This window comes from Mustela putorius, unplaced genomic scaffold, assembly GCF_011764305.1.
Source record: "Mustela putorius furo isolate JIRA1106 unplaced genomic scaffold, ASM1176430v1.1 tig00003983_pilon_pilon_pilon, whole genome shotgun sequence".
NCBI classification, from domain to species: Eukaryota; Metazoa; Chordata; class Mammalia; order Carnivora; family Mustelidae; genus Mustela; species Mustela putorius.
The window spans coordinates 13,451,760-13,558,606 of NW_025422123.1; the positions used below are offsets into that span (position 1 = coordinate 13,451,760).

At 40.8% G+C, this 106,847-nt stretch overlaps 2 long non-coding RNA genes across 4 annotated transcripts; one reads left to right on the forward strand and one right to left on the reverse strand.

Moving 5' to 3' along the window:
- Positions 1-37,029: 37,029 nt before the first annotated feature.
- Positions 37,030-80,072, reverse strand: LOC123389524. 2 transcript variants are annotated; one of them, XR_006604132.1, is made up of 4 exons: positions 79,771-80,072; positions 54,571-54,608; positions 39,885-40,035; positions 37,030-39,442 (listed from the first exon to the last, which is right to left on the reverse strand). It is a non-coding gene; the product is annotated as an uncharacterized LOC123389524 (long non-coding RNA). The 2 variants fall into 2 exon arrangements; XR_006604131.1 differs by lacking the exon at positions 79,771-80,072 and adding an exon at positions 56,179-56,224.
- Positions 39,622-42,250, forward strand: LOC106006866. 2 transcript variants are annotated; one of them, XR_006604130.1, is made up of 3 exons: positions 39,622-39,927; positions 41,014-41,212; positions 41,895-42,250. It is a non-coding gene; the product is annotated as an uncharacterized LOC106006866 (long non-coding RNA). The 2 variants fall into 2 exon arrangements; XR_001181179.2 differs by lacking the exon at positions 41,895-42,250 and having other exon boundaries at positions 41,014-41,526.
- Positions 80,073-106,847: the final 26,775 nt, after the last annotated feature.

Consider the following 106,847-nt stretch of genomic DNA (forward strand, 5'->3'; position numbering starts at 1 on the left):
AAACTCACTTTTGCTGCTCTGGTTATTTATGGTTGTTGCTGCTCCTTCTTTATGCCCTTGGGATGTGATGTGCATTTGCAGACAGCTTCTATTTTTCTGTACACAGATGAAATGTAAGCATGGTCAAAGCATGCTTAATTACCAGTCTCTCTTTGTTACCCCCCTGTTTTGCTCCTCTCCCTTCCATCTCTTCCTCATGTTGGCAGTCCCTCTGCCTCTCAAGGCATGGTGGGGGAGGGTACTACAGATGATGAAGAAGAAATCTAAAATGTTTCTTTTGAGATATGTGTTTGGTGCCCAGGCAAGCATTGGTACTGATTAGTGACAACCTCTCTTAAAAGACTTCTTTTAACTTGACTTAATTCTAATTTTCAGACCTCAAAGCAACTCTTATGTGGCGGATTCTCAAATTTAATGCTTCTTTCACGTACTCTCTAAACCTTTATTCATAAACTTGATCAAACACATTCTCACACTCACACTTTGCAGGCTGGAGACCTAATTTGTAATTTGTCGTATACAAAACTTTTTAACAGAAACTTTTAAAGAAAAATCCATATAAATCCTCAAATAGAGGATTTTAAGGGGTAGTATAAATTTATCTTTATAAACCTATATTCTTTTTCCTAGTTCCCTCTTGTAATAGCAGCTCACAGTTAGGCAGCAGGCCAGAGTTTGGGATGCAGTTACTTAAAGTGGGAAAGCAAATTTAAATGGCTCATCAAATGCCTGAACAGAATAAATAAAAACAAAATCGTGTTTAATTTACCTAGTGTATTATTAGTCAGGGCTCTCCACAGAAATAGGACCAAGAGGCTATCAGTGTATATCTACATAGATCAAAAGAGATTTACTATAAGGGATTGGCTCACATGATTACGGAGGCTGAGAAGTCCAAGTTCTGCCATGGGCAGGCTGGAGACTCAAGCAAGCTGATGCGCAGTTTCAGTCCAAAACCAAAGCCTTAAGAACCAGGAGAGCCAATTGCGTGGGTTCAAGTGTGAAAGCTAACATATTCAAGATCCAAGATCCAGGAAGAATCTAAGTCTGTGGGCTGGGAAAAACCAATATCCCGACTAAATCAATCAAGTGGCAATGTTCTCTCTCTTCACAGGGAAGCCAGTACTTTTGTTCAAGTCAGGCCTTCAACTGATTGGATAAGGGCTACTCTCATGATGGAAGGTGATTTGCTCTATTCAGTCTATCAGTTCAAATGTTAATCTCATCCAAAAACACCTTCATCCTCACTACAAGCTAACTACCCATAGACATAGGTGGTCCAATCCATGTTGTTCTGGATTTTTCATGCTACTCTTATTGGCCTCTACATGATTTCCACCACATTCTTTGAAAGTTATAATATTGTAACTTTTTGTTGAGACTCATCTACTTAACCAACCACAAATAGATAAAAATCAATGAGATACTGGGCATTACACAAAAGCCATCAGTACATCAAGAGCTGCCATCCTTTGTCAAGGATATGGAAATTTTCTGGCACTTCATCAAGATCACCTTAGCCACCCTGATCCCACAGATAACTCCTTTGACCTTGATAGATGTCAGGTAATTGGATACACTATACATGAAGAGCCTTATATTAAATCCAAATGTCCCCAACAACTGACTAGCTAGAACAACATCTGGAGCCTTCAGGTTCATTCAACAAGCATCAAACCTATGTTTACCATGACCCAATACTTCAGGAGGTCTCCAAGGGCAACATCTTTTCAGAGTGAATACTTGGGAAGGTGGAATTCACTGAGAATTATTAATGTCAGTCCTTCCCTACATTAAAGCACTTTAAAGTATTGGCTTGCCTACTAGATACAAGAAGGAAAATTGAAGGGGAAGAAAAGAAGCTTTTTTCTGAGAGTAGACTATTTCAGGTCTTTCATAAAGTGGTGTAATGATTCACAGAACAGGTTTCTATATTAAGAAACAAGGAAAACTGCTAATCAGAGAAAATGTGAGGCTCCACCTTAATGGTGTGGGACGGGGAGCAGTGAATTTCATTCAGGCACAGCAATACCTATGCAATTCCCTGCACTGACTCATGCAACCTGTTGAAACAGCTTCTCCCTATGGTTGTCCCACAGCAAACAGACCACAGTGCTTCCTCCAACCACCCACCCACTGTGCCACCTACTTCTTCCTAGGACACACAAATAGCCTTTGAATGGAAAAAACCCAAAGCAATCCTGCTTATTTTACCTCCTATTTTCACGTTTATGGGACACACTTGTTCCAGGAAATACTTTGCATGTATTTTCTCAATTAAATTTCACAACAACCACCTGTGATGTGTTCCACTTTTTTCTTCCATTTTATAATGATGAAACTAAGACTTTGAAAGGTTAGTCAGCTCATTCAAAGTCACAGAATCGGTGGAAAAGCTGACCCTGGAAAGTTGGTCTGTCCACCTTGGGTTTCTGAGATTTTCCTTATTTATCTTTAAATCATGCCTTAATGCTTCTCTGGCCAAATTTAGAAATCATGAGACTTTAAGTATATGGTTTAAAGCAAACTTTACCAGTCTTGGGATATTTCAAAGGATGAAGTTTTACCATCTTTGCAATGCATAAATGTTTCTGGACCTACTGGTTGAAAGAAATGCCACTTCAGAGATTTTCTCTGGGTCCCAGAATATGAATTCAAATTACTGCTTTAAACTCTTAAAAGGAGTTTAACCATTTGAGGGGACAATAGGAGCCTTGATCCTAGATGTTTTGTAACTTTACTCAAACTCTTTTGGCTGATGAGGCCAGCATTACCTTCATGCCAAAACTAGACAAAGACCCCACCAAAAAGGAGAATTGCAGACTAATATCCTTGATGAACACAGATGCAAAAATTCTCACCAAAATAATAGCCAATAGGATCCAAGAGTACATTAAAAGGATTATTCACCACGACAAAGTGGGGTTTATTCCTGGGCTGCAAGGTTTGTTCAACATCCACAAATCAATCAATGTGATAAAATACAATAATAAAAGAAAGAATAAGAACCGTATGATATTCTCAATAGATGCTGAAAAAGCATCCTTTCTTGGTCAAAACTCTTCAAAGTATAGGGATAGAGGGTACATACCTCAATATCATCAAAGCCATCTATGAAAAGCCCACATTGAATATCATTCTTGAGGGGGGAAAAACTGAGAGCTTTTCCACTATGATCAGGAACACTGCAGGGATGTCCATTCACCACTGCTATTCAACATACTACTAGAAGTCCTAGCCTCAGCAATCAGACAACAAACAGAAATAAAAGGCATCCAAATCAGCAAAGAAGAATTAAAATTCTCCCTCTTTGCAGAAGATATGATACTTAATGTGGAAAACCCAAAAGACTCTACTCCAAAACTGCTAGAACTCACATAGGAATTCAGTAAAGTGTCAGGATATAAAATCAATGCACAGAAATCAGTTGCATTTCTTTACACTAACAACAAGACAGAAGAAAGAGAAATTAAGGAGTCAGTCCCATTTACAATTGCACCCAAAACCATAAGATACCTAAGAATAAACCTAACCAAAGGGGCAAAGAATCTATACTCAAAAAACTATAAAGTACTCATGAAAGAAATTGAGGAAGGCACAAAGAAATGGAAAAATGTTCCAAGCTCATGGATTGGAAGAACAAATATTGTGAAAATGTCTATGCTATCTAAAGCAAACTACACATTTAATGCAATCCCTATCAAAATCCCATCCATTTTTTTTTCAAAGAAATGAAACAAATAATCCTAAAATTTATATGGAACCAGAAAATACCCCAAGTGGCCAGAGGAATGTTGAAAAAGAAAGCCAAAGTTGGTGGCATCACAATTCCAGATTTCAAGCTCTATTACAAAGCTGTCATCATCAAGACAGCATGGTACTGGCACAAAAACAGACACATAGATCGATGGAACAGAATAGAGAGCCCAGGAATAGACCCCCAACTCTATGGTCAACTAATCTTCAACAAAGCAGGAAAGAATGTCCAGTGGGGGAGCGGGGGAACAGTCTCTTCAACACACAGTGTTGGGAAAATTGGACAGCCACATGCAGAAGAATGCAACTGCACCATTTCCTTATACCACACACAAAAATAGACTTAATGTATGGATGAAACTTCAGTGTAAGACAGGAATCCATCAGAATCCTTGAGGAGAACACAGGGAGCAACCTCTTCAACCTCAGCTGCAGCAACTTCTTCCTAGAAACATCACACAGGCAAAGGAAGCAAGGGCAAAAATGAACTCTTGGGACTTCATCAAGATCAAAAGCTTTTGCACAGCAAAGGAAACAATCAACGAAACCAAAAGACAACTGACAGAATGGGAGAAGATATTCACAAATGACATATCAGGTAAAGGGCTAGTATCCAAAATCTATCAAGAACTTATCAAACTCAATACCCAAAGAACAAATAATCCAATCAAGAAATGGGCAGAGGACATGAACAGACGTTTCTACAAAGAAGACATCCAAATGGCTAACAGACATGAAAAAGTGCTCAACATCACTCAGTGTCAGGGAAATACAAATCAAAACACAATGAGATACCACCACACACCAATCAGAATGCCTAAAATTAACAAGTCAGGAAACAACAGATGTTAGAGAGGATGCAGAGAAAGGGGAACCCTCTTACACTGCTGGTGGGAATACAAGATGGGTGCAGCCACTCTGGAAAACAGCATGGAGTTTCCTCAGAAAGTTGAAGATAGAGCTACAACCCAGCAGTTGCACTACTGGGTGTTTACCCTAAAGATACAAATGTAGTGATCTGAAGGGGCACGTGCACCCAAATGTCCACAATAGCCAAACTATGGAAAGAACCTAGATGTCCATGAACTTATGAGTGGATAAAGAAGGTGATTATATATATATATATATATATACTAAGCAGCCATCAAAAGAAATGAAATCTTGCCACTGCAACAATGATGGAACATATGTTGAGCAAAATAAGTCAATCAGAGAAAGACAATTGTCATATGATCTCCCTGATAGGAGGAATTTGAGAGGAAGAGCAGGGGGTTTGGGAAGTAGGGAAGGAAAAAATGAAACAAGATGGGACTGGGAGGGAGACAAACCATAAGAGACTCATAATCTCACAAAACAAACAGGATTGCTGAGGAAAGGGGTGGTGTGGTTGGGTTATGGACATTGAGGAGGGTATGTGATATGGTGAGTGCTGTGAAGTGTGTAAGTCTGATGATTCACAGACCTGTACCCCGGGGGCCAATAATACATTATATGTTAATAAAAATAATTTAGAAAAAAACGCTTTTGGATGAAGTTTTTTCTTTTTCCTCTTCTCCAGCTTTATTGACAAATATTGTGTCAGATTAAAGTGTACAGTGTGATGACTTGATATATATTATATTGTGAAACGATCATCACAAAATAATTTGATTTAACTAACTCAACTTGAGAACTTTTTGAGAGGACTGAGGGAACTGGAGAGAGTTTACTCAGTTTAATTACTGAGGAACTTTATGGAGCTACATACTGGCAATTCCTACCCCCAGGAGACATACAAATTAATAAAGGACACGGACAAATAAACAATAATAGTGTAACCACCACACCCATCATAATAGGAATTTGAGTGTAATAGGGCTGATGGGTGATGAGCAGACTCATCCGGGTCATTTCATAAACCTCACAATGAGCTCACCCTAGATAATACAAAACTGAATTTGGGGGATCTCATTTATGTTGTTACAGCTGGGTTTTCTAGAAAATTAGTATAATTTTAGATCAGCGGGTGCCCAGAGAAGTACTGAGCACCTAACCCATGTCTGAGCACAGAAAATATATGTAGATTTCACCCATCTGCCAATCAAATCCTCTCCCCATTTCTTCCCAGAACTCTCATCTCTCCTATTCTGCCATGAGAAGCAGATAGTGTAGGGGTTAAGAATAGGGGTTCAGGGGGACAACTGCTGGTTTTGAAGCCAATTCCACTTCATTGGCTAACAATGCTAAATAAGGTTTACGCCCTAAACTCATCCATAAAGCTACCTCAATTCATGCCTCTCTGAGGGTTGCTGTGCAGATTAAATGGGACAATGTATGTATAGTATGTACATACATTGTATGCACTGTATGCATTTATACTGGAATAGATGGAATAAATGCTTTAATAAATGGAATAAATGCTTTTAAAAAATGAGGCTTCCTCAAATGAATGTCCATTTCCTTCTTCTCCATCTCATCAAGTCCTACAGAGAATTAAATCTCTTTTCCATGGCTACTTTCTCCCTGGCTATTCTGGCTCTTAATAGGAATGACTTCCCTTAAATAATCAACACCACACACTTGAGCCTTGGATAATAGGCTTACTAGATTCTGGCAATTCCCACAAAGGAGTTGGGATACATAAGGGGCAAACAGACAAGCATTATTTCCAGAGTGCTGCTCATGCTGGTTCAGGTTGGACAGGTTGCCAGAGCGTTACCAAGAGGGGACCAGTGGGGACAAAAGACTGCATTTCTACCTTACCCTCCTTTCCCTTCAATCTATTTGTTAGCCATATATCCCAAGGTAAGGCCAGGTTTGGTTGCTTACCTATAAAATGGACAGGATCCCATTTTCCCTAGCTGATATCAGAAAACTGAACCATATCCTAATTGTAAGGCCTCTTTCATCTCTGATCTGAGATTGTCCTGGCACATGTGCACTGGATCTGGGAGGGTACATCAACCCAAAGCCAGGTGACCTGTACCTCTGGCCTCTCTAGAGGCCTCCATACCCTCTGGGTGAACAGGACATGTTGTTCTTACTTCCCTCCACTCCCTCCAAAATCTGGAATCTCTCTTCAGTCAGGCCATGAGCCAACAGCTACTAGAACCCAGGCTGCCAGCAGGGCAGTGCCTAGGGCTCACTGATGTAAACACTGATGAGAAATGATTGAAGTTTGGCTCTGCTTGTCCCTTTCTGTGCTATCTTCAGCCAAAGGCCTGCAGGCTTTCATCTGCTTAGCTGGGCAGTATTAAACAACAACATTATTCTTCCTTCCTGCCTCAACGGCCACCCCTCCTTCTGGCTGCTGTCTCAAAGGAAATAACCAGCAAGGACCGGACTGTCCCTGCCATTTAACCTCTTGTAAATGTGGAGGATTCTGGAGAGACAGCCAGATTCTCTAATTCTCTACTTTCTTTAATACTGATCTGGTGACTAATCTCAAGGAAGAATGACAAACATAAGAGGGGACTGGGGACTTCTTTTGGCTGGAGAGGAGGTGATTTATGATCGAAGAGTTCTGATCCAGTCTGTAACCAGGCAAGACCTGTCTGCCTTTAGATCTTCCTTAGACATTGCAGGAGAAGGTTCCTGGTGAGAGTGGCCAGGAGCCTAATGCTAATGCTGTACCTCACACACACACAGTGGGCAGGCAGCTGTCTGTGAAGGCCATTATCAGAGCACTGCATACAGCTATGTAGATTGTGTCTTCCCAAGGGCACCTGGCACAGTCAGGGCTGAAACTCAGCCTGGTCTTCACTTGCCAAATCATGTGCTGCATCTGCCCAGACAGGCTGCCTTTTCTGATTGTCACACAGACTCTGTAAAGGCTAGCATTGGTCTTATGTCCACTCAGTGTGTCTGTGCCTCTTATCAGCCAGGCTGGGTAGATGTGTGGATAGAAGATCCATAGCATCTTATCAGCTGGCTGTTCTCTCGTCTCCCTACCTCCTTATACTACGACTTTCTTCCCCCTCTCCTTCTCCTCCTCCCTGGCCCACTCTCTCCTCCTCCTCCTCCTTCTTCTTCTTCCTCCTCCTCCTCCCATCCCTCCTCCTCCTCTTCCCCTTCCTCTTCCTCCTCCTCTTCTTCCCTTCTTTTTCTCCTTTTCCTCCTCCTCCCTTCTCTTCCTCCTCCTCCTCCTCCTTTTTCTTCTTCTTCTCCTCCTCCTCTTCCTCCTTCTCTTCTCCTTTTCCTCTTTCTTCTCCTTCTTCTTCCTCTATCCCTCCCTCTTCTCTAGTCATTTTCTTTTTAGTCTTCCCCATCCCCTCCTTTTTACTCTCTCCAGTTCTCCTTCTCCTTGTTACCAATCTATTGTCACATGCTGAATGGCCAGATCCTTTCTAAACACTCTGGAAGGTGGGGACAGATATGACTGAAACAGAGCCACAGGAATTAAAGTCTTTGTATTCAGAACACAAACTTGTTTCTTTTTAATTTATGGCCTTGGGCTTAATCACAGATCATCTGGGAGATGGCAAAAAATATCAGGAGGGTAGATTTAAGAAAGTTGACCAGAAGGGACTTAGGGAGGTTATTTAGCTCTGCCCTACAGAAATTGACAGACACAAATGGTGAGAGCTAGTATACCTGAGTTCTATTTTCCTTTCTAGTTGTGCTATGGTAAGCAGAATAATGTCCCCCTTTCACTCTGGACATATCCATGCCCTAATCCCCAGAACCTGTGAATATACTACCTTAAGTGACCAAAGAAACTCTGCAAACATAACTTTGCAGTTGACCTTAAAATAGGGAAAGCATCCTGGATTATGAAGGTGGGTCCAATCAAATCACATAAACCCTTAAAAGCAGAGAATTTTCTCCAGCTAGAAGCAGAAGAGATATGTAACAGAAGAGAAAGCAAGACAGATGCAGCAGAAGGGCGAGAGGGAGAGATTTGAAGGGCAAGAAGAGCAGAAACAACACAACTAAATCTGAGATGTGGGGACTCAAATGCAAGGACTATAGGGGGCCTCATGGTGGAAAGCATGAGAAGGGATTAGGCAGCCATTAGGAACAAAGACCATCCCCTGGCTGACAGCCAGCAAGGAAATGTAAACCTCAGTCCTACAACCACTCAATTCTGGAACTCAATTCTGGCAACAATCTAAATGAGTTTGGAAGTAAATTCTTACCCAAAGCCTCCATTAAGGAATATGGCCCTGTCAACACCTTGTATTTAACCCAGTAAGACCCATATCAGACCTTAACCTATAGAATTGTGAGATAATAAATGAGTGTTAAATTATTAGATCTGTGGTAATTTGTTTTAGCAATAATAGAAAAAACTGCCAAAGTCCTTTGAGAAAGTCAAATAATCTCCATTACTTCAATTTTTCCTTCTAGAAAATAGTATTCTGGTTATTATTGCTGCTCATTCAATTACCCCAAAACTTCGAGGCATTAAAAAAAAAAGCAATTATTTTACTCATGCATTTGTGAGCAAGTATTTCAGAAATAATGCAGCTGAGTAATTCTGAGTAATTTTTCAGTCACTTGCAATTAGATATTATTATCTATGGCTGAAAGTTCTATCAGAAGGCTTGTCTGGACTGGATAGCCAAAAATGCTGACTTTTTGGCTCACATTTAATACTGTCTATTGGCTGGGAACCTGGCTATGATGGTTGACTGGAGTGTCTACTTGTGGCTTCCCAAGAGTGGACTCAGAGTAGATGGAGCAAGCATCCTAAGATAGACAGGCAGAAGATTCACAACCTTTTCAGACTTTGCCTCAAAAGTCATGTGTCTTGGTCAGCTTGGGCATCTATTAAAAAAGTACCATAGACTTGATGGCTTAAACACAGAAGTTTATTTCTTAGAGGTCTCTAATCTGGGAAGTCCACGATCAAGGTGTTGCCCAATCTGGTTCTTGGTGAGAACACACTTCCTGGTTTGCAGATGGACACTTTTTTTCCCCACTGTATCCTCACCTGGTAGAAAGAGAGAGGAAGCAAGCATCTCCAGTGTCTCTTCGAGTGGAACTCATGAGAGCTTCACCTTCATGACCTAATTACCTCTAAAGGCTCCATCTCACTGGGGCTTAGAGTTTTAACATATGGATGGGGAGGGATACAACATTCAATCTATAGCATTACACAGCTAAAAATTCTGGATGATATACATAACACATACATAAGTAGGCCCTGAGAGGTGAAGAAAAGAAGGCAGACACACTAGGGACCTCTGGACTCAAAACGTGACATGTTGGTGAGTTCTCTTCTGCTTTCTTTTTGTTTCATATATCCCAAACGTGGAGTTAAAGAAGCTGACAATCCAGGAATGCTAACAGATGCAATCACAAAAAGCCCCAAGGAAAGAAAGCCCCAGGAAAAGGGCAAACTAGCAAGACAGAAAACCTTTAAACAATAATCATTCTGTTGCAGGCAAATACAACAGAAAATCTGGTCTTACCTCAAATCCACGTCAGCAAAGGCAGAATGGGGAGCCTAGTCTTCCACTGTCACCAGGCTGTAATGAGGCACCGAAGACCTGCTGTCAAGGAAGTGTCAGAGAAAGCTGACAGTAGGGAACTGGGACATTCCTGCTAGGTAGTGTAAGTCCTGTTCCCTCTCCCACTAGTGTCAGTAGCGACACATAGGTAGTGTGGCAGTAATGAGGCATTGCTTACCTTCTCTTGTAGGGGGATGTCAGAGGAAGTATAATGTAGAGTCAGGACTTTCACCAGTGCCCCACTGTAATGAGACCACCCCCCTCCATGGTGTTGGTAGAGTCCACATTGGAAGCAGGAACAAGGCAATCCTACTCTTGTCAGAAATGGAGGTTTCAGTGGTAGCTTAATGTGGAGCCAGAATAACAGGAACCCCCTACTTGAGTGTCAGCAAGAACCAAGTGGGGAACCTGGACTTCTACTCCAGGGCAATAATGACAAACTCTTCTTTTCTGCTAGAACAGTGTCAGAAAAGGGCAGTTAAAACAGAAGGTTAAAACAAGTTCTGTTGTCTCTTAATATAATGCTCAAAATGTCCAGGTTTCAGTAGTAAATTATTTGTCATACCAGGAACTGGGGAGATCACAAAGTAAATTTAAGAAACCAGTCAAAAGATGCCAACATTGAGATGACAGATGTTAGAATTATCTGACAAATATTTTAGAGCAGCTATAATAATGTTTCCATGAGCAATAAACATGCTTAAAATAAATGAAAAAGTTAAAAGTCTGAGCAAAATACTGGAAGATATAAAGAAGAAGCAAATGGAAATCTTAGAATGGAAAAGTCAAATAACCAAAATAAAAACCCAATGTATAAGATAAATAATTACTAGGCAGGGACTACATGAGGACTACAGCTAACACTACTGTATGAAATACAGAAAAGTTGTTAAGAGAATAAACCCTAAGAGTTCTCATCATGAATAATTTTTTCCCTTTTTTCTTTTTTCTTTTTATTGCACCTATATAAAAAAATGGATGCTAGGTGAATTTTTTGAGGTAATTATTTCACAATACATGTAAATCAAACTATCATGCTGTATGCCTTAAACTTATACAGTGATATATGTCCATTATTTTTAATAAGACTGGGGGGAAAAACTCCAAGTATGAGTTCGACAGTAAAATAGAAGGCACAGAGGAAAGAATCAAAGAATTTGAAAATAGAACAAAAGAAATTATCTGATCTGAACAGCAGAGAGAAAATTGACTGGAAAGACAATGAACAGAGCCTCAGGGACCTGTAGTATTATAACAAAAGATTTAACATTCACTGAAGTTGTCGAAGTCCCAGAAGGAGAGGAGAAAGCAGGCAGGACTGAAAAAGTACTTAAAATAATTAATGACAGAAAACTTTCCAAATTTGACAAATCATATAAATTTATAATTTAAAGAAGTTGAGAGGCACCTGGGTGACTCAGTCGGTTAAATATCTGCCTTCAGCTCAGTCATGATCCCAGGGTCCAGGGATCGAGCCCCTCATTGGGCTCCCTGCTAGGTGGGAAGCCTGCTTCTTCCTCACCCACTCCCCCTGTTTGTGTTCCCTCTGTCACTGTGTCTCTCTCTCTGTCAAATAAATAAAATATTTTTTTAAAAAAAGAAGTTGAGCAAATCTTAAACAGCATAAGTCCAGAGAAGCCCACACCAAGGCACATCAATTTCAAATATCTGAAAACTAAAGACATAGGAAAAATCTTAAAAGCAGTTAGAGAAAAATATTTTACCTGTAGTGAAAAACAATTAAATGACAATTGACTTCTCATCAGAGACTGAGACTAGAAGGAAACATTTTAAGTATTGAAAGAAAAGAATTCTATATCCAAGAAAATTATCCTTCAAGAATGAAGTAAATCGAGACATTCTCAGATGAAAAAAACTAATAAAATTTATCAATAGCAGTCTACCCTAAAAGAATGGCTAGAAGAAATTCTCTAAATAGAAAGAAAACAATTGAAGAAAGAACTTTGAAGCATTAAAGGGGAAGAAAGAGTATGGTAAGCAAAAATATGCATAAATACAATAGACTTTTCTTCTTTTGAGTTTTCTAAACTGTATTTTAATGTTGAAACAAAAATTATACTTTTATTTAATGCATTTCTAAATGTATATAGAGAAAATATTTGAGACAATTATAAATGGCAGTGGGTAAAGAGACATAAAAAGCAGTAGATCCACACTTTAACTGGTGAAATAATTACACAGTAGATATGTTGTTTATATATACACCTAACAAAATCACTAAAAAAAGCTCTACAAAGAAACACCATAAATAATTAAAAATAGAATTATAAAAATATTCAAGTAACACTAAGGAAGGCAGAAAAAAAGAAAACAAAGAAATGATAAGGCAGAGAATAAACAGAAAACCAAAAATAAAATGGTAGGTTTAAACCCTAACATATCAATATATTAACTTAAACAAAAATGGTCTGAAAACAGAAATAAAAAACAGAGATTGGTAGAATGTAGTAACAATCAGGACCCAACTATGTGCTATCTATAGGAAACCGACTTCAAAATATAATCGTATAGGCAGGTTGAAAGTAAAAGAATGTATATTACAGAAATATTAAGCAAAAAAAAAAAAAAAGCAGGAGTATCTACATTAATATTAGATAAAGTAAAATTCAGAGAAAATAAATTATCAGGGGCAGAGAAGAGCATTACAAGATGATAAAAGTTTAATCCACGCATAAAACAGCAATCTCAAATGCACAGGAACCAAATAACAGAACTGTAAAGTAGGTGAAGCAAGAACTGAAGGGAGAAATGGACGAATCCACAATTAGTTGGAGATTTCAACATCCTTTACTTAGCAACTGATAAGACAACTGGATAAAAACAACAAGGATACAGAACTCAACACTATCAACAAACAGGATGTAATCAAAATTTATAGAGCGCTCCATTCCACAACAGTAAATTAAAAAAATATATTTTAGATGCCCATAGAGCATACACAAAAGTAACTGGAACACAGAATAATGGAAATAATGGAAATCATACAGAAAATGGTCTCTAACCACAGTGTAATCAAACTAGAAACCAATAACAGAAAAATTATAAGAAAATCTCCAAACTCCTGGTAACCTAACAATATATCTTGAAACAGTCCATGGTTCAAAGAGGGAGTTATTAAGGGAATAAAAGAATACATTAAGCTGAATGAAAAGAATACATTAAACTGAATAACATGTCAAAACTTGTGGGACAGAGTGAAAGCAGTGCGGAGAATTTTAGAGCAGTAAATGCATACCTCAGAAAAGTGGAAAAATCACAAATGGATATTCTAAGCTCCCATCTCAACAATCTAGGAAAAGAAAAGCAAAACAAACCAAAGCAATTGTAAGGAGGGAAATAATAAAGATAAGAGTATAAGTCAATGGAACTAGAAACAGAAAAATAATAATGTCAATGAAATAAAAATCTGGTTCTCTGATAAGATTTAGAAAACAAACACACCTGCAGGAAGACTGATTTAAAAAATAAAAGAGGACACAAATTACCAGGAAATCACCACAAATTACTAGGAATGAAGCAGGGGATATCATTGCAGATATTAAAAAGAATAATAAAAGTAATAAAGGAATAATGATATAACACTACAAACAACACTATACACATAAAGTTAACAACTTAGAAGAAATGGACCATTTCTCAAAAATCATCATTACTCACTCAGTTCGAAACAGACAATTTAAATAACTATTAAGGAAATTGGAAAAAACTATAAACTATCCCCATAACCACCGAAAAATGTCTCCAGATCTAGATGATTTCACTGGAGAATTCTGCTAAATATTTAAAGAAGAATTAAGATAAATTCTACACAGTTCCTCCAAGAAATGGAAGAGGAGTGAACACTTCTCAATTTGTTTCATAGAGATAGCATTACACAAATACTACAACCAGACAAACACAGAATTTTTAAAAAAAGTAAAGACCAGTATCCCTGATGAATACAAACAAAAATCCTTAACAACAACAACAACAACAACAAAATCCTTAACAAAATATTATCAAATAAAATTTAACAGTATATAAAATGAGTTATATACCATGATCAAGTGAAGTTTATACCAACAATGCAAGACTAGTCCAATATTTAAAAATCAATGTAACCTACTATATTAACAAGTGAACAAAGAAAAATCAAATGGTCATATCAATGGATTCAGAAAATCATTAAAATTCAATAAATAAAAATTCAATAAATTAAAAAAAATCTTAGAAAATTAGAAATAAAGAGGAATTTCCTCAATTTGGTAAAGAACATCTACAAAATGCCTACAGCTAACATTAGGCTTAATAGGGAAAAACTGTGCTTTCATCCTAAAATCAGAAACAGGACAAGGATATCCACTCTCATCACTCTTGCTAGCATTGATGCTGGAAGTTCTAGCCAATGTAAAAAGACAATAAAGGAAATAAAAGGTATACAGACCAGAAATTAAGAAATAAAGCTGTCCCTATTTGTAGATAATATGATTGCCTACATAGAAAAGCCCAAGGAAACTAAAATGCACACAAGCACACACATACACACAAAAACACACAAATTTGCAAATTTGCAGAATCCCTAAGTAAAATCAACTGTATTTCTATATACTAGCAATCCCATTCTTGGGCATTTGTGTAAACTTGTGTTCACACAAAAAGCTGTACATCAATGTTCACAGCAGCTTTATTCATAAGAGCCCCAGACTGGAAACATCTCAGATGTCCTTCAACAGCTGAATAGTTAAACCAACTGTATTGCATGTTACCATGAACTACTTCTCAGCAAAGAAATGAACCAGACTGCAATATCCTCTGAGTGAATTTCCAGAGAATTATGTTGAGGAAAAAAAAAAAAAAAAAGCCAATCCTAAAAGATTATATACCATATAATTCTATTTATATAACATCCTTGAAACGTCACAATTATAGAAATGGAGAACAGATGAGTGGTTTTCAGGGCTTAAGAAGGCTGTGTGGATGGGAAGGAAATAGATGTGACTATAAAAGGCAACATTAGCATCTTTGTGGTGATAGAAATATCCTGTACCTTGACTGTATCAATGTCAATATCTGTATTGAACTGTGATACTGAACTGCAGTTTTGCAATTTGTTTGCAGTTTTCATTAGGAGTAACAGTATACTGGAAATCTCTACTGTTTCCTGTAATACGTGATTCTACAATTATATCAAAATAAAAAGGTCAATTTAAAAAAATCAAATGTACACATCATGCAGCAGTGCAAAGTAAATAGAGAACCCGCTAAGTTGTGAAGAAAGCAAACAACAAATCAAAGTCATGCAAACTGACTTCTCCCGAGTTCTGTGGGTTCCAAATGAGTCATAACACCATTCTACATTCAGGCGCAGGGGAATTAGACTCCACCCACTGAAGAGGGCATAACAAGATCACATTATAGAAAGGTAGGTGGAATGGGAGGCCATCTTTGGAAAACACAATCCAAGAGTGCTCTTTACCACCATTTCTCTGGAAAAGGGCTGGAGAATAAATGAGTGAATCCTTTTGCGCTATTTTTGTTATATCCCTTCTCTTTCAAAACTGTTCTCTAGCTCCCTTTACTTACATCTCTGCCTTCTTGGACTGTTTTTCAAAAACTTCCTGATGCTGAGATGGTTGGCTGGAGTATTCTGAATGTTACTTCTGGGATTTAAGAACATATACAAATAGGTACAAATGGTAGGTCTAAGTTTGCTCAAAAAGTGTTTTTCTGAAAAGGTAAACTGTGTTTTGAAAATCAAGTTATCTCTTAAAGTCCTTTAGGAGACTATTATTGAAAAGATTTTATAATCAACTTTAAAAAATGCTTTCATACATCTTCCCTGGATTTATGTGTTAAATTGCCCTGAATTAACCAATTTTACAAAAACAAAAAACAAAGTATATCTTTTGTGTGTTTGGCAAAAATTTGCCCCTACTTCATTTAGGATAAGGGACCATTTTTGATTCCTGTTTCCAACTCTAAGGGTCCCTCCATCTTTGTGTTCTCCATAATAATATGAATTTTTTTCCCAATGGCAATGAAGAATTTGGGCAAATCCATCCCAAGTTCTTCCCTGAGTTTTTTTCTGCTGGGTTTACCATAATCGGCGGCGGGGGAGGGGGGTTGCTGGTGGTGGTGACCCTTTCATATTCTACCAGCTGTTGAATAAATAAATAAGATCCTAAATAAAGTGAAGGAAGAAAGTATCTTCTGCTTAAGTCATGCAATTTGTTCAATATACAAGATAAACCAAAGACCTAAATATGATCTATTGCTTAAAATAAGGTATAGCTGAATCTCTACCAATGATTTCATGAACGAGAAAGTTTCCTGCCTCTCCAATGCCTAAAATAAAATTAAAGATTAGATTTTTTTTAATTAAAATTTTTTTAAAATAAACATATAATGTATTTTTATCCCCAGGGGTACAGGTTTGTGAATCTCCAGGTTTACACATTTCACAGCACTCATCATAACACATACCCTCCCCAATGTCCATATCCCCACCACCCTCTCTCATCCCCCCTCCCCCCAGCAACACTTAGTCTGTTTTTTGAGATTGAGTCTTTTATGGTTTGTCTCCCTCCCAATCCTACCTTCTTTCATTTTTTCTTTTCCTACCCCCTAAACCCCCCACATTGCATCTCCACTTCTTCATATCAGGGAGATCATATGATAGTTGTCTTTCTCCCATTGATTTATTTCGCTAAGCATAATACCCTCTAGCTCCATCCGTGTCGTTGCAAATGGCAAGATTTCATTTCTTTTGATGGCTGCATAGTATTCCATTGTGTATATGTATCACATCTTCTTCATCCATTCATCTATTGATGGACATCTAGGTTCTTTCCATAGTTTGGCTATTGTGGACATTGCTGCTATAAACATTCGGGTGCACGTGCCCCTTTGGAGCATCACATTTGTATCTTTAGGATATATACCCAGTAGTGCAATCGCTGGGTCATAGGGTAGCTCTATTTTCAGTTTTTTGAGGAACCTCCACACAGTTTTGCAGAGTGGTTGCACCAGCATGCATTCCCACCAACAGTGTAGGAGGATCCCCTCTCTCTGCATCCTCGCCAGCATCTGTCATTTCTTGACTTGTTAATTTTAGCCATTCTGACTGGTGTGAGGTGGTATCTCATTGTGGTTTTGATTTGTATGTCCCTGATGCTGAGTGATGTGGAGCATTTTTTCATGTGTCTGTTGGCCATCTGGATGCTTTCTTTGCAGAAATGTCTGTTCACGTCCTCTGCCCATTTCTTGATTGGATTATTTGTTCTTTGGGGTGTTGAGATTGCTAAGCTCTTTATAGATTTTGGATACTAGCCCTTAATCTGATATGTCATTTGTGAATATCTTCTCCCATTGTGTCAGTTGTCTTTTGGTTTTATTAACTGTTTCCTTTGCTGTGCAAAAGCTTTTGATCTTGATGAAATCCCAATAGTTCATTTTTGCCCTTGCTTCTGTTGTCTTTGGTGATGTTCCCAGGAAGAAGTTGCTGTGGTTGAGGTCAAAGAGGTTGCTGCCTGTGTTCTCCTCAAGGATTTTGATGGATTCCTTTTGGACATTGAGGTCCTTCATCCATTTTGAGTCTATTTTTGTGTGTGGTGAAAGGAAATAGTCCAATTTCATTTTTCTGCATGTGGCTGTCCAATTTTCCCAGCACCATTTGTTGAAGAGGCTGTCTTTTTTCCATTGGACATTCCTTCTTTGTCGAAGATTAGTTGACCATAGTGTTGAGAGTCTATTTCTGGGCTTTCTATTCTGTTCCATTGATCTATGTGTCTGTTTTTGTGCCGGTACCATACTGTCTTGATGATGACAGCTTTGTAATAGAGCTTGAAGTCCAGAATTGTGATGCCACCAACTTTGGCTTTCTTTTTCAATATTCCTTTGGCTATTCGAGGTCTTTTCTGGTTCCATATAAATTTTAGGATTATTTGTTCCATTTCTTTGAAAAAAATTGATGATAGTTTGATAGGGATTGCATTAAATGTGTAGATTGCTTTAGGTAGAATAGACATTTTCACAATATTTCTTCTCCCAACCCATGAGCATGGAACTTTTTTCCATTCCTTTGTGTCTTCCTCAATTTCTTTCATGAGTACTTTATAGTTTTCTGAGTATAGATTCTTTGCCTCTTTGGTTAGGTTTATTCCTAGGTATTTTAGGGTTTGGGGTGCAATTGTAAATGGAATCAACTCCTTAATTTCTCTTTCTTCTGTCTTGTAGTTAGTGTAAAGAAATGCAACTGATTTCTGTGCATTGACTTTATATACTGACACTTTACTGAATTCCTGTACAAGTTCTAGCAGTTTTGGAGTGGAGCCTTTTGGGTTTTCCACATATAGTATCATATCATCTGCAAAAACAAATAGTTTGACTTCTTCTTTGCCAATTTGGATGCCTTTAATTTCTTTTCGCTGTCTGATTGCTGAGGCTAGGACTTCTAGTACTATATTGAACAGCAGTGGTGATAATGGACATCCTGGCCGCGTTCCTGACCTTAGTGGAAAAGCTTTCAGTTTTTCTCAATCGAGAATGATATTTGCAGTGGGTTTTTCATAGATGGCTTTGATAATATTGAGGTATGTGCCCTCTATCCCTACACTTTGAAGAGTTTTAATTAGGAAGGGATGCTGCATTTTGTCAAATGCTTTTTCAGCATCTATTGAGAGTATCATATGGTTCTTATTCTTTCTTTTATTAATGTATTGTATCACATTGATTGATTTGCGGATATTGAACCAACCTTGCAGCCCTGGAATAAATCCCACTTGGTCATGGTGAATAATCCTTTTAATGTACTGCTGGATCTTACTGGCCAGTATTTTGGTGATAATTTTCACATCTGTGTCATCAAGGATATTGGTCTGTAATTCTCTTTTTTGATGGGATCCTTGTCTGGTTTTGGGATCAAGGTGATGCTGGCCTCATAAAATGAGTTTGGAAGTTTTCCTTCCATTTCTATTTTTTGGAATAGTTTCAGGAGAATAGGAATTAATTCTTCTTTAAATGTTTGGTAGAATTCCCCTGGGAAGCCATTTGGCCCTGGACTTTTGTTTGTTTGGAGATTTTTGATGACTGTTTCAATCTCCTTACTGGTTATGGGTCTGTTCAGGTTTTCTATTTCTTCCTGGTTCAGTTGTCATAGTTTATATGTCTCTAGAAATGTATCCATTTCTTCCAGATTGTCAAATTTGTTGGCGTAGTGTTGCTCATAGTATGTTCTTATAATGGTTTGTATTTCTTTGGTGTTGGTTGTGATCTCTCCTCTTTCATTCATGATTTTATTTATTTGGGTCCTTTCTCTTTTCCTTTTGATAAGTCTGGCCAGAGGTTCGTCAATCTTATTAATTCTTTCAAAGAACCAGCTCCTAGTTTTGTTGGTTTGTTCTATTGTTTTTTTAGTTTTTATTTCATTGATTTCTGCTCTGATCTTTATGATTTCTTTTCTCCTGCTAGGTTTAGGCTTTCTTTGTTGTTCTTTCTCCAGCTCCTTTAAGTGTAGGGTTAGGTTGTGTATTTGAGACCTTTCTTGTTTCCTGATAAAGGCTTGTACCGCTATATACTTCCCTCTCAGGTCTGCCGTTGCTGTGTCCCACAGATTTTGAACCATTGTGTTTTCATTATCATTTGTTTCCATGAATTTTTTCAATTCTTCTTTAATTTCCTGGCTGACCCATTCATTTTTTAGAAGGATGCTGTTTAGTCTTATGTATTTGGGTTCTTTCCAAATTTCCTCTTGTGATTGATTTCTAGCTTCAGAGCATTGTGGTCTGAAAATATGCAGGGAATGATCCCAATCTTTTGATACCAGTTGAGACCTGATTTGTGTCCCAGGATGTGATCTATTCTGGAGAATGTTCCATGTGCACTAGAGAAGAATGTGTATTCTGTTGCTTTGGGATGGAATGTTCTGAATATATCTGTGATGTCCATCTGGTCCAGTGTGTCATTTAAGGCCCTTTATTTCCTTGTTGATCTTTTGCTTAGATGATCTGTGCATTTCAGTGAGGGGAGTGTTAAAGTCCCCTACTATTATTGTATTATTGTCGATGTATTTCTTTGATTTTGTTATTAATTGGTTTATATAGTTAGCTGCTCCCATGTTAGGGGCATAGATATTTAAAATTGTTAAATCTTCTTGTTGGACAGACCCTTTGAGTATGATATAGTGTCGTTCCTCATCTTTTATTATAGTCTTTGGCTTAAAATCTAATTGATCTGATATAAGGATTGCCACCCCAGCTTTCTTCTGATGTCCATTAGCATGGTACATTGTTTTCCACCCCCTCACTTTAAATCTGGAGGTGTCTTCGGGTCTAGAATGAGTTCCTTATAGGCAGCATATTGATGGGTTTTGTTTTTTTAACCATTCTGATACCCTGTGTCTTTTGATTGGGGCATTTAGCCCATTAACATTCAGGGTAACTATTGAGAGATATGAATTTAGTGCCATTGTACTGCCTGTAAGGTGACTGTTACTGTATATTGTCTCTGTTTCTTTCTAATCTACTACTCTTAGGGTCTCTATTTGCTTAGAGGACCCCTTTCAATATTTTCTGCAGAGCTGGTTTGGTGTTTGCAAATTCTTTCACTTTTTGTTTGTCCTGGAAGCTTTTTATCTCTCTTTCTATTTTCAATGATAGCCTAGCTGGATATAGTATTCTTGGCTGCATGTTTTTCTCGTTTAGTGCTCTGAATATATCATGCCAGTTCTTTCTGGCCTGCCAGGTCTCTGTGGATAGGTCCGCTGCCATTCTAATGTTTTTGTATGTTACAGATTCCTTTTCCTGGGCTGCTTTCAGGATTTCCTCTTTGTCACTAAGACTTGTAAATTTTACTATCAGGTGACGAGGTGTAGACTTATTTTTATTGATTTTGAGGGGCATTCTTAGCATCTCCTGGATTTTGATGTTTGTTCCTTTTGTCATATTAGGGAGATTCTCCACAATAATTCTCTCCAATATACCTTCTGCTCCCCTCTCTCTTTCTTCTTCTTCTGGAATCCCAATTATTCTAATGTTGTGTTGTCTTATGGTGTCACTTATCTCTCTAATTCTCTCCTCGTGGTCCAGTATTTGTTTGTCTCTCTTTTGCTCAGCTTCTTCTTCTTCTCTGTCATTTGGTCTTCTATGTCACTAATTCTTTCTTCTTCCTCATTTTTCCTAGCAGTAAGAGCCTCCATTTTTTATTACACCTCATTAATAGCTTTTTTTATTTCAACTTGGTTAGATTTTAGTTCTTTTATTTCTCCAGAAAGGGCTTTTATCTCTCCGGAGCGGGTTTCTCTAATATCTTCTATGCCTTTTTCAAGACCGTCTAGAACCCTAAGAATCATCATTCTGGACTCTAGATCTGTCATATTAGCAACGTCTGTATTGATTAGGTCCCCAGCCTTCAGTACTGCCTCTTGTTCTTTTTTGTTGTTGTTGTGAGTTTTTCCGCCTTGTCATTTTGTCCAGATAAGATTTGCTTTCTCCTCCTCTGGAATTCCACTGTTCTCCTTGGTGAGTGAAGTTGGTTTTAGCTGGGTTTCTTGTTGATCTTCTGGGGGAGAGGCCTGTTGTAGTGATTCTCAAGTGTCTTTGCCCCAGGCAAAATTGCACCACCCTTACTAGTAATCCTCTCAGGTTTGCTTTTGGGAGCTTTTGTTACCTGAGCTCTTCTGTAGAGTTCCGGAGGACAGGAATGAAGATGGTGGCCTCCTAATTTCCGGCCTGGAGTTGCTGAGAGCTCAGGGTCCCGCTCCTCAGTGTGCCCTCAGATAAAAGCGCCCAACCAATGCCATCTCCCTGGCCTCTGGTCTTGCTTATAGGAAAGCCCTCAATTGGTTGCACTTGGAGAAAAGCGCCCAGTCACTTCCATCTCCGTGGCCTCGGGCACGCTCTGAGTTCACTCAGCCTGCGACCAGTTCAAGGTAACCCTGAGCTGAGAGCTCACTCCTCGGCTTTGTTGCTGTAGCCGGCTTCCCCGTTCTAACACCTGCAAGCTCTGTGACACTCAGACACCCCTGGTCCTTCTGTGACCCTGCAGGATGTGGGGATATGCTGATGTCCCTCCACGGAGCAGACTTTTAAAAGTCCTGATTTTGTGTTCTGTTGCTCCGCCGCTTGCCGGCAGCCGGCCCCTCCCCCCAAGGTCTATCTTCCCATCACTTTGGATTCACTTCTCCGCAGGTCCTACCCTTCAGAAAGTGATCGATTTTTTGTTTCTAGAATTGTTGTTCTTCTTTTCAATTTTCCATTGGATTTGTAGGTGTTCACAATGGTTAGATAAGCTATCTAGCTGATCTCCTGCTACCTGATGTTGTCTCAGCCTGCTACTTCTCCACAATCTTGACTCCTCTCCCAAAGATTAAGTTTTAATTGCAATTATCCTTAAGAGATAAATTCACTAGCTTGAATTCACACTAATGAATGACTACTCACGGCTCATGATTATTTTCTGAGACATTTTGGAATTGGGCTCTAATATGTAGATGGCATAGGGAGAGATTAAATGGTAGACTAGGTGAAGGGCTATTGCGATCCAGAAGAGAAAAGTACATCACGCAGAGGGTTAAGAGCTATTGCAAGGGGCAACTACGACTTAGACAGAAACATCACAATTTTCCCTTTAATTGGTTCTAGGTGTCATAACCTGGGGACAGGAGCACATGACTCATCAATTTACTGGGCCTATTTCTTTCTTTGAAATTTTTCACTTCTATTATATACAGACTCTTTAGGTTGGCAGCTAAATATTTAGAGACACAGAATAGTTGAGCTGAAAAGCACTTACGAGATAAGCATGTCCTATGCCATCTGACTCTGGAAATCCTCCATTTCACACAGACAACAGTTGAAAACATTAGGAAAGCTTCCCAAAAGAACAAACTCAGGGGTCACATTGGTTTTCCTAAAGGTAGTTGAAAGGTTCTCCTGTGAATGGGGTATTAGGTTTGTTCTCTCTAAACTTACGAGATCAGAGTGCAAAAGATTACCAGAGGTCAGAGCATCCCAATGGTAGGAAGCAGGTCTGTTACTATATGTGCTCACTTACAGGCAGAGCAGCACTTAGCCTCGATGCTCTCCATGGATTTCAGCTCTCAAAGAGTTCAAGGATTTGATAACTTGGGGTTTTCTTTGTATCCAGGGATTCTAGAGCTGTGTTATCCAATAGGACAGCCTTCAGCTACAGAGCACTTGAAATGTGGCTAGTCCAGAAAGTAAAATACACACCAGATTTCAAAGCCTTGGTACTAAATAATTGTAAAATATCTCATGCTTTTTATATTGATTATGTGTTGAATTGAAATGACAGTATTTTAAATCAATTGGGCTAAATTACGTTATTAAAATTAAGTTTACCTCTTTCTTTTTATTCTTTGACTCCTAGAAAGTTTTAAATTACATATGTAACTATGGGATAACATTATATTTCTACTGGAAGCACTGTTCTAGCTAATTTGAGGCTTTTTCCCAACTCAAAGCCTCCTACTTTCCTAAAATTGCATATCTTCAAGCCAGCTGTGACATGACCCTTTCCCGCCTTGAAATTTACCTAAGACCCATCTTTGGTGTAAAAACACTGGCACAGTATGACATGGTTTCAAGAACACACTTACTTTGAATTTTCAATATGAATGGGAAAGACAGATTCTCTAGCCCTCCTCCAATTACTTATTAACACAGATTAGTTTATAAGATTGAAAAGTTGGTATCTGATCTTGAAAACAACATCTGGCTCCAGTAAGATTTCAGAGGTGATGCATTTGAGAGAATGAAACAAACTGACACCTATGTAGTCAGGGAGAATGAAAACTAGTAATTTAAGAATCATGGCAGAATGATACAACTGGGTCTTTATGCTGGATGGTTGGAGAAGGATGAAAGTTTCAGGGTAGAGGAAGACTCAGGATGTCTGGCTGGTACTAGAGGCCAGTGGTTAGCAAGGATTCTCAGACAAGCATAGGGGCTTATCTGTTAACAAAGATGTCTAACCACTGTTAGCAAAGATGTCTGTACAAAGACATCACCAAAATCCTTTGATAAAGATCCACTGCTGGGCAGGAATCCTTCCACTAAATGGTATATGTAGAGTCTCAGTTTCCTCTTATAAATGAACCCAGAAGTGGTTGTAAAGATTAAATGAAATGATAGGTAGAAGGTGATGACACAGAGTAAATGCTCAGCAACTCATAGTAGGTATGATGTGTCTTTCCTCTGCCACCTGTAAGCAAATATTCTACATAGTAGACCCAAGGATGTTCCTCACAGTGATCAGTGAGTGAACTTGTGCTTGCGGAAAGTAAAATAGCACTGTCCACATTCAAATTAGTTATGTTGCTAGTACAGAAAAGTCAAATACAAACCCATCTGCAAAACTTTGAAATTCAAATTGCTAAAGTGTTCTCTAACCAAAAACATTTTATTTTTAAAATATTTAAGGACAGTAAAGGCACTTACCCTGACAGAGCTGTTTTAATTTTGACTGGTAACAGGTTATGTTTTGCTACCTAACACTTAGTAAACACTTCAGAATGCTAACCAAGAGAAAATCCATATTCTCGATTGTTAAAGATATTGGGTAAACCAAAGGGCTTTATTTCCTTTCTCATTTTAGATCTTTCCTCCAGGGAGAAACTCCTCAGTTGTTAATACTTGAGATTTGTAGGTTGCACTTATCCAACTAGAAATAGTAAGAGGTCGTTTATTCATTCATTCATTCATTCAAAGAAACTTTATTCAGTTCTGGCACTGTAGTAAGTGCCAGAGCAAAGTTGGTAATAAAGGGCTAGAGATTCCATAGATGAAAAATGTACAGAGCGCCATGAGACTCAGAGGAAGAACTATTGTACCTGGAGTAGGAGATGGGTATGCAGTCAAGAAAAGCCTCCTAGTTTTCAGAGGTGGAATAACCCTGGAATGGGTCTTAAAACAGCTGTGTAGATAATGTGGCACTGAAGTGGCTGAGGGGAGACGGGATGGGCAGATAAGGAAATAAGTAAGGAAAGTTTGAGAAGAAAGAGCATTGGACAGGTGAAAAGAGAGTGTAGGTATAGCACGTGTCTGTGTGGGGAGTGGAATACAAGAGGTATAGGTGAGAGGCAAACCAGCAGAAACCTAGCGTGATGTGGCATCTGGCTTTATTGGGCCCACTAAAGATTATAGACCTCATCCTCCAAGCAATAGGGATCTATTGAAGGAAGTTCCCTTCAGATGCTTTGTGGGAGATAAACTCCAGAGCAAATAACTGAAATCAAGAGCATTTTGATAATCCAGGGAAGTCGGGAGCTGGAACAAGGGAGAGCAAGGGATATATGTCACAAATGCTGAGGAGATCCAGCCTACAAGACAGGCAACTGGTTGGTTAGCCTATAAGAATGAAAGAAAGAGAGGAAGCTAGGATGACCTCTCCCACACACAGTATTCTAACTTGAGTAAATAGGTGGATGGTACTATCATTTCCTGGGTGGGGGGTAGAGAAGGTAGAACCGGCTTTATAGGAAACATAAGTGCAATTTTGGCTATGGTGAGTTTGAGTTGTCATCTAGGGGAGTGACATCTAGGGGAAGAGATCTTGAAGGAAGCAGTTGGAACACAGGGGAAAGGTCTGGTATAAATATATCAGGGAATATAAGTATGAGGGTATTCAGTACACAGGGAGAAGGTGGAACCATGGACATGGAAGAAATTACCAGAAAAGATTAAGAAGGGGCAAAACCCAGGGAGCATAAGGGACATCAGCTTTTGAGGGTGGAGGTGGAGGAGAATTGTCAGAGTGAAGAGAGAAGAATTAGAAGGTGCTGGTGTCATGGATAACGAGAGCAGAATCTTAGGAAAAGAGTGATTGATTAATGGAGACAAGTTGTTATATAAAAGTCAAACAAGGTGAGGTTAAAGGAGTCCTTAGCCTCCAGCAATTAGACAATGTCGAGTGCTCTATACTAGACCATTTTATTGGAATTGTGGGCTGGGCCAAGGAAAGTTGTCATAGGGGAGGTTGGGGATTTAAAGTAGAAACCACAGTCATGAAAAGTATAGTAGCTAAATGTAGTTAGAAGTACAAATGTCAAATATATAGAATCCTTTGTAGAATTTTATCTAGGGAAGGGAAGAGAAAGGGAAGGATTGGAGTAAGAAGGGGAGAAAGACACAGGTTCAGATAAGAGAGACCTGAGCATTTTCATGGGTCACAGGAATGGACCAGTTCATAGAGAAAAGGATAGGACAGTACAGAGCAGAAATAACTTGGAACAAGCTCCTGGAGGAGACCGTTTGGATGACGAGCACAAGAAGAGGGATCAGCAATACACTGGGGAAAGGCTGCCTTTGTCTGAAACTGGAAGAAGCAAGAGAGGTGTGCAATGGAGGACAGCCTCAACCTTTCCTCACAGGTCAGGGACCAGTAAGTCTGCTGGCAGAGAAAGGTTTCAGGGGGATGAGGAAGGTTTAGGAGGGCAGATGTGGAAGTGACAAATGACCACTGTCATGATGATTGGAATTAAGCCCTCTAAATAAACAAGAGCATTCTGTGAGACATGAAAAAGGAATTTGTTTAGGCCCACCTGGGGTTGGTTTTCCTCTGAAGAGATAACCAACTTATTTTGAATTTCTTTGCCCTTTATTTTTCACACATCTATGTTCATTTTAATTAAATCGGCTTTTATTCTTGCGGATAAGCAAGTAATACTCTGGGATGAAACGTGTCACAGCATGCAAAAAAATTACACTCATTTCTCCCTGTGGATCAAGTAAGCAGCCACCAAGGGCTCATCATCACTCTGTCTGTTCAAGGGACACAACCATTCTTACGGTGGAGCATTAGAGTTAAGGCTGGTTTGGCAATCCCCAGAGGTTCTCAAGGATCCTTATGAAAGGAACAAGCCTCCTGGTACCGAGGGAAACAGGTCTGCTCTGTGTAACAGTATTGTGGTGGAAAAGCTCTGACAAAAAAGGGCACAACATCTCCTTTGGAGACCAGATCAAGGAGCCAAGCAAGATGCTATCTGAGCTTGTCGGTCTCAGAAAAAAAAGATTGTCTTGGAACAATTTGGGCAAGAAGACAATAGAATTCTTTATTTCTTGGCACAGGAATGAATGAATCTTTATCCCAAATGCAAAGCAGGCTTTAATCCAAGGACAATAAATGGTGAGACCAGCATTCCAGGAACAGTCATGGGCTTTCTCTGTGTGCTCACAGTGAAAACAGTCCCACAGGGCTTCAAAGAGACATGTGGACTACTTTTTCTCCTCTTAAGTAAACAAAATTAACAGAGAACAAGTACTTCCTACAGCTGTGGATACCCAGAATTTCTCCCTACCCTATCCCAACTCTGACCCCAACCCAAAAAGCTTCATCTTTTCTGGCTTAAAGCAATGTATACACGTAATGACCTTGAGGTTGAACATGAAGCTGTCTGGGCACCTCATTTGAAGAGCAAGGTTGAAATATTCTCCAAAGCATAAGGAACTTTCCTAACCCCCCTGTACCTCACTGCCTTTTTCCTATTCTTTCAAAATAAATAAATATATATATATATCTTTGAATAAATCCAAATATTGATCACGTATGGTTATAAAATAGATAAACTTGGGGAGGGTCAGATAGTTTTCAATGAAAAAGTGTGCATTGAGATACTTTGAATTGTAAGTTCTTTGATGCATTTTAAAAATTAGTTTTTACTTATAGAAATAAGTGAATTTGGTCTTCTGGTACAAAGGGACATTCCAGCATTCCTTTAGCTCAGCTTCCAACTCTTGAAGGAGAGTTTTGTTTAGTTTTATGCTAAAATCTAGCCTGGAGAAAGCTGGTGCTGGTCAGGATGGGACCTGAAGTCAGCGCCCGTTTGTTTTTTATTTCCTGTCAGGCTGGCAGAGTGCCATCCCCATAAAAAGTCTCGTGTTTGTAGAAGCCGGCAAGACTCTCTGTCGAGTCACCTCTTGCCACTTCTCAAAAATCACTCCTGAGTCAGGGAATTGCAAATAAAGATTGTTCCACATCACATGATCCTCTCCTCCCACAAAATTCCCTCTCTGAATCTCATGGTTTACATTTTCCCACAAGGTCAAGTCAAGGACATCTGGTCACATGCAGAGTTATGGAAATAAGAGGACACGTAGCGCTGGCCATGCAACAAATTCAGAGATTAAATATTTCTCTGATTCCATGTAGGATGTTACATGGGACTGATTCCCTTTGACAGAGAGCTGCCTTTTCCCAGAGCAAGACCAAAGTGGGACCCATTCTTTAGGGAAGACAATTCCAATTCAGTTTTATGAAATTTCTGCCCTGGACTTACCATTTGCTAAACAAAAAGGTCAAAAAATAAACTGAAAAACAGGTCTAGGCCTGAGGAGTCTTACAACCCTGACAAAAAGACAAGAAACACACACATCCATGAAATAGTTTGTTGATTTATTTACTCAATGAACAGACTTCTATTAAGAATCTACTTTGTGCCAAGCACTGTACAAGATACTAGAAAAAGAACAAATAAATAAGTCTTGATCCTGTCCTTAAAAAGCTTACAGTCTAGGGATGCCTGGGTGCCTCAGTTGGTTAAGCATCAGACTCTTGATTTTGGTTCAGGTCGTGATCTCAGGGTCATGAGAACAAGCCCCATGTTGGGGTCCATGCTCAGTCTGTTTGAGCTTCTCTCACTTATCTCTCTTTCTAATAAATAAATAAATCTTCAAACAAACAAACAAAAATCTTGTAGCCTAGCGAATGGAAACAGGTCCGTTAGTAAACATAACCTCTATTAAAAAGGAACGTGCCAAGGCCTGTGGTGGCTGGAAATTGTTAGGGACCAAAATGACTCTTGGGCATCCAGCAAAACTGCAGGAGGTCATTAAAGCAGAGATGAGCAAGTACAACAGAAACCAGGGCAAACTACAAAAAAGATAAAGCTCAATGTACTATTTAAGGTTGGTGGTTATTCCAGGAAGAAAGACCATGAGGAAGCCAGCTCCCAGGACAGGGTGGAGATAGTGACAGCTGGAGTGAATTACTACGCACACTTGCAGCTCTTTAACACAAAGAAACATCCAGCCCCACACTGAAACAATTGGCCACAAAGAGGTTATCAGTGAAATGATGATTAAAGTATAATGCAAACATATGTAACTCATCAAGCTCTGCCATTTTTTTACTGTACAACCTTGGATCAGTTATTTGAACTCTTTGAGGCTCAGCGGCCTCATTTGAAATGATAGTAATCACTAAATAGGATTGCTGTGAGGACTAATTGAGTTATGCATGAACTATGTTAGAATGGTACCTGATATATGGTATGTGCTTAATAAATAGATATGATTATTAAATACAGAACAAGCACTGGAGGAATATGATAATAATGGCTAGCTTTTATTTAGTTCTTAACTATTTGCCAGGGAAGGTATTACAATACTCTGCAAGTTATTAGATAATTTCATGTACACCAAAATGTTAACAAAGGTATCTCTATGCAGTGGAGGCACCAAGAGATGACTTAGAAAGATTTCTCCTGGAGCACCTGGATGGCTCAGTGGGTTAAATCCTCTGCCTTTGGCTCGGGTCATGATCCCAGGGTCCTGGGATTGAGCCCCACATCAGGCTCTCTGCTCCTTGGGGAGTCTGCTTCCCTTCCTCTCTCTCTGCCTGCCTCTCTGCCTACTTGTGATCTCTGTCATATAAATAAATAAAATCTTTTAAAAAAATAAAGGAAAGATTTTTCCCCTACACATCTTAAAACTTTCATTAGTGCCTGCTTCAAGTCAGGAACTTTGATGCAGAGCTTGAGACAAGGATTATAGCCATGCAATACATTGAAGGAGCTCTCAGGGGTAAGAGAGAGAAGAGGACAGGGCAGGGAAAGGAGTTAGACAAGGATGTGGCTTCACTGGGGATCGAACTTTAGTCTCACCCCATAGGATGCACTGGAGTGTGAATTGTACCATAGAGTCAAATCCTGCCTTATGGCAAGGGGACCACCTTTTTTACTTATTAGTCATTGGCTACAGGCTGGCCCTGGGATGAAGGTGCTGGACATCCATTGTCCCAGCCAGGACAGGACAGTTCTCTGGAAAAACTGTTAGCAGTCCACACTCACAGCAGCTGCAGGATAGATACACTGGCTAGGTAAAAGGGATCCAAGACCTGTGTAACAAACCACCCCAAACTTAGTTACTGAAAACAACAGCAATCATTTATTTCTTTTAAATCTATAATTTGATCAAGGTTTTTCTGAGAAAGTTTGTGCTCCATGCTATCAGCTGAGGTAGCTTGAAAACTGGGGGTGACTTGCCTGAGGATGGAATCAGCTGAAGAGACTCATGCTGACTCAATTTAAAGAAAATGTTTCACAAATAAAACTTAAACACACCTCCCTAGTTGTCAAGTTCCCACCAATCCATCATTTTTAAGCTCCTCCAACACAAAAATTCTGACGCCACTACTATTCTGAGTGATGGAGTTATGATGCACTATTATTATTATTTTTAAAAGATTTTATTTATTCATTTGACAGACAGAGATCACAAGTTGGCAGAGAGGCAGCAGAGAGAGGAGGAAGCAGGCTCCCTGTTGAGAGAGAGCCGATGCGGGGCTCAATCCCAGGATCCTGGGATCATGACTTGAGTAGAAGGCAGAGGCTTTAACTCACTGAGCCACCCAGGCATCCCTGCACTATTAGTTTTTAATAATAATAATAAATATGCATTCTTAGAGATAGATGTTCTGTTATATAAAGTGCATAGGTTTAGAAAAAGTTAAAAAAAATAATGCACTGACGGGATGTGGCATTGGTAAAGTATTGGTAAACCTTCCAGCTATATCAGAATTGTGGCAAATTAAAAGATTGCTGTACCCACTGTCTGTCAGAAATAAAATTCCCGTCATTGGGAGACAGTTATCTTTAACTTTTTACTGTTTTTTTTTGTTTGATTAGAAATTAATTCATACTATGTCAGTTAATATTGATTGCCTATACAAAAGTCTCCATCTTCTCCTTTTAGCCTACTTTTTTATTGAAAGTATTTTTAAGTTGAGACTACATTCAAAAAATTAAAAATCAAGAGTATAAAAGTATGTGCAATGAAAAGTCTTCTTTCCACCCCTGTCATCGGCTCAGTTCCCACCACTTTTCTTAGCATATCTTTCCAGATTTTGTTGCATATCAACCAAATAATATAAAAATAGATTTTCCTTTTTGTCTCCTTTTTACCCAAACAGTAGGTTATTTTTCACACTCTAACATACACAGCTTACTTGGTTCCTTATATCTTGGAGATCTTTTCATATGAGTTCACAGGCCTGGGTATATCTGTGATATGTATAAACATACAAGATTGTCCTCTATAGAATCTTGCCAACAGAAAATATTTTCAAACTTGTATTTTTACAGAACTGATTGGTGAAAAATTGTATCATTGTGCAATTTGAAATTATATTTAACTTACCCAGAGTGATGATAAGCATTATTTTACATGTTTAAGAGTCCTTTGCATTTCCTATTTTCTGAACTACTCCTTCTTCTCCTTTAATCATAATTCTATTGGATTGTTGTTCTTCTTTTTGTTAGTTTCTAGGAGCCCTTTATATATTAATGAATTAACACTTTGTCAAGGATACAATTCCTATCCTACTTCTAACCACCAACATCCTTTACTAGAGAAAGCATCATTTACTATAGAAAACTGGGAACAGGGAAAAAGAGAAAAATAATCAGCATAATCCCACACAAGAGATCTCAGAATTGAATTAAACACGAAACTTTTCTTTACCTATTTCTTTAAGGGGATGACAGTTGCAGGAGGAAAAAAAGGAAGGGAATATTTAGTGAACACATGCTAACAAATGCGACTAATAGCACTTTATTCGTGTGATCCCATTTATAGTGCTCACAACAGCCGTATTTGCACTTTATTTCCATTGTATAGCTAAGGAATTTGAAGCTCAGACACATTAAAAAAACAAAAAACAAAAAACAAAAACCAGACCAAGATCACACAGCTAGTAAGAGGTAGAACTGGGTTTCCAACTTGGATCTGTCAGACCCTGGGGCTCCTTCCCTTTTTATAGTCTCTGTTGCTATTTTGCCACCTGTGTTTTAAGAGCAGGCTGTTACATCCTTGAAGATCCATAACAATGGAATAACAGCCAACATAATGAAGAGGATAAAAATCTTAAGAAAGATGACAAAGGCCTTGTTGTTGTTTTGAATACCACTAGAATTCATTCACTTTCAGTTCTGGAACATTCAGAGGTCTGGAACTGTCACATTCATCAGGAAGTAAAGCCCAGCTGGCTGTTGCTGGCTCTTGGCCGTGTGTAGACAACCCCTGGTCATTTGTCAATGTTCCCAGGGGTACCTGCTTCAAATTAAAATCCTGGCAGTGTGCCTTCCTCCACTGTATAATTGTACTGGCCATAGCGAATTTGACTAAATCCTCTTGATGCTTCTGCTAATTCTATGGGCCCTGCAGGCTAGAGGAGCCCAGAAACAGAACAGGGCACACCCAAAAGTGCAATCCAAATGCTGGAGGCTCCTCTGGTTCCTTAACATGTGTAAACATTTCACTGTCAAATTGTCAACATGCAGATACAGGCAGAGCTTTCTTCGGGGTTAGAATAGAATGTTAGAACTAGAATTGACATCAATGTTTTCCTAATACAGTGTTTCACGATGCCTGGGAGGCCCTGAGATGGTGGAAGAGGTTTCCATAAAGCCCCTGTAAGAGATCAGGAAAAGCTGAACAGGTGAGAGTCTTGGTTTCACACCCCAAGTTCAACCAGATCAGTTCTACTGCCTGTAACTGCCCTGTAAGATTTATTTGGAGAAAGGGCTCCCAGCTGAAACAAGCGTGAGAACCACTTTATTTTACTGGTGTAGAAGCTGAGGCTCAGGAAGGGTTTGGTGCAGCCAATTACCTGAGAAGTCAGTGGCCGAACTAGGCTTAGGGGTTGACTCCTTAGCCAGAGCTCTTTCCACTATCTGGGCTCCATTATCACACAGAGCCCTCCTGTTTGTTTGTGCTGGGTCCTCATTCTTAAGAATTTTCAGCCAGCTATTCCCCAGACCCTAAGCTGTTAATCAGCTCACCCTGAATTCTCCAAAGCCTCTCTGTGAAGCAAGTTTTTAGTAAAAATGTTCTAGGCTATTCCCTACTCCATGGCATTCACATGACATTCTGCCCCCGGTTGGTACCAGAAACAAAGGAAAGATGTGCACACCTATGTACACTTACCAAAATATCCTCCCAGACTTTGAGTCCAGAGGAAACATTGGTGAAAGCTCTCCAGTTAAAAAAGATGATCTGTACATAAAGTTGTGTGAAGCCCATATACCCACCGGGGTGATGCAATAGCACAAAGACCCAGGACCCCAGGCCTGATCTGAAACAGCATCCCTTAGCACAATGACTCAGGGTTGTCAAACAAGCAAATAGCAACTCTTGTTTTCCTGTAAAATTCTGAGATTTTGTTGATCATGGATTTTTTTCTCTCTTTTTTCTAATTATGGTCAGTTAGCCAACATATAGTACATCATTAGTTTTTGGTGTAGTGTTCAACAAATCATTAGTTGCGTATAATACCCAGTGCTCATCACAACACATGCCCTCCTTAATGTCTATCACCCAGCTACCCCATCCCCCTATTCCCCTATTCCCCTTCCTTCTGTAACCTTCAGTTTGCTCCCTGAGTCCAGAGTCTCTCATGGTTTGTCTCCTCCTCTGACTTCCCTCCCGTCCCCTATGTTCTTCACGCTATTCTTTATGTTCCACATATGAATGAAACACGTGATAATTGTTTTTCTCTGCTTGACTTATTTCATTTTAGCTATAATCCCCTCCAGTTCCATCCATGCTGATGCAAAACCTGGGTATTCATCCTTTCTGATGGCTGAGTAATATTCCATTATTCCATTGTATATATGGACCATATCTTCTTTGTCCATTCATCTGTTGAAGGGCATCTCGCTCCTTCCACTATTGTGGACATTGCTGCTATGAACACTGAGATGCAGGTGCCCTTTCTTTTCACTAATCTTTTTTTTTTTTTCATGAAATTTGATTGCATATTGTGTTACAATTTGTATTTTTGACTAAAATACTTCTTGGTTATTTGATTCTTGATTCTTGAGTTTTTTTGGCACTCCCTCAAACTGTATGCCTCACTCACCTGACCCTATCCCAGGCCTCCTGCTCACTTGCACAGTCTCAACAGCATCTCCCACCCAGTACTTCCAGACTCTTGTCATTTAAAGAACCCAATTATATAAAAGCTTACATAGCCAGACCATATTTTATCTCTTGTGTCCTCCTGTAAAATCTGAAGGCCTACATTGTTATCTTTTTTGGTAGAAACTTCCAGAATAGTGTGTTGTGTGTGTGTGTATGTATGTGTGTGTGTGTGTGTGTGTGTGTTTAAACACTGAAGTATAGTTGACATAATATTATATTAGTTTCAGGTGTACAATATAGGGGTTCAACAGTTATAGACATTACCAAATGCTTGTCATTATCAATGTAGTCACTGTACATTGTAAAGATATTATGGACTATATTCCCTTGTGCTCTACCTTCCATCTCTGTGATTTATTTACTTTATAACTGGAAGTACCTCTTAATTCCCTTCACCTGTTCCACTCATCCCTTCATTGCCCATCCAGTCTGGAAAACACCAGCTTATTCTCTACTCACATTCTTATTTTACTATTTATCTCAGCCTCTTCACCCACTCCCACCAGCTCCAATAAGGAGTTCTCTCTCAAATCATAATTCTTTTTTAAAAAGATTTGTTTATTTTGGATAAAGAGAGAGTGTGTGCACAGAAGAAGAGGGAGAAAATCCAAGGAGACTCCCCACTGAGCATAGAGTCCACTGAGGAACTTGATCTCAAGACCCTGAGATCCTGACTTGAGCTAAAACCAACAGTCATTCAACTACCTGAGCCACCCAGACACCCCTCAAATCATAATTCTTTTTGTAAAGAGTTATATTCTCACACTATCTCCTCTTATGGGTGCTGAATCAGAACCAAGGCAAGACTTGTTTACCTTTAGACTGAGTCAGATGTATACACCCTAGAGAATTATATGAAGGAGTTCACACATGATTTGAGGTTCCCAGTTTAATTTGTATCCCCAAACATCTTCAGGCATTAAGATAACTTATTTAGACAAAAATAATGTGGAATTTGGGGCTGGCTTAGTATGGATTTCCCAGGCACCTTCATTCCCTCACAGCTATTGATTTTGAAAGGACCAATGTTGACTTGGAAATTGTATGCTAATTGAATATGTGGTCTGGATAAGCTGAAGGATTGGAAGCAAGTAGTTTGTGCAACTTACCCTGCTTTGCAACAACCAACACAGGTGCAAAAACACCAGGTTGAAGAGAGTCAAGAATGTTGTTTTGCTCTTTTCTTTCTTCCAGCAACATCTTAGAAATGTAGTCAGCAATATGCTTAGCCATTTGTTTACTCATATTAGTCCAAAGTGCTGGTTGTGGCTGGCTGTGACTGGTCCTCACCTCCCAAAACCTTACCAGCCTTCTCTCAGTCCCAGGGCAATCAGTTGCAGAAATCAGGCTTAACACATTTAAGACCCACTCTTGTCATTTAGAGAACTGAGCTTCTATGCATTTCCCAACTTCCACTCCTGTGAATCTGCCCATTTTTGTTTACGTGTCCCCAGTTTTGTTCACATCCTTAAATCTGGGATGTCCCTTCTGAATTCTGTTTCTTTCCTTCTTGTTCTCATTAAGGCTAGGAGGAGTCAGGTCTTTAGGGAGCTGTTTGGATGCTCACAGCTGGATGTTGCTACCCTTTTGTTCTGTGGTTATAATCTGAGACTGCTGTTGGATGGGTCTGAACATCTGCAGTAGAATTCATATCTGAACCAAATGAAGGTAATTTCTAATTCCATTTTAATTTATTTATTGCCTTTTTAGTCCATACCTAGTGCATAGTGTTTGCTGTAGAGATTACAAAATACATTTTTAATCTGTCAAAGCCAACTTCAAGATAATATCATACTACTTCATATGAAGTATAGAAATCCATATCAGTTATGTTGCAGTTCTAACATGTATTACATCTACATACATTAAAAGTTCTATATTACAGTGTTATAATTTGGGGTTTTTTATACATAGATGATGTTCTTCTATTTTTTCATAATCCAATTATTTGTGGATTATATCCCAAACATTACAAAAAATATATTATGGGGAATGTGGAGTCTGTTATGTTCCTCTGAAGAGTACTGATATTTTTGTCAAGTTGATTCCTGTGCATGCATGATCCAGAGATCAGTCAGAGACTTAGGCAGTTTAGAAACTAGAATTTGGGGGCTTTCCTACATTTCATAGGCTCTTCTAGTTTCTGGGGCTTTCCCTTTCTGATCCTTTCCTTTTCAGGATTTTCTCTTCTTCAAGCCAGTAAGATATCATCTACCACTTGCTATATTCACCCCATAAGCCACAGACTTGGGTTTGTCCTCAGGCTGACAGCTATTAGAAAAAAAGGGCAGGAGGGTAATGTACCCAGGGCCCTTCACTTTGTCCATAAATCGACTTGTCTCCACTATCTGTGCACTTTTCTTCACTCTCTAGTGCCTCCAAGTAATTGGATTTTTCCAATCTTTTGTCCAGAGTTCACTGCTTTTATCCTTATGAGAGTTGGCTCAATAGAAACTTCTTAACCAAACTAAAAACAGAACTCTCTCAAATGATATTAGGTTAATAATTCTAATGTGAAATTGGCATAGAGCAGATGGAGAGATAATTTGAAGTTTTATTAACAACCTGCTGATATTTTCAGGTTCATAAATATTTTTGAAGCAGCTTCAATGTTTTAGGCACTGTGGTCATTACTGAAAATATATAAATAAAGCCCACCAGCCCAGCCTTTGAAGCAGGTTACACTTTTATTCCAGTTAAGAAAGAAATACAATCTTTCTTTCCTCCTAGCCTATAAAATGTGAGATATTTAATTGCATTCACTGGGAAAAGATGGGGTTAAATTCATAAACCACAGCTGACAGAGATGGTAGAAACACAATTCTGTATCAGGTGTATCTTTATCTGTGCTATTTCACTTTCTCCCAAACCAACCCCAAAGATGCCCCTGACGTTTTGTTCTCTACCCTTCTATTACAGATGAAAAAAAAAATATATGGTGCTCTGAAAGGTTCAACATAACTTGTCTACAGTCACGTCACTAGTAAACAGAGGGATTGCCTCTGCACTCTTGTTTCCACTCCCATTAACCAAACTGGGAGATGTCTGGTCTCTACCTCACCCTCCCTAACTGACTCTGAGCATATCAGAGGACTTCAGTCTCCTCTTTTATAGATAGAACTTGCCCGTACCCTTGGTACCCACCCTCACCCTTCCAAGATAAATTGGATGAATTAAGAACCTTTCAAATACATTGGGTCTACACTTCAAATGCCATGACGATGAATCATCTCCAAGGTCCTTGGTTTTAGTCTAAGAACCTCTGAGTGTCAGTCTGTGAACATTATCGTGGTGGGTCTTTCTCTGAACTCTGTGGTGCTTCTTGTCTTCCAGGGGGCACCATCTTTCAGTCTTCTCTCTGCAAGGACTGCAGCACCATAGATGCAGCAGTGGTGTTTAATAATAATAGAGAAGAACAACAACGCCTTGTGTCTAAAGCATGCATTTTATTTTCTAAGCTCCTCTTGTAAATATTCTTTTATTTGATCTGCACCCCGCTTTGGGGTAGCCTCCCTTATACTTTGTCCTTCTCCTAATGAAATACTAATTGCATTAAAAAAAAAATTTTTTTTAACAAGAACATTATTTCTATTTTAGGAAGGCAAGTTTTGCATGCCAAAGAATGCAAGATCCCTACGAGAGTCTCAATCCCTCAAAGTCAAGTTTTATTTCCTGTTTTCTCTGTATCCCAGTCACCTCACCCTGTATTTATAACATAATCAGTGAGAGCTTGACATATGCTTGTAATAATAAACCTAGTGTTCATTAAGTTCTAATACAATATCTCATTTTATAAATCCTGTGTAAACAAATGTCAAAAAAAATCCAGGCTCCGATTCCAACCCTGCCACTCACTAGGGTCATGATTTTACCTAAATCAGTCAACTTCTCTGGAATTCTGATTCCTTACACATAAACGCTGAGTGACAGTCAAGGGCTGTGAGATGTGAGGTTACATTTCAGTAAACCTAGTAGAGAATCTGGGCCAGTGTGCTCTCCAAAATACCAACTCCCCGGTTTTTAGTGAGGAGAATGGCATTTCCCCCTACTTCTAAAAATGTAGGCCCCATCAAATTGAGTTGTCTGAGGAACACGACAGTTGGCAGTGACAAATATTTCCACTGGCTTTCTCTCCACTTTCCATCAGACTGTAGCTGCTCTAATCCTGACCCACATAATAGGTACTTAACAAATAAACAATAATGATAATGATAAATAAATAATATTCACTGCCACATATGAAGACTTTGGTATCTGCCAGGCACTGTCAGTTTCTATATTCACACTATTCAAACAGTTAACAATGACTCTGCAAGATAGTTGTTACTGTGCCCGATTTACAGATGAAAACAAAAAAGGAGATTTTGAAAAGTTAGCCACTTCGCTCAAGGGTGGAGAGTCAGTGAATGGCAGATCTGGGATTTGAACCCACATTCAAAGATTCATGAGCTCTTTCCATTGATTCTTCTCCTTTTATACTATCTTACCAAAGGGGGAAAAACGTGGAAATGTGACAAATTATTGGGAAAATTTTAACTGTGCTGTCACTTGATGCCATGTGATCCAGGGACCCCCCCCCCAAAAAAAAAAAATCCTTCATTTATTTTCTGCCTGATTGGTACAATTCTTGGTCAGACAATGCTGTTTTTGTCAACTCCTAAGGCATGGAGCAGAGGGAGAAGTTCACCCCAGCAGTGATGGGCAAGGTGAGTCCAGTGTAACAAATCCACCAAATGAGTACCAAAAGCTCATGGGCTTCAGCCCTTATCCAGGAGGAACCTGTAGGACTGCATCATTTGGGTATAAACATGGGTTTGTTCTCGAAAGAAACAGATGCCCCCAGCAAGCTGTTTCAGAGATGGAAGCTGGACCGATCTGTCTGCTTGTGAGGGTCGACTCCCAGCTGATGTATTTGGTCGTTCTTGGTTCTATGAACAAACAGCCATCAGGGAGTGATTGCTGTGGCTTCCAAAACTTGGCAACCAAAGCTCCTGGGGGTTCACTGGGTGTTTTCCATCCTCACAGCGACTTTCAGCCCTTAGGAGAGAGAAGGGCAGAGAGGCAAAGAAGACAACCAGGTGTGGGCAAAGAAGAAAACATTTGGTCAAGCCAAAGTGGATGACAAATCGTCAAATGACCCTGAAAAGACACACCCAAGACAAACGAGATCTAGTCTCAACTTTCATAAGACTTGATCCCCGCACGGATTCAGATGTTTCACTCAGAGCTGTAGACAGAAGCTCCTCCCATGTAGAGACCTAGAGAGAGACATTTGAGTAGTCATGTGTACCTGCTTTCAAGCTTGTTCCCTGCGTGCCATGTCTGTGACGGAGGCGGAATACGGCGGGCACTGGTGTGGAGCATAATAATGCTGAGTTCTGCCCGAAGAGCACTGAGGGACCCATGAACCAACCGAGGGGCAAATCAGCCACAGCGGGAAAAGCAAGAGGACACTTCCGAACCTATTACATTTACTTACTGGGGCAAAAATCCTTAGCTTGTCCGTGGCAGCAGAATCCAGGGTGAGTAACCAAATCCCGGAAGACCTGGGTTCTAGTGGGAGCTCCTCCATTATCCTCCAGCTTTGTGACGCTGGGGCCTCGGTCTCCTAAAATCTAGCCTTCGGGCTCCTGTCACAGAAAACAGAGGCAGGCAACACAACATGATAAAAAGAGCACCACCTTTGGACACAAATGGCCTGGCTGAAAGTCCTTTACCCTCGCATAGCTGACTCGAGGCAAAAGATATTTTTCAGCAATTATTTATGCAGCATTTACTAGGCTCTGGGAATATGGCAAAGAACAAAACAGACCAAATGCCTGTTCTCGTGGATCTTATATCTTTAGAGATGCACCTTTAGAGATCATCAGAAAAGAAACAAGTATGTGGACATGGGATGCAATGCCAGACAGTAATAAGCTCTATGAAAAAAATAAAGCAGGAGAGAGAAAGGGAGGGCTTGCCATGTTAACTAGAGCTGCCAGAGGCAAATGATAACAGCCTCAGAAACTTATTGTGGAGGGGCACCTGGGTAGCTTAGTGGGTTAAGCCTCTGCCTTTGACTCAGGTCATGATCTCAGGGTCCTGAAATCAAGCCGCACATCAGGCTCTCTGCTCAGTGGGAGCCTGCTTCCCCCCACCACCTCTGCTTGCCTCTCTGCTGACTTGTGATCTCTGTCAAATAAGTAAATAAAATCTTCAAAAAAAAAAAAAAAAAAACCTATTGTGGAGAAGGAACAGAGACTGTATTTTAACAGATGACAACATAGCACTGACCGTTTGAATGGCTCACAGGACCACCAAAAGGTCCGAGTGGGGTTTTCGGGCCATGTCCATGACTGAGAGATCAGGCTCAGCGTGCCTACTGCTGTCATTTCTCCTTCCCTGAGTCCTTTCAATGCTGCCTCCTTAGGTGGACATGGCAAGGAAAAAAAAAGCACCTGTGTCTGCTTGCCTGCTGGGGGTTTGGGCTCCGTTAGGCTTTTCCTCCATTCCAGCAGGGGGAACTTGATCTCTGGGAGCAGGAAGTTAATGGATGTAAAAAGGTCTTGGAGCAATGGTATTTGCTACCACTAATGATGTGTCTATGGTTCGTCTCTGTTCTCCAGCATTCGGCCTCTCAGCACAGGGTTCCAGGTTTGGAGGCGTGGGGCCTGTTTGTTTTGGAGAGATCTGTCCACCAGGTGGTAGAAGCTTCCCATTCAGGAAATGAGCCCTGAAGCAGTCAGGCCGGTGGACTCCATCTGGCTCGAGCACAACAAAGGGCTCCACTGTGCAGCCACATCCTGGCCCAGAACATGCCTGCAGGTAACAGCACCCAGACCCTGCCCTAGCCTGACTCCTGGGCTCAAGGTTCTGACTTACATCTCTGTGCATTTATGGATTGTAGGGTTTTAAAAGGAAGGCAGTCATCTGAGGGCTGACTCTTCCTCATCAAAAACAAAACTCTCTGCTTTGCTCAAGTGCGACTCAATTTATCCATTTCTCAGGGGTGTTCACCTCCATGTTAAGGCAAAGCTTGACTGGGGGCTCTAGAATGTTCGACAAACAGGTTACAGATCATTCTCTGTTGTCAGAGATAGCATTATGGGGAATGATAAAATAAAAACATTTTAAATGTCTCTTGCTGTCCAGTCAACAGGAACTTCCCAATGTAATTTGAATCTTGTCCCCTATGTTTCTCACCTAAAACACTGGGTTGAATGAACTTCACCCTAGAAGTTCATGTTGACCAGCCTCCAAAGTGGCCCCTAGCCAGCCTGTCTGTGCCCTTCTGTAGTCTCCCTCTTCATTGAATCCATGGGCAACAGAATCAAGCAGAAAGGACAGAATGTGATTTCCGGGGCGAGGTCAGAACGGACACTGCCGCTCCCACCTCGGCCTCTTAGATTACTCACTCCGGGGCACGGAAGCCGCCAGGCCATAAGAACACTCAAGTAGGTCTCCAGAGAGGTTGACAGGAACAACAGCCAGAGCATCTCACCTACAGGGAGGCATGGAAGTGAGCAGCCTTGGAAGTGGATCCTTTGGGGTGCCTGCATGTCTCAGTGGGTTAAGCGTCTGCTTCCAGCTCAGGTCATGATCCCAAGGTCCTGGGATCGAGCCCCGCATCAGACTCCCTGCTCAGCGGGAACCTGCTTCTCCCTCTCCCTCTTCCTCTCATGAATAAAAAATAAATAAAAATATTAAGGAAGTGGATCCTCAACCCCAGTCAAGCCTTTCAGTGACTGCAGCCCTGGCCAATGCCTGAGAAAAACCTAATGAGAGACCCTGATCACCACCCAGAGGAGCCACTCCTGAGTTCCCAACCCACACTAACTATGAAAGACAATAAATGATTTTCGTTCTAAGCCACTAGGTTTGGGGTAATTTGTTACACGACAAGAGATAACGAATACAAAACCTATTCTGAGTTACCAGGATTGCAGGGAAAAAACTAGTCTGTTAAACCCACTGAAACTAGATTCCAATGACTGCTAGGCCATTTTGCAGAACACCACAGCAGCGATTTTCAGAGAACTGTTATCTGAAATTGACATTGGATTTGCAGTATTAGTAAAGGCCCAGTCTTTGCCTTGAGAACACTTGTGGGCATTCTCAGGGAGCGAACCTTCTAAGCATCGTCGCTGAGCATGACCTTAGAGATATGCTGGGTTTCACGTTGTGTTTACATTCTGTTGAGGTATTGGATATCCTACAGCTATGGGTTGAGGACTACCAGGGAGGGAGACATCAAGCATCCGGCACTTCTGGCTTACTCTGCACACAGCCAGAATGGGTTCCTTCTTCTAGAGGAAGCCAGCAGGCAAGCGGGCACAGGTGCTGGTGATTGCAAGTTGAACCAGTGAACTCAGAAATGGCACGGGTTGGGGGGACATGAGTGAGGACACCGATTGTCTGCTTTAGTTGCCACATCAAAGTCTCAACCATAGGCAAAAGGCACAGATCTGAAACTGAGGAGCACAATCAGATCCCAGCTATCCAAATGGGTCTTCGAGTCAGGACCAGATTAGTAGCAAAGTAATCCTAGACCCGATGGTAAGTCTGACCTTCCTGAATCACTCTTGCTGGGAAGAAAAAGCAGGCGGCTTAGAGACTGGGGATCCCTCTCAAGCCCCTCCGCCCAAACCACAGGCACAAGATTTGCCAGCCTCACCCCACGGGGATGGTGCTATCATTCATTTCCTTGCTCTATGCTTTCACCTCTTCCTCCTAAGGGCCATCCTATTTGTTGGTCATTTGATTGGTCATTTAGATAAATGGGCTCAACCAAATGACCAATCAAATTGGTCATTTAGAAATAAATTCAACCAAGGGTTTTAAAAGAACCAAGGGATAGCACTCCTTTGCTTAAGGAAATCAGTGAGTTAAAGTAGGGCCTGGCACTCAGTAGGTGGTCACACATGGTAAGCTGGTTTCTCTCCAGCCCCTGCCACCACTGCCTTGGGACTGCCAGGCAGGAACGGAGTCCTAGAACTAATCTCTATCTGCTCTGCAGACCTTCCTTCCTTCTTTCTTTCCTTCCTTTCTCCCTTCTTTCCCTTCCCTCTCTCCCTCCATCCTTCCTTCCTTCCTTTCTCTCTCTCTTTCTTTCTTAAGATTTTTATTTATTTATTTGATAGAGAGATTGAGTAAGCACAAGCAGAGGGAGCTGGAGAAGGAGAAGCAGGTTCCTTGCTGAGCAAGGAACCCCCACGCAGGGCTCCATCCCAGGACCCTGAAATCATGACCTGAGCGGAAGGCAGATACTTAACCGACTGAGCCACCCAGGCGCCCCCCACCTTCTTGTCTCTTAACAAAGAAAACACCCGACACTGGCACTGAGTCTTCCATGTGTAGTGTTACTGCTTTTTTCATTGGGTATCTGCCATGGGGGAGGGTTACTCCTAAGGCCCCATTAGCTGGAGGCAGGCAAATAGGATAGAGCGGATGGGAAGATCCAGCATGGGAAACAAAACAGCACCTGGGGCTCAGAGTTGAGGAACTAGCCCAGTGGTTCCACAGTATTTCACACTCAGGTCACACTAGAATAAAACGTTCCTACGAAGTCCCCCAACCTTAGTTTTAAGGTACTTCAAGGCAGGGATTTACAGAAGGAGCAGAGGCAGGAAACTCTTGGTCCCTTTTCTCTCTTGCATTTGCTTCTCTGACTTCAACCTCCAGAGGGCACTGACCTTCAAAAGACTAAACTCAAAACTCAAAACACCAAGGCTGGGAACATGGAATGCCAACTGTTGGCCATACTGGGGGGTGGGGGGGTGGGGGGGGATCCTCAGCAGCTGTTAATTCTCTGTGGATAATTAATACTGGTGAAATTGAACCTCAGCTTCATTATCACTTATAAGTGGGCTCTCTTCCTCCTGATAATATGAGGAAGTCCCAAAGCCATGGTTTTTGCCACTCTTCAGGTCTTCCTTTTAGAGAGGTTCCTTCACCTCCCCACTATTAGTTCTGTGCCTCTAGTAGGCTTTCTCTGGAAATAGTCAACATTCCTTGGTCATACGTCCTATCTGGGTGACATCAGAAATTGGGAGAAGCCTGGTGGTTTCTTCCAGAAAATCTAGAGATTTTTTCAGGGCCATCAAGAGACAGCTGTGATGCTTCACGACCATGTGTTAGGAAACAAAGATGGAGGTTTTGGAGTTTAACAGACATGGCTTCAGATCCTACCTCTGCCTCCTACTAGCTATCTGACTTTGGATAAGTTATATAAACCACATCTCAGCCTTTCTTGTAAGTAGAAATGAGAATTAATCTCATAATAGTTTGGTATGGAATAAATGTACTTGGACATATAAAACACCAGCACTGTACCTAGCACAAAATAAGGGCTTTGTAAGTCTTGGTTCCTTCTTCGCCATCCTTCTATCTACTTTTAGTGAGACCGCACAGGATGGACGGATTCCTGCAAGTTTTCCTACAGAAGCTTCGGTCACTTCCTTGAACCCAATCATTGCCCCCTTAAGAAGAAACTTCTTCTCATTAGTCTAGTATTCCCCTAAACAACAAGGAAGGGTGAAGGCCATGTGAAAGTCAGAAAGCCAGCTAATCTAGAGCCCTGGGGCTGTTTTCATTTTTGTACCCTGACTCTTGTGGAGTTGGGGAAGTTGGCAGAGTCCCTAGGACACATAAACCTTTGGGGAATAAGATCGGAAATTTACTTAGCAGAAAATTCTCCTATAACGTAAAGCACACTGCTCCCCCCTCCCCACCTCAAGCGCCTTATATATTTCAAAGATGATACCAAAGTCAAGTTCCATGTTGAGTAGAGAAAGTACAGGACTGAATCTTGAGTAAATGTACCTCCCTCATGTCCTGGATATTAACCAACAAGCCACTGGGCTTCTGCCCTGGGACAAGAGACAGTTGGGTCTTTGTCTCAATGATCTTCATCTACCAAGGGAGACAAGCAATAAACACACAATGACAGCATCATGTAATAAGCTCTGCATTTGGAGCCAAGTACCACATGTCTAGGACTGACATCACAGGAGATGGGGATCTGGGCTGTATTAAGGATGAACTGTACCCTTCATCACTTGCCATCCCAACTTTGGCCACCAAGATAACTTGTCTGGGTTGGACCTTCTTTGAGTTCTCTGTCCCTATCCTATCATGTGACATCTGTCTTAAATAAGGACCAGAAACGAGACTTAGAATACTGTAGGGATGGACCTAACCAGGGCCTAAATAGAGGGAAAATGTGAAGAAAATTAGACTTTAAACTTTTTAAAATGTTTTTAGATTTTATTATGAGGCTCTCAATGACAAAACTGAAGCCATCTTAAAAACAAGCAAACAAACAGAACATTGGCCTTTACCAACCATCCTGGTTTTTCTGGGACTGTCCCAGTTTTCACACTGAAAATTCCATGTCCTAGGAAACCCCTCAGTCAGGACACATGGAAACAGTTGGTCAGCCTAATTGTGTTCCAAACACAGAAGTACCCGCAGAGCAGAGAGAAAATGTATCAACCTGGTGCTTAAGCCTTGAGCCACAAATGCATAAAATAATAAACGGTTAATCCACAGGCCCAAATTGCTTCTTGAGCATGAATGTGGAGATATGTAATATTTAACAAACACAAAAATTGGTACGTACTGAATGAATATGAGACCATATTAAAAAATGCAAGAAATTGTGGTTTCTTATTCTTTTTTTTTTTTTTAAGATTTTATTTATTTTGACAGACAGAAATCACAGGGAGGCAGAGAGGCAGAGAGAGAGGAAAGGAAGCAGGCTCCCTGCTGAGCAGAGAGCGCAGGATGTGGGGCTCGATCCCCAGGATCATGACCTGAGCTGAAGGCAAAGGCTTTAACCCACTGAGCCACCCAGGTGCCCCGTGGTTTCTTATTCTTGAAAAAGGCCTAGAACATAGCCTTCCAAGTCACTGAGAGAGACTGGGTTTACATTTTCCTGGAGAGGCTTAATAAATTAACATACAAGTTAACAGCATTGTCATGTATAGAAGACAAATTTGACCTTGAATCATGGCTTTATGCTAATACACTGGGTGACCCAAGGTAAATTTTTAAACTTCTCTATGCACTAATTTCCTTTTCTGTAAAATAATCCTATTTCAATGTCCCATTTTATAAATTAAAATAAAAAGATCGTAATACATGAAAAATAATGATTACTCAATAAATATTAACAACTCTCAAAAAAAAAAAAAACACCAAGAGGAAGAACAAAGACCTACCATTTTATTGTCTCTAGGGTACCTCGTAAAGTTAGTAATGGCTTAAAATTAGATCGTTCATGAAAACAATTTTGTCATGAAGTATGGGGAATATATGGCTATAGATTAATTCGGGTATTCTATTTTCATATATTCCTGTAGCTGAAAAAACCTTGAGCTGAATACCTTCATTTGCCCATCCAGGTCCACTGTCCACCTTTTTTTCCATCCTTCTTTGCGCTCTGGAGGCTGGCCTCTGTGGTCGACCTCAGTGGACTTCTGGCTCTTGGACTTGGCTCAAACCAGCTGAATGCTTTTAGCAACTGAAGGTCACAGCTCCTGTCCAGAGACCCTCTCCACCCAACCCTCACTGCCTCCAAGTTTTTGCCTCCCTGTTCTTCCCACTTCTTCCCGGTTGGAGATGTTAATGATTGCCCCCTTGACCAGCCTCAGGGCTCCACGCCATCATTTGGGGTTTCCCAATAGCCTGACCACACATTTGTACATTATTTATCCAGCTGGATGTGTTTTTTGTTTCCTGCTAGAATGCTGACAGATACAAACACTAGGAGAATAATCAGCTTAGTGATTTCCAAACACAAATTTGGGCACCTGTTCTGGACGGGCGATATCAGAGTCACTTAGGGAGCTTTTGAGAACATGGATTCCTGGACCTTGCACCTGGAGTATTAATTCAGAGGAGGCTGGGATAAAAACTCACACTGTATTTCTAGCAGCTCCCCTCCCAATCCTGCTGCATATCCAGATCTGGGAAGAGTTCGCCCCTACAGTCCTCGGTGCAGCTGGACCCTTTCTCTTCATCAGTATTTTTTGTTTTTGCTTCACATTTCACTCTCTTTGATTTCATTTTGGTTCAAAACACAAAAACAAAAACCTACAACACCTACAGAAATTATGGGTATCCTCCAAAAAGGTGATCTCCATTAGGGTGAAAATTTTGGCCAATTTCTTTCAGGTCTAGAACCTGCCTGACACATAGTTGGCACTCAATAAATATTTGTTACATGACTGTTAAATAAATAATTAATTGAGAATATTTGCAGAACTCTGCAGGGCTTAGATTAGTTCAAGCTGATGACCTCAAGGCGGGACATGACCTAAGCTCCAAAAATTTGATGAAGAGCCCAACAAAAAGCAATCTTGATAAAGAAAGATGAACTTGTCATCAAAACTGAGTGCATGGCTACATATAGACATAGTTTCAAACTAGCGGCTTTTCTGGAATCTTCCCCCCTCTGTCCTTGGAAGCCTGATGCACATTCCACTAGACTAGGTGGCTTATGTTAAAAGCCAAAAAGCTACTGTCTATGTGGGGAGGGACTATTGAGGTGAAGCCAATTTTACTTTCTCCTACTCTACACTATTTGACACATTCAGAGGATTTGTGGTGCCTTTTTTAAGAGGTTGCTGTCATTTTCAAATTGAGTGTTCAAAATAAATGAGCAGAATAAAAACCCAGAACCAGGTTCATCCTTCCTGTCCCTTACCTCGTTCGACCCAGTCCTCTACCTATTTCTAATTACCCGAGGAGGCTTGTCCCGCCTCTTTTTTTTCCTGCCACTTTCCCTATCTTTTTTTGCATCGCTAACAGAAAAATCTCTTGGCTGACATTTTTCTGACAAGACGTATCAGCAAAATTGCTAGCTACTTGACCTCTTTTCATGCCAAGACTAAATTTGCTTGAATAAACTTGGTTGGAAAGCATTCTGGAGTAAGAAACACACTTCTCCAAGTCTTGAAATGGATTATACTGCTTATACCCTCTGTGAGCAGCATCTTTTCGAAAGGACGCACAGTCATTAGGATGAAAATCAATTACTGATTCCAAGATATTTAAAACCCATTGACAACCTAGGAGCCGAGAAGATGTACAGGGCGACTTGATCTTTTTATAACTGGCCCCAGCCTGATGCATTTGGCTGGTCTCTTGTTTGCTCTCGACAGCTCTTCTCTCACCTTCGTTGCTGGAGATGGCTTGCTGTCGTCAGGACTGCTGCTCCTAAGTTGAAGCTGCCAAAAAAGAACTCTCTGGGAGGATGAGGGGTCACTCGGGGCTTTTAGACAAATGTGTATTTCTGCTCTCAGTTATGCGGGAGCTGATCGAGGAGGAATCTTCACAATTTGAGAGACGTTGTGAAATGAGAAAGTTCTAGGAATTAGCAATAAACCGACAATTCATCAGACGTCTAAAAATATTTTTGAAGATTTGAAGCAAAGATTAAGAAATTGGTGCTATTTAACTTAGAAAATAAGTCTGATGAATGATTAGATCTTGCTTCTCAAACAGTTGTTACTTTTTGGAGCATATGCAACTCTAATTAGAGAAAAGGAGGCAGAATGGAGAAAGAAAGAAAATGAGTAGGAAAGATGCTTGAAATGTCCTTCTAAGGGGAGTTTCAGAATCAGCCTGGCTTGCAGTCCCTGCACCGAGCATAGCTTCCTAAATCTACATGGACCCAGTCTGAGGAACAAAGTGTGTGGGGCAGGAGGAGATGGGGACGGGCACTATGGCTTCTCCAATTTCTTTCTAACCTCAAATTTAGAAATATCATTTCCCCATGGTCCTCCTAAGACTTTATACCCATTTAAGGTATATCGCCCATGGGTTCAAAACTGTGCCTAATCTCTTTGATAGCTTGGTTTTTGTTGCAGTATTACAGAAAATAAAATAAAATAAAATTCCTCCATTCAGCTAAAAAAAAAATAAAAGAAAGAAAAAAAAAAACAAACAGGAGAAGCAGAATTTAGGATTTTTAAAATATACTATTATTTCTGGTCTTTGGAAGTACATGTGTCCCAAAACATCCTAACTCAGCCCAGCACCAGTCTCTAGCAACATTTGAGACAGTCCTCTCATTATAAAATGGGGAAATCTGAAGTATTTGGTAGGAGACCATGTGGAAAACCAGAGGTTAGTGCTTACCCAGTATCTTCCTTAAGACACCAAATGCGTATGTTTACATATGAAGAAGCAACAGTGTTTGCCTTCCCCGTATGAAACATGGGTCTCTTATTCTCTGATTTCATGTTCCTATCTCAAGAACCAGAATTTAAGCAGTTGATCATGGAAAGACTGTCCCTTGGTCACCTGGAACTGGTCAAGTAAGGTATTAGCTATTCAAGAAAAAAAGTCCTGTAACCACCAGGAGGCCTGGCTTGCACTGTAAGGCCCTCCCTGAATTTAGTCACCACTCCACCCAGTTCTAGAGGAAGAGTCACCAAACAAATGATTCAAAACATTTTCATTCAAAAATAATAATAAAACTGACAATGCCTTCCTTTCATGCCACGGCAGGAAAACTTCCACAACCAAGGAAAGAGCCTGCTTGTTACCTTTGGCAAATGGGGCCCACTGCCATGGGAGAGGTTTGTCTCTGTGCCCCTTGTGGCTGAAAAGGGGGCAAATATATTCTTAGAGTAACTGTTTGGTTTAATTGACCAGCAGTCAACCTGGCCAAAACTTGCTTGCATTTAGCAATTTTTGTTGATTATAGTTCTCTGGGTAAACATCAGGGGACAGAGGACAATAGGGAAGGAAACCACCGGTGAGGCCAAAGAAGGCAAAACAGCATGAAGGGAATCCATGCACCTGTCCATTCTCACAAATCCACCCGTTTCAGACTGACCTGTCCATTTCAGGTAGATCCTGGGTCTGAGCTCCAGGGAGGACATACAAAGTATGGAACTTTGGAGCTTCAAGGAGCCTTGAGATCTTCTAGTCTACCTCTCTCATTCTGGAGATGAAGAAACAGACCCTGAGTCTGCAAAGTGGTTTGCTGAGTGTCTTAGAACCTGAGCACCCATGGAGGGCCTGGGCAGCACAGCCAGTTAAGCATCTGACTCTTGGTTTCAGCTCAAGTCATGATCACAGGGTCACGATCGCAGGGTTGTGATCAACTGATCTCAGGATCAGCCCCACATCAGGCTCTGTGCTCAGCCCGGAGTCTGCTCAAGACATTCTCTCTCTCTCTGCCCCTCCTTCCCCCTCTCAAGTGAAGAAAAAAAAAAAAAATCTTAAAAAAAAAGAAAGAAAGAAACTGAGCACTCAGGTCTCCTAACCGTTAACCCAGTACAGTTTCCACGTATCTTCCAAGGAATTTTCCTGGCCTAGTGGCCCAAACTGCAGAGCACAGGCTTTAGGCTGGATCTGCTTGTGGAAAGGAGGGGAGCGTTGGAAAGCCAACTTTTAGAGGGACCCTCTAGGGAAGGAAGGCTCAGAGTCATTCTGTACCCATGGAAATCTCCAGTACCTCTGGAGGCCATATTTTTCTCCTCTGAGAGGCCCAGCAGAATGCTGAAATATCTGTCAGGGGAAACTACATGGCTATGCATTTGATGGTTGTTCAAATTTCCAGTCCTCCCAGGACAACCCACCTGCCAGCCCTGAGATGCTGGTTTCCAACACTTTCTACAGGCCATGGCTGCCTTTGAGAGAGCCAGTGCCTTAATGGTCACAGCCATCCTAGAGAAGAAGCCAAGACATCATTTAACTTTGTCCTCCAGACTTAGCTCCTGTGCTCTGGCGGGGCTGTGGGGGGGGGGGTGGACAGGAGAGGATTAGCATACAAGGAGGGAGATGGAGGGGCTCCCTGGGGCCTTTTTTGGTTAATGTTGCTATTGCCTTTGGGCCAGGAACAGCTCAGAGTTTCAACTCCGCTCCATGGCACGCCTCCTCTCCAGATCGCCGGCCCCAGCTTGTCTCCAGCTGCAGTTCTGGGTCTCGGCGGGTCCGCTGAGGGTCTCTGTTGGAGGCCCTCTACCCCTCACTCCCACCAAACCTGACCCTGAGCTCTCTCTCACCCATGAAAGATGGTCATCTCTGTTTCTGCTAAACACACTACCAGCCTCCCAGTTATACCCCTGAGTTTCTTTGGATCCATTAGCCCTTTCCCATTCCCAGCTGGCATATCAATTGGCCCCCAAGTCTTAGCAAGGCTCCCTGTGTCTTTGGAAAGGCTTTCTTGTATTGCCCTAACTTAGGCTTGCAGCACTAGAAGGACAAGTCACCACCTCCTTGTGCTCTGTGCTGCGTGCTCATTGCACATGAGAAATGAATCTCTGTTTGTTGAAGCCACCCAATCCGTGGTGTTTTGTTACAGCAACCCTAGTGAATTCATACCCTGCCTGTCCCTCCTGACACAGCTAGCTCTAGGGTGTACAGTGGCAATGGGGCCTTCCTGGCCTTGGCACTGGCTGAGGTTTTGGCACCCAACCCTCTTTGTCTGATTTGGTCAATTCCTAGTCCTCCCGGATTTAGCTTAATTCTTCCTTCTTCTGTGACAGTTGCATGAGGCTTCTCATCCCAAGCCCAAACTGATGTCTTCCACCTTGGTCCTGACCAAGCAGGACTCACACGTTCCTCTCCCAGCCCACAGCACACGGAGCCTCAACCACCTGCTAGCTCTCCATTTGCTTTTAGACTGCTGTTCTCAATTTTTGCTTCATACTACAGTCACTTAGAATGATTCTTAAAAATACTGGTCAGTCAGAGGTCCCTTGGTGGCTTAGTTGTTAAGCGTCTGCCTTCAGCTCAGGTCATGATCTCAGGGTCCTGGGATCAAGCCCCACATCGGGCTCCCTGATCAGCGGGGAGTCTCCTTCTCCCTCTCCCCCTCCCCTTGCTTGTGTGCTCCTCTCGCTCTTTCTCTGTCAAATAAACTCCTTAAAAAAAAAAATACTGGTCAGTCAGAAAGATAAAACCCTATGATTTCACCTACATGTGGAATTTAAGAAACAAAATAAGCAAAGAGAAATGAGAGAGAGAGAGAGAGACCAAGAAACGGACTTTTTTTTTTTTTCTTAAAGATTTCATCTATTCATTTGATAGAGAGAAATCACAAGTAGTCGGAGAGGCAGGCAGAGAGAGAGAGATGGAAGCAGGCTCCCTGCTGAGCAGAGAGCCCGACGCGGGACTCGATCCCAGAACCCTGAGATCATGACCCGAGCCGAAGGCAGCGGCTTAACCCACTGAGCCACCCAGGCGCCCCAAGAAACGGACTTTTAACTATAGAGAATAAACTGATGGTTACCAGAGGAAGGTAGATGGGGGGGTGGAAGAAACGGGGGAAACCGATGATGGGGATTAAGAAGTGCACTTGCGATGAGCACTGGGTGTTGTATGGAAGTGTAGAATCACTATATTGTCCACTGAAACGAATATCACACTGTTAACTATATTCAAATTCAAATTAAAAACTTACTAAAAGAATACAGACACTCTAACTCTACCCCCAGAAATTCTGATCAAGGGACCTGGGGTACGGCTCTGATATCAGTGTTTTTCAAAAGGCCCCAGGTGATACTAACGTGTTGCTGGGGTGCTACCCGCTGTAGCGGGCTGTGCTCCTGGCAGGTAGGCTGTCCGCCTTCTTTGATTTGCAGTCACCCTGAACAGCGGCTTGACTCGAGTGAGCACTTCTAAATGTTCCTTGAACTGGATGAAGGACCCCAGACCCTCTTTCTGTCCTCTCCTTTACTCCTCATTTCTCTGCATTTAACATCTTCACCCTTCCTCAAAAGTAACCCCTGCAAACCAAAAACACAATCCCGTACATGAAACAAGCCCTCTATAAAAGGTCAGTTTGAGATTTAGAGAATCAGACCCTCTGAAATCAGCACAGGCGGTGGGGTGAGGGGTACACACACATATGATGACAGTATTTTAAAATAAGGTAAAGCAAAAGTGCAGAGACAGCTCGTATTCAATATCCATTTCCCCACCTTCTAATATTTAAAGCAAACTCTTTTCTCCTTCTGAACACAGAACGTGGGAAACCGCCTCATCACCCCACCACTTGCACTCCCACTCCCTGTCCTTTCCCTGGAGGGATTTCGGGAAGGAAATGCAATGCTATATTTATGCTTTTCTAATGCCCTTAACCAATCATCCCTCAGTGACAGTGGACTATGGGAAGATTTCAGAGCCCCTGTTTCCCAGCTAACACCCCCCAGTTAGCTCTCAAATGCTCCCTGTCCTCATGAGTCTATCTCCCCTCCTTCTCCCTCTAAAATTCTAAGAGGAAAATGACTGATAAAGAGCTATTTGATTTCACTTCTTCTGGAGATGAATCTTTTACGTATTCCTTATACAAAGTTTAGAAATATGAAAAGAAAAACCCAATAAAAAATAAAAATGATTGGCAATCCTACTAAGAAGAGCTAAAAACTGTTCAGACTTTGGTATGTTTTTTTGTTTGTTTGTTTGTTTTTTAAGATTTTATTTATTTATTTGACAGAGAGAATCACAAGTAGACGGAGAGGCAGGCAGAGAGAGAGGAAGGGAAGCAGGCTCCCTGCTGAGCAGAGAGCCCGATGCGGGGCTCGATCCCAGGACCCTGGGATCATGACCTGAGCCGAAGGCAGCGGCTTAACCCACTGAGCCACCCAGGCACCCAACTTTGGTATGTTTTGTCATATATTATATATCTATGTAAGGGGACTGTTTCCATAAATAGAGATACAATGTATTGTGAGTAGGTGAGAGAAAGAGGAGGGAGGTGGAGAGAGGGAGGAGGGGGAAAGAAGGAAGAAGGCTGGGAGGGAGAGAGAAAGGAGGGAGGAAGGGAGGGAGGAGGGAAAGAAAGGGGGAGGAGGAGGAAGGGAGAGAATAGCTATTGACTGTCTTATGGTGAGGAGATCAGTGTTCACACTGTATTAACTTGTTTCTTTATATATTCAGAATACTGAGACTCAGTCCTACAATGCATGAGGCTGAGGATGTTCCTGAAGATTCCAAAGAAGAGAAGGAAGAGAGTCCTTCCTCATCTTGCTCGCCCACAGGGGATAAAAGTGTCTCCACTCTTCAGCCTCCCTCTCAACACTCTGCCCAACTTCACATCCCTTGGCACCAGGCCCTCCACACCCAGATCTTGATCCTAGAGTCTCCATGTTTCCTTCCTGAGGCAGAGCAGTTTAGCAATATTGCTTAACTTTCATTCATTCAGAGGGGCTAGGCAGGCTTACCTCAGAATCTGAGACTGAGGTCCTTGTCTGGACAGAGTCTGTAGGAGGAGGAAACAGGTTCTGTTCAGTCAGAGCAGGAATCAACTTCCCCCAACAGCATCTCACCCTACAAACCCATAACCATAGAAACAACCCTTATAGGCTTTCTGTGACCATCAAAAGGGGTTGAATGATCCTAGCACGAACTGAAAAACCTTTCAAAAGAGACAGCAAAAGGAAGTTTTGCAAATCACAAAGCTTTCCATGAGGGATTTGTTCTTGGAAAATAATGTAGTATGGTCACGACAGGCTTTGTCTCTGGAACCCAGATAGGCATGGGATTGAGTTCTAGCTGAGTGACCAGGGACAAGTTACCTTTTGAAACCTCAGCTTATCATCTGAAAAATAAGAATAATAGTAGCCTCCTCAGAACATTATGACGAGAAGTAGATTAGATAATGTGTGAAAAATATTCAGCACAACATCCAATGCATGAGCAGCCCTCAAGAAATGCTAGCTGTTATGAGGTCGGTCCTCTGGCTGATTCATGCACTGGGCATGTTGTTATTATAATTTCCTAAGAAGTGTTTTTAAGCATCATTATTATCGGCCCTGGAAATTTTTAGGCATTTAATAAATGGTAGCAACAAAGATCTAGTTTGGGGATTACTTTGGCTCATGGAGCACTTTTGAAACTTGTTTGGTTAAATCTATGTGAAGAAATACATTTTATAGAGAAACCCATGACATACACTTGTGCATGTATTTGTATGTTTATAACTGGTCGTGGGGGGAGAAGTCCATGAAGTAATACTCAACCTTCTGAGCTGACACTTTGATATTTTCTGCTGCATTTAAAAAATGGTAGACATAATCAACTTAATTAAATTTTGCAACCTACTAAAAAGTTGAGACCTACAGTTTGAAATCCATGCACCATGGGACCATGAAATGGAATATCCTGAGGAATAGATGTCTCTTATCTCCAGCACAATCATTCTTTACAATTTTGAGACCTATAACATTTTCCCTTATTATTTGTTCTATGTTTCTATTTTTTGCATCCTTAATATACCTTCAGAATATTCAAATAAAATTGAATGCTTTCTTAGAATTATGCACAACTTTCTATCATAGTGATTGAAACAAAAGATTGTTTTTTAGGTGTAACTGAATTTCTATTTGCAGAAAACTTAAGAAACTGACTATTCTATCTTTCACGGGAAATTTCTTAACACAAATCGTAGAAGATAATCGGATGCCAAAATTGTCTGTCTAAAAAGATCTACACCAGGATGTAAAAGAAGAGACATTGAGGAAAATATGTAAGAAAAAAGCGGCCGGTCCTCCTAGTTCCTATCCCTCCACTGCCCCATACCATAATGTTAATGACAATTGCTAAAGGGCTAGATACTAAAGACTTATCATCAAGTAGGTTAAGATGTTCTGTCCTCTTCTCCTTCTAACTGTACTCTTTCAAACTTTCTAAATTATGATTCTATCTGTCACTGACGGAAGCATGATCGGTATCCACTGGTTTTGCCTAGGTGACTTGATCAGAACTGTCAGACCGAGAAGATCCTAGGCAGAGACTCCAAGACTGATGTGCCCTCCAGCTCTGGACTCTACCTGCATTCCAGAACAACGCTTGTGTTTTCAGCACCTTCAACTGCCCACAGTCCCGAGCCAGATGAGACCAGCTTGCAGAATTCCAAATTCCAAGACCTCATTTTCTTTCTATTTCACACACATGTTCTAACCTTAGTCCTATAACCTATTGACCTTCACCCCCACTGGAATTTCTAAACAAGCTATACAGCTCAGCCAGGTTAGAGAAACTACTTGAGTTTCAAGTAAAGTTTCAAGTTTTGACATCCAAAAAAGTCTCAAAATATTAGTAGTATGGTGTTGACTCCCTCCCTCTCTTTTCTTTTCTTTACTTTTCTTTCTTTCTTTCCTTCCTTCCTTTCTTTTCTTTCTTTCTTCCTTGTAATTTGGTAAATTTCTTCCCTTTCCTTCAACAGATTATGAGGTGAAGGATATAAAAGATTACTAAAGAAAAAATTATACTCTTCTCCCTCTTAAAATGTTCAGGAGCTTGTGTAGGAGAATTCGTCATAGTTAGAGTGTTCATAGCTCAGTATCAAAGGCAAGTTCAGGAGAACAGGACAATTTTATGTAGAGTAATTATTAAAGGGAAGATGATCTGAACCCAGGTCATCTTCCCTTTGTTATTTTGTGGCTGTGTGACTCTAGAAAGATCTCTTGCCCTGCCTAAGTCTCAGTTTTTGTTATCAGGAAAATGAGACGAATAATAGATGTAACACTCACTGGACGTAGGCAAGTACACAATAAGTAGTAGTGTTGTTGTTGCTATAAAAGTTCTCCTCCACCAGAGCCCTTACAGAAAAAAAATTTGAAGGTGATAGAAATGCTTTTTATCTTGGTTGTGGTGATGGTTTCATAGATGTGTGTTTATGTTGAAATCCATAAAACTGGATACATCAAATATACACAGTTGGTAAAATATCAATTATATTTCAATAAAGCTGCTAAAAAAAGTTGGACTGGCATCCATAGAAATATGAAGGAGGCACCAATAGTATCTGTCTCCATTAGAAATTAAATAACACTATTAATAAATGTTTAAAAAGAATTTCTAATTAAACAGTTTCTATGGCAAAAAACAAAAACAAAAACAAAACCCAAAAAGCTAAACAAAGAAGCAAAAAAATCTCATAAAAGCCAGAACCTATAATCTTGGATAGAAAGAAGACTCCAGCAGCATAACAGAGGCAAAACTTCATTTCTAGTCCCACCAAGAATTTCCCACCAGTGAGCAATTAGTCCTGTGTCCAGAAGCTATCGGAAAGACCTCCAAGACGATGTGACCAACGAATATTCCCTAAAGGATCTTCTAAACCTTCAGATGTGACTAGCCTCTGCTCCAGAAAGACTCCACAGAGCCAAGGGGTCCTTGGAGTTCACCGGCTCTTCCGGACAATCCCTGAAAAGCACACTGTCCACACTGGAGTGAGGTTGAGTGAAAGAGCTCTCCCGAAGTTTCCCCACATTGGTTTGGGAGATATTCCCACAATACGGTTATTAGAAGCAGATAATCTGAGGCAGGATGAGGAGGACAGGCTACAGCTTGTGTTTCATAACATTACCCAGATTTCCCCAGACTCCACAACTTTGACCTTACGTCCTAGAAACACAAGCTGAGAGAACAGGGGGTCACATGTGTCCCCAGCTCCCAGGGTTTCCTGCCAGGCTTCCTACGGGCTGGGAACTCTTTGCAGGCCTGTAGGGAGGTCTGAAGGCTGGCTCCAAGTTCACCGGGTCTCTTGAGAAGACTCTTGGCTGGGATGCTCAAGATAGACCATCTATAATGGGGAGGGGAGAGACCTTTGGATGTCCCTGAGGCCAGATCCCTACTATTTTAAATGCACTGTAGCTCAGCCTTTAAAGAGAGGAATGAAGTAAATGTTGACCTCTGGATACTCTCTCAACCCACAGGATTAGTCTAGGAAAATTTTTCACAATATAGATGTTAGAAACTGATTGTTTAAGCCTTGATCTGAAGAAATGACCTGCACACACATGTCATAACATTCCTCTGCATTTCTTAACCTCCAACATTTGAGCCCTCAGCCCTGAAGACCCAGGAGGCTGAGAACAGCAAAACAAGACATTTTGCCCCATGCTGAATTCCCATCTACAGGAATTTCCTGTCAGATCTGTAGTTTTTCTCCATGACACGGCTTCACAAAGGACAGTCATATCTCTCAGGCTAAGAAGGACTCTAGGGATGATTTGTTGCCTCTTAGGACCTACACTCAAAATGTGAGACACCCTCATGGCTTTATGATATTGACTTGCCTTAAACATCTTCCAGACCCTTTGCAGAATGACGCTTTCATATATAACAGGGCTGGATATTCTGATGCAGAATCAGAAAGGAGGAGTTGCTTCCCACTTTTTCCCCAGCCCCACTCCCATGTGCAGAAGCTCTGACTGGCACTTAAGAGGCAACTCTGATAATACACACACCATTGCTATGGGTTTCTGGTCAATGTCCCTGGGTTGGACCAGGCCACTGTGTGATGGACAAAATCTGGTTGCATCTCAGAACTTGGAGCTTCATGAAATCTCAGGAATGAGGGAGAAGATGAGTTAAAGGTGACTATGGTTTGGAGCTCGGGTGACTGAGGCATGGTCTCTGATAGAAGCAGCAAGTCAAGAAACCCAAGAATGTTGAGGGTGTGGAGATGACAAGAGAGCAGATTTGTGCTTTTCTCCAGCATGGAGTCATTTTAGAGGGCATTTTGACTTTCATTCTGAATCTAGAAAGGATGAACCTCATTAGGCAAATAAAACTATTTCTGAAGGCTTGAGGTGGGAGGGATTGCTCTGCCATGGAAGTGACTATTGTCACAGGAAGTAGTTAGAATCAGGAGATACTGCAAGATAACACCCAATCTTACTTGACATTTATACATATAATAAAATAAAAACCTTTCATTTCCACTATAACATCCAAGAAAAAGGGAGATTGTAGGGAGATTATGGGGAAGCTAATGATACTACCGTTCCGAAGTCAACCCTGAATACTCAGCCAATCTCAGTATTCTAGAATAATTCTCATCTCCCAAAAGCCTATTTTTTTTTTTTAGCAGAACAGCTCCAGTTCCAACAAATATTCTTCATACATGATTGTTTCCAGAACCCTCAACACTCACTCTCCTCTGAATACATTTTAGTTTGTCAATGTGCCTCTGAAACATATAGCATCTAGAATTTTAGAAAAGTCTCTAAATGCAATATGATCTAGGAAAATTAAGAGACCTATCTTGTGCTCACCAGTTTCCCCTTAATATCTGTTACTAAACTGGAATACAAAAAAAAAAAAATATTCAACTTGAGGCTCTCATTTGAGTTCATGATATAATGACTTTCTAGTTCTAGATCAAAGATTGCATCCAAGGAGAGTTGAGAATCCATAAAATGATGTTGACAATGGATGGAAGAGGTCACCACTCAAACCTCAGCAGTGTGGTGACATCACAATCACTAAATGACATTCCTAGACATTTTATGGTTGCATAGGCACATGAATCACCCTAGAGCATGACATAAATAGAGTAATAAAAAGAAGCCATTTAAAATATCATTTCCTTCTTAAAATAATGTTTCCCATTTAGCTCAAGTTAAATAATTTATTCAAGGTCACACAGGGAGCCAGTGACCAAGATAAGATTCCAATCTTATCCTATTCAAGCAGGTGTCTCTTCAGCCTACTTGTTTCATGGCTACATTACACTTCACAGTAGATTAGGGTCTTGGGGGTAAAGCCCCTGAAGAATGCTGCAAATAGTAGACGTTTCAAAAGAAAGTACAAGTTTAATCAAAGTACAATAAATTCTCAGCCACCTTAGAAAGAACACCAAAGTACCCTCTGCACCAGGTGACCCAGTCCACGACTCCCAGCTGATCGTCTCAGGGGGGCACCTGGACGTAGGGCAGCAGACCTATATTGTCTCCAGTGAATATGCCATGACTGGCACAAAGCTATGACCAAATAGGGCTCTTCTCTTAGACACATGAGCTTGAAAACATCGAAAGAATGTGCAGTTATCCACAGGAGCTTAAGCTAAAATGTCTTGAGTTTGAGAGGGAGGATAGAGAAGGCATGAGTGAGTTTGAAACTGAGAGAGCAGAAGTGTGAGTAAGGAGGAAAAAGAATGGTGATGGGTAGGTGTCATGGGAAAGAAAAGATGGAGCCCATGAAATTGAGCCAGGGAGAGTTACACAGGTCAAGTTCAGGCCACTTGTAGCTATAAACTAAAGCTGCCTTTTCTGAGATAACCCGAGGAAGTCTTTATTCTCCACAACCACACAGCTGAGAGGGAGAAAGAGAGAAGGGTAAGGGAAGTGGAGGGGGGTAACCGGGTGAGGGGCATTAAGGAGGCACTGGGTGTGGGTACAACTGATGAATCGCTAAAGTCTACCCCTGAAACTAATAATACACTATATGTTAGCTAACTTGAATTTAAAATTAAAAAAAAAAAAAAAAAAAAGACTTGGCGGGGGGGTGGAAGAGATTATTTACCTAGGACAATGGTTCTCATAGTGTGTTCTAGGAATTCCTAGGGAGTCTTAAGACTTTTTCAGAATGTCTTGGAGGTCAAAACTACTTTAAGGAGAGAAGAGGAAGAAGAGGAAAAGGGAGAAGAAGAGGAACCAGAGAGAAGGGAAGAGAAGAAGACATCCTTTTCTCTTTCCCCTCACATTTCACACATAGGTACAGAGTATGAAAAGCTTATTGATACATTTTGAAAGTTCACATTACATCTCTTCTTTAAGAATCAAACACCTGTGGGGGCGCCTGGGTGACTCAGTGGTTTAAGCCTCTGCCTTGGCTCAAGTCATGGTCTCAGGGTCCCAGGATCGAGCCCCACATCAGGCTCTCTTCCCAGCAGGAAGTATGCTTCCCCCCTCTCTCTACCTGCCTCTCTGCCTACTCGTGCTCTCTCTCTCTCTGTCTCTCTGTCAAATAAATAAATAAATAAATATTAAAAAAAAAAAAGAATCAAACACCTGTCAAATTTTAGTATATTATTAAAGAAGAATAGCCACAATTTCCTGAAAGTCTATTAAAATACTCCCCTTTTCCAACTAATACAAATGTGACAAGTGAGATTCTCAACTAAAATGATACATCACAACAGAAAGAATGAAGAAATTCAGCCATTTATTATAACACAAAACATTTGCAAAAATGTAAAACAATAGCATTCTTCTTTATATTTTTTTTAATCTAGGTATCTTTCATTAGAAAAGATGTTATGGTATCAAGAAATAAATTTTTAATACATATATGAATTAATACATATGTATGTTTAAGTGTTTCCAGCTTTTTTTTTTTTTAAAGATTTTATTTATTTGTTAGAGAGAGACAGAGACAGAGCGTAAACACAGGCAGAGTGGCAGGCTAGAAGCAGAGGAAGAAGCAGGCTCCCTGCCGAGCCAGGAGCCTGATATGGACTCGATCCCAGGACGCTGGGATCATGACCTGAGCCGAAGGCAGCCACTTAACCAACTTAACCAGGCATCCCAAGTGTTTCCAGCTTTAATATCCAATAAGCGCTATATGAATCAGACAGCCCATGTAAACAAAAGCTCTTGGAGAGTCTCAGTAATTTCTTTAGAGTGTATAGGGGTCTCGAAACTTAAAAGTTTAAAAATTACTGTTCTAAGTGATTTTAACGCCCCTTCATTGTTTTGCTTTTCATCCAACCTGCAGGACACGCTGGCCTCCAACATCTCCCCGCACATCACACTGCTCCCCACCTCATCCAATGCTTTCCCAGCACCACAAGCCACTGTGCTCTCAAGTCCTCTTGAGAAGATGGGAAGCAAAAGTGGGTATGCCTGGGATTCTGCGAGGCCTCTCTGCACCACCTAACCTGCAGGCACTGTTTTTAATTCACCCTTTAATTATAACCTTAAGTGATAACTCTCCAGCTGTTTTCATTTAGCAGAAGCCTGTTAACAAATTCAAATGAACTCCCTTCCTAAGTATTATTCACGGAGTTGGCTTCATATTGAAATATCTTCCCTTCTGGGAAATTATTTATTTCTCTTCAGAGTTATGCTGATGTCACTTTACACCCTCTGTGGGGACACAAAATGCTAGATGGCCTTGATTGGGTCTTGCTGTGGCCAGGGACAGTCTTAAGGACTCTACATGCGTGACTTACTTGACTTTTATGGGTAAGCCTCTTGGGGTGTCCGAAAGTGTTCAGTAAGCAGGACCTGCTCAGGAAATGAGGATTGTTGTTAAAGCCTCTCAACTGCCTTGTGAGTTACCTATTGTTATCATACTCGCATTCAGATGACAAAACAGACCTGAAGCAATTCCTCCAAGGTCACCCAAGGGCATTGCCAGACTTCAGAGCCCATGCACTTAATAACTTTACGTATGACTTTCATTTGCTAGAAATTTACAAAAGTTTCAGGTAAGATAGACTATTTTCAGAATTTTTATTTCAGATTTTTCATGGTCTCTAAAATTGGAGAAATAATCTTCTCCCTTGTAAATTACTTTGTATGGTTTTCAGAAATGATTATAAATATCATCACTTAATTCTATCCTTATCACTATTGTAAAAAAAGGAGTAATGAGTTGATAATAACCTAATGCTGGAAGTGATAATGGGTAATTTGCCCATATCTTTTCTTTTTTTTTATTTTTTATTTTTTTATTAACATATAATGTATTATTTGTTTCAGGGGTACAGGTCTGTGATTCATCAGTATTACACAATTCACAGCACTCACCATAGCACATACCCTTCCCAATGTCCATCAGCCAGTCACCCCATCCCTCCTCCCCAACCCTCAGTTTGTTTCCTGAGATTAAGAGTCTCTTATGGTTTATCTCATTTCATTTTTCTCTCCCTTCCCTGTGATCCTCCATCCTGTTTCTCAAATTCATCATATCAGTGAGATCATATGATAATTATCTGTCTCTGATTGACTTATTTTGCTTAACATAATACCCTCTAGTTCCATCCACCCAGTTGCCCATATCTCCTCTTTCAAAAGGTGAGGCGCATACCAGCAGGCCAGATGGGATGTTGTATGCAAGTCCTGGGCAGAGACTGAACAATGACATCGACACAGTGCCAGCTGGAAGGTTTAGGCAAATATGATGGAGACCAGGCCATACCTGCCCAGAGTGTTCAGAACGGTCCCCTAGCCATGACGTGCCCCACCCCCCATGCCCTAAAGAACCTCGGGTTCATAGGCAAGTGGACCATGTGCTTCACTCAAGATTCCCTTTAGCAGAGTGAGCAGAACACAGTGAAATTCTATGCAAAAAGGCCGATAGCCAAGCTCTGGGCCTAGAAGACAATGACCTTCACTCTCCAGATGTTCTGTTGGGAGTCACAGGTGAAGGCAAGTCCTCAGCAGACACGGCCCTGTTGTCCTCCCCAAGGCCGCGCAGTGAGGAGCTGTGGGTTTCGCTGTATGGGTGACAAATATTTTGAAGCCCATTGGACATACTTTTATGCAGAATGTGGACGACACCCTACCCCCACCCATGGACTAGGATAAGAAAAGGCTTCGTAAGTCCTTGCACTTTAGAAAGCATTCCTTCCTTTCACCGTGATGATCATTCTGTGAACCAGGCAGGAATGTTTCTGGAAGGAGGTCCTGGGACAAAGCTAGACTGTCTCCTCTGATTGTCATCTTGATTTCATCAGACTTGCAAACAAAAAGACAGAGGAAAGGAAAAGTAAGAAAGAAATTTCAAGGGGAAACCCTGGTAAGCCATCTACCTTCCACCACCATCCCCAATCTCTTGATGGAGAGGCTGAGCGTATCACGCTTCGTTTTTTCCCCTGTGTTAATGACCCCAGATATTCAAAAAAAAAGCTGAGTCATTACAGCCACAAAGCACCCAAATTGCTTGGGGCGTTCCTTCATAGACCCCATGCCGCCATAGACAGCAAAAGCGTTCAGAGATGATCTCTTCTCTCTGTGTTTAGTATCGTGAGGCCAAAGGGTACACATCTGCCCCTGCCATGCCAACCGCTCCAGCAGACAGTGAAAAAAAAAAAACAATTCGAACAGCCAAAGCCCTGTTTTGGGGACCGGGGAATGAGCCAGGGAAAAACTGCTCCGTGAACCCCACCAATATTTAAACAGAAGGTGAGGGCACGTCAAAGGAGCATCGGAGATCAATTGTTTACAAAGAAGTTACTGATTTTTGATTTCATACCACAAAAAGCAGCAGTGTGATTTGCAACAGGCCAAGCAACACTGAAATGTACAACTGTGAGGCCAAAATTCTTCACCCCCACCTCCTTTGCCAGCCCTCCAGGTAACTATTATTAACAGTTTGGTATATATTCTATCTATTAGCAATAATACATCCAGAATCTGACCAATGACCCCCTCCACCATGACCACCCAGGTCTGAGAAGCCTCATGCCTGGCCTGGATTCTCCTATTGCTCTCCTAAGTGGTCTTCCTGTTCTTTTTAGGAGATGAAAGAAAGAAAGAAAGAAAGAAAGAAAGAAAGAAAGAAAGAAAGAAAGAAAGAAAGAAAGAAAGAAAGAAAAGAAAAAAAAGATGCCGGTTCCTTCTCTGCCTAAGTTCTCTAAACAGTTCCTTTTTTAAAAAAGATTTTATTTATTTATTTGACAGAGCAAGACACAGCAAGAGAGGGAACACAAACAGGGGGACTGGGAGAGGGAGAAGCAGGCTTCTTGCTGAGCGGAGAGCCCAGTGTGAGGCTCGATCCCAGGACCCTGGGATCATGACCTAAGCCAAAGGCAGACATCTAATGACTGAGCCACCCAGGCATCCCTAAACTGTTCCATTTGCCTCAGAGTCAACGTACTTATCCCACCCCACAAGCCCTGCCCCACTGCCTGGTCTGAGTCGCGACCTCCGACCTTTCTTCCAATGCGTTCTGTGGTCCAGCCTGGGCCCCAGCTCCCCGCTCCTATTCTTCCAACACACCAGCCACACTGCCCCAACCAAGAGCCTTTGCCAAACCTGACCTCCTCTGTTCAGAAGGTCTTTGCCTGGATTTCAAAACGACTTTGCCCCTCATGACCTTTTGGTCAATGGTCACCCTCTCAGTGTGGCACGCCCTGCAAACCGATTTTAAAATGAAGACGCCAAAAATAAAATAAAATAAAATAAAATAAAATAAAATAAAATAAAATAAAATAAAATAAAATGAAGACGCCATGCCTCACTTTACCTTGCCCTTACCTCGTTATTTTGTTCAAAGCACTTAGGACCGTCTAACATAGCATGTCACTTTCATAATGTATCATGTGCAATAGTGATCACTTCTCCTCCAGCAAGAATGTATGCAAAGGTTTTCATCTGTTTGTTCTGTTTTTTGAAGGCTTAGATCACCCAGTCCATGCACAGTAAACATTGAACAATGAAGGAAAATTATTTTTGCATCACTGTTGGAAATTACTGCTTGGCACTGCAGGAGAGTGTGTCTAGAATTTATTCACTCCTGATGGGGAAATAACAGCAACAAAAGAAGGACCTTGTCCAGGAAGTAAAGTATGACAGGGGGAGTGGAAGGAGAAAACTGTAGAAAGCAGGACCAGATGCTCCAACACTATCATAGATTAAGATTCACCTTTTAAAATACCTGTACAGTGCTCCTATGTGTGTTGCCTACTACCAGTGGTATCATAGGGATCAGGGGAATACTGGAAACAAATAATAATGACAGAACAAAAATGCTAAATATCTAAAAATGATCAAACCTCATGATTTAGGGAAAGTGACTCTTCACCATTTGCTTCTCTGCGAGTTGTGTTTTTGTTTTTTTAAAAATATTTTTATTTATTTATTTGAGGGCAGAGGGAGAGGGAATCTCAAGCAGACTCCCCACTGAGCTCGTGGTCCATCCCATGATTCTGAGATCAAGACCAGAGACGAAATCAACAGTCCTAGGTTTTACCCACTGCGCCACCCAGGCACCCCTGAGCCATCTTTCCAAAAATTGGAACTGACCAACCCTCAGCTGTCTGCCCGGCACACATATAAGCATGAACACAGCCAAGCCTATTAGGAGGGAAAGAGATGAGAAATACAAAAAATAAATAAATAAATAAATAAAATAAAATAAAAAAGAGAGAGAGAGAGAGAAGTAGGAAAAAGTAAGATCAAAATCAGTGCTTTACAATTAAAGTTTTACTTTAACTCTACTTAAAACAAAGCTAAATTATTGTTGCCTTGTATTTAGGGTAGCTAAAGGGAAGTAAACCATCACCTATGACCCATTTTTTCAAACAATGAACTTTCTAACTGCCTGCTTCCAAACCGCGGGCAGCCCACGGAACGCATCGTAAGGATAGAGGACTGCTTCTATGGGGAAAGCTTCCTGAGGTACAAGTCACATGATAGTTGCTTCAGTTGTCAAGAACTTCTTACTGGGCCTGCGCAAATGTCCACAGGTGACCTTTTGACATGGAAGAGACCGAAATCTCCGCCCTCTGATCATGTCAATACACCATCTCTGAACAGGCATGACGATGCACTGCGCCTGTGTAGATCAACAATTCCTTGACCTTTCATCACCCTTTCTAGCTTCCAATCCCATTCACTCATGTTCTCCCTAAAATCCCATAAATGCTCAAGACCCCCTCTCAGAGGAAGGGGAATTTGAGATCTTTCTCCCTCTCCTTGGCTGCCTTCTTTTGTTTCCTGCAACCCCCCCTCAAAGTGTTGGGTTTCGAGGTGTCTCAAGCGTAGATGCTATCATTGGCTTGCGAGATCAAGTCCCTCCACCTTCTGTGCCGTTCTGCCGGCCACACACTGCTGCTGTAATTCACTTTGTGTGCTGTGGCCTCCCTGTGCTGCTCCCCAAGCTGTCAGGTTGCTAGAGAAACAATAAAGTGTTGCGGTGAAGAAGAGTTTAGAATATCCATGCTGCTGGGTGCAGTTGATTTGGGTTATGAGAGGGTGAGATTTACCTCCAGGAATTATTGGGATTATCTCATGTCGCTAATGGTCTATAAAAATGCCAAAGGTCCAACCCTCTCTACTTGGAGTTCAAGAGCCTTAAAAGTCTGGCCGGGGGTGGAAATCTCCTGGCAGGCATTTCATCTGAAACCTATGAAATTCAACTTGTTGTTTTCTGCTTAGGGAGTATTTGAAATTTCCTGCTATCCAAATATATTTCTCTTTCTCCTAACTCTCCTCTACCTGTTAAAAAAGAGAAAGACCCTTTTGACCTACACAAGATTATGAAAAAATTACCACAGTACTGATCCCACCGAGCCAGTCAGATTGGCAGCTAGATCTTCCCTCTCACCATGTGGCTAAATGCCAGCCCCTGGCTCAGATACTTTCAGATGCAGGCTTTGCCTCTTCCTCCATGTTGTAGCCCAGAGGTGAGTGTGGGAAATGCAGTGGATCCGATCTGACTGTTGCCGTGGCAACTTGCTGTTGAGTGAAATCCCAGTGTGGACGCCTAGGTGACGCCCGTAATGTAGCATATTTTACATTCATTTCATGCCATAAGTGACTTATCAAACACCGGATACATATGGAAACTACCATCATGAAGACACTATTTTGGGGTCTGTTGAAAGCTGTTATTGAACCATAATTGATTCATAGACATAAATTTTGTCCTTAATGATCACCTGTTTTTAGAAGAGAAGTGGAGTGCCTACATGTATAACTATAACACCGTCATAAAAGATCTCTAACCCTTGCATAGGAGAAACAAGGAGGGATGTCATCTGATAAAGTAGTGTCTGGGAATCCAGAGAACCAAGCCTTGTGGCACCAGTGACAGTTTTGCCACATCTGGAAAAAAAAATGAAAAATTATTTTTGAACAATGGAGAGGGAAGCATTGGGAGAGGTGACCTTGTTTTCGTATCCATGGGATAGCTGCTGAAACCAAGATCAGTTCACGGAGGCTGGACCCCAATGGCATGCTCACTCTGCACTGTATTGTTTCCTGCACACCCAGGCCCCACCCGACTCCAACTTCATGCCCTCTACTTTTCTAAAAGTGGCAACGCTGTGACCCCCAGCTCTTCCTCAATATACTTTCACTGCTTCCCCCGCACTCCTTCAAGGTCAGATAATCTACTTTCAGGAAATGACTCATACTGAGGTATACATTACCAGTGTTGACACAGCCCTCACCCCTAAGGGAATCGTGTACTTGAACAAGAGATAAGCAGCCTTTATCCCAATAAATGACGTTGGACCTCAGATTGCAGGGTGCTTGAGGGAGTGGGGAATGACTGTTACTAGAAGGAGTGGCTTCCCCAGAAATATGCGCCTCACCTGGAAGTGGGGTCCATCCCACCTTCTTTATGTGTTTGTCTTGGATCTTCCTTCCAACAAAATGTAAGCTCTTTGAGAAGAGCTTTGTCTATCTCATTCACCTCTATCTACATCCAGTGCCTAGAACAGGACCTGTCCTATAGTGGATACTCAAAAAACCCTTCTCAACTGAGGGTTTAGTGAGTGTTGGCTGCGGCACAGACCTGCTGAATTAAGGAAGATGGGGCGGGGGAGGCAACAACGCCTGGCGCTTGAAAAACATGTTCATCGCTGGGAAACAATTTAAAACAGGTAAGCAAAAATAAGAAAATTAAAAGCATTCCTAATTTTCTCCCCTTGTATTGTTACCATTGGAAGGTAAACCAATCCAGATATTTATGTCTAAATTAAATATATTGTACACACACACACACACTTTAGCCAAAAAACCACCCTGTCCTTAGTATTTTATAGCTTGCTTTTTAAAATATAAGAAATTGCAAACATCTCACCATGTAATAACATATTTTATAGTCTTTTAAATGACTGTCTAATAGTCTAGCACCTAGATGTTTACCAGCGGGCTCTCTTGGACCCCTTCTCTATTTCTGGACATTAGGGTTGTTTCCAACTTCTCACTACTATTTATAAAAGCACAGCTAAGAATGTTCTTATTGCCAAATCTTTGTGCTTGTTATTTCCTCATACAAGTGAAAATATTACCATCGTTAAGCACTGGCAGCGTGTATTGAATGCCCTCTCTGTGCCAGGGTACTTACATTACTTTATGTAATCCTCCCCCAAACCCTCTTATTCACAGATGAAGAAACTGACTTTGAAGATACTGAGTAATTTGCCTGAGGTTACCATTAGTCATGTCTTTTAGTGTTTTGGATATATACTGTCTTCTGGAAACACACTTTGGAATGTTTCATGGAATAGTAGGAACTGTTGCTTCAGGTAAATCCTCTATTAAGAGAGAGATTACACAATCTCCCTTAGTGAACTCTTCCCATGTTTTACTGACCTGTCAACGTTTGTTTTCCCCCGTATGTTTATCCAAAATCTTTGTGGTGGTTTAATCACCCTGCACTACCTGGCAGCAAGATATCTTTTGACTGATCAGACTGATCAGACTGGATTCCAGAGAAGCCATATGGTTCTGGTCTCAGAGTCCTAAAACACAGGCTTGGACCTTGATTTCATCTCCTTTCCTGGATTGGGTCCTTAGGCACATCAGTTAACTTACCCAAGCCTTGGTTTCCATAGAAGATGGCAAAGATGATATGGACCTAACTCATCTCCCAGGGTTGGAATGATGAGATGAGAAAATGAAATGTTAAGAGCTTTGCATGCTGGAAACAACAATGGCAATGCAAGGTATTGTTATCATTATCAACACCATCATCTTTATCGTGACCTTTAAGTCAGTTACCTTGCTCTTGATTCCAGCCTTTGCCTGAATAACATATGGGTGCTTTCAGTAAGTAATCAGAGAGTCAGTTACCTTGCTCTTGATTCCAGCCTTTGCCTGAATAACATATGGGTGCTTTCCATAAGTAATCAGAGAGAGAAAAACTTCAGGACAGGAGAAAAGGGAAGATCAAAGAAAATAGAGGTCAGGAAGGAATGAACTGTGCTATTAGGAGACACTGGGGGAAATGCCCCATGAGAAGGAGCAGTTGATTGAAATTCAGGACAGGCTCAATGAGACCAGACTTACATTCCAGTTGCTTGTGTCCAGAAGACGGTGCATCAGACAAAGTATCTCTCACAGGGAAATCTAACCAGACCTGCAGATACCTCCAGCCTTCACCAATAATATTACCATTATGTCTCATTTTCCCAATCTTTAAAATAACGACATTAAATTCTACACCTGGACACCTCTAGTCTTGAGGTTGACAATTATCTAAAGTATTTTCTATCAAATCCCTTTGCCCTCAGGACTTTGAAAATTTCTCTTCCTCCTTTCAAGAACTTTGAGAACACAAAAATCTCACCCTGCAGGGATGGGAGGGTAGATTTATATCAACCGTTTTCTGAGATTCAAGGTGTCTTGAATTTTGTCTTTCCAAATGCATTTTGTCTTTCCAGTGGCCACAATACAGAAAAAAAAAGAAGGGATTAGAGGCAATCCCATTCAAACTGCTAGTGAAGACTAGTGGGCTTGAGAAAACCCACTGTACAGAGAAATTTCATTTTTAAATTTAATTTCTGCTTGCTAATCAGTCATTCCCAAATGAAAGAAAAAAAGGTTAATCAAATAGAGGCCTTGAAACAAAGCAGAAGATTAATGTTAGCTTCTCAGGAAGAATTCTGGGGATGGCACAAAGAGAAAGGAAAATGGATAACTGATATTAAGCACAACATCTCAGAAAGAAATGTGAATGATTTCTAAAGGGAATGACTCTCTCCCATGATTTCTTAAAGATGCACTTCTCTCTCCCCTCCAAGGATGGACGTGAGATGAATGGTTTTCCTTCCTCCCTTATTTAAATCAGAGAACTGAATGACATCTCACTGCCAAATGATTCTAAATTTATTACTTGGTTTTTAGAACGCAAAATGGGATTTTTCTATGAATGGTTTGAGACTGTAAAAATGCAAATGACTCTGCCTAATTTACAAAGCCACTGAGGGGGAGACGGTGGGTGGGGGAGCTGAGCCTAGAGGAGAATTTTCTCATTCTGCAGGAGGCAAAAAAAAAAAAAAAAGAAAGAAAAGAAAAAAAAAAGAGCATGACGCAAGCGTCTCTGATTCTTTGCGTGGAAAACGGGGACCCGTTCTCCTAAAGCCTGTCAGGTTAGATTGGAGAGCTTTGTCTTAAATCGTATCCACATGAAGTTGGGCAACGACTCTTATGAGGAAATTCAATTCCTGGAACCAAATAGATGAAAAAAAAAAAAAAATTCTTACACTGATAGGCAGCTACGTGTCTTATAAGTGGTATTTTGGAAAGAATTTTATTGGAAATGATGGGAACATAATGAAAGTTAATGAAGTTAATTGTCTTAGTTGCAGAAGCTGACCTGGGTTTTACGGGGTTACCCTACAGATTTCTGTTGTGGGAAACTACCCAGGAAGTGACTGAGCCAAGCCGGTCATTATTGGAGGCACGCAGAGGAAAAGGCAGGATTGGTTGTGAATGTCCTCTTCTGGGAACACTCTGGAAAGGGGTAGGGAGGGTGCTGGGATCAGGCTAGCCCCACAGGGCCTCAGTGTGAAGGGACAGAGAGAAACAAGGGTTGGAGGTAGTAAGAACAGAATGGTACTGAGAAACCAAGAGAAAGGGAACAAAGCACAGAAGCTACTAAGAGTGGTGGCATCAGTTGTGACAGTCCTGCTATACCCAGGATTGGTCCTTGTCAGCCTCCCCAACAAGGGGAGTGGACACAGCTCTGAATAAGACAGTTCCCCCTTCAGCCTGCTCTGAAATCCCCACATATTTCCTTAACAGCAAACACACAGACCCCATGTGGAAAAGCAAATCAGCTGTTCTTAGGAATACTGGAATAAATGAAGCCTTGATTACTCATTCATGTCTTGGGAAAATTTTATTTACCAGAAGTTACCCCTTTTGCAGGAATTCTGACAACATAGGAACAGTTGTTTTCATATTAACAGTGAAGAGAGGGAGATAGCGAGAAACACTTACAAAAGGCTTCATTCATGAAGGTGTTTAACTACTGTTTATCAAGCACCTATTCTGTGCAAAGTCCTGTACTTGAAGTCAAGACTTTCAAAGAGGTTTAAAACAACATCCCTGTCCTCAGGTTCTTACCATCTAGTTTGGGATCTAAGATATGAACTGTAGGAAAGGTAGCACTTAACAGAAGGCGGACACAAATGCCAAATGAAATGCAGAGTAAATTCTAAGTGCCACAAGAGGTCAGAAGGGAAAGGAGACCTTTGAGGAGGTTCAAAGCTACCTTGAGAGGGGGGCCCAAGTAGCCTGTTGCAAATGGCACAGACAATGCAAAAGGGGAAGGTGGGAGCAGGGCCAAGAAAGGTCTCAGAGGGTAGTTATTAGCTAGAGGCCAAAGACGGGCAACACTGGGAGACAAAACTTGAAAGAGGGAGGAGAGTTCCACAAGAGGATCCCAGCTGGGAACGAGATTCACGCAAGACCAACTACCACACCTCCAGCAAAACAGCCTGATACAGCAGAAAGAGTGGGTTTGCAATCCAAACAGCCTGGAATAAGATGGCTGGCTGTCTTGTGTTGGGCAGTGCCTTGATGTTCCCGTTTGTAAAACTGGGATAAAAATCCCTATCTCACAGGGTAAGATACATACCAATGAGCCTGATGCATGGTGAGATCTTTACACAAGTTCATCCCTTCCCTTGACCTCCAGATTTTTACACACACACACATACACACCACCCCGATAAGCTAGGAAGAAAAAGGACATTCACCATATACTTTTGTTTAACTTGATCCCTAAATCTGTTTCATAAACTGTCTTTAGGAGAGGGCAGAGAGAGTTAAAAAGGACTCTGAATCAATAGCATGAAACATCTTCTAGGTTGGGTCCTTTAAGGGAATCCATTATTAGGAGTAATAGAAAAAAACAGGCATTTTATACATACCTAGAAAGGAGGACATCCTCTGTTGCCGAAGTTAGCAATCCACCAACAGGACAGTCGTTAGCAAATTAAGTTTGGCACAGCTGTGGTCACTCTCCTTTCTTACCCGCATATTCTACTTAGTCTAATAACTGCTATTGGCTCTGGTCATTTCTTGGAGGTGAATCACAACTCGTCCTCCAAGTCTTAGAACAATGTTCTCCCTCCCTACTACTCAAAATAGTGATGGTTTTAAGAGACTTTCTCTTCCAGACACTTAGGATTCTCCTCCAACTCTGTATTCTTACTTGTCTCCATGCACAGAACCAAAAGGTCAAATAAAAGGGAGTGGTGAAAGAAGAAAACTCCAAGGTGAAAGTCAAATATTTGGCTACAGACCCATCTTAAATGCAGTAAGCACTGCACTGAGGCTTCATGTCTCACACACCAGATTTGTGGACAAGAACTAGACTTTGTGCCCCGAGTGTTTTGGCCCTTGTCTTCTTTCTCCTGTTATTGTAACCCTAACTGTAGCTACTAAGAAATAATGGGTACCACTATGAACTAAAATGTTTGACCTCAAGGTTCTAGAAGATGCATTTAGAATATGCAATAAGGATTTCGGCTTAGGTCACGCTCTCAGGGTCCCACACTGGGCTTCAGGCTCACTGCAGAGCCTGCTTGAGATTCTCTCTCTCCCTCTGCCCTTCCCCCGACTCATGCTCTCTAAATAAATAAATAAATAAATAAATAAATAAATAAATAAATAAATAAAATATTTTTTTAAAAAAGAATATGCAACAAAGATTAACTCCAACAGGCTTCTCGTCATAAAGGCTTAGGAAAGTTAAAGTATATCTCAAAAATCTGTCCCTCGTGGAACTCTGCCTACAGTTTGGGTAAAATGCTCTAAGATTTACTAGCACAATTCTGTTCAATTATCTGAACACCTATATATCCCTTTAATTTGGCTAATAGCACACATGTTTTCCTCCATTACACTTTTAAATAAAAACAGAATTTAAAATTTACATAATGTGCCAGAAACAAATGTAAAAAAAAAACTTTGAAATAGGCAGAAAAATTACTGGATATTTTTTCAATGGAATATTAGACATTATCTTGTGGACCTTTCCGAGTTGTCTGATTTTACTGGATCTGTGCCTTTCATTGTTTTTGAGCCATTTTATAACTTTAGGAATTGTAGAAAACTGATAGTATAATAAATGAATACTGTCCACAAAGATGGAAATGAATTGTATCCAGTGGAAACTCAACTGTCTTCTCTCTTGCAGAAGGGAACAATTTTGAATTTAATAGGAAATTTACTTCAGAATTACTGCCTCTTCATTCGTCTGTCCTGTGGACTGTCCTTTGAACTGGTTGTAACACCTTACTGGTTTCCTCCATAACTGATGGCTTAAATGAACCCTATGATGTGTGTTCACTTAATATTTTGTGAGAATCATAATGTTACCATTTTGAAAAATTCCCCTTAACATTGGAAAAGCAGAGTTGACTCTTAAACAACATGGATTTAAACTGTGCAGGTCCATTTATACATGAAGAACGGTACGTTGTTTTCTACAATACAGCACTGTAAATATATTTTCTCTTTCTTAATGATTTCCTTACTAATATTTTCTCTTCTCTAGCTTACTTATTGAAACAATAGAGTATATAATGCATCTAAGATATCTAATGTATGTTAAGCAACTATTTACGGTGTTGGTAAGACTTCTCAACAGTAGGCTATTAGTAGTAAAGTTTTGGGAGAGTCAAAAATTACACACAGATCTTCAACTTTTGGCACCTCTAGCCCCTGTGCTGGTCAAGAGTCAGCTGTATACATCATCGACCACTAATTCTGTGCTTAAGAAAATGAAAAGAAATAGAACAAGATTTACATATTGCATTAAGTAGATACATTTACTGATGATAATTCCTATTCACGCCCTCCAAAAAAACTGTAAAATGTCTCTCAGTTCCGTTTCCACGTAGTCTCTTCTTCATAGAATCTACTGGTTCAGTTTTTTTCCCCCAAAGAAATCTCACCTGAGCCATATCCTTCCTCCTCCTCTACTGAGAATTGCTTGCTCCATTGCAGCTGTGGGACTCCCTTCCATTTCTATTCCAGTCCCATGTTTCCCTCTCGTCATGTCATCCTTCATTTTTGAGAAGCACGTTCTACAGTAGCATTTGAGAAAGAGTTTACTAGAAATAAGTTTTTGAGACATTGCCAGTCTTAACATATATCTTTATTCTACGCTTGCCTCTGCTTTGCTGGTTTGGCTGGTATAGAATTCAGCTTCCCCTTCACACCAATTAAATTAATAATAACAATAATTATAATAATTATTTCCTTGGAATTGCAAACATGTATCTTCATTGTCTTTTTTCCTTTCCATTTTCATTGAGACGACAATACCATTCTTTTCCTTATTCTATGAACAATCTATTTTTCCTCCTGGAAACTGTCAGGATTTTTCTCTTTATTCCCAGTTTATGGTTATTTCATGATGAAGCTCATTGGTATGAGTCTTTTTCTTTTCATTGTACTAGGCTCAGTGGATTCTTTCTATCAAAAAACTCAATTTTTTGTGTTGTAAGATGTTTACTTGTGTTATTTTTTTTTCTTCTTCCCCCCACTACTTGTATTATTGTAATACTTTTCTCCCTCCTCTCAGTTTGGTTTTGTTTTTTGTTTTGTTTTGTTTTGTTTTTGGTTTCTATTTCTGGAATTTTATTATCCACTAGATCATTTCTCTAAGTTTCTTTTTCTTTTTCTTTTTCTTTTCCTCTACTTTCCGGGGTTGTTGGGGGTTTCTTGTCTTTTTTTTTTTTTTTTTCCTATATGCAATAAGATTTCTCTAACATTATCCTCCAATCTCCCTTCATTTTCCTTCTCTCATATTTTAAACTCCCCCAAAATTCTTTCTTGTCTTTAACTGGAAATGTTGGCCTTATTTCACTGGAATGTTGGCCTTATTCAACAGATACAGTAACTTCTCTTAACTCTTTGAAGATTTTAATTACACATTTTTAAAGTTTTCTTCTATTCCCTGAATTATTTCTGTTTGCATAAACAGTCTCAACTCAGGTGGTCAGCTGAGCAGCTGAGCTCTGCCTGCTTCCTTTTCCTCCACCACAGCCTGGAAACTCTCTAAAGGCAGAAGCTGAAGCAGTCACAGAACTTAGAACATTTGTTTTCTGTCCCTTGGGAATCAATGTCCTTTGTTGCCTAATGTCCATTGTTTCAAAAACTGCTGTTTCATGTTTTGCATGCATTGGTGTTTGGTTATATCAGTTGGGGTAAGTTCAGTCCCTCTTATTCCATTTTAGGAAGAAACAGAAGTTCTGTGTGTGTCATTATTTCTGTAAAAATATCAATTTTTGAGATCTCTCATTTTAATAGTTTTTCAGGTTATTTTTTTAGTTTTCCTGATGTAATATTCATATCTCTTATTCATACTCATCTAACTGTAATAGACCATACACAGCAAATAGTGTCTCACCACAGTGCTGAGTGCAAAACCATAGCTTTTAAAGTTTTTAGTGTTTTCACCTTAAACTTGATGCTGACTGAGGGTTTGAAATATCTATTTTATTGTTTGGTAAAGAAAGTATCCATCTATTGTAGTTTTCCTTTTTTGTTTGAGTTGTTTATGTATGATTTTAAATCATAACTAATTATGGGAGTGCTTGGGTGACTCAGTCAGTTAAATGTCTGATTTTTGGTTTTGGCTCAGGTCATGATCCTGGAGCCCTGAGATCGAGCCCTCTATCAGGCTCCCTGCTTGAGATTCTCTCTCTCCTTCTTCCTCTGCTCCTCCCCCAATAACCCTCCTCTAAAATCAATCAATCAATCAATCAATCTTTTAAAAATAAAAACTGATTATTGAACTTCATTTAAGGCCTTTGGCCATTAACTTAGATGAACATCATTTTCTCTTTGACCTATATTAGGATAGTGTGTGATCACAACCTATATCAAGTACTAAGCTATCCTTAATTTTCAAAAATGAATTCCACTTGCTGTATTTTAATTGTTTTGCTGAATCATGTATTTTTAATATTTAATGTAAGGACTTATTGTTCCTATTCTTAAACAAAATTGGATGCTAGGTTTATTTTTTAGTGTTTTTTTGCAAGGTCTTGGTACAATGTTACTTTGGATTTTTAAAAATAACGTGAAAGCTTTGTATGAAGCCTCTGGAACAGTTTAAATAGTAGGGAATTATCTGTTACTTAAAAATTGAAACAATTCACCCATGAAGCAGTCTAGGCCTAACATTTTAAGCAGTGGCCAGCAGGTGTAGGAGTCAGGGAGGTGGTTGGATAGATTTTTAATCATCTTTTCAGTTTCTTTTATGGTGGTTGGTCTGTTTTATGTCTTTACGTCTCCTAAGGTTAATTTTGTTACTTAGAAAATTATCTTCTTACCCAAGTCTCCGAGTACATTTCCACATCATGTTGCAAAACGCTGCTTCATAATGCTTTAAATGTCTTCAGAATGTGTGATTATTTCTGATTCCTCATTTATAATTACATACAAAATGGGTGATGATTTTTTTCTTTCTTTTGTCTTCTTGATTAAGCCAGGTAGGGGTTAGCATATGGTTAAGATATAACGGGCTCTGAGAGGTAAAACTGCCTGGGTTCAAATCCTGTCTCAATTATCTTGTGTCCTTAGTGTCTTCATGTGTCATGAGTGTATCTGTTAGAGGACGGACTGGGTTATGCCATGGAAACAAAGAGCACCGACATCTCTCCGACTGGCAGTTCTAACATGTTGCATGTTTATTGCAGGTCAGATTCATCTGGCTCTATGTCACATTCTCTCCAGGACCCCAGCTAACAAAGCAGCCCCTTTTTGGAATATTGCCTGACTCTTAGCAGAGAGAGAAAAGAAAAGGGCACAGAGGATCACATGCTAGCTCTTCAAGCTTCTGTTCGGAAGTGATACACATCACTTCTGCTCAGATTTCACGAGCTGAAGCAAGACATGGCTAAGCCTGTATCAATGAAGCAGATAAATTTAAACCTCCGAAGTAGGGACAGCAAATATCTTGTGGGATTATGCAATCTACAAGAGAAGATGATATTAATAAGTTTATGAGGATAAATCCATGTAACATCTTATGGACATAACTTAGTGCTTAACTGTAGTAAAGACTTATTAAATTATCCGACTCAACAAATACTACAGAATACCTGCAATACACTGTGCACTATGCTAGACATCAGAGATAGGATGGAAGTACCTGGGTTCTTGGTTACGAACCCATTCTAGTCTGTTCAAGCAGAAGAACTGAACTAGTTGTGTGTTTTAGCTGTCTCCCAGAATCTATGGAGGGCCAGAGAATTTGGCTTTGAGGCTACTATTCTGTGACCAATTCCTGGTCACACCACAGACCAGCTCCAGGCAGCCCCCACAGCCCCACAGTTGTACAACAAACACAAGAGGTTGTCCAAGCATTGCTGGGTATCAGATGAAAGAAACTTCATCACTGCTGTCCTCTGACAGCTTCATGCCCTGATGCCATCCTGGCCAGTGATGAAAGCCTCCTGGTAACTGGTTGTTCACATAGTAGTTCGTGATTGGTCTCACACAGTTTAGTGTGACTGGGCAAGCCTGGGCAAACTGCCTGGACTCCAGTCATAAGGGAAGAGATGTGAATGAGTTCTGGATTCTTTCTGGAAGATGCAGGACTCATAATGAAGAAAACTGGCCAGATTTAAGAAGATGGTCCAAAAATACAGGATGGCCACAAGGCATGATCAAGCTCTACTACACAGATAGAAGGAGAAAGTTGGCGTGAACTTTTCCTCACGGAGCTTTCTAGTGATGTAGAGATACTTGATATTCAGGCCTTGTCTGATGGCAGACATCCCTGAGGAAATAGTAATAGATTTGAAATCTGAAGATAGTGCAAAGTAGGAGCTTGTCAGACAGAAGGTGAGGAAAGAGCCTAAGAGGCAGAGGGAATGATTTGTGCAAAGAAAGACCCATCAGGAAAGTGCTAGAAACCCCATGAGGGACTAAACAAGAAGTCACTGAGTCCAGTGGGTAGAAATCCTGTGGTGAGATACACAGGAGAGCAGGCAGGGCTGTGCCTCCACCACCTACCTCTGCAGAGCAGAGCTCTGAGAATGTCCAGGGGCACAACGCATGCCCACACGTTGGTTAAGACTGAGATGGGACCATGTATCCAGTGAAACCTCCCCAGGGCTCTCATCAGGATTTGGAAGCATCAGTCTAGCCTAGTGTTTCCCTTCGAGTGACTTCTCAAATGTGTTATTAGTAAGGCAGCAAGAGAAAAAGGGGGTTTGGTGAAGGAGAGCAGTATTTTGTAACAACTACCAGTTGCCAAGCACTGTGCAAAGGGGCTTTGTATAAATTACCTCATAGGCTGGTGGGGTTCACACAAATGAGAAAGCTAATTCCCAGCAAGGTTAAGGAACTTGCTCAAGGACATACAGGTAAGAAGGAACAGGAACAAGCTCCGAACTCGTGCCTCTGTGATTCCAAACCCCACGGTTGTTCCATAACACTTTGCAGCCAATAGCAGTTGGGGGGGGGGGCGGGGAGCAATGCCCCAGGGCAGGGTTCTCTAAGCATGGTCCTCCAACCATCCACATCAGCTGGTTTGACAGGAATGTGTTAAAAATGCAAATTATCAGACCCCACCCAAGACCTGGTGAATCAAAAACTCTGCCAGGGAGGCCCAGGGAGCCATGGGTGTCAGAACAAGCCGTCCAGGTAGTACATGGCACAGTTAAGAAGCAGTTCTTGAGGCTGGGCATCTAAGCCTACCTTGACCATGGCCTCAGCCTGTCTTCTCCTCCCACCGTGAACGCCGTCTCAGAAGCGCTTCTCCGACAGGACCCCAGGTCGCTACCGGTGGTCTGTGGTCCGCAGGGGCACGCCAGCCACCGCACTGTTCGCGGATGTTTTTGCCCTGATTTAAAAATACTCCCTCAGAACCTTGCCCCCGGGCCCGTCAATAACAGCATGTGCTTTCTCTGCTCCCCTGGAGAATAGAGAGGACAGGAGGAGTATAAAAAGAGACTTCCTGTCCCTTTGTACTTGTAAGAATGTCAGAGAACTGGAGAAGATTCTCACCATCCTCCATAAAGGAAACCCCACAGGAGGGGCTCTTAAGAGGCAGAGTTACCTCCAGGGAAGCATGAATCAATCATTGTGTGTGTGTGTGTGTGTGTGTGTTTAAAACAATTAGCAGCCAAAACTGTGTTTCAAAGAGCGTGGTAGGAGCATGGTAGGCAGGGAAGAGAGAATCGCAGAAATCAGGGAGAGAGATGCGCTCCGTGGGATACCTGGTAGAAATAGGAGGTGGGGTCCTGCCAGTCCACCTGTCTGGGTCTGCCCGACTGAGGGGTGTGGGGGGTTGTCATAGGCCCTGAGATCATAGGCCCTTGTCCACAGACCTGGTAGAGCCGGCTTCTTTCTACCCCTTCCGCAATTTCAGCAATTACCTTCAACTGCCCAGGGCCCTGAACAAATTCAAGGTGTCCCCAAGGCATCCAACTCAGGAAGAGTGACCCAGTTCTCTGTACCCTGAGACAGCCTCGCATCTGGGAATTGCAGTGTTAGATCACAGTGCTTCTTTGTCATTCACGTGTGTTAAATGCCCGCTTCATGCCAAGAGAGAGCCAAGATCGAAAGGTAGGGTGGCAACACAGACCACACAAACTCTACTTTGGATCTAAATCCTAAAGCAGAATTATGCTGACCCATGATTTTTCACAAGGGCACTGGGATTGAACTGGAATTAAGATTTCATAGAGTTGATGGAGGACAACTTGAGGTTAAGTAGGAACCAAATCCATTGATTGTCTCAGCGAACAGTGATGGGGAAAACAAAAACAAAAATCAAAAAACCTCATTCAGTTATGCCCATGGGACTTGTGCTTGTTTCTCTGCTCACTTCAAAGCCCGATCAACTTGTGAAATCTCAGTAGCCTCTTTATTTATATGGTAACAAAAGAAAGAAGAAAACTATCTATATTTGCTTTCACTGAGAAGGTGCTACAGGTACGTGCTAGGTCTTTCTCTCTCTCTCTCTCTCTCTCTCTCTCTCTCCCTCCTTCCCTCAGTCCCTCCCTCCCTCTCTTTCTGGAGAACATTTTTTTTAACCAGATGCTGGTGACAAGGGAAGGGCCTAGGTTCCGAATGAGCATTTTTCTCTTACAAGACTTGCATGTCAGTGCACCACTTATGGATTATACTGCAGTGTTCACAGAAAGAATAGAAAGTGGAGACTAAACTGATGCTAAAAAATAAGCTGAATTATTTAGCAGACTTAATCACATGACTGCCTCTGCTTGCCCGTAAGAGCTCGCTCATCAGCCTCTTATGGGAGAAGAAAAGTAACATTGAGGTTAAACAAATCCCACCAATATGAATCAACCACAGCATTCCTAATTAGTGAGCCCCTTCTTTAGTGGGTTAGTGGAAACCATGACCAGGACCCCTTCATCCTCCTTCTCCACCTTTCCCACTGCCAGGTTGAAGAACTTCCTGTCTGGCAACTATCAGCTGCAGACTTATAAAGACAGTATACATGTGTTGTTGTTGTTCAGTCTCTCAGCATTTTTCAACACCTTTCTTGTGATTGGGAAATTCCTCACTGGAGACACCAGACCTTCCTTCCAAGACTAGGGCCTGGCATGTGACTTAGCTGTTGCCATCAGAACCACCTGCTTCAGACTTTGCTTTAGAAGCCAGTGACCTAAAGGAACAGGTACCATGCAGATTTCATTTGGGTGAGGATGATGGCAGCCAGTTTCCCAAGGCAGCAGTGATGGGGGAGTCCAGAAGTAGCTTCCAGTATCTCCACCCTGAGAGAGGGACCATTCCTGCGGCCCTCAGCCCAGATCCTTTATCCAAAATAAGGCATCTCTGACTCTGTAGCCTCTAAGCCCAATTTTCTAGCCCTAATGGAGATTCTGTAGATTACCCATTCTCCAATAAGTTCTTTTCAGCCTAAATTGGATTCTATTGCCTGCACCCAAGAATCCTAACTTGTACAACATGTTTTGTCTCATTCAATCCCCAGAACGACCATGTAGGTTAACCTCATTTCATAGATGGGAAAATGGAGAATATGAGCAGTTCACTAAGCCTAATAAATGGGAAAGCTGAGTTAGCATATCTCTCTTTCCAATTTCATGGCCTTTCAACCATATTCTACTACTTATCTCCAAGGGAACTTAGAACTGGAATTTCTTTAATTTTTCTGCCTCCAGTCTTCTATCTTTAATTTGTACATCATTCTTTTTCATTCCTTTAGACTTCCATCTTATTGCTTACTGTGACCTTCCAACTTCCGGGACCCTATGGAATGTCTATGTTACATCTCGACTAGCTTTTCTCCCTCTTCTTCTTATCATGTTTATACAACCAAAGTCTGATGGAAACGAAAACACTACCATGTTTCAGTTTATACATCTCGAAATCAATGTGCAGCCTATATAAAGCTGTTGAAGGAAGAAGGAGATTGTTGTTGGCAGGTACCCCCTCTCCATCTTGCCTGTGAATGGGGTGCTTAGAGCATCCATTCTCCTATAATGCTAGTGGCTTGCTGTCTTCTCCCCCACCCCTTTGTGCACACATATGGGCAGCCTCCCTGAGTCACTCAAGCCTTCTCTCCTCCAAAGAAGCTCAAAAAGTTGTTATCTCAAAACTCTTCCTCAGTCTCTCTCCTTAAGTCTCTCTTCTGGTCAGCCATGGGGTAATCAACCTCATGACAGATGAGTACCAAGGCCTCCACCCTTGGTAGAGCTATAGACAAGACCTGCTCATCTGAGCATTTCAAGAGGAGTTGACAACAGTTGTCAATTGCCTGACATGAGGCCTGTGTTCTAGTCATAGTGGCACCGGCCACAGGCGCTGGGATTCCCCACCCTTGCAGAAAATGAGGCTGGGTGGGTGCACAGGGTGGGTGCACTAGACTTTGTCTCTCCTACCTCCATCTATCATCCTTCTTCCCTCTCAAGTCTTAGGGAATTTGGGGGGTTGGTGCTCCTCAAAGTCTGACACTCTCTCAGGGTCCTTTGTCTCTGGAATCTTCACTACTAGTGAGCACAAGGTAGGCACTGGGAATAAGACCAGCTGGGAATGGCAGCAAAGAACAATGTAGCATTCTAAATCACTGTCTGTCACTCAGATGTTAAACACTGAATGTCTGTGCCCCTCAAAATTTATATCTTGAAGCCCTAACCCCCCATGTGATGGTATTTAGAGGTGTGATATTTTCAAGGTAATTAGGTTTAGATGAGGTCAAGAAGGTGGGACCCCATGATGAGATTAATGTCCCATAGGAAGAAGTAGAAAGACCAGAGCACCCCTCCCAACTCTCTTTCTCTCTCTCTCTCTCTGTCCCATGAGAACAGAGCAAGAAGCCACAAAGAGGGCCCTTACCAGGAACTGAATCTGCCCGCATCTTGACCTTGGACTTCTCAGCTTCCAGAACTGTAAGAAATAAATGTCTGTTGTTTAAGCCACTCAGTCTGTGCTATTTGTCATACATTGCAGCCCAAGCTAAGACAGCTGTCATCCCATCATCACTATTACTGATTTGTTCTTCTTAGCATCTATAAAAAGAGGGGCAGAAAATAAACAGCTCCCATTTCCCAAGTGCTCACTTTTTGCCATGCTCTGCACCAATGATTAAGTTCTTTACTTAATTTTTACAACAACCTTACAATATCAAGTCTTTTGTTTTGGTTTCCAAAATAAGAAAACTGAGCCAATAAGAGAATAGACAACCAGGGTTACATAGGTAGTATATAATAGAAGTTTGACTTGAAGCCAGAATTTTGGATCCCAAAGTTTCTACTGTAGCAAAATGGAATTTGAGAACAAGGCTTGCTTTCTCAAAGGTACATAGAAAACAAAATGTAGATAAACAAGGATTTTTGTCTTGCAAAGTCCAGGGTCCAAGTGTTTATTTTTGCTTTGGGAATTTACAGAAATGTAGATGCTAGTTGTTTTTTCCTTAAACTAGTTTATTTCATTTAATCTCTTATAAACAGTACTTCCTTAGCTAATAAGCCTAGAGATTCAGGCACAGCCATGTCTCATTCATTCTAATATATCTTACAGTGAAACCACCAGCAAAATGCGACAGGAAAATGGCATTCACCCCAGAATGGCCTTCCAACGTGGAGCAAAATGGAGGAAACCAACCTCACATTATCAGGCCATAGACTTTGAGGCAGATTTAAATGGACTATAAATGAAAAGCCTGCCACCCGATAACACAGGGAATTCCAGAGTTTTGCCCCCCAAATTTCCTGTTACCTCTATTTGCCTACACCAGGGATTTTAACAACCACTACCACGAAATTATTATGCATTGGATCAATTTCAAAAAAAAAAAAAATCCGGGAAGCAAATAGAGGAGGAAGTCTTCCTTATTTTTTTTTCCTTTCTGTTGAGCATGTTCTTCCAAGATCTCATGATTCCAAAAATATGGAAGACAGTTCTGCTAACTAAACAAACAAACAAAAACATGAATGCTAATTCACTCCAGATCTAGAGCGGAAACAAAGAAATCTATTACTCCTTGTGACGAAATTCAAACAGGCAGATAGAGACTAAGAGAAAAGAAGGCCAGCTTGAGGATCAGAGTGCTGTTTGTTGTGTTTTTCCCCCGTGATCTGTGGCACCTTTCTCCCAGTGTTCTTACACGTGACAGATACCCAGCAAATTAAAGTGAAATTTCTTTGCCACCACACCTGGAAATTAGGGGAAAATATTGTTCCCATTAGCTGGGTTAGAGGTCAGCTGATGAGCAAATATACATGTTCTAAGTTCTCAGTGCCATGCCAGTTGCAGTCAAAAATAGAAAAGTTTAAAAACGAGGCCTTATCCTGAAAGAGGTGATATGCTTGTATGGACAAAGATGATCACAAATGAAACAAGAGTGAGCAAAACAAAATGACATTATATCAGTACACTTTATGGCATGCACTGCAAGAGCTGGAAGGTTCTGAAAGGGAGAGGAATGGATCTGAAGGCTGCTGGTAGGCAGAATCAGGTTCATTAATTTCCTCAGCCTCAACCTATCCTTCCCCAAGGCCAGCTCCATACCCAGAGGCTTCCCTGCCAGGCCAGCTGCCACCTTGCTTTGCTATGAACCTTAAAGCCTTCAGAAACTCATTCCTTACTAGCTTCCAGTTCAAATAAACAGAAATGTATTAATAAACTACCATGTGCAAAGTACTTCCTGTGTTTTGAGGACACAGCCATCACTGAGAAACCAGTATTCTTCAATGATACTACCTTCAGTCTTTGGATGTGGGCTGCTGCAGAAAGGAGGCGTGTGGCCTTAGGCAAAGCAACTAGCTCGAGCCAAGGCAAATACTACGAAAGGCTGACAGTGGAGGGTGTCTCAGTAGGTGGAGGAATGAAGCTCTTCAGTACTGAAAGGGAACCTAGGCAATGACCACAGCCTACGTTAGTCTTTTCTTCATCCAGCTTGGATCTATTATTACTTTAAGTTCTGGAAGCATCTCCCCTAGTATTCTGGGGTCAGTTTAGTTGGGGGAAAGATTCTCCCAAAGGAAAATTAGGAAGGTTAGCCCTGGGCACCACAGCTGGTTTCAAGGTAACTGCTGATACTCACCATCTCCTTCCTCTCCAACCATTGTAGATGCTCTCCACTCCTGTCTAGTATTTGGACTCCTGTTGGCCTACCTTGCAGCATTACCCATATCATCATCTGCAAGGAATTTCCCCTGATCATCCTGCCTTTATGTGGTTTCTGTACTAATTTCTCACTGGACAAGGAAGAATCAAGAGGAACCCAAGTGAGTTGCTTGGGTGACAAACATGGTTCTGCTTGCCTCTGTTGTGTAAGGGAAGCCATATTTCCTCCTGATAAGCAAGGTTAATCACCCCTGCTAGAATTGTGACTTAAACTTAAATATATAGCCCCCTTATCCTAGAATCCAGCTCAGGGTTTTTCCCCATACACCAGCTGGTTGTTGGGGATCCTCCAGATGGTCATACGTGTGAACTGAGAGAGAGATTCTATTGCAACAGTGATGGATGATATGGGAGTCTGGACTCCTTGCTTACATAACTTGTTTGTGCTCTCTGTGCCTGCTCATGCTTAATTTTTCCTGTACTGCTTCCATCTTACAATAGAAGCTTGCTGGATCTGTCCAACTATATGACTGTCCAACTACATGACTGGGTGGGTCTGATAGGATCCTGCTCATGATGGACAGTTGTGATCCAAGGTCATTATGTTTCTCATAATCAGTCAATCCTCCTCTCCCATGGCTCAGTAGCATGCCAGAAGCTATTTTTCATAAGGTATATAATTACTTGTTAGAGTTTCTATGGTATTGCTCCAAAATCATATAGTCTGTGTTGTGATTCACATTTGGGGTTTAGCATAATCTCTACATGGAGTCTTCTCCCACCACTGGGGATGCTTCTAATATAGCATAGGTCCACTAGGTCATTAAGCCAAATGTCAGGGTCAAATAATGCACAGAAGACTTGATCTGCTTCAAAGCCCTTTCCTTCTCTAGGCCCTATCAATTCTGGCAACCTATGTGTTCCTAGGTATTTGGGCTGCAACAACATTTCTAGATATGGAATGTGCCACCTCCAGAACTTAAGAGGTCTACTAAGTGTTAATTTTCTTTCTCTGTGCTGGGAAGTGCAAGATGAAATAATTTGCCCTTTTCTGCAGAGATGATCTGACCTACCCCAGACTACTGAACACTCTAAACAAAATTTTTACTAATATGGTCCCCCTAAATTTTCCTAGTTTTTTTCTATATCCTAAAATATATGGGGCTCCAATGAACTGGCCTCTATTTTTTCATCTAGTCCAATTAGCATGATTCCATTGATAGAGTGAACCAGGGGATATTCTGTAGAATGTTCAAGTCTCTGAGAATTAACATAGCCTTAGACCAAGACTGTAAATGCATTTTTTGTCTCAAGCAAATCTGAAGTCTGCCAGATATCTTTTTCTGATAGAGATAACAAAATAATGGATTGGCCAGGTCAGGGATAGCCTATCATGAATCCGAGGCTATGGTAATCTACTCCAAAAGAGATACCTCAGGGCAAACAGTCAGTATGAGTTTGAAATATCTTTGACCATCCAAGATCCATCTGGTTTTTTCAGGGCTCATACTGATAAATTAAAACACGAGAGGATGAGAAAGAATTTCAAGGATGGTACTGATTTCTTTCATTCCTCCAAGATGTAATATTCTTTTTAACTTACTACCTCTGCAGGAGAGCAGAGGTGCAATTTCTGAGGCTTCCATCCCGCCTTCTCCACTACAGTAGCACATACCCCACTGGTCAAGAAGACAGTGTCAAGAGTGTGCCCATTACCAAATATGTCTTCTCTGCACTATAATCCAGACATAGATCTGAGCTCCATTTATCACCAGGTGTCATATGCCCTATTCTAATACAGGGCCTTTGTTGATTCTTCAAATCTCTGTGTATCAGTTATCAACTCAGACCCAGGGTCCAATACTCTCAGATGTTGAGTATTCCCTTTTCCCTAACATATGGTTCCCTGAGTAAATGTGTATAGATTCATTTGGAAAAGTACTGGAGGAATCCTTATCTGTTGACTTATTGTGTTGTTATAGAATCCTTCCTCCTGGATACACAACCTCTCCTTCAGTCAGTGGTTTCTAAAGGAGAAAAGGTTTGATAATTGCCTCATATCTGGAACTGGACAAGAAGTCATAACTTTTTATTGGGGCAACTGCCTTCAGCATCCTAATCATACATCTTTGATAGCTTTCAATTATATAAATTGAGTAGGTTCCTTGTTGTCTGCCCATCTATTTTGCTCCTCATGATACGAAGTTGTGTTAACCAATTCTGTCATTCTCTGTGGGTCAATCTCCAGGCTGCTCCTCTGTCTTTGACTTTCATTATGATAGGGCTAAGTAAAACCACCTCCAGCTATTGTTCTGGGTTCCTATTATCTTTACTGCTGTCAAGGAACCCAGCTCTATAAAGGCATTCCTTATCATCAGCTCTACTATACACACCATAGCCACTACTGAACTTCTTAATAATTCTTGGGCACCTCATATCAGCACTTCCCTTAATGTTACCAGGAAAGCCCTCTGACTTGCTGCCTTAGCCTTTAATTGCCAACTAATCTTTCACAATCTTTCATTTTCTCCTTCCCAAATGTCCATTGTGCTTAGCAACAGCTACCCCCATTTCACTGTTCTTAGAGCTACTTTTCCCCTATTTCTCAAACCTGCTGGAACATTCTCTTCCATAAGAATACCTTTCCGGTTTACCTCTGGTATAAGTGTTCATAAATGCACTACTATCTCATGCCAGGTGCTATCTGGTGGTTGGTGGAGGTCCTCACTGCCAACTGAGCAGCAAGGGATCCAGCTCCAAAATCTCTTCTTAGCCCCTGGTTTCTCAAACCAGTTCTGGCACCAGTTGTCATGGACCAAGTTCCCAGGAAGTAGACTCTGAGCCAGAGAGAAGCATGTAGGGACTGTATTACAGATAGCTCTTAAGATTAATATCTATGGGGAAAAAAGGGAAAGCTTAAAAGGCAGTCTTAACAAAACCTCAGTTGACTCCTTGGGCAGCTCTGAATCTGGGATGACCTATAGAGTTGGGCAGTATTGGGGCATGGGACCAGGCACTGAATTTCCACATTAACTAGTTATCGGATACAGGCTGATTCAGGAAAGGAGTCTTCAATTTGGATAAGGTGACCTTTCTTAAATAATTCTGGAGAGGATCGACAGCTGAAGGCTCTATGGACCATGCTCCCCACAGCCAGGGAAAGGGAGTCCTTTGTTATGGAGGGATCAAGATAACACACTGCAGCAACACCACAGCTGCTGTCTTTGTTGTATAAGAAGATGCGATGACTGGAGTGCCTCAGTAGCTCAGTCAGTTAAGCAGCTGGTTCATGGTTTCAGCTCTGGTCATGACCTCAGATCCTACCAAAGTGGTAGGATTGAGCCCTGCTTCAGGCTCCAAATTCCCTTTCCCTCTTCCCTTCCTCCCACTCATGCAGTCTCCCTCTCTCTGTCTCAAATAAATAAATAAAATCTTTAAGAAAAAAAAAAGAAAGAAAGAAAGAAGATGGGATAACCAACATAGGCTAAGAGGCATTATAGGACCAACTTTGGCTGGCTCACACTAGAAGGACCTATGCCCAGAAAAGGACTCTGCAGTTCTAAAAAATAAATCAAGGTTGGGCTCCTGAGTCAGGGAAACACCAAGGTAAGTTGTGGGAAAGGTACTATGTGGAGATTCAGGGCACAACCATTTTGGCCTTTCCTTCCTCAGCTACTAAGTGACTAGGAAAGTAATTTTACTTCTCTCCCCCTCAGTTTCATCATCTGAAAATGAAGGAGGTCCCTAGAAGATAACACAGGAGAAAATCTGGATGACCTGGGGTATGGGAATGACTTTCTAGAACAACATGAAAGGCACAATCTATGAAAGAAATCATTGATGAGCTGGACCTCATTAAAATTAAAAGCTTTTGCTCTATGAAAGACAGAATCAAGAGAATGAGAAGACAAGCCACAGACTGGGAGAAAAATGTTTGCAAAAAATACATCTGATAGAGGACTGCTATCCAAAAAAATACAAAGACTTCTTAAAACTGACCAATAAGAAAACAAAGAATTCAATTAAAATGTCAGTCAAAGATCGTCACAGACACTTCACTAAAGAAGATATACAGATACAAAAAAATAAAAAATAAAAAAGCTTATGAAAATGTACACTCCATCAGTCACCAGGGAAAAAATGCAAATTAAATTTAAAAATTAAATTAAAAAATTAAAAATGCAAATCAAAACAACAATGAGATTGCACACCTACTAGAATGGTATAAATTCAGAACACTGACACCACCGACTGTGGGCTTGGAGAATATGGAGCAACAGGAATTCTCATTCATTGCTGGTGGAAAATGCACAATGGTACAGTCACTTCAGAAAACAGTTTGGCGGTTTCTTTAAAACTAAATGTACTCCTGCCGTAAGATCCAGCAATTGAGCTCCTCATTAATTTACCAAGATGAAACCACATAAGAATAGGAATTATGTTTTGGGCAGAGAAAGAGGTGGTTCGAAGAGGAAGAAATAAACTAGAGCCTTGAGAATGAAGGAGCTGAGCAGGGGTAAAATGCAAGGAAACCCAAATGAGGCTGGAGAGGCAGACAGAAGCTAGATCATGCGGGGTCTCCAAGGCGATAATAAAGACTTTAGACTTTAGTTCAAGAGCAGTGGGAAGACGTAGGAGGGTTTCAAGAAGAGTGAAAGGTGATCGCAGCTGCATGAGAATCTAAGATATTTTTAAAAACTTTGTGATTACAGTAGTAACTCAGCACTGGAAGGGATTGTCAACAGAGCTTGGGGGAGCATTCTCCCTAAACAGACTGAGTTGACTCTTAAGGAAGATAAATAACTTCACATGGGAAAGTTGCAGAAGAGTACTCCAGGGGTTTGCAAATTAGGTCAGGGTGGGGGAGTTGGACAAAGCACAGATATTAAGCCCTTGTCTCTGAGATAAGAGCCTTTGAAGAAGGAAAGGAAGAGTAGACATTTCGCTCCTTTTGTCACAAGCTGGAAGACTATTTCAAAGGGATTGAGGAGCATTTTGTTCTTGCATCTTAGGCTCACTAATGTGCAGGATGGTAGGACAATATTTCAAAAGAGAAGGAAGGATTATAAAGCCAGAAATATCACTCCCTCCAACTTCTGCAAAGACTTTTTTAGAGATTTCATCCACATTAGTGGATGATTATTTTCCTGGAGCACCCCCTGTCTATAGTAGGTGAGCAACTTGTGAGGAAGAGGGATTGGAAAGGAGATGGTCTTAATTTTCAACATTTGTCATAGGACTTTTTCCTTTTCTTACTCAGTCATCCCAATCTCAGACTGAACTCTGTGTGACTCCTTTTGTTTTATTATACAATTTCTGCTACTTAAGGACAAATGGTTAACAATGCTGGAGTGGGGAAGCCTGTAAAATCCATTGTAACAATGGTGAATGCTAAGAATTTCTAAATATAATCCCAAGTGTGCTTAGTAACGACATTAACATCTATTGAGCACATACTAAACGCCATGCTACTATAAATTTTATGCTTTATACATGCAATTTCTAGAAAATAGTAGTGAAAATGCTTATTAAATAAGTGATTACCAGTAATTGGTAGTCATCACTAGGTAATCAGACTCTGACAATGGAACCTATGTGAATGGAGTCAAGAAAAGAAATCAGAGAAAAAGCTGAGAATCTATTGAATGGTAAAGAGATCGAAACATATGTTAAACACTAGCATTCAGGGTGTTGGTTGTTCTATCAACCTGGGTCCTTGAGCAGGCCTCTGTTGGCCTATAGCTAAGCAAGAAATAAACCTCTCTAGGTTTGTTATTCAGAATAAATCTAGAGTATGGGTTCAGTTCCCACTAGGAGCTCAATAAATATTTTATTTCACTGTTTTGAATCAGACATACAAAATTAAAACATTTGTAATCTTTGGTTCATGAAACAGTGTCAGTAATCATCCCCACAGGTCACTCTTTTCATTTTATCTCTTCTCTTGAATTTGGAATATTTTTCTAATGAATACCCATGAACATCTCATCAAGGTGAAGAATTAGAATACTGTCAATACGTTCACTTCTAAATGCTCTTTCCTTATTCCATTCTCCTATCTCCCAGCACTGAGATAAACTCCATCCTGATTTTCATGTTTCTCATTTTCTTGCTTTAAAAAAATCAGTTGTATCGTATATACTTATGCCTAGGCAATATATTGTTTTGGCTTTCAAACTTAATAAAAAGTGTATCATACTATATATATTCTCCCAGAACTTAGTTTTTTAAATCTAATTTATCTTTATTCCTAAGCATAACAGTAATTCTTTAATTTTCTCTGCTGTAACTGCATTATCCATTTTCCTGTCGATGGGCATTTGAATTGCCTCCAGTTTTATTATTTTTTTTTTACTATTATGAAATATGTTGCGATAAACATCTCTCTACATGTCTATTAGCACGCATCTGCAAGAATGATGAGAAATAAAAATGAAGATACAAGAAGATATTATAAGATATAAAATTATTTGAAATGTCAAAAATTTAGAAATCTGGCAAGATCAAGTGTTGGAGAGATGAGCATCCATAAAATCTTACAACCAGTAAGAGGATAAGTACAAACATCATTTAAAATAACTTGACCTGCCTCCTTAGCACAGTAGGCAGTAGTCAGTCTCATAAAATAACTTGGCATTATTGTTAAAGCTGAACATTGACACATCCTATAGCAAACCTCAATAAATATTCAATGAATATGTTAATGAGCAAATAATCACTCAAATAATGAGCTAAGGTATTTTCTATCTCTGTTCATTTTTTCCCTTACCAGTCTCCCAGTGACTTTTCCATATTTATGGATTTTGACTACTGGCCTACCATTTTCCTCTCTGCCTCAAGCTCTGCTGCCATTTAGTTTTGCTTTGACTCCCAAGTGGATGATTCACCCCACATGCTAGCCTTCTCCTTACATAACATCTGTTATGAAGACTAAATAAGCTAATAAATCCAAAGTGCTTAGAACAATGTCTAGCACAAAGTAATATATGAATGTTTATTATTATTGAATTCCTTTGGTGCTCTTATAGAAAAATATGGCTGTGGTCTGATATATAATTCAGGTATTCTTGGTTCCTTGGCCAATATTATATACTCATTTCCATTTCATTTTGATTGGGGGCCCAGATATTTGTTTTCCTAACATATTTATCTAAATCTTTCCCTTGGTAGTTCCCCATAGTGAAATATGAAACTTAAGTGAGTCTTGGATCTGCCCAAATCCCCTATTATTCAAAGGAGTCTCATCACCCTTTCCCTTCCTTTGGAAAGATAACTCAACTTTGATGTTGCCCCCTCATGACATTACAACACTTAATGAAGATCTGGACTGCACCCCCTTGGAGCTATACCTGTGTTCCCTTTAGTGAGCCTCATCTCCTCCTTAGAGTTCTGATTTCATAAACTGTCCAGGTATATCAGTCATTTCTCCTTTCTCCCCTTCAATCACACTGCCACTTTGAAACTTACTGACTAATGCTCAGAATAGCTCCACCTGATCTCTTTCTTTACCTTCACAAACTATTCAAAATTTCTATACCACTTTATATAGCTGTCCCAGTCATCAAAGGCAAGTTCTTCTATTGAATTTATTATCTCCCTTTCTATACCTTTCAAAAAACTGTTGAAATTGCTCTCTTCCATCAAGGTCAAACATGCATGAAGCATTGCTATTTTGGTATTTAATGTATGTGCAACTGGCCCCAGGGTTTACCAACTAGAATTCCTACTAATCCAGGAAGGATCTGGAAAGCATATCTGAGACTTAGATGAAGTTTTTACCATACTAATTGTGTGAACCATCAAACACAGTCTTTCATTTTTATCTCTACCAGGCAGAGGTTATCAAAAGAAGTCAGCTTCCAGGGTCCATGAGAGGATTGTGTCTTGGAAAGGTTAGATATATTGTTTACAGGCTTCTGGAGAAGGGCTTGGAATGGAATATTGGCGTCTCATAACCATTCCCAGAGACAGCTTGCTCACTCAGGAGCTATAGCATGAACTGGTCTGGGTCAAGAAGAGAATAGAAAAGAGAGGTAGGTGTGTAAGAAGAGTGGGAGGCCAGAATCAGATAATGAGGTTTAGAAAGAGGTCACACACCAGATCATGCATGCCTTAGAATCATTGAATTTCAAAACTGAAAGTGACCTTAGGAGTCTGTCTAATTTAACCAGCTCATTTTGCAGGTAGGAAAACTTACATCATAGCAGTGAATGGACTTGTCCAAGGTCACAGAGCTGTTGTTTAGATGGAAAATCCTTTTTACACAAAGGTGTTTCTTATTTTTTGTTTTTTACTTTATTATAAAGAGAGGCTATGGAAGAAATACCTAAATGAGTAAAAATAGAAAGAAAGGGGGAAAAAACCTTTTCACTTAAATCAACTATTTATCATAACATGCAAAAATGCTTGCTATACTGTGAGTTAAAAATAATGTGAAAATGTACTATAATAAAATTTTAATAAAATAAAATTAATCAAGAATCAATGTTCCCCTGGGCAAAATTCCTTCATCATTCTACCTTGGCTTTTAACCATTAATGGCAGTTTACTCTGATGCAAGGAATTATAAACATTTTTCCTTCTGTTTTTCTGTATTTCCACTATAATCACATATTTCTCAATAATTAAAAAATACATTTTAAAGCTATTTGTCCCCATTAAGTTGTCCAGAAGGAAACAGTAGACTGGATAATCTAACATCTCCTTTTAAGATATAAGGAACTTGGCAATTTCCTTTTGGTTGCTATTCTTAGCAGAGTACCATCTTAACACTCTGTTTCACAAAAATTCTTAGATACCTTCTTCACTTTCCAGTTTTCAAAGCACAAATACACATTAATCTAGAAAAGAGCACAAATTCCCATGGTGGGGGGGAATCCTTTATATGTGGATCATGTTAAAAAAATAAACCTAGGAGGATTCTGGGAAGATGGCAAAATTGGAAGCACCAGGAATCTATCTCCCCACCTAGGCAATAATTACAGAATCTGTCTGGTGTAACTATTTTGGAACTCTGGAGTCTATTAAAGTTTTGCAACTTCCAAGGTAAGGATTAGAAAATTATACTGTGGTTAATTTCACTCAATTTCAGCTCTTAGCCCAGGAGGAGCCAACTATCTCAAATCTACAGCTGTGCACATGCTCCTGGAGCAGCTGGCACACACCTTGTGGGAGCAGGGTAGGTAGAAAAGACTCTGTCCTTCAAATATCAGGGATCTGTGTCCTAATCAGTGATTGCTGCTTCTCATCACAAAAGTTCAAAGAGATAGGTACCAACTGTTGACATACCTCCCATATTATTGCAAGGTCCTATCCTTCAGCTGAATTGACTTCCAGAGGACCTAGTAGGTGCCTTTTTTTGCCCCTTCTTCATTTTTAAAATTTTTCCCTTTGGGGGAGCAAAGATTAGGACATTCAAAAGTAACTGTATAGAGAGGGAAAATTGCAAAGTGACCACACATGCCCAAGGAAAGACACAGGCTCAGAAAAGACCTATGTTTACATCTCAGGCTAATCTTTGAGACAGAGATGGCTTACAACAATCAAAAACACAATAAATAAAAACAACAGCAAAAAAACATCAAACTCTGAGGAAGATGAAGAATCTGATTTCCAATTACCACATTATTAGCTTCAAATGTTCAGTGTCAAATAAAAAACTCTAAGACATACAAAGAAACAGGAAAGGATAATTCATTCAAAAAAAAAAAAAATCAATCAATCAACAGAAACTATCTTTGAAAAAGACCTGATAACAAATATACTGGATAAAGGCTAGAATAACTGTCTAAAAGATGTTCAAAAAACCTAAAGAAAGATGTGGAGAAAGTAAATAAAATGATAGGTGGACAAAATGGAAATATAAATAAAGAGATTAAAAAAAGAAACCAAAAAAATTCTGGAGCTGAAAAGTACAATTACTGAAATGAAAAAATTTACTAGAGGGATTCAAAGACTGATCTGTAAAGACAAAAGAAAGAATTAGTAAATTTTAACATAGGGCAGTGGAAATGATTGAGTTGAGGGAACAGGATTGAGGAAACAGGATTGAAGAAAAGTAAGCACAGTCTCAAGGACCTGGGAACACCATCAAACAGATCAACATATGCACTGTGAGAGTTCCAGAAGGATAAGAGTGACAGAAAAGGGGAAAAGGACTATTTGAAGAAACATTGGTGGAAAACTTCCCAAGTTTGGTGAAAGACATGAATATACACATCCAAGAAGTCCAAACAACTCTAACTAAGACCCATACTGAGACACATTATAATCAAACTTTCAAAGGCTGATTTCTCATCAGAAACTTAGAGGACAGAAAGTATTGGGTCAATATATTCGAGGGGCTGAAAGAAAAAACCGTCAACCAAGACTTTTAATTACCAAAACTGTCCTTCAAAGACAATGAGGGAGAAATTAAGACATTCCCAAATAAACAAAAGCTGGGAGGAAGCTTGCTACTACTAGACCTGTTTTATAAGAAATGTTCAAGGAACGCTTGCAGACTGAAATAAAAGAATAGCAGACACTGACTCAAAGCTGCATGAAGAAATAAGGAACTAAATTAAGGTAAAGGCATCAGCAATTATAAAAACTAGTATCATTAAAACAATGGCTTATAACTCTGCTTTTTTGTTTTCTATGTGACTTAAGACTAATATATTTCCTAAAAATAATAATCGCTACTCTGAAAACTAGTACCATTGTAACTTTAGTTTGTGATTCCACATTTTGTTTTCTATATAATTTGAGAGACTAATGCATTTAAAAGAATTATTAATTTATATTTTGGTTACACAATGTATAAAAATGTAATTTTGTGACACCAACAATGAAAAAGGATGGGAACAGAGTTCTTATAAAGGAGGAGAATTTTTGTATGTTATTCAAGTTAAGTCAGTAAAGTTTACATTATATATGTACATGTATATTCACATTATATCTTTGAATCTCTATGGTAACCACAAGGAAAATTCCTATAGAATATACACAAAAGAAATGGGAAAAAATTTAAACATTTCACTACCAAAAAAATCAATTAAATAAATCAATTAAATTAATCAAGAAATGCAGGATATAAGGGATAAAAAGCTCTAAGCCATGCAGAAAACAAATTTCAAAATCACAGAAGGGGAATAGCTCAGGGTTAGGGTATTTGACCACAAAATGACAGAATACAGTCCCTCCTTATTAGTAGTTACCTAAAATGTAAGTAGATTAAACTCTTCAGTTGGCAAAATGGATTTAAAAAACAAAAATTTGATCCAGCCATATGCTGTCTATAAGAGACTCACTTTAGGTCTAAAAAAACAAATAGATTGAAATCGAAATGATGGGGAAAGATATTCCTTGCAAATAGTAACCAAAAAAGAACAGAGGTGGCTACACTAATATCAGGCAAAATAGATTTCAAAACAAAAAAAAATACAAAATACAAAGAAGAAGATGAAGGATTAATGAAAGTTTAAATATAGCAAGATAAAAGTTATAAATATCTATGCCCCTTATAACAGACCATCAAAATATATGAAGCAAAAACGAATAGAGTTTGAAAGGATAAATAGACAATTCTACAAAAGTAGTTAGAGATTTCAATACCCCACTCTCAAGAATGAATAGAACAACCATATAGGAGGCAAGTAAGGCAAGAGACTCAATACAACAAACTAGCTATATCTAACAGACATGCAGAACACACTATCCAACAACTAGAGCATATGTGTTCTGCTTAAGTAGACATAGGTCATTTTCTAGGACAGAGCATAAGTTAGATGACAAGTCATCTAAGTAAATTTTAAAAGATAGATATCATAAAAAGTATCTTCTCCAACCACAACAACTTGAAGTTAGAAATCAGTAAGAGAAGTAAAACTGGAAAATTCACAAACTTGAGGAAATTAAACAGCATACCCTTAAACAACCAATGGATCAAAGAAGAAATCACAAGGTAAACTGGAATATAGCTCACATGGATGGAAATGAAAACACAACACACCAAGACATGTGATACCTGAGAGAGTTGTACTAAGGAGAAACTTTATAGCTATAAAGGTGTATATTAAAAAATAAGAAGGATTTCAAATTATAATCTAACTTAACAACTCAAGGAAATAGAAAAAGAACAAACTTAACCCACAGCTAGCAAAAGGAAGGAACTAATAAATCATAGATCAATGAAAAACCATACATCCCAGAAATAAACCCTCTCATATATGGTCATTGAAACACTGCATGTTGCATGTGTGTTGGAACCAAATACCTCCAGACTTCTTGTTAGGAGAGGTAAAAAATGTTTATTTGGTTAAAGCAACTGCTATTTGGGATTTCTGTTACTTGTAGCCCAAAGCACTCCTAACCAATACCATTGGCCAGTAGCAATAATAATAGTAGTAATACTACTGGGCTTGAATGAATGCAGATCTGTCTGGATCCAAAGTCCTACCATTTCAGGTATAATGAGATCTCTTTCTTCTTCCCTAACTAATGATTAATTTCCCTGAAATACTTCTAAGTTTCTGAAAGAAAGAAACTTGTTTTTGAAGGAATACCATCTTGTTCCTATAAGACCACTTAGTCCAGACAATTTAACTTTTACTCTGGTCTTCCTAAATACTGATTACAATTTTGCACTATTTTCATTTGCACTCATTTTGCACTATTTTCAAAGTTACTTAATGCCATTTACATTTTTCCCATATTAATAATGGTAGAGAATAGAACTGAGTCGAAGTCAATGCTGAAGAGTTACTATTTGTTTGTGAACGTCCATTCTCCCCATCCTTCCCTCCTAGCCCTGAGTCACCAACAGACCTCCCTCTGAGCTGGCTGTGCCCTTGGCTCACTATAATAGTGATTCCTACCACTCAGCCAGCCACCACTGGCGGTGATCCAAGGGCCTGGATTGTCTCTTCTTGCTTTACAAACTCCCAAAATCTACTCAGGCTGCAAACTCTTCCATCTATTCTACTGTCCAACTAGCTGAGTGAAAGTTAAGAATCAAGTAAAGAAGTTTTGCTGCTTCTATGACCTGAATTCCTCAAGAGAAATGATCACTAACTGCAGCAGGCATTTAATATCCTACCTAGTATATTTCCCCTGTTGAATAAAATGATCATGATAGTACCACTCTTAAGTGGTACTAAATTGGGTAGAGGAGAGCCAGGCCATCCAAAATGATATATTCTCCCACACCATGTGGGAGGCTGATCTTGAAAACCATCAGTGAAAAAGAAGTTTGGTATTAGGTCCTGGATAGTTCACAAGCTAAAAAAAAAAAAAAAAAAAAAAAAAAAAAAAAAAATAGAATGCAACACTCAGAAGGATCGAACAGAAAGCAGTTCTGGGGGTACCTGGGGAGCTCCGTTTGTGAAGCCACTGCCTTCAGCTCAGGTCATGATCCCAGGGTCCTGGAATCAAGCCCCACTTCGGACTCCCTGCTCTGTGGGGAGCCTGCTTCTCCCTCTCCCTCTGCCCTGCTTGTGTTCCCTCTCACACACTCTCTCCCCCGCACCCTCTCTCTCTGTCAAATAAATAAAGTCAGAAAGAAAGAAAAGGAGGAAGGGGGAAAAGAAGGAAAGAAAGAAACACAAGCAATTCTGGGGATGTTGGTAACCAGAACTGATAGATGGGGCCTTTGGGAAATGAGGACTGGGATCACATTCTGCCACAAGCACCAGTGATTCCACAAAGAACACAGGGCTTGGGGAAGGAAAATCTTCCCAAAGAAAAGTGACAGTCTTTTTAAAGAAAGAATGCAGACTACTGAGCATGCTGGGACGCCATGTGTTCACGTGCGTGCCTGTGTCGGGAGTGGGCAGAAGAAAAATCTGTTCACGAAAACCATCTAAGTCGAAGCCATAGGAATTACAGGAGCAGTATTTACATCTACATCAAGGCAGCCAAGACACTGTTTAAAACTGGGCTTGTCTAGCCATGAGCTTCCACCAACCACCTTAAAGTCTGAACTGCAGTGTGGGAAGTTTTGTCATTTGTAGGGTTGGGTTTCCTGGAGTAAGGGGAATGGGATTACCTGAAGTTAGAAAATGCTTAGAATACTGGCTATGATGGGCTTGAGATCATCTCCCAAGAAAGTCATGAGCTGTTGGAAGCTTCTCTAGATCTGGTACTGACCTGCGCAGTTCGACCAAGCACAGTCCTGGAACCTGAGAACCTCCTCCCCGACTCAGCTCTGACGATCCTTCCAGCAAAATGGGCTTGACTCACCACCTTCTGCCTTGGGGAGGTCAGCCAATAAAGGTGCCTATTCTCTCTGTGCGGGAGGAAGGCCTTGCCAGATGGTTCACATTTCTCAACCTCTTAGCCCTGAAGAAAAGGGTATATGTGGCAAAGGGTTATGAAACTCAGCCTGAGGGATCAGAAAGAGTCCATGCTGTTTTCACCAAGAATCTTCTTTAGCTTTGTGTCATCAGCATTTTGCTTCTTTCCTTTATGTAGCCCTTCAAAGCAGAAACTGCAGAAACTTGAGTCCCCAGCTCCTATGTCAGTCATGGATGGGGGAACCAAGGGACAGTTGGGGGAACACTGTCCGGGTTTTTATGCAGCAAGAACTAACTCTGTCACTTCCCACCTCCGTTACAGACACTTCTCCAAGGAACACAACCACACCTGTCCATTCAGGACTAGCTACATAATTTGAGCAACATGAAAATGGGGGGTGGGGATTCGAAACTTAAGAACTTCAAGACTGTACCAGCAGAGTACCAAGTGCAGACCCTCCTGTGTGCAGGCAGGGTCTGTGGCTCAGGTGGTGTGCTCAGCCAGGTTACTGACAGATTGAATGAAACCCACCCACACTGGGAAGGACACTCTGCTTTACTCTGTATATCAAATCAAACATCAACCTCATCTGGAAATACCCTCACAGACCTACCCAGAATAACGTTTAACCACATAGCTAAACAACTCTGGCCTATTCAAAGTGACACATAAAATTAACCATCACAGTGCTCTTTCTCTCCCTTCTCTCGATCCTTTGCTAGAATGCTTGTCATAATTCTGGCCCCTCCAGTAGAAGATGAAAGCCAGGCCCGGCTTTCCAGAGCGTCTCAAAGCTGGTGAATGAAGTCTGTCTCCACACACTGGCCTCAGACCTCCTCTCTTCGCTCAGGAGTTACGTTGATCTACTCTCTGCACCCACTAAACTCTTCTTCATCCTCTGTGTTGGCCAGCAATCCCTCCAGCATCCACCTTAGGCTCTCTTGGCTTTTTCTCAGCTGAATTACTTAGTATATCTCTCCCAGCAGAAAGTCTCAGGAGACCATCTGCACTCTCCACTTCCAACATATGAGTATTTTCACAGCAGCTTCCTAATAAGAGGACTTTTTCTTCTCTTGGTTCCTGCATCCATTTGCTACACTGGGGGTTGAGCTAACGTGTCAGACAGAAAAAACCATGGATAGGTCACTAGAGACTTTGGGGGCAAATTTCTCTGTTTAGGAGAGTAATCCTGGAGGACAGACAAGGGCATATGTGGGAGTCAGGGTAACTGGGCTTAATTTTCTGATTTTTTTTTTTTTTCCTGTTCTTGCCAGAGGACTAGGGTCACTCCTTTTGTGTAGCTCTTGGCTATAGCTGCTTGTTAGGGTAGAAAGAGTTGAGTTTGGGAGTGACACCTTCCAACTGGAGGGAGACTTGAATTCATTGCTAACTTGCTCTGAGTCCCTGGACACAGTTCTTAATGTCTCTATCTGCCTCTTGGCTTCATCTGCAACATGGGAAGGCTAATATTTACTCTGTGACATTGATGTGTAAAGCACGTGGCATAAAACAGAGGCTCAGAAGACAGCTGCTCAGAGCCAGTTTCCACGTTCTACGACTCCATCCTTGCTCGTTCATTCTGAAAAACCAGGGAAAGATGAGCATGGACGCTAGGGGAAACTCGGACAGGCTGGGTGCGGTGTCCCTCTTCAAAGGAGAGGCCTGGGGTGTGGTGAGCCTCTTGCTTTCCTTTCCCCAAATCACTTCCCTTACTGGCTTCCTGCACTCCTACCGCCCTGGGGTCATCTCAAGCTTCCTGCCAGCATCCTGCCCCTCCCTCACTCCTCCCAGGGCAAACATGTCAGCACTTGGTGTTTAGAAACAGCTTTGAGGCTCATCCCCAGCATACCCAATGGCCATAAAAGAACCACTTGGTCTTGATCCCTATTTGGCAATTAGAGAGCACCTAAGGATATGCAGCTTGAGATGCATGACTCAGGCAAAGAAATCCCCTTTCTCCCTTTCCTTCTTAATGTGCTCTGTTTGCTGAGTGCCATCCATAATTGCTTAATAATTACATACACGGACCAGTATCTTTCTACCCCAGACTCCCCCCCCCCGCCACCACCACACACGCGTTAAACCCTTGAAGCTCCAACTCGAACTAAGATTTATTTCCCACAACCCATACATAAAAGTTAAAAAAGCAAGGCTTCTAGGTTCCCACATTTCTCAGGGGTGATTCAAGATATACATTCATCTATGGTTAATGGACACATAAAACTAGGCTTCCTGTGTTTTGAGACCCAAGCCTGTGTCCCCCTGAGACTTGCTGGCCTCCCTCAGTCTCCTCTCATCCTCCCGACAACCCGCTCAGTGGTCAACTTTGCCCAGTGTGGCTACTCCTTATACTGTCAACCTTAGAATGATGTCTCAGGCTGACTGAGGGTCTCCTACACAGGCTTCGGTATGGCAGGGATTGGCCCAGGGATTTTTCTGTAAAGGGCCCAATTGTAAATAGTTTAGGCTCTATTAACCAAGAGGCAAAAAATCAAAGATATCACATGGGCACTTCTATAACCCTTTAAAATGCAATGATTTTTTTTAGCTTTTATTAAATTTAATTTTCACTTCTGGACATTCTGTTTGATTATCAAATAGAACCAGTCATTCAGTGGTCTCTTATTTTTCACTCCTCCATTTGATAATGTCTTTTCTTTGTCAAGCATATTAAATAAACTTAAATTTATTCCAGAATCAATAGCCAAATATCTGAAGTGTTGTCAGCCTGATCTGCTCTCTGTGGTTTTGTTGGTTCTCTCTAATGATGCTTCCGTTCCTCGAGTATACCCCATTAAATCATGAACCCCAGTCCAATGGAATGGTATATCTGGAAATCTTTGAGGCTTTTGATAAGGGTGATGCCTTCCGTGAGGATTTGATTTATTTCTCCACTGAGAGTGCTGTCAACTCTGGGCCCCATGAAAACAAATGAAAAACTTGGGTTTTTCAAACTGTCCTGGGAGTGTCAACTTGGCTGCAAGCTTGCATAGACGTTAGTGTGTGGTTATAGAGTCTCAGATTTTTCCTCCTGCTATCTAGAACCAGGGTCAAGATGGGCAAATTTCCTTTCTAGCCTCTTCATTGAGGAAATGGAGTCCCAGAAATTCCTGGTTTAAACTGTCACTGAGGAGGGGCACCCAGATGGTCCAGTCAGTTCTGCACCCAACCTTTGATCTTGGCTCAGGTCTTGATCTCAGGGTTGTGAGTTTGAGCCCCATGCCTCGAATGGAGCCTACTTTAAAAAAGATATTAGACTGTCACAGAGGGGACGTCCTTTGGGGTCTAGGGTAATTTATAAGAAGGTCTCTGATCTGACTTTTCCAGTTCCCCTAGACTTTGTCTCATGCTTACCATGCAGACATTAAACACACTTTTTGAGTCACCTGAGGGTAGACAGATGCCACCAAGGCAGGCTTCAGCTTAAACACTCATTTATTTCTCTGGATTCATAGTTCCTCATTTGCTTGTTTATTTTGCCTCTCCTTGTTCCAGTAAGCATTACAGTGCATTCTTAAAGGTTTTTAAAAGTTTTTTATTACAAATATTTAGGTGCTTAGGGTGTCTGGGTAGCTCAAGTCATGATCCCAGGGTCCTGGTATTGAGCCCCAAGGGCTTCGTACTCAGGGGGGGGTCTGTTTCTCCTTCTGCCCCTCCCACCTTCTCATGGTTTCATGCTCGCTCATGCGCTCACTCTCTCTCTCACATAAATAAATAAAATCTTTAAAAAAAAAAAGAAGAAAAAGAAGAATATTTAGATGTTTTAAAGAAGGAAACTTTTACGATACCCAGAGCATCATATTCCCTGTGGTATATATTTTGAAAGCTCTAGTGCCCCCAAAATATGATTCAATAGTACCAGAATATTTGAAATTGTCCCCAGTGGTCCCAATCTTTATTTATCCCTTTATATAATTTCTTTCCACATTGTATCCTGGCGGGGAGGTCTGAGTGAGCAGTAAAATATAGCAGAAGTGATGCTGTGTCAGAGACTAGGTCATAAAAGCCACTGAGCTTTCTGTTTGTTCTTTCTTTCTTATCACTCATAAGAAAGGCCAGTTGTGAGAATATTCTCCTTTGGAAATACACATGAAACTGAAGCCCCTGTCAACATCCAGATAAGTAAGCTTATAGGCCAATCCTTCAGCCCCTGTCAAGCCTTCGGATGACACAGCCCTGGCTAATACCCTTTGATAGAAATTTCATGAAACACCCTAAACCAGATCTACCAGCTGAATGGTTCCTGAATTCCTGATCCTGGGAAACTGTGTGAGCTAAATGTTTGTTGTTTCTAAGTTTGGGGGAGAATTTATTACATTACAATAGGTATCAAATATAAGCTCTTTTTCCCTGCCTGAAATCCCAAAAGTTTTAGAAATGTTTTATGGCAATATATCCAGAAATTCCTCATTTGCTTGTTTATCTCTCTGTTATGTGGGTGGGTTAATACACGATTACTTAACCCCAGATTCTCTTATATATCTAGCTACCACCCTTCAGAAAGCAGACCTGGAATGCATGAGCCATGGGATGGGTAAGTTCTGTCAAAAAGAGGTTGTGGTCTACAGTGAAGTTTGCACTTAAGAATGGGGATACAGAATGAGAGTGAGTGACATGATGCTGTGGAGTGACTGAGGTCACGAACATGGAGCCCCTCGCCACACCACGCTGCTTCCTTCCCTTACAATCCTGCCGAATCTTCTCTGGTTTTCTGAGTCCTATCCATTGTTCATTCAACTCAAGTCTTATGTCAGTGTAACCTTCTCCAATGGCAAATGAAAGAGTGATTATTATGCTCTCTTGTGAGCTTCTGTGCTCTCATGGTTGACAGTGCTCAGGCAGCACACAGTAGGCACTGCCTACCTTCAGAGTTAGGTTGGAGACATCTAGGCATCTATGCAGCCCACCATCCCCTAGAACCTGCAGAGTACTTTGTGTGCAGCAAGTGCTTTAAGCAATGATACTGACCAAGACCCACACTGAGAATGGCTTTTCTCCCAGAGAAGTCTATTACTATTTATATTGTAGCCTTATATGAGATGTTTTAGTCTTCTAGGACTTAACTTCCTCATTGGTAAAAGGGGCTACACCTAGAGTAGAGCAGATAAAAAGGTTTTCAGGGGCACCATGTACAATTACAGAGTATCTGCACTTCACGAAAGGACTAAGCTGAGCGGTAGATATAGGCTGAAATCCAGCCACCACTCCCCTCCCCAAATCTTGTGCCAGCCCAGAGGAAAAGTGACATTTTGTCATTCATCCTCCCAGAGGGCACCTTTTTTTTTAACACATATAAGGGTGGTCACTGTGCTGGCAGGGCCCTAAGCACCTGATGCTATAGAGTGTCATGGTCTTGCCAACTATGACCTTCCTTAAAGGACAAGCCAATGGGTTCTGCTGTTAAGAGTCTTGGGATCATCAAGGAGGTGTCAAAGACAGGCAGGAAGTTGGTTCTGTGTCTTGAGCAAATGGTAAAGAAGTGAGTGTTATTTGCTCTCTTCCCAGTGTGACTGATTGTAACTGGCTATGACCTTGATTTGGATATTTTTGCCCTGCCTGGGATTCCTGTGGGTTGCCACATTGCTCTCTCCTGACTCTTGTTCCTTCTCTCCTTTTTGTATGTTTTAATGTTCATTGTTTCCTGGTTAAACCAGTTTTTAGTGTTGATATTTAATACATCTGCTTTTAGTAAACCTTGCAGGGTGTTTCCATTTGTGTAAACAGAAGAAAAAGTCAAATAAATGGGCCTCACAACTGCCATTTGAATGAGCTCATGATAAAACCATGGCCCTTTTGTTCAGATGTACAATAGCATAGCCACTCCTTCCCATCTTCTTCTTAGTCTTCCTGTACTCCATCAGGATCTCCAATAGCCAAGAGAAATTACTTGTATTTCCTTTGACTACCAAGGTACGTTCCTGATTATTTATGTGTGTATAAACCTGAAACTTATCACCACCAAATTTCCAAAACATTCTAATTTACAGGAAGTTGACACAAAATCTTAAATTTATCAAATCCTTTCTTATTATGTCTTTCCACAAACTGCCATTCTAAAACCCAAGTTAAGATCATAGATACCTTTCAGGCGCCTGGGTGGCTCAATGGGTTAAAGCCTCTGCCTTTGGCTCGGGTCATGATCAAGCCCCACATCGGGCTCTCTGCTCTGTGGGGAGCCTGCTTCTCCTTCTCTCTCTGCCTGCCTCTCTGCCTACTTGTGATCTCTCTCTGTCAAATAAATAAATAAAATCTTTTTAAAAAAAATCATAGATACCTTTCAAAAAAAATGGCTTACATGTACCTTTGTACCTTTATGAAATGGTCAATTATTTCTAGCATTTTTCACCTACATGGTAGATAATATGTCTGATAGAAGGCCTAAAAGTCAGAGATCAGTGTCTTTTAATTCCCTCAGCCATCCTGGATGCCCGAGATTCTAATACTTTTGTTGTTCTCCCAAAGTGCCAAAGGCTAGCCTGCTTCTCTCTCCCATTCTTCATATGTTCTTTTTATTGCTCTTTTTTCAACTCAGACCTTGCTTTCCTTCATGTGGGTCAGCATTATGAAGGGATAGTAGTGTTGGAGGTTTTCTAGGGTCTGTGATTAAGAGAGCATCACGGAGGTCTTCCTAAAATAGATACTAACAAGTATCACTTGCCTGAAATCCAACACAAATGAGGCTTCTTTGGGCTTAGGTCTTGCCTTTCCCTCGGGCCCCCCAACTTTCTTTTTCCTCCCAACATTTTTTTAATAAAGATTTTATTTATTTATTTGACAGAGAGGGAACACAAGCAGGGGGAGCAAAGAGGGAGAGGGAGAAACAGGCTCTCTGCCAAGCACTGATCCCCATGCAGGGCTCAATCCCAGGACCCTGGGATCATGACCTGAGCCAAAAGCAGATGCTTAACTGACTGAGCCACCCAGGTACCCCTCCTCCCAACATT